This window comes from Carcharodon carcharias, unplaced genomic scaffold (genome assembly GCF_017639515.1).
Source record: "Carcharodon carcharias isolate sCarCar2 unplaced genomic scaffold, sCarCar2.pri scaffold_787_ctg1, whole genome shotgun sequence".
Taxonomy (NCBI): Eukaryota; Metazoa; Chordata; class Chondrichthyes; order Lamniformes; family Lamnidae; genus Carcharodon; species Carcharodon carcharias.
Window position 1 is genome coordinate 1 of NW_024471114.1, and position 102,500 is coordinate 102,500.

General features: G+C 50.8%; 2 protein-coding genes across 2 annotated transcripts in view; one reads left to right on the plus strand and one right to left on the minus strand.

Moving 5' to 3' along the window:
- Positions 1 to 16,392: 16,392 nt before the first annotated feature.
- Positions 16,393 to 77,500, minus strand: LOC121275196 (TBC1 domain family member 10B-like; the record flags this gene model as incomplete). Its single annotated transcript, XM_041182619.1, has 2 exons — positions 76,974 to 77,500; positions 16,393 to 16,492 (listed from the first exon to the last, which is right to left on the minus strand). Coding segments are annotated over exons 1-2 (627 nt in total), but the record flags the coding sequence as incomplete, so codon positions are not given.
- A 24,299-nt stretch (positions 77,501 to 101,799) lies between these two features.
- The window catches only part of LOC121275197 (myosin regulatory light chain 2, skeletal muscle isoform), a 13,490-nt gene continuing 12,789 nt past the window's right edge, over positions 101,800 to 102,500 (plus strand). Inside the window, exon 1 of the mRNA XM_041182620.1 lies at positions 101,800 to 101,867. Coding sequence (XP_041038554.1) covers positions 101,865 to 101,867 — 3 coding nt within the window. The 5' untranslated portion in view covers positions 101,800 to 101,864. The remainder of the gene's footprint in view (positions 101,868 to 102,500) is intronic.

Here is a 102,500-nt window from a genome sequence, read left to right on the forward strand (position 1 = left end):
GGAGAGAGAGAGACTTGGGGAGAGGGAGAGAGAGAGAGAGACTTGGGGAGAGGGAGAGAGAGAGAGAGACTTGGGGAGAGGGAGAGAGAGAGAGAGACTTGGGGAGAGGGAGAGAGAGAGAGAGACTTGGGGAGAGGGAGAGAGAGAGAGAGACTTGGGGAGAGGGAGAGAGAGAGAGAGACTTGGGGAGAGGGAGAGAGAGAGAGAGACTTGGGGAGAGGGAGAGAGAGAGAGACTTGGGGAGAGGGAGAGAGAGAGAGACTTGGGGAGAGGGAGAGAGAGAGAGACTTGGGGAGAGGGAGAGAGAGAGAGACTTGGGGAGAGGGAGAGAGAGAGAGACTGTGGGAGAGGGAGAGAGAGAGAGACTTGGGGAGAGGGAGAGAGAGAGAGACTTGGGGAGAGGGAGAGAGAGAGACTTGGGGAGAGGGAGAGAGAGAGACTTGGGGAGAGGGAGAGAGAGAGAGAGACTTGGGGAGAGGGAGAGAGAGAGAGAGACTTGGGGAGAGGGAGAGAGAGAGAGAGAGACTTGGGGAGAATGAGAGAGAGAGAGACTTGGGGAGAGGGAGAGAGAGAGAGACTTGGGGAGAGGGAGAGAGAGAGAGACTTGGGGAGAGGGAGAGAGAGAGAGACTTGGGGAGAGGGAGAGAGAGAGAGACTTGGGGAGAGGGAGAGAGAGAGAGACTTGGGGAGAGGGAGAGGGAGAGAGACTTGGGGAGAGGGAGAGGGAGAGAGAGAGACTTGGGGAGAGGGAGAGAGAGACAGACTTGGGGAGAGGGAGTGAGAGAGAGACTTGGGGAGAGGGAGAGAGAGAGAGACTTGGGCACAGGGAGAGACTTGGGGAGAGGGAGAGAGAGAGAAACTTGGGGAGAGGGAGAGAGAGAGAGACTTGGGGAGAGGGAGAGGGAGAGAGAGAGACTTGGGGAGAGGGAGAGAGAGACAGACTTGGGGAGAGGGAGTGAGAGAGAGACTTGGGGAGAGGGAGAGAGAGAGAGACTTGGGGAGAGGGAGAGAGAGAGAGACTTGGGGAGAGGGAGAGAGAGAGAGACTTGGGGAGAGGGAGAGAGAGAGAGACTTGGGGAGAGGGAGAGAGAGAGAGACTTGGGAGAGGGAGAGAGAGACAGACTTGGGGAGAGAGAGAGAGACAGACTTGGGGAGAGGGAGAGAGAGACAGACTTGGGGAGGGGGAGAGGGAGAGAGAGACAGACTTGGGGAGAGGGAGAGGGAGAGAGAGACAGACTTGGGGAGAGGGAGAGAGAGACAGACTTGGGGAGAGAGAGAGACAGACTTGGGGAGATGGAGAAAGAGACAGACTTGGGGAGATGGAGAAAGAGACAGACTTGGGGAGAGGGAGAGAGGGAGACAGACTTGGGGAGAGGGAGAGAGAGAGAGACTTGGGGAGAGAGAGAGAGAGAGAGAGAGAGACTTGGGGAGAGGGAGAGAGAGAGAGACTGGGGGAGAGGGAGAGAGAGAGAGACTTGGGGAGAGGGAGAGAGAGAGAATTGGGGAGAGGGAGAGAGAGAGACTTGGGGAGAGGGAGAGAGAGAGAGAGACTTGGGGAGAGGGAGAGAGAGACAGACTTGGGGAGAGGGAGAGAGAGACAGACTTGGGGAGAGGGAGAGAGAGACAGACTTGGGGAGAGGGAGAGAAAGACAGACTTGGGGAGAGGGAGAGAGAGAGAGAGACTTGGGGAGAGGGAGAGAGAGAGACAGACTTGGGGAGAGGGAGAGGGAGAGAGAGAGAGACTTGGGGAGAGGGAGAGAGAGAGACTTGGGGAGAGAGAGAGAGAGAGACTTAGGGAGAGGGAGAGAGAGAAAGACTTGGGGAGAGGGAGAGAGAGAGACTTGGGGAGAGGGAGAGAGAGAGAGACTTGGGGAGAGGGAGAGAGAGAGACTTGGGGAGAGAGAGAGAGAGAGAGACTTGGGCAGAGGGAGAGAGAGAGAGACTTGGGCAGAGGGAGAGACTTGGGGAGAGGGAGAGAGAGACTTGGGGAGAGGGAGCGGGAGGATTGGGGAGAGGGAGAGAGAGGATTGGGGAGAGGGAGAGAGAGGCTTGGGGAGAGGGAGAGAGAGAGAGAGAGAGACTTGGGGAGAGAGAGAGACTTGGGCACAGGGAGAGACTTGGGGAGAGGGAGAGAGAGAGACTTGGGGAGAGGGAGAGAAAGAGACTTGGGGAGAGGGAGAGAAAGAGACTTGGGGAGAGGGAGAGAGAGAGACTTGGGGAGAGGGAGAGAGAGGCTTGGGGAGAGAAAGAGAGAGAGACTTGGGGAGAGGGAGAGAGAGACAGACTTGGGGAGAGGGAGAGAGAGAGAGAGACTTGGGAGAGGGAGAGAGAGAGAGACTTGGGGAGAGGGAGAGGGAGAGAGAGAGACTTGGGGAGAGGGAGAGAGAGACAGACTTGGGGAGAGGGAGTGAGAGAGAGACTTGGGGAGAGGGAGTGAGAGAGAGACTTGGGGAGAGGGAGAGAGAGAGAGACTTGGGGAGAGGGAGAGAGAGAGAGACTTGGGGAGAGGGAGAGAGAGAGAGACTTGGGGAGAGGGAGAGAGAGAGAGACTTGGGGAGAGGGAGAGAGAGAGAGACTTGGGGAGAGGGAGAGAGAGAGAGACTTGGGGAGAGGGAGAGAGAGAGAGCCTTGGGGAGAGGGAGAGAGAGAGAGACTTGGGGAGAGGGAGAGAGAGAGAGACTTGGGGAGAGGGAGAGAGAGAGAGACTTGGGGAGAGGGAGAGAGAGAGAGACTTGGGGAGAGGGAGAGAGAGAGAGACTTGGGGAGAGGGAGAGAGAGAGAGACTTGGGGAGAGGGAGAGGGAGAGAGACTTGGGGAGAGGGAGAGGGAGAGAGACTTGGGGAGAGGGAGAGGGAGAGAGAGAGACTTGGGGAGAGGGAGAGGGAGAGAGAGAGAGACTTGGGGAGAGGGAGAGGGAGACAGACTTGTGAGAGGGAGAGAGAGAGACAGACTTGGGGAGAGGGAGAGAGAGAGAGATTTGGGGAGAGGGAGAGTGAGAGAGAATTGGGGAGAGGGAGAGAGAGAGACTGGGGAGAGGAGAGAGAGAGAGACTTGGGGAGAGGGAGAGAGAGAGAGACTTGGGGAGAGGGAGAGAGAGAGAGACTTGGGGAGAGGGAGAGAGAGAGAGACTTGGGAGAGGGGAGAGAGGGGGCTTGGGGAGAGGGAGAGAGAGACTTGGGGAGAGGGGGGAGAGAGAGACTTGGGGAGAGGGGGAGAGAGAGAGACTTGGGGAGAGGGAGAGAGAGAGAGACTTGGAGAGAGGGAGAGAGAGAGAGACTTGGGCAGAGGGAGAGAGAGAGAGACTTGGGCAGAGGGAGAGAGAGAGAGACTTGGGCAGAGGGAGAGAGAGAGAGACTTGGGGAGAGGGAGAGAGAGAGAGACTTGGGCAGAGGGAGAGAGAGAGAGACTTGGGCAGAGGGAGAGAGAGAGAGACTTGGGGAGAGGGAGAGAGAGAGAGACTTGGGGAGAGGGAGAGGGAGAGAGAGAGACTTGGGGAGAGGGAGAGGGAGAGAGAGAGACTTGGGGAGAGGGAGAGGGAGAGAGAGAGACTTGGGGAGAGGGAGAGGGAGACAGACTTGGGGAGAGGGAGAGAGAGAGACAGACTTGGGGAGAGGGAGAGAAAGACAGACTTGGGGAGCGGAGAGAGAGAGACAGACTTGGGGAGGAGGGAGAGAGAGAGACACTTGGGGAGAGGGAGAGGGAGAGAGAGAGACTTGGGGAGAGGGAGAGAGAGAGACTTGGGGAGAGGGAGAGAGAGACAGACTTGGGGAGAGGGAGTGAGAGAGAGACTTGGGGAGAGGGAGTGAGAGAGAGACTTGGGGAGAGGGAGAGAGAGAGAGACTTGGGGAGAGGGAGAGAGAGAGAGAGACTTGGGGAGAGGGAGAGAGAGAGAGACTTGGGGAGAGGGAGAGATAGAGAGACTTGGGGAGAGGGAGAGAGAGAGAGACTTGGGGAGAGGGAGAGAGAGAGAGACTTGGGAGAGGGAGAGAGAGAGACTTGGGGAGAGGGAGAGAGAGAAAGACTTGGGGAGAGGGAGAGAGAGAGACTTGGGGAGAGAGAGGGAGAGAGAGAGAGACTTGGGGAGAGGGAGAGAGAGAGAGAGAGACTTGGGGAGAGAGAGAGAGACTTGGGGAGAGAGAGAGAGACTTGGGGAGAGGGAGAGAGAGAGAGACTTGGGGAGAGGGAGAGAGAGAGAGACTTGGGGAGAGGGAGAGAGAGAGAGACTTGGGGAGAGGGAGAGAGAGAGAGACTTGGGGAGAGGGAGAGGGAAAAAGACTTGGGGAGAGGGAGAGGGAGAGAGAGAGACTTGGGGAGAGGGAGAGAGAGACAGACTTGGGGAGAGGGAGTGAGAGAGAGACTTGGGGAGAGGGAGAGAGAGAGAGACTTGGGCACAGGGAGATACTTGGGGAGAGGGAGAGAGAGAGAAACTTGGGGAGAGGGAGAGAGAGAGAGACTTGGGGAGAGGGAGAGGGAGAGAGAGAGACTTGGGGAGAGGGAGAGAGAGACAGACTTGGGGAGAGGGAGAGAGAGAGAGACTTGGGGAGAGGGAGAGAGAGAGAGACTTGGGCAGAGGGAGAGAGAGAGAGACTTGGGCAGAGGGAGAGAGAGAGAGACTTGGGAGAGGGAGAGAGAGAGAGACTTGGGGAGAGGGAGAGAGAGAGAGACTTGGGGAGAGGGAGAGAGAGACAGACTTGGGGAGGGGGAGAGGGAGAGAGAGACAGACTTGGGGAGAGGGAGAGGGAGAGAGAGACAGACTTGGGGAGAGGGAGAGAGAGACAGACTTGGGGAGAGAGAGAGACAGACTTGGGGAGATGGAGAAAGAGACAGACTTGGGGAGATGGAGAAAGAGACAGACTTGGGGAGAGGGAGAGAGGGAGACAGACTTGGGGAGAGGGAGAGAGAGAGAGACTTGGGGAGAGAGAGAGAGAGAGAGAGAGAGACTTGGGGAGAGGGAGAGAGAGAGAGACTTGGGGAGAGGGAGAGAGAGAGAGACTTGGGGAGAGGGAGAGAGAGAGAATTGGGGAGAGGGAGAGAGAGAGACTTGGGGAGAGGGAGAGAGAGAGAGAGACTTGGGGAGAGGGAGAGAGAGACAGACTTGGGGAGAGGGAGAGAGAGACAGACTTGGGGAGAGGGAGAGAGAGACAGACTTGGGGAGAGGGAGAGAAAGACAGACTTGGGGAGAGGGAGAGAGAGAGACAGACTTGGGGAGAGGGAGAGAGAGAGACAGACTTGGGGAGAGGGAGAGGGAGAGAGAGAGAGACTTGGGGAGAGGAGAGAGAGAGACTTGGGGAGAGAGAGAGAGAGAGACTTAGGGAGAGGGAGAGAGAGAAAGACTTGGGGAGAGGGAGAGAGAGAGACTTGGGGAGAGGGAGAGAGAGAGAGACTTGGGGAGAGGGAGAGAGAGAGACTTGGGGAGAGGGAGAGAGAGAGACTTGGGGAGAGGGAGAGAGAGAGAGAGAGAGACTTGGGCAGAGGGAGAGAGAGAGAGACTTGGGCAGAGGGAGAGACTTGGGGAGAGGGAGAGAGAGACTTGGGGAGAGGGAGAGAGAGGATTGGGGAGAGGGAGAGAGAGGATTGGGGAGAGGGAGAGAGAGGCTTGGGGAGAGGGAGAGAGAGAGAGAGAGACTTGGGGAGAGAGAGAGACTTGGGCACAGGGAGAGACTTGGGGAGAGGGAGAGAGAGAGACTTGGGGAGAGGGAGAGAAAGAGACTTGGGGAGAGGGAGAGAGAGAGACTTGGGGAGAGGGAGAGAGAGGCTTGGGGAGAGAAAGAGAGAGAGACTTGGGGAGAGGGAGAGAGAGAGAGAGACTTGGGGAGAGGGAGAGAGAGAGAGAGACTTGGGGAGAGGGAGAGAGAGAGAGACTTGGGGAGAGGGAGAGGGAGAGAGAGAGACTTGGGGAGAGGGAGAGAGAGACAGACTTGGGGAGAGGGAGTGAGAGAGAGACTTGGGGAGAGGGAGTGAGAGAGAGACTTGGGGAGAGGGAGAGAGAGAGAGACTTGGGGAGAGGGAGAGAGAGAGAGACGTGGGGAGAGGGAGAGAGAGAGAGACTTGGGGAGAGGGAGAGAGAGAGAGACTTGGGGAGAGGGAGAGAGAGAGAGACTTGGGGAGAGGGAGAGAGAGAGAGACTTGGGGAGAGGGAGAGAGAGAGACTTGGGGAGAGGGAGAGAGAGAGAGACTTGGGGAGAGGGAGAGAGAGAGAGACTTGGGGAGAGGGAGAGAGAGAGAGACTTGGGGAGAGGAGAGAGAGAGAGACTTGGGGAGAGGGAGAGAGAGAGAGACTTGGGCAGAGGGAGAGAGAGAGAGACTTGGGAGAGGGAGAGGGAGAGAGACTTGGGGAGAGGGAGAGGGAGAGAGACTTGGGGAGAGGGAGAGGGAGAGAGAGAGACTTGGGGAGAGGGAGAGGGAGAGAGAGAGAGACTTGGGGAGAGGGAGAGGGAGACAGACTTGTGGAGAGGGAGAGAGAGAGACAGACATGGGGAGAGGGAGAGAGAGAGAGAATTGGGGAGAGGGAGAGTGAGAGAGAATTGGGGAGAGGGAGAGAGAGAGAGACTTGGGGAGAGGGAGAGAGAGAGAGACTTGGGGAGAGGGAGAGAGAGAGAGACTTGGGGAGAGGGAGAGAGAGAGAGACTTGGGGAGAGGGAGAGAGAGAGAGACTTGGGGAGAGGGGGAGAGAGAGAGAGACTTGGGGAGAGGGGGAGAGAGAGACTTGGGGAGAGGGGGAGAGAGAGAGACTTGGGGAGAGGGAGAGAGAGAGAGACTTGGGAGAGGGAGAGAGAGAGAGACTTGGGGAGAGGGAGAGAGAGAGAGACTTGGGGAGAGGGAGAGAGAGAGAGACTTGGGGAGAGGGAGAGAGAGAGAGACTTGGGGAGAGGGAGAGAGAGAGAGACTTGGGGAGAGGGAGAGAGAGAGAGACTTGGGGAGAGGGAGAGAGAGAGAGACTTGGGGAGAGGGAGAGAGAGAGAGACTTGGGGAGAGGGAGAGAGAGAGAGACTTGGGGAGAGGGAGAGGGAGAGAGAGAGACTTGGGGAGAGGGAGAGGGAGAGAGAGAGACTTGGGGAGAGGGAGAGGGAGAGAGAGAGACTTGGGGAGAGGGAGAGGGAGACAGACTTGGGGAGAGGGAGAGAGAGAGACAGACTTGGGGAGAGGGAGAGAAAGACAGACTTGGGGAGCGGGAGAGAGAGAGACAGACTTGGGGAGAGGGAGAGAGAGAGAGACACTTGGGGAGAGGGAGAGGGAGAGAGAGAGACTTGGGGAGAGGGAGAGAGAGAGACTTGGGGGAGAGAGAGAGAGAGAGAGACTTGGGGAGAGGGAGAGAGAGAAAGACTTGGGGAGAGGGAGAGAGAGAAAGACTTGGGGAGAGGGAGAGAGAGAGACAGACTTGGGGAGAGGGAGGAGAGAGAAAGACTTGGGGAGAGGGAGAGAGAGAAAGACTTGGGAGAGGGAGAGAGAGACAGACTTGGGGAGAGGGAGAGAGAGAAAGACTTGGGGAGAGGGAGAGAGAGAAAGACTTGGGGAGAGCGAGAGAGAGAAAGACTTGGGGAGAGCGAGAGAGAGAAAGACTTGGGGAGAGGGGAGAGAGAGAAGACTTGGGGAGAGGAGGAGAGAGAGAGACTTGGGGAGAGGGGGAGAGAGAGAGATTTGGAGAGAGGGAGAGAGAGAGAGACTTGGAGAGATAGAGAGAGAGAGAGACATGGGGAGAAAGAGAGAGAGAGACAGACTTGGGGAGAGGGAGACAGAGAGAAACTTGGGGAGAGGGAGAGAGAGAGAGAGACTTGGGGAGAGGGAGAGAGAGAGAGACTTGGGGAGAGGAGAGAGAGAGAGAGACTTGGGGAGAGGGGGAGAGAGAGAGAGACTTGGGGAGAGGGGGAGAGAGAGAGAGACTTGGGGAGAGGGAGAGAGAGAGAGAGACTTGGGGAGAGGGAGAGAGAGAGAGAGACTTGGGGAGAGGGAGAGAGAGAGACTTGGGAAGAGGTAGAGAGAGAGACTTGGGGAGAGGGAGAGAGAGAGAGAGACTTGGGGAGAGGGAGAGAGAGACAGACTTGGGGAGAGGGAGAGAGAGACAGACTTGGGGAGAGGGAGAGAGAGACAGACTTGGGGAGAGGGAGAGAGAGACAGACTTGGGGAGAGGGAGAGAGAGACAGACTTGGGGAGCGGGAGAGAGAGAGAGACAGACTTGGGGAGAGGGAGAGGGAGAGAGACTTGGGGAGAGGGAGAGGGAGAGAGAGAGACTTGGGGAGAGGGAGAGAGAGACAGACTTGGGGAGAGGGAGTGAGAGAGAGACTTGGGGAGAGGGAGAGAGAGAGAGACTTGGGCACAGGGAGAGACTTGGGGAGAGGGAGAGAGAGAGAAACTTGGGGAGAGGGAGAGAGAGAGAGACTTGGGGAGAGGGAGAGGGAGAGAGAGAGACTTGGGGAGAGGGAGAGAGAGACAGACTTGGGGAGAGGGAGTGAGAGAGAGACTTGGGGAGAGGGAGAGAGAGAGAGACTTGGGGAGAGGGAGAGAGAGAGAGACTTGGGGAGAGGGAGAGAGAGAGAGACTTGGGGAGAGGGAGAGAGAGAGAGACTTGGGGAGAGGGAGAGAGAGAGAGACTTGGGGAGAGGGAGAGAGAGAGAGACTTGGGGAGAGGGAGAGAGAGAGAGACTTGGGGAGAGGGAGAGAGAGAGAGACTTGGGGAGAGGGAGAGAGAGAGAGACTTGGGGAGAGGGAGAGAGAGAGAGACTTGGGGAGAGGGAGAGAGAGAGAGACTTGGGGAGAGGGAGAGAGAGAGAGAATTGGGGAGAGGGAGAGAGAGAGAGACTTGGGGAGAGGGAGAGAGAGAGAGACTTGGGGAGAGGGAGAGAGAGACAGACTTGGGGAGAGGGAGAGAGAGACGACTTGGGGAGAGGGAGAGAGAGACAGACTTGGGGAGAGGGAGAGAGAGAAGACTTGGGGAGAGGGAGAGAGAGACAGACTTGGGGAGAGGGAGAGAGAGACAGACTTGGGGAGAGGGAGAGAGAGACAGACTTGGGGAGAGGGAGAGAGAGACAGACTTGGGGAGAGAGAGAGAGAGACAGACTTGGGGAGAGGGAGAGAGAGACAGACTTGGGGAGAGGGAGAGAGAGACAGACTTGGGGAGAGGGAGAGAGAGACAGACTTGGGGAGAGGGAGAGAGAGACAGACTTGGGGAGAGGGAGAGAGAGACAGACTTGGGGAGAGGGAGAGAGAGACAGACTTGGGGAGAGGGAGAGAGAGACAGACTTGGGAGAGGGAGAGAGAGACAGACTTGGGGAGAGGGAGAGAGAGACAGACTTGGGGAGAGAGAGAGAGAGACAGACTTGGGGAGAGGGAGAGAGAGACAGACTTGGGGAGGGGGAGAGGGAGAGAGAGACAGACTTGGGGAGAGGGAAGGGAGAGAGAGACAGACTTGGGGAGAGGGAGAGAGAGACAGACTTGGGGAGAGAGAGAGACAGACTTGGGGAGATGGAGAAAGAGACAGACTTGGGGAGATGGAGAAAGAGACAGACTTGGGGAGAGGGAGAGAGGGAGACAGACTTGGGGAGAGGGAGAGAGAGAGAGACTTGGGGAGAGAGAGAGAGAGAGAGAGAGAGACTTGGGGAGAGGGAGAGAGAGAGAGACTTGGGGAGAGGGAGAGAGAGAGAGACTTGGGGAGAGGGGAGAGAGAGAGAATTGGGGAGAGGGAGAGACAGAGACGTGGGGGAGAGGGAGAGAGAGAGAGAGACTTGGGGAGAGGGAGAGAGAGACAGACTTGGGGAGAGGGAGAGAGAGACAGACTTGGGGAGAGGGAGAGAGAGACAGACTTGGGGAGAGGGAGAGAGAGACAGACTTGGGGAGAGGGAGAGAAAGACAGACTTGGGGAGAGGGAGAGAGAGAGACAGACTTGGGGAGAGGGAGAGAGAGAGACAGACTTGGGGAGAGGGAGAGGGAGAGAGAGAGAGACTTGGGGAGAGGGAGAGAGAGAGACTTGGGGAGAGAGAGAGAGAGAGACTTAGGGAGAGGGAGAGAGAGAAAGACTTGGGGAGAGGGAGAGAGAGAGACTTGGGGAGAGGGAGAGAGAGAGACTTGGGGAGAGGGAGAGAGAGAGACTTGGGGAGAGGGAGAGAGAGAGACTTGGGGAGAGGGAGAGAGAGAGACTTGGGGAGAGGGAGAGAGAGAGACTTGGGCAGAGGGAGAGAGAGAGAGACTTGGGCAGAGGGAGAGACTTGGGGAGAGGGAGAGAGAGACTTGGGGAGAGGGAGAGAGAGGATTGGGGAGAGGGAGAGAGAGGATTGGGGAGAGGGAGAGAGAGGCTTGGGGAGAGGGAGAGAGAGAGAGAGAGAGACTTGGGGAGAGAGAGAGACTTGGGCACAGGGAGAGACTTGGGGAGAGGGAGAGAGAGAGACTTGGGGAGAGGGAGAGAAAGAGACTTGGGGAGAGGGAGAGAAAGAGACTTGGGGAGAGGGAGAGAGAGAGACTTGGGGAGAGGGAGAGAGAGGCTTGGGGAGAGAAAGAGAGAGAGACTTGGGGAGAGGGAGAGAGAGAGAGACTTGGGGAGAGGGAGAGAGAGAGAGAGACTTGGGGAGAGGGAGAGAGAGAGAGACTTGGGGAGAGGGAGAGGAGAGAGAGAGACTTGGGGAGAGGGAGAGAGAGACAGACTTGGGGAGAGGGAGTGAGAGAGAGACTTGGGGAGAGGGTGAGAGAGAGACTTGGGGAGAGGGAGAGAGAGAAAGACTTGGGGAGAGGGAGAGAGAGAGAGACTTGGGGAGAGGGAGAGAGAGAGAGACTTGGGGAGAGGGAGAGAGAGAGAGACTTGGGGAGAGGGAGAGAGAGAGAGACTTGGGGAGAGGGAGAGAGAGAGAGACTTGGGGAGAGGGAGAGAGAGAGAGACTTGGGGAGAGGGAGAGAGAGAGAGACTTGGGGAGAGGGAGAGAGAGAGAGACTTGGGGAGAGGGAGAGAGAGAGAGACTTGGGGAGAGGGAGAGAGAGAGAGACTTGGGGAGAGGGAGAGAGAGAGAGACTTGGGGAGAGGGAGAGAGAGAGAGACTTGGGGAGAGGGAGAGGGAGAGAGACTTGGGGAGAGGGAGAGGGAGAGAGACCTTGGGGAGAGGGAGAGGGAGAGAGAGAGACTTGGGGAGAGGGAGAGGGAGAGAGAGAGAGACTTGGGGAGAGGGAGAGGGAGACAGACTTGTGGAGAGGGAGAGAGAGAGACAGACTTGGGGAGAGGGAGAGAGAGAGAGATTTGGGGAGAGGGAGAGTGAGAGAGAATTGGGGAGAGGGAGAGAGAGAGAGACTTGGGGAGAGGGAGAGAGAGAGAGACTTGGGGAGAGGGAGAGAGAGAGAGACTTGGGGAGAGGGAGAGAGAGAGAGACTTGGGGAGAGGGAGAGAGAGAGAGACTTGGGGAGAGGGGGAGAGAGAGAGAGACTTGGGGAGAGGGGGGAGAGAGAGAATTGGGGAGAGGGGGAGAGAGAGAGACTTGGGGAGAGGGAGAGAGAGAGAGACTTGGGGAGAGGGAGAGAGAGAGAGACTTGGGGAGAGGGAGAGAGAGAGAGACTTGGGGAGAGGGAGAGAGAGACAGACTTGGGGAGAGGGAGAGAGAGACAGACTTGGGGAGAGGGAGAGAGAGACAGACTTGGGGAGAGGGAGAGAAAGACAGACTTGGGGAGAGGGAGAGAGAGAGACAGACTTGGGGAGAGGGAGAGAGAGAGACAGACTTGGGGAGAGGGAGAGGGAGAGAGAGAGAGACTTGGGGAGAGGGAGAGAGAGAGACTTGGGGAGAGAGAGAGAGAGAGACTTAGGGAGAGGGAGAGAGAGAAGACTTGGGGAGAGGGAGAGAGAGAGACTTGGGGAGAGGGAGAGAGAGAGAGACTTGGGGAGAGGGAGAGAGAGAGACTTGGGGAGAGGGAGAGAGAGAGACTTGGGCAGAGGGAGAGAGAGAGAGACTTGGGCAGAGGGAGAGAGAGAGAGACTTGGGCAGAGGGAGAGAGAGAGAGACTTGGGCAGAGGGAGAGACTTGGGGAGAGGGAGAGAGAGACTTGGGGAGAGGGAGAGAGAGGCTTGGGGAGAGAGAGAGAGAGAGAGACTTGGGGAGAGAGAGAGAGAGAGAGACTTGGGGAGAGAGAGAGACTTGGGCACAGGGAGAGACTTGGGGAGAGGGAGAGAGAGAGACTTGGGGAGAGGGAGAGAGAGAGACTTGGGGAGAGGGAGAGAAAGAGACTTGGGGAGAGGGAGAGAGAGAGACTTGGGGAGAGGGAGAGAGAGGCTTGGGGAGAGAAAGAGAGAGAGACTTGGGGAGAGGGAGAGAGAGACAGACTTGGGGAGAGGGAGAGAGAGAGAGAGACTTGGGGAGAGGGAGAGAGAGAGAGACTTGGGGAGAGGGAGAGGGAGAGAGAGAGACTTGGGGAGAGGGAGAGAGAGACAGACTTGGGGAGAGGGAGTGAGAGAGAGACTTGGGGAGAGGGAGTGAGAGAGAGACTTGGGGAGAGGGAGAGAGAGAGAGACTTGGGGAGAGGGAGAGAGAGAGAGACTTGGGGAGAGGGAGAGAGAGAGAGACTTGGGGAGAGGGAGAGAGAGAGAGACTTGGGGAGAGGGAGAGAGAGAGAGACTTGGGGAGAGGGAGAGAGAGAGAGACTTGGGGAGAGGGAGAGAGAGAGAGACTTGGGGAGAGGGAGAGAGAGAGAGACTTGGGGAGAGGGAGAGAGAGAGAGACTTGGGGAGAGGGAGAGAGAGAGAGACTTGGGGAGAGGGAGAGAGAGAGAGACTTGGGGAGAGGGAGAGGGAGAGAGACTTGGGGAGAGGGAGAGGGAGAGAGACTTGGGGAGAGGGAGAGGGAGAGAGAGAGACTTGGGGAGAGGGAGAGGGAGAGAGAGAGAGACTTGGGGAGAGGGAGAGGGAGACAGACTTGTGGAGAGGGAGAGAGAGAGACAGACTTGGGGAGAGGGAGAGAGAGAGAGATTTGGGGAGAGGGAGAGTGAGAGAGAATTGGGGAGAGGGAGAGAGAGAGAGACTTGGGGAGAGGGAGAGAGAGAGAGACTTGGGGAGAGGGAGAGAGAGAGAGACTTGGGGAGAGGGAGAGAGAGAGAGACTTGGGGAGAGGGAGAGAGAGAGAGACTTGGGGAGAGGGGGAGAGAGAGAGAGACTTGGGGAGACGGGGAGAGAGAGACTTGGGGAGAGGGGGAGAGAGAGAGACTTGGGGAGAGGGAGAGAGAGAGAGACTTGGGGAGAGGGAGAGAGAGAGAGACTTGGGGAGAGGGAGAGGGAGAGAGAGAGAGACTTGGGGAGAGGGAGAGAGAGAGAGACTTGGGGAGAGGGAGAGAGAGAGAGACTTGGGGAGAGGGAGAGAGAGAGAGACTTGGGGAGAGGGAGAGAGAAAGAGACTTGGGCAGAGGGAGAGAGAGAGAGACTTGGGGAGAGGGAGAGAGAGAGAGACTTGGGGAGAGGGAGAGAGAGAGAGAGAGACTTGGGGAGAGGGAGAGGGAGAGAGAGAGACTTGGGGAGAGGGAGAGGGAGAGAGAGAGACTTGGGGAGAGGGAGAGGGAGACAGACTTGGGGAGAGGGAGAGAGAGAGACAGACTTGGGGAGAGGGAGAGACAGACAGACTTGGGGAGCGGGAGAGAGAGAGACAGACTTGGGGAGAGGGAGAGAGAGAGAGACACTTGGGGAGAGGGAGAGGGAGAGAGAGAGAGACTTGGGGAGAGGGAGAGAGAGAGACTTGGGGAGAGAGAGAGAGAGAAAGACTTGGGGAGAGGGAGAGAGAGAAAGACTTGGGGAGAGGGAGAGAGAGAAAGACTTGGGGAGAGGGAGAGAGAGAAAGACTTGGGGAGAGGGAGAGAGAGAAAGACTTGGGGAGAGCGAGAGAGAGAAAGACTTGGGGAGAGCGAGAGAGAGAAAGACTTGGGGAGAGGGAGAGAGAGAAAGACTTGGGGAGAGGGGGAGAGAGAAAGACTTGGGGAGAGGAGGAGAGAGAGAGACTTGGGGAGAGGGGGAGAGAGAGAGATTTGGAGAGAGGGAGAGAGAGAGAGACTTGGAGAGATAGAGAGAGAGAGAGACTTGGGGAGAAAGAGAGAGAGAGACAGACTTGGGGAGAGGGAGAGAGAGAGAAACTTGGGGAGAGGGAGAGAGAGAGAGAGACTTGGGGAGAGGGAGAGAGAGAGAGAGACTTGGGGAGAGGGAGAGAGAGAGAGAGACTTGGGGAGAGGGGGAGAGAGAGAGAGACTTGGGGAGAGGGGGAGAGAGAGAGAGACTTGGGGAGAGGGAGAGAGAGAGAGAGACTTGGGGAGAGGGAGAGAGAGAGAGAGACTTGGGGAGAGGGAGAGAGAGAGACTTGGGAAGAGGTAGAGAGAGAGACTTGGGGAGAGGGAGAGAGAGAGAGAGACTTGGGGAGAGGGAGAGAGAGACAGACTTGGGGAGAGGGAGAGAGAGACAGACTTGGGGAGAGGGAGAGAGAGACAGACTTGGGGAGAGGGAGAGAGAGACAGACTTGGGGAGAGGGAGAGAGAGACAGACTTGGGGAGCGGGAGAGAGAGAGAGACAGACTTGGGGAGAGGGAGAGAGAGAGAGACAGACTTGGGGAGAGGGAGAGAGAGAGAGACTTGGAGAGAAGGAGAGAGAGAAAGACTTGGGGAGAGAGAGAGAGAGAGAAAGAGAGAGACTTGGGGAGAGGGAGAGAGAGAGAGACTTGGGGAGAGGGAGAGAGAGAGAGAGACACTTGGGGAGAGGGAGAGGGAGAGAGAGAGAGACTTGGGAAGAGGGAGAGAGAGAGACTTGGGGAGAGAGAGAGAGAGAGACTTGGGGAGAAAGAGAGAGAGAGACTTGGGGAGAGAGAGAGAGAGAGACTTGGGGAGAGAGAGAGAGACTTGGGGAGAGGGAGAGAGAGAAAGACCTGGGGAGAGGGAGAGAGAGAGAGACACTTGGGGAGAGGGAGAGGGAGAGGGAGAGAGAGAGAGACTTGGGGAGAGGGAGAGAGAGAGACACTTGGGGAGAGAGAGAGAGAGAGAGACTTGGGGAGAGGGAGAGAGAGAAAGACTTGGGGAGAGGGAGAGAGAGAAAGACTTGGGGAGAGGGAGAGAGAGAAAGACTTGGGGAGAGGGAGAGAGAGAAAGACTTGGGGAGAGCGAGAGAGAGAAAGACTTGGGGAGAGGGAGAGAGAGAAAGACTTGGGGAGAGGGGGAGAGAGAAAGACTTGGGGAGAGGGGGAGAGAGAGAGACTTGGAGAGAGGGAGAGAGAGAGAGACTTGGAGAGAGGGAGAGAGAGAGAGACTTGGAGAGATAGAGAGAGAGAGAGACTTGGGGAGAGAGAGAGAGAGAGAGACAGACTTGGGGAGAGGGAGAGAGAGAGAGACTTGGGGAGAGGGAGAGAGAGAGAGAGACTTGGGGAGAGGGAGAGAGAGAGAGAGACTTGGGGAGAGGGAGAGAGAGAGAGAGACTTGGGGAGAGGGGGAGAGAGAGAGAGACCTGGGGAGAGGGGGAGAGAGAGAGAGACTTGGGGAGAGGGAGAGAGAGAGAGAGACTTGGGGAGAGGGAGAGAGAGAGAGAGAGACTTGGGGAGAGGGAGAGAGAGAGACTTGGGAAGAGGTAGAGAGAGAGACTTGGGGAGAGGGAGAGAGAGAGAGAGACTTGGGGAGAGGGAGAGAGAGACAGACTTGGGGAGAGGGAGAGAGAGACAGACTTGGGGAGAGGGAGAGAGAGACAGACTTGGGGAAAGGGAGAGAGAGACAGACTTGGGGAGAGGGAGAGAGAGACAGACTTGGGGAGCGGGAGAGAGAGAGAGACAGACTTGGGGAGAGGGAGAGAGAGAGAGACAGACTTGGGGAGAGGGAGAGAGAGAGAGACTTGGAGAGAAGGAGAGAGAGAAAGACTTGGGGAGAGAGAGAGAGAGAGAAAGAGAGAGACTTGGGGAGAGAGAGAGAGACTTGGGGAGAGGGAGAGAGAGAGAGAGACACTTGGGGAGAGGGAGAGGGAGAGAGAGAGAGACTTGGGAAGAGGGAGAGAGAGAGACTTGGGGAGAGAGAGAGAGAGAGACTTGGGGAGAAAGAGAGAGAGAGACTTGGGGAGAGAGAGAGAGACTTGGGGAGAGAGAAAGAGAGACTTGGGGAGAGAGAAAGAGAGACTTGGGGAGAGAGAGAGAGAAAGACTTGGGGAGAGGGAGAGAGAGAAAGACTTGGGGAGAGGGAGAGAGAGAAAGACCTGGGGAGAGGGAGAGAGAGAGAGACTTGGGGAGAGGGAGAGAGAGAGAGAGAGAGACTTGGGGAGAGGGAGAGAGAGAAAGAGCCTTGGGAAGAAGGAGAGGGAGACTTGGGGAGAGGGAGAGGGAGAGACTTGGGGAGTGGGAGAGACTTGGGGAGAGAGAGAGAGAGAGATTTGACGAGATGGAAATTGGGGAGAGAGTGACATGAGGACAGGCAGGGGTGTCTTCTCACCTTGTCAAAGCGCCGAGCTACCCATTTGTCCCAACGGCTCAACATCTCCAACCACTTCAGTTCACGGTGCCGGGCAACATCCACTGGGATCGCACTCTCCCTGCAACATTCAAGGAGAAAGCTCAGGAGCTGTCCACAGCCTGTAACCCACAGTTCATTACAGAGGAAGCTTTACTCTGCATCTAACCCCGTGCTGTACCTGTCCTGGGAGTGTTTGATGGGGACGGTGCAGAGGGAACTTTACTCTGTTTCTAACCCCATGCTGTACCTGTCCTGGGACTGTTTGATGGGGACAGTGTAAAGGGAGCTTTACTCGGTATCTAACCCCTTGCTGTACCTGTCCTGGGAGTGTTTGATGGGGACGGTGTAGGGGGAGATTTACTCTGTATCTAACCCCGTGCTGTACCTGTCCTGGGAGTGTTTGATGGGGACGGTGTAGAGGGAGCTTTACTCTGTATCTAACCCCGTGCTGTACCTGTCCTGGGAGTGTTTGATGGGGACAGTGTAGAAGGAGCTTTACTCTGTATCTAACCCCGTGCTGTACCTGTCCTGGGAGTGTTTGATGGGGACAGTGTAGAGGGAGATTTACTCTGTGTCTAACCCCGTGCTGTACCTGTCCTGGGAGTGTTTGATGGGGACGGTGTAGAGGGAGCTTTACTCTGTATCTAACCCCGTGCTGTACTTGTTCTGGGAGTGTTTGATGGGGACAGTGTAGAGGGAGCTTTACTCTGTATCTAACCCCATGCTGTACTTGTTCTGGGAGTGTTTTTAATGGGGACAGTGTAGAGGGAGATTTACTCTGTATCTAACCCCGTGCTGTACCTGTCCTGGGAGTGTTTGATGGGGACGGTGTAGAGGGCGATTTGCTCTGATTGGCAGGAGAGGGGACAGTCAGTCAGGACCCTGCCGAGGGTCGCTATATCTCAGCTGGAGCCAGCCATTCGGCCCCTCGAGCTCATTCTGTGCCTTCGATGCCAACATGGCTGATCTGCGAGCTAACTCCGTACACCTGCCTTCGCCCCTCACCGCCAGAAAGGACTAAAACCCCCCGCACCTCCCACCAGGCTTTCGTGTTTAGACTCTCCCCACTCGTCTTGGACTCTCCAACCAGCGGGAAGAGTCTCCTGGCCTCTACGCAGGCCAACAGGAGCTGGAGCATTGCGAAAACGGCCATCCAGCCTTTCCCTGAATCATCCGAATCCTCGGGAACTGCAGCAATCTGTAATTCCGAGCACTAACAGGGAAAAGCCCATTGCCCTCCCGGGAAACCTTTTGTCATTTTGAGTCTCTGATGGGAGCGAAATGCTCTCTTGGCCCAGAGCGCCGTGGCTGGACACATCTCTCATATTGGCCTCATTGTTCGCTTGACAATGGTGCCCATTCAGGCACAGCCTCCCAGCTGTTGACAGTGCCGGGCAGGCTGGACACCAGGATCGGAGGAGAGCGCGGGAGGCAGATGCAGGTCTGACCCCACCCCCGCCACCACACACACACTCGGTGTCCAGCCCGAGGCTGCCGAGGGAGGTCTCCGTCGACAGGGCGAGCGCCCGCTGGGGAGCTCGCAGGCGAGATCCAGGAGTCCGCTGCTCACCCACCTCCCCTCCCACACCCAAACTCGCACCGAGTCCCGTTCACCCATCACCTCCTGTATCTCGCTGACCCACTCTGGCTCCCAGTCCGGCAACCCCTCCATTTTCACATTCACACCCTCATTTTCAAATCCCTCCATGGCCCTCATTTCCCCTCCCTATCTCTGTAACCTCCTCCAGCCCCTATAACCCTCCCTATCTCTGTAACCTCCTCCAGACCCTACAACCCTCTCTATCTCTGTAACCTCCTCCAGCCCCCTACACCCCTCCCTATCTCTGTAACCTCCTCCAGCCCCTACACCCCTCCCTATCTCTGTAACCTCCTCCAGCCCCTACAACCCTCCCTATCTCTGTAACCTCCTCCAGCCCCTACAACCCTCCCTATCTCTGTAACCTCCTCGAGTCCCTACAACCCTCCCTATCTCTGTAACCTCCTCCAACCCCCACACCCCTCCCTATCTCTGTAACCTCCTCCAGACCCTGCACCCCTCGCTATCTCTGTAACCTCCTCCAGCCCCTACAACCCTCCCTATCTCTGTAACCTCCTCGAGTCCCTACAACCCTCCCTATCTCTGTAACCTCCTCCAGCCCCTACAACCCTCCCTATCTCTGTAACCTCCTCCAGCACCTACAACCATCCCTATCTCTGTAACCTCCTCCAGGCCCTACAACACTCCCTATCTCTGTAACCTCCTCCAGCCCCTACAACCCTCCCTATCTCTGTAACCTCCTGCAACTCCTACAACCCTCCCTATCTATGTAACCTCCTCCAGCCCCTACAACCGTCCCTATCCCTGTAACCTCCTCCAGTCCCTACACCCCTCCCTATCTCTGTAACCTCCTCCAGCCCCTACACCCCTCCCTATGTCTGTAACACCCTCCAGCCCCCACACCCCTCCCTATCTCTGTAACCTCCTCCGACCCTCCGAGATCTCTGCACTCCTCCAATCCCAGCCTCTCGAGCATCCCCTGATCCCCATCGCTCCGCCATTGGCAGCCGTGCCTTCAGTTGCCTGTGGGGGGGGGGAGGGAAACACCCTTAGCTCTGGAATTCCCTCCCTAAACCTCTCCGTCTCTCTCTCTCCCCTCCTTTAAAACGCTCCTCAAAAGTAACCTCTTTGACATCGCTTTTGGTCGCCTGTCCTTGACATGTCATGTGGCTTGGTGGATTGTTCAATAATCCCTCCTGTTACATTAAAGGGAGCTGTATGAAGACAAGTGGGAGGGACAATTGATGGAGGGCCTCTTGTTAATCAAGAGCACTTGAAACTGGACAGTTCCTTCTCTCGCTTATGCCTCACATTGGCATGCCAACAACGATTTACTTGTCCAATTCACGCTGGTATAAGCAGGTAGGGGCACAGACATTGCCATGTCCCACCACCTGCCCCTCCACATGGCTCTGCGTGCCAAGGCTCTGCACCTCCTTTTCAGGCCTCATCGCCTGCCATCTAACTATCCCCATAGACCACCCCCCCGAACCCACTCCTCCTCCGATAGGACTGCCTGCCTGCTCACCTGTCAACACTCCCCACAGCAGGCTGCAGAACTATACATGCAGCCTACAGCGTACACACGCACACCCACACATGTCCCCAGACACATGCACACGCGCACACACACACACACACACACAAGCCTGGCACGTCAAGCTGCACATCAGGAAATAAGGGTAAGAAAAGATTCAGCCATTCGGGTCTGGTGCGCCATAGAACACAATCCTGGCTGATCAGGGGCACCAATTCCAGTTTCCTGCCCACTCCCCAGATCATTCAACCACCTGATCGAACAAATGTCAATCAGTGGTAAGGAGTGCCTTACATAGCAATAACAGATACCCGGGAGTGAGTTACAGACTGGAGTCTAATCGAGGGGTTCGGGGTGGTTTATATATAGAATAACAGATATCCGGGAGTGAGTTACAGACTGGAATCTAATCGAGGATTTCACGTGTTTATATATAGAATAACAGATACCCAGGAGTGAGTTACAGACTGGAATCTAATCGAGGGGATCAGGGAGGTTTATATATAGAATAGCAGATACCAGGGAGTGAGTTAGAGACTGGAATCTAATCAAGGGATGCACGTGTTTATATATAGAATAACAGATATCCGGGTGTGAGTTACAGACTGGAATCTAATCGAGGGGTTCGGGGTGGTTTAAATAGACAATAACAGATACCGGGTTACAGACTGGAATCTAATCGAGGGGTTCGGGTGGTTTATATTTGAATAACAGATACCCGGCAGTGAGTTACAGACTGGAATCTAATCAAGGGGTTCGAGGTGGTTTAAATAGACAATAACAGATACCGGGTTACAGACTGGAATCTAATCGAGGGGTTCGGGTGGTTTATATTTGAATAACAGATACCCGGCAGTGAGTTACAGACTGGAATCTAATCAAGGGGTTCGAGGTGTTTATATATAGAATAACAGATACCCGGGATTGAGTTACAGACAGGAATCTAATCGGGGGTTTCAGGGCGGTTTATATATAGAAAAACAGATACCCGGGAGTGAGGTACAGACTGGAATCTAGTCAAGGGGTTCGGGGAGGTTTATATATAGAATAACAAATACCGGGGTGTGAGTTACAGAGTGGAATCTAATTGAGGGGTTCAGGGTGGTGTATAAATAGAATAATAGATACCCGGAAGTGAGTTACAGACTGGAATCTAATTGAGGGGTTCGGGGTAGATTATATATAGAATAACAGATACCCGGGAAACGTTACAGACTGGAATCTAATCGAAGGGTTCGGGTGTTTATATATAGAATAACAGATACCCGGAGTGAGTTACAGACTGGAATCTAGTGGAGGATTTCGGGGTGTTTTAAATATAGAATAACAGATACCCGGGAGTGAGTTACAGACTGGAATCGAATCGAGGGGTTCAAGGTGGTTTATATATAGAATAACAGATACCTGGGAGTGAGTTACAGACTGGAATCTAATCGAGAGGCTCAGGGTGGTTTATATATAGAATAACAGATATCCGGGAGTGAGTTACAGACTGGAATCTAATCGAGGGGATCGGGGTGGTTTATATATATAGAATAACAGATATCCGGGAGTGAGTTACAGACTGGAATCTAATCGAGGGATTCGGGGTGGTTTATATAGACATTAACAGATACCGGGTTACAGACTGGAATCTAATCGAGGGGTTCGGGTGTTTTATATATAGAGTAACAGATACCCGGCATTGAGTTACAGACTGGAATCTAATCGAGTGGATCCGGGTGGTTTATATATAGAACAACAGGTATCCAAGAGTGAGTTAAGACTGGAATCTAATCGAGGGGTTCAGGTGGTTTATATATAGAATAACAGATACCCGGAAATGAGTTACACACTGGAATCTAATCGAGGGGTTCGGGGTGTTTGAAATATATGGAATAACAGATACCCAGGATTGAGTTACAGACTGGAATTTAATGGAGGGGTTCAGGTGTTTATATATAGAATAACAGATATCCGGAAGTGAGTTACAGACTGGAATCTAATTGAGACATTCGGGGGGGGTTCATATATGTAGAATAACAGATACACGGGAGTGAGTTACAGACTGGAATCTAATCGAGTGGTTCTGGGTGGTTTATATATAGAATAACAGATACCCGGGAGTGAGTTACAGACTGGAATCTAGTGGAGGGGTTCGGGGTGTTTTATATATAGAATAACAGATACCCGGAAGTGAGTTACAGACTGGAAACTAATCGACGGGTTCAGGGTGGTTTAAAAATAGAATAATAGATGGCGGAAGTGAGTTACAGACTGGAATCTAATCAAGGGGTTCAGGGTGGTTTATATACAGAATAACAGATACCTGGGAGTGAGTTACAGACTGGAATCTAATCGAGGGGATCAGGTGTTTATATATAGAATAACAGATATCCGGAAGTGAGTTACAGACTGGAATCTAATTAAGACGTTCGGTGGGGTTCATATATGTTGAATAACAGATACCCGGGAGTGAGTTACAGACTGGAATCTAATCGAGTGGTTCGGGGTGGTTTATATATAGAACAACAGATATCCGGGAGTGAGTTACAGACTGGAATCTAATCTGGGGGTTCGGGGAAGATTACATATAGAATAACAGATACCTGGGAAAGCATTACAGACTGGAATCTAATCGAAGGGTTCGGGTGTTTATATATAGAATAACAGATACCCGGGAAAGAGTTACAGACTGGAATATAGTGGAGGGGTTCGGGGTGTTTTATATGTAGAATAACAGATACGCGGGAATGACTTACAGATTGGATTCTAGTGGAGGGTTTCAGTTTTTTTTATATATAGAATAACAGATACGTGGGAGTGTGTTACAGACTGGAATTGAATCGATGGGGTTCAAGGTGGTTTATATATAGAATAACAGATACCAGGGAGGGAGTTACAGACTGGAATCTAATCAAAGGGTTCGGGTTGTTTATATACAAAATCACAGATACCCGGGAGTGAGTTACAGACTGGAATCTAATCAAGGGGATCGGGGTGGTTTATATATAGGATAACGGAAACCCGGGAGTGAGTTACAGACTGGAATCGAATCGAGGGTTTCAGGGTGGTTAAGATATAGAATAACAGATAGCCGGGAGTGAGTTACAGACTGGAATCTAATCAACGGGTTCAGGGTGGTTTATAAATAGAATAATAGATACCGGAAATGAGTTACTGACTGGAATCTAATCGAGGGGTTCAGGGTGGTTTATATGTAGAATAACAGATACCTGGGAGTGAGTTACAGACTGGAATCTAATCGACGGGTTCAGGGTGGTTTAAAAATAGAATAATAGATGACAGAAGTGAGTTACAGACTGGAATCTAATCGAGGGGTTCAGGGTGGTTTATATACAGAATAACAGATACCTGGGAGTGAGTTACAGACTGGAATCTAATCGAGGGGTTCAGGTGTTTATATATAGAATGAAAGATATCCGGAAGTGAGTTACAGACTGGAATCTAATTAAGACGTTCGGGGGGGTTCATATATGTAGAATAACAGATACCCGGGAGTGAGTTACAGACTGGAATCTAATCGAGTGGTTCGGGGTGGTTTATATATAGAACATCAGATATCCGGGAGTGAGTTACAGACTGGAATCTAATCTGGGGGTTCGGGGAAGATTACATATAGAATAACAGATACCTGGGAAAGCATTACAGACTGGAATCTAATCGAAGGGTTCGGGTGTTTATATATAGAATAACAGATACCCGGGAATGAGTTACAGACTGGAATATAGTGGAGGGGTTCGGGGTGTTTTATATATAGAATAACAGATACGCGGGAGTGAGTTACAGACTGGAAGCAAATCGAAGGGGTTCAAGGTGGTTTATATATAGAATAACAGATACCCGGGAGGGAGTTACAGACTGGAATCTAATCGAGGGGTTCAGGGTGTTTATATACAAAATAACAGATACGGGGGAGTGAGTTACAGACTGGAATCTAATCGAGGGTTTCAGGGTAGTTTATATATAGAATAACAGATACCTGGGAGTGAGTTACAGACTGGAATCTAATCAACGGGTTCAGGGTGTTTATAAATAGAATAATAGATACCGGAAATGAGTTACAGACTGGAATCTAATCGAGGGGTTCAGGGCGGTTTATATATAGAATAACAGATACCCGGGAGTAAGTTACAGACTGGAATCTAATCAAGGGGATCGGGGTGGTTTATATATAGAATAACAGATACCCGGGAGTGCGTTACACAGAGGAATCTAATCGAGGGGTTCGCGGAAGTTTATATATAGAATAACAGATACCCGGGAGTGAGTTACAGACTGGAATCTAATCGACGGGTTCAGGGTGGTTTATAAATAGAATAATAGATGCTGGAAGTGAGTTACAGACTGGAATCTAATCGAGGGGTTCAGGGTGGTTTATATATAGAATAACAGATACCTGGGAGTGAGTTACGGACTGGAATCTAATCGAGGGGTTCAGGGTGGTTTATATATAGAATAACCGATATCCGGGAGTGAGTTACAGACTGGAATCTAATCGAGGGTTTCACATGTTTATATACAGAATAACAGATACCCGGGAGTCAGTTCCAGACTGGAATCTAATCGAGGGGTTCGGGGTGGTTTATATAGACAATAACAGATACCGGGTTACAGACTAGAATCTAATCGAGGGATTCGGGTGGTTTATATTAGAATAACAGATACCCGGGAGTGAGTTACAGACTGGAATCTAATCAAGGGGTTCGAGGTGTTTATATATAGAATAACAGATACCCGGGGGTGAGTTACACACTGCAATCTAATCGAAGGGTTCGGGATGGTTTATAAAAAGAATAACAGATACCCGGGAGCGAGTTACAGACAGGAATCTAATCGAGGGGTTCGCGGAGGTTTATATATAGAATAACAGATACCCGGGATTGAGTTACAGACTGGAATTTAATCGCGCGGTTCGGGGGGGTTTATACATAGGATAACATGTACCCGGGAGTGAGTTACAGACTGGAATCTAATCGAGTGGATCCGGGTGTTTTATATATAGAACAACAAGTATCCGGGAGTGAGTTAAGACTGGAATCCAATCGAGGGGTTCAGGAGGTTTATATATAGAATAACAGATACCTGGGAGTGAGTTACAGAGTGGAATCAAATCGAGGAGTTCGGGGTGTTTTATATTTCTGGAATAACATATACCCAGGAGTGAGTTATAGACTGGAATCTAATCGAGGGGCTCGGGGTGTTTATATAGAGAATAACAGATATCCGGGAGTGAGTTACAGACTGGAATCTAATCGAGGGGTTTAGGTGTTTATATATAGAATGAAAGATATCCGGAAGTGAGTTACAGACTGGAATCTAATTAAGACGTTCGGGGGGGTTCATATATGTAGAATAACAGATACCCGGGAGTGAGTTACAGACTGGAATCTAATCGAGTGGTTCGGGGTGGTTTATATATAGAACAACAGATATCCAGGAGTGAGTTACAGACTGGAATCTAATCTGGGGGTTCGGGGAAGATTACATATAGAATAACAGATACCTGGGAAAGCATTACAGACTGGAATCTAATCGAAGGGTTCGGGTGTTTATATATAGAATAACAGATACCCGGGAATGAGTTACAGACTGGAATATAGTGGAGGGGTTCGGGGTGTTTTATATATAGAATAACAGATACGCGGGAGTGAGTTACAGACTGGAAGCGAATCGAAGGGGTTCAAGGTGGTTTATATTTCGAATAACTATACCCGGGAGGGAGTTACAGACTGGAATCTAATCGAAGGGGTTCAAGGTGGTTTATATTTCGAATAACAATACCCAGGAGTGAGTTACAGACTGGAATCTAATCGATGGGTTCAGGGTGGTTTATAAATAGAATAATAGATACCGGAAATGAGTTACAGACTGGAATCTAATCGAGGGGTTCAGGGCGGTTTATATATAGAATAACACATACCTGGGAGTGAGTTACAGACTGGAATCTAATCGAGGGGTTCAGGGTGTTTTTATACAGAATAACAGAAACCCGGGAGTAAGTTACAGACTGGAATCTAATCAAGGGGATCGGGGTGGTTTATATATAGAATAACAGATACCCGGGAGTGCGTTACACAGAGGAATCTAATCGAGGGGTTCGCGGAGGTTTATATATAGAATAACAGATACCCGGGAGTGAGTTACAGACTGGAATCTAATCGAAGGGTTCAGGGTGGTTTATATATAGAATAACAGATACCTGGGAGTGAGTTACGGACTGAAATCAAATCGAGGGGTTCAGGGTGGTTTATATATAGAATAACCGATATCTGGGAGTGAGTTACAGACTGGAATCTAATCGAGGGTTTCACATGTTTATATATAGAATAACAGATACCCGGGAGTCAGTTACAGACTGGAATCTAATCGAGGGGTTCGGGGTGGTTTATATAGACAATAACAGATACCGGGTTACAGACTGGAATCTAATCGAGGGATTCGGGTGGTTTATATTAGAATAACAGATACCCGGGAGTGAGTTACAGACTGGAATCTAATCAAGGGGTTCGAGGTGTTTATATATAGAATAACAGATACCCGGGGGTGAGTTACATACTGCAATCTAATCGAAGGGTTCGGGATGGTTTATAAAAAGAATAACAGATACCCGGGAGCGCGTTACAGACAGGAATCTAATCGAGGGGTTCGCGGAGGTTTATATATAGAATAACAGATACCCGGGATTGAGTTACAGACTGGAATCTAGTGGAGGGGTTCGGGGTGTTTTATATATAGAATAACAGATACCCGGAAGTGAGTTACAGACTGGAAACGAATCGAGGGGTTCAAGGTGGTTTATATATAGAATAACAGATACCCGGGAGAGAGTTACAGACTGGAATCTAATCGAGGGGTTCGGGGTGTTTATGTACAAAATAACAGATACCCGGGAGTGACTTACAGACTTGAATCTAATCAAGGGGATCGGGGTGGTTTTTATATAGGATAACAGAAACCCGGGAGTGAGTAACAGACTGGAATCTAATTGAGGGGTTCGGGTTGGTTTATATAGACAATAACAGATTCCGGGTTACAGACTGGAATCTAATCGCGCGGTTCGCGGGGGTTTATACATAGGATAACAGATACCCGGCAGTGAGTTACAGACTGGAATCTAATCGAGTGGATCTGGGTGTTTTATATATAGAACAACAGGTATCCGGGAGTGAGTTAAGACTGGAATCTAATCGAGGGGTTCAGGTGGTTTATATATAGAATAACAGATACCCGGAAGTGAGTTACACACTGGAATCTAATCGAGGGGTTCAGGATGTTTATATATAGAATAACAGATACCTGGGAGCGAGTTACAGACAGGAATCTAATCGAGGGGTTCGCGGAGGTTTATATATAGAATAACAGATACCCGGGATTGAGTTACAGACTGGAATCTAGTGGAGGGGTTCGGGGTGTTTTATATATAGAATAACAGATACCCGGAAGTGAGTTACAGACTGGAAACGAATCGAGGGGTTCAAGGTGGTTTATATATAGAATAACAGATACCCGGGAGAGAGTTACAGACTGGAATCTAATCGAGGGGTTCGGGGTGTTTATGTACAAAATAACAGATACCCGGGAGTGACTTACAGACTTGAATCTAATCAAGGGGATCGGGGTGGTTTTTATATAGGATAACAGAAACCCGGGAGTGAGTAACAGACTGGAATCTAATTGAGGGGTTCGGGTTGGTTTATATAGACAATAACAGATTCCGGGTTACAGACTGGAATCTAATCGCGCGGTTCGCGGGGGGTTTATACATAGGATAACAGATACCCGGCAGTGAGTTACAGACTGGAATCTAATCGAGTGGATCTGGGTGTTTTATATATAGAACAACAGGTATCCGGGAGTGAGTTAAGACTGGAATCTAATCGAGGGGTTCAGGTGGTTTATATATAGAATAACAGATACCCGGAAGTGAGTTACACACTGGAATCTAATCGAGGGGTTCAGGATGTTTATATATAGAATAACAGATACCTGGGAGCGAGTTACAGACTGGAATCAAATCGAGGGGTTCAGGGTGTTTGAAATATATGGAATAACAGATACCCAGGAGTGAGTTACAGACTGGAATCTAATCGAGGTGTTCGGGTTATTTATATAGAGAATAACAGATATCCGGGAGTGAGTTACAGACTGGAATCTAATTGAGGGGTTCAGGTGTTTATATATAGAATAACAGATATCCGGAAGTGAGTTACAGACTGGAATCTAATTGAGACGTTCGGGTGGGGGGGGGGGGTTCATATATGTAGAATAATAGATACCCGGGAGAGAGTTGCAGACTGGAATCTAATCGAGTGGTTCGGGGTGGTTTATATATAGAACAACAGTTATCCAGGAGTGAGTTACAGACTGGAATCTAATCTGGGGGTTCGGGGCAGATTACATATAGAATAACAGATACCTGGGAAAGCATTACAGACTGGAATCTAATCGAAGGGTTCGGGTGTTTATATATAGAATAACAGATACCCGGGAATGACTTACAGATTGGAATCTAGTGGAGGGTTTCGGGGTGTTTTATATATAGAATAACAGATACGCGGGAGTGAGTTACAGACTGGAATCTAATCTGGGGGTTCGGGGAAGATTACATGTAGAATAACAGATACCTGGGAAAGCATTACAGACTGGAATCTAATCGAAGGGTTCGGGTGTTTATATATAGAATAACAGATACCCGGGAATGACTTACAGATTGGATTCTAGTGGAGGGTTTCGGGGTGTTTTATATATAGAATAACAGATACGCGGGAGTGTGTTACAGATTGGAATTGAATCGAAGGGGTTCAAGGTGGTTTATATATAGAGTAACAGATACCCGGGAGGGAGTTACAGACTGGAATCTAATCGAAGGGGTTCGGGTTGTTTATATACAAAATCACAGATACCCGGGAGTGAGTTACAGACTGGAATCTAATCAAGGGGATCGGGGTGGTTTATATATAGGATAACAGAAACCCGGGAGTGAGTTACAGACTAGAATCGAATCGAGGGTTTCAGGGTGGTTTATATATAGAATAACAGATACCCGGGAGTGAGTTACAGACTGGAATCTAATCAACGGGTTCAGGGTGGTTTATAAATAGAATAATAGATACCGGAAATGAGTTACAGACTGGAATCTAATCGAGGGGTTCAGGGTGGTTTATATGTAGAATAACAGATACCTGGGAGTGAGTTACAGACTGGAATCTAATCGACGGGTTCAGGGTGGTTTAAAAATAGAATAATAGATGGCGGAAGTGAGTTACAGACTGGAATCTAATCGAGGGGTTCAGGGTGGTTTATATACAGAATAACAGATACCTGGGAGTGAGTTACAGACTGGAATCTAATCGAGGGGATCAGGTGTTTATATATAGAATAACAGATATCCGGAAGTGAGTTACAGACTGGAATCTAATTAAGACGTTCGGTGGGGTTCATATATGTTGAATAACAGATACCCGGGAGTGAGTTACAGACTGGAATCTAATCGAGTGGTTCGGGGTGGTTTATATATAGAACAACAGATATCCGGGAGTGAGTTACAGACTGGAATCTAATCTGGGGGTTCGGGGAAGATTACATATAGAATAACAGATACCTGGGAAAGCATTACAGACTGGAATCTAATCGAAGGGTTCGGGTGTTTATATATAGAATAACAGATACCCGGGAAAGAGTTACAGACTGGAATATAGTGGAGGGGTTCGGGGTGTTTTATATGTAGAATAACAGATACGCGGGAATGACTTACAGATTGGATTCTAGTGGAGGGTTTCAGTTTTTTTTATATATAGAATAACAGATACGTGGGAGTGTGTTACAGACTGGAATTGAATCGATGGGGTTCAAGGTGGTTTATATATAGAATAACAGATACCAGGGAGGGAGTTACAGACTGGAATCTAATCAAAGGGTTCGGGTTGTTTATATACAAAATCACAGATACCCGGGAGTGAGTTACAGACTGGAATCTAATCAAGGGGATCGGGGTGGTTTATATATAGGATAACGGAAACCCGGGAGTGAGTTACAGACTGGAATCGAATCGAGGGTTTCAGGGTGGTTAAGATATAGAATAACAGATAGCCGGGAGTGAGTTACAGACTGGAATCTAATCAACGGGTTCAGGGTGGTTTATAAATAGAATAATAGATACCGGAAATGAGTTACTGACTGGAATCTAATCGAGGGGTTCAGGGTGGTTTATATGTAGAATAACAGATACCTGGGAGTGAGTTACAGACTGGAATCTAATCGACGGGTTCAGGGTGGTTTAAAAATAGAATAATAGATGACAGAAGTGAGTTACAGACTGGAATCTAATCGAGGGGTTCAGGGTGGTTTATATACAGAATAACAGATACCTGGGAGTGAGTTACAGACTGGAATCTAATCGAGGGGTTCAGGTGTTTATATATAGAATGAAAGATATCCGGAAGTGAGTTACAGACTGGAATCTAATTAAGACGTTCGGGGGGGTTCATATATGTAGAATAACAGATACCCGGGAGTGAGTTACAGACTGGAATCTAATCGAGTGGTTCGGGGTGGTTTATATATAGAACATCAGATATCCGGGAGTGAGTTACAGACTGGAATCTAATCTGGGGGTTCGGGGAAGATTACATATAGAATAACAGATACCTGGGAAAGCATTACAGACTGGAATCTAATCGAAGGGTTCGGGTGTTTATATATAGAATAACAGATACCCGGGAATGAGTTACAGACTGGAATATAGTGGAGGGGTTCGGGGTGTTTTATATATAGAATAACAGATACGCGGGAGTGAGTTACAGACTGGAAGCGAATCGAAGGGGTTCAAGGTGGTTTATATATAGAATAACAGATACCCGGGAGGGAGTTACAGACTGGAATCTAATCGAGGGGTTCAGGGTGTTTATATACAAAATAACAGATACGGGGGAGTGAGTTACAGACTGGAATCTAATCGAGGGTTTCAGGGTAGTTTATATATAGAATAACAGATACCTGGGAGTGAGTTACAGACTGGAATCTAATCAACGGGTTCAGGGTGTTTATAAATAGAATAATAGATACCGGAAATGAGTTACAGACTGGAATCTAATCGAGGGGTTCAGGGCGGTTTATATATAGAATAACAGATACCCGGGAGTAAGTTACAGACTGGAATCTAATCAAGGGGATCGGGGTGGTTTATATATAGAATAACAGATACCCGGGAGTGCGTTACACAGAGGAATCTAATCGAGGGGTTCGCGGAAGTTTATATATAGAATAACAGATACCCGGGAGTGAGTTACAGACTGGAATCTAATCGACGGGTTCAGGGTGGTTTATAAATAGAATAATAGATGCTGGAAGTGAGTTACAGACTGGAATCTAATCGAGGGGTTCAGGGTGGTTTATATATAGAATAACAGATACCTGGGAGTGAGTTACGGACTGGAATCTAATCGAGGGGTTCAGGGTGGTTTATATATAGAATAACCGATATCCGGGAGTGAGTTACAGACTGGAATCTAATCGAGGGTTTCACATGTTTATATACAGAATAACAGATACCCGGGAGTCAGTTCCAGACTGGAATCTAATCGAGGGGTTCGGGGTGGTTTATATAGACAATAACAGATACCGGGTTACAGACTAGAATCTAATCGAGGGATTCGGGTGGTTTATATTAGAATAACAGATACCCGGGAGTGAGTTACAGACTGGAATCTAATCAAGGGGTTCGCGGAGGTTTATATATAGAATAACAGATACCCGGGATTGAGTTACAGACTGGAATTTAATCGCGCGGTTCGGGGGGGTTTATACATAGGATAACATGTACCCGGGAGTGAGTTACAGACTGGAATCTAATCGAGTGGATCCGGGTGTTTTATATATAGAACAACAAGTATCCGGGAGTGAGTTAAGACTGGAATCCAATCGAGGGGTTCAGGAGGTTTATATATAGAATAACAGATACCTGGGAGTGAGTTACAGAGTGGAATCAAATCGAGGAGTTCGGGGTGTTTTATATTTCTGGAATAACATATACCCAGGAGTGAGTTATAGACTGGAATCTAATCGAGGGGCTCAGGGTGTTTATATAGAGAATAACAGATATCCGGGAGTGAGTTACAGACTGGAATCTAATCGAGGGGTTTAGGTGTTTATATATAGAATGAAAGATATCCGGAAGTGAGTTACAGACTGGAATCTAATTAAGACGTTCGGGGGGGTTCATATATGTAGAATAACAGATAGCCGGGAGTGAGTTACAGACTGGAATCTAATCGAGTGGTTCGGGGTGGTTTATATATAGAACAACAGATATCCGGGAGTGAGTTACAGACTGGAATCTAATCTGGGGGTTCGGGGAAGATTACATATAGAATAACAGATACCTGGGAAAGCATTACAGACTGGAATCTAATCGAAGGGTTCGGGTGTTTATATATAGAATAACAGATACCCGGGAATGAGTTACAGACTGGAATATAGTGGAGGGGTTCGGGGTGTTTTATATATAGAATAACAGATACGCGGGAGTGAGTTACAGACTGGAAGCGAATCGAAGGGGTTCAAGGTGGTTTATATTTCGAATAACAATACCCGGGAGGGAGTTACAGACTGGAATCTAATCGAAGGGGTTCAAGGTGGTTTATATTTCGAATAACAATACCCAGGAGTGAGTTACAGACTGGAATCTAATCGATGGGTTCAGGGTGGTTTATAAATAGAATAATAGATACCGGAAATGAGTTACAGACTGGAATCTAATCGAGGGGTTCAGGGCGGTTTATATATAGAATAACACATACCTGGGAGTGAGTTACAGACTGGAATCTAATCGAGGGGTTCAGGGTGTTTTTATACAGAATAACAGAAACCCGGGAGTAAGTTACAGACTGGAATCTAATCAAGGGGATCGGGGTGGTTTATATATAGAATAACAGATACCCGGGAGTGCGTTACACAGAGGAATCTAATCGAGGGGTTCGCGGAGGTTTATATATAGAATAACAGATACCCGGGAGTGAGTTACAGACTGGAATCTAATCGAAGGGTTCAGGGTGGTTTATATATAGAATAACAGATACCTGGGAGTGAGTTACGGACTGAAATCAAATCGAGGGGTTCAGGGTGGTTTATATATAGAATAACCGATATCTGGGAGTGAGTTACAGACTGGAATCTAATCGAGGGTTTCACATGTTTATATATAGAATAACAGATACCCGGGAGTCAGTTACAGACTGGAATCTAATCGAGGGGTTCGGGGTGGTTTATATAGACAATAACAGATACCGGGTTACAGACTAGAATCTAATCGAGGGATTCGGGTGGTTTATATTAGAATAACAGATACCCGGGAGTGAGTTACAGACTGGAATCTAATCAAGGGGATCGGGGTGGTTTATATATAGGATAACGGAAACCCGGGAGTGAGTTACAGACTGGAATCGAATCGAGGGTTTCAGGGTGGTTAAGATATAGAATAACAGATAGCCGGGAGTGAGTTACAGACTGGAATCTAATCAACGGGTTCAGGGTGGTTTATAAATAGAATAATAGATACCGGAAATGAGTTACTGACTGGAATCTAATCGAGGGGTTCAGGGTGGTTTATATGTAGAATAACAGATACCTGGGAGTGAGTTACAGACTGGAATCTAATCGACGGGTTCAGGGTGGTTTAAAAATAGAATAATAGATGACAGAAGTGAGTTACAGACTGGAATCTAATCGAGGGGTTCAGGGTGGTTTATATACAGAATAACAGATACCTGGGAGTGAGTTACAGACTGGAATCTAATCGAGGGGTTCAGGTGTTTATATATAGAATGAAAGATATCCGGAAGTGAGTTACAGACTGGAATCTAATTAAGACGTTCGGGGGGGTTCATATATGTAGAATAACAGATACCCGGGAGTGAGTTACAGACTGGAATCTAATCGAGTGGTTCGGGGTGGTTTATATATAGAACATCAGATATCCAGGAGTGAGTTACAGACTGGAATCTAATCTGGGGGTTCGGGGAAGATTACATATAGAATAACAGATACCTGGGAAAGCATTACAGACTGGAATCTAATCGAAGGGTTCGGGTGTTTATATATAGAATAACAGATACCCGGGAATGAGTTACAGACTGGAATATAGTGGAGGGGTTCGGGGTGTTTTATATATAGAATAACAGATACGCGGGAGTGAGTTACAGACTGGAAGCGAATCGAAGGGGTTCAAGGTGGTTTATATATAGAATAACAGATACCCGGGAGGGAGTTACAGACTGGAATCTAATCGAGGGGTTCAGGGTGTTTATATACAAAATAACAGATACGGGGGAGTGAGTTACAGACTGGAATCTAATCGAGGGTTTCAGGGTAGTTTATATATAGAATAACAGATACCTGGGAGTGAGTTACAGACTGGAATCTAATCAACGGGTTCAGGGTGTTTATAAATAGAATAATAGATACCGGAAATGAGTTACAGACTGGAATCTAATCGAGGGGTTCAGGGCGGTTTATATATAGAATAACAGATACCCGGGAGTAAGTTACAGACTGGAATCTAATCAAGGGGATCGGGGTGGTTTATATATAGAATAACAGATACCCGGGAGTGCGTTACACAGAGGAATCTAATCGAGGGGTTCGCGGAAGTTTATATATAGAATAACAGATACCCGGGAGTGAGTTACAGACTGGAATCTAATCGACGGGTTCAGGGTGGTTTATAAATAGAATAATAGATGCTGGAAGTGAGTTACAGACTGGAATCTAATCGAGGGGTTCAGGGTGGTTTATATATAGAATAACAGATACCTGGGAGTGAGTTACGGACTGGAATCTAATCGAGGGGTTCAGGGTGGTTTATATATAGAATAACCGATATCCGGGAGTGAGTTACAGACTGGAATCTAATCGAGGGTTTCACATGTTTATATACAGAATAACAGATACCCGGGAGTCAGTTCCAGACTGGAATCTAATCGAGGGGTTCGGGGTGGTTTATATAGACAATAACAGATACCGGGTTACAGACTAGAATCTAATCGAGGGATTCGGGTGGTTTATATTAGAATAACAGATACCCGGGAGTGAGTTACAGACTGGAATCTAATCAAGGGGTTCGAGGTGTTTATATATAGAATAACAGATACCCGGGGGTGAGTTACACACTGCAATCTAATCGAAGGGTTCGGGATGGTTTATAAAAAGAATAACAGATACCCGGGAGCGAGTTACAGACAGGAATCTAATCGAGGGGTTCGCGGAGGTTTATATATAGAATAACAGATACCCGGGATTGAGTTACAGACTGGAATTTAATCGCGCGGTTCGGGGGGGTTTATACATAGGATAACATGTACCCGGGAGTGAGTTACAGACTGGAATCTAATCGAGTGGATCCGGGTGTTTTATATATAGAACAACAAGTATCCGGGAGTGAGTTAAGACTGGAATCCAATCGAGGGGTTCAGGAGGTTTATATATAGAATAACAGATACCTGGGAGTGAGTTACAGAGTGGAATCAAATCGAGGAGTTCGGGGTGTTTTATATTTCTGGAATAACATATACCCAGGAGTGAGTTATAGACTGGAATCTAATCGAGGGGCTCGGGGTGTTTATATAGAGAATAACAGATATCCGGGAGTGAGTTACAGACTGGAATCTAATCGAGGGGTTTAGGTGTTTATATATAGAATGAAAGATATCCGGAAGTGAGTTACAGACTGGAATCTAATTAAGACGTTCGGGGGGGTTCATATATGTAGAATAACAGATACCCGGGAGTGAGTTACAGACTGGAATCTAATCGAGTGGTTCGGGGTGGTTTATATATAGAACAACAGATATCCAGGAGTGAGTTACAGACTGGAATCTAATCTGGGGGTTCGGGGAAGATTACATATAGAATAACAGATACCTGGGAAAGCATTACAGACTGGAATCTAATCGAAGGGTTCGGGTGTTTATATATAGAATAACAGATACCCGGGAATGAGTTACAGACTGGAATATAGTGGAGGGGTTCAGGGTGTTTTATATATAGAATAACAGATACGCGGGAGTGAGTTACAGACTGGAAGCGAATCGAAGGGGTTCAAGGTGGTTTATATTTCGAATAACAATACCCGGGAGGGAGTTACAGACTGGAATCTAATCGAGGGGTTCAGGGTGTTTATATACAAAATAACAGATACCCAGGAGTGAGTTACAGACTGGAATCTAATCGATGGGTTCAGGGTGGTTTATAAATAGAATAATAGATACCGGAAATGAGTTACAGACTGGAATCTAATCGAGGGGTTCAGGGCGGTTTATATATAGAATAACACATACCTGGGAGTGAGTTACAGACTGGAATCTAATCGAGGGGTTCAGGGTGTTTTTATACAGAATAACAGAAACCCGGGAGTAAGTTACAGACTGGAATCTAATCAAGGGGATCGGGGTGGTTTATATATAGAATAACAGATACCCGGGAGTGCGTTACACAGAGGAATCTAATCGAGGGGTTCGCGGAGGTTTATATATAGAATAACAGATACCCGGGAGTGAGTTACAGACTGGAATCTAATCGAAGGGTTCAGGGTGGTTTATATATAGAATAACAGATACCTGGGAGTGAGTTACGGACTGAAATCAAATCGAGGGGTTCAGGGTGGTTTATATATAGAATAACCGATATCTGGGAGTGAGTTACAGACTGGAATCTAATCGAGGGTTTCACATGTTTATATATAGAATAACAGATACCCGGGAGTCAGTTACAGACTGGAATCTAATCGAGGGGTTCGGGGTGGTTTATATAGGCAATAACAGATACCGGGTTACAGACTGGAATCTAATCGAGGGATTCGGGTGGTTTATATTAGAATAACAGATACCCGGGAGTGAGTTACAGACTGGAATCTAATCAAGGGGTTCGAGGTGTTTATATATAGAATAACAGATACCCGGGGGTGAGTTACATACTGCAATCTAATCGAAGGGTTCGGGATGGTTTATAAAAAGAATAACAGATACCCGGGAGCGAGTTACAGACAGGAATCTAATCGAGGGGTTCGCGGAGGTTTATATATAGAATAACAGATACCCGGGATTGAGTTACAGACTGGAATCTAGTGGAGGGGTTCGGGGTGTTTTATATATAGAATAACAGATACCCGGAAGTGAGTTACAGACTGGAAACGAATCGAGGGGTTCAAGGTGGTTTATATATAGAATAACAGATACCCGGGAGAGAGTTACAGACTGGAATCTAATCGAGGGGTTCGGGGTGTTTATATACAAAATAACAGATACCCGGGAGTGACTTACAGACTTGAATCTAATCAAGGGGATCGGGGTGGTTTTTATATAGGATAACAGAAACCCGGGAGTGAGTAACAGACTGGAATCTAATTGAGGGGTTCGGGTTGGTTTATATAGACAATAACAGATTCCGGGTTACAGACTGGAATCTAATCGCGCGGTTCGCGGGGGTTTATACATAGGATAACAGATACCCGGCAGTGAGTTACAGACTGGAATCTAATCGAGTGGATCTGGGTGTTTTATATATAGAACAACAGGTATCCGGGAGTGAGTTAAGACTGGAATCTAATCGAGGGGTTCAGGTGGTTTATATATAGAATAACAGATACCCGGAAGTGAGTTACACACTGGAATCTAATCGAGGGGTTCAGGATGTTTATATATAGAATAACAGATACCTGGGAGCGAGTTACAGACTGGAATCAAATCGAGGGGTTCAGGGTGTTTGAAATATATGGAATAACAGATACCCAGGAGTGAGTTACAGACTGGAATCTAATCGAGGTGTTCGGGTTATTTATATAGAGAATAACAGATATCCGGGAGTGAGTTACAGACTGGAATCTAATTGAGGGGTTCAGGTGTTTATATATAGAATAACAGATATCCGGAAGTGAGTTACAGACTGGAATCTAATTGAGACGTTCGGGTGGGGGGGGGGTCATATATGTAGAATAATAGATACCCGGGAGTGAGTTGCAGACTGGAATCTAATCGAGTGGTTCGGGGTGGTTTATATATAGAACAACAGTTATCCAGGAGTGAGTTACAGACTGGAATCTAATCTGGGGGTTCGGGGCAGATTACATATAGAATAACAGATACCTGGGAAAGCATTACAGACTGGAATCTAATCGAAGGGTTCGGGTGTTTATATATAGAATAACAGATACCCGGGAATGACTTACAGATTGGAATCTAGTGGAGGGTTTCGGGGTGTTTTATATATAGAATAACAGATACGCGGGAGTGAGTTACAGACTGGAATCTAATCTGGGGGTTCGGGGAAGATTACATGTAGAATAACAGATACCTGGGAAAGCATTACAGACTGGAATCTAATCGAAGGGTTCGGGTGTTTATATATAGAATAACAGATACCCGGGAATGACTTACAGATTGGATTCTAGTGGAGGGTTTCGGGGTGTTTTATATATAGAATAACAGATACGCGGGAGTGTGTTACAGACTGGAATTGAATCGAAGGGGTTCAAGGTGGTTTATATATAGAGTAACAGATACCCGGGAGGGAGTTACAGACTGGAATCTAATCGAAGGGGTTCGGGTTGTTTATATACAAAATCACAGATACCCGGGAGTGAGTTACAGACTGGAATCTAATCAAGGGGATCGGGGTGGTTTATATATAGGATAACAGAAACCCGGGAGTGAGTTACAGACTAGAATCGAATCGAGGGTTTCAGGGTGGTTTATATATAGAATAACAGATACCCGGGAGTGAGTTACAGACTGGAATCTAATCAACGGGTTCAGGGTGGTTTATAAATAGAATAATAGATACCGGAAATGAGTTACAGACTGGAATCTAATCGAGGGGTTCAGGGTGGTTTATATGTAGAATAACAGATACCTGGGAGTGAGTTACAGACTGGAATCTAATCGACGGGTTCAGGGTGGTTTAAAAATAGAATAATAGATGGCGGAAGTGAGTTACAGACTGGAATCTAATCGAGGGGTTCAGGGTGGTTTATATACAGAATAACAGATACCTGGGAGTGAGTTACAGACTGGAATCTAATCGAGGGGATCAGGTGTTTATATATAGAATAACAGATATCCGGAAGTGAGTTACAGACTGGAATCTAATTAAGATGTTCGGTGGGGTTCATATATGTTGAATAACAGATACCCGGGAGTGAGTTACAGACTGGAATCTAATCGAGTGGTTCGGGGTGGTTTATATATAGAACAACAGATATCCGGGAGTGAGTTACAGACTGGAATCTAATCTGGGGGTTCGGGGAAGATTACATATAGAATAACAGATACCTGGGAAAGCATTACAGACTGGAATCTAATCGAAGGGTTCGGGTGTTTATATATAGAATAACAGATACCCGGGAAAGAGTTACAGACTGGAATATAGTGGAGGGGTTCGGGGTGTTTTATATGTAGAATAACAGATACGCGGGAATGACTTACAGATTGGATTCTAGTGGAGGGTTTCAGTTTTTTTTATATATAGAATAACAGATACGTGGGAGTGTGTTACAGACTGGAATTGAATCGATGGGGTTCAAGGTGGTTTATATATAGAATAACAGATACCCGGGAGTGAGTTACAGACTGGAATCTAATCAAGGGATCGGGGTGGTTTATATATAGGATAACGGAAACCCGGGAGTGAGTCACAGACTGGAATCGAATCGAGGGTTTCAGGGTGGTTAAGATATAGAATAACAGATAGCCGGGAGTGAGTTACAGACTGGAATCTAATCGACGGGTTCAGGGTGGTTTAAAAATAGAATAATAGATGACAGAAGTGAGTTACAGACTGGAATCTAATCGAGGGGTTCAGGGTGGTTTATATACAGAATAACAGATACCTGGGAGTGAGTTACAGACTGGAATCTAATCGAGGGGTTCAGGTGTTTATATATAGAATGAAAGATATCCGGAAGTGAGTTACAGACTGGAATCTAATTAAGTCGTTCGGGGGGGTTCATATATGTAGAATAACAGATACCCGGGAGTGAGTTACAGACTGGAATCTAATCGAGTGGTTCGGGGTGGTTTATATATAGAACATCAGATATCCGGGAGTGAGTTACAGACTGGAATCTAATCTGGGGGTTCGGGGAAGATTACATATAGAATAACAGATACCTGGGAAAGCATTACAGACTGGAATCTAATCGAAGGGTTCGGGTGTTTATATATAGAATAACAGATACCCGGGAATGAGTTACAGACTGGAATATAGTGGAGGGGTTCGGGGTGTTTTATATATAGAATAACAGATACGCGGGAGTGAGTTACAGACTGGAAGCGAATCGAAGGGGTTCAAGGTGGTTTATATATAGAATAACAGATACCCGGGAGGGAGTTACAGACTGGAATCTAATCGAGGGGTTCAGGGTGTTTATATACAAAATAACAGATACGGGGGAGTGAGTTACAGACTGGAATCTAATCGAGGGTTTCAGGGTAGTTTATATATAGAATAACAGATACCTGGGAGTGTGTTACAGACTGGAATCTAATCAACGGGTTCAGGGTGTTTATAAATAGAATAATAGATACCGGAAATGAGTTACAGACTGGAATCTAATCGAGGGGTTCAGGGCGGTTTATATATAGAATAACAGATACCCGGGAGTAAGTTACAGACTGGAATCTAATCAAAGGGATCGGGGTGGTTTATATATAGAATAACAGATACCCGGGAGTGCGTTACACAGAGGAATCTAATCGAGGGGTTCGCGGAAGTTTATATATAGAATAACAGATACCCGGGAGTGAGTTACAGACTGGAATCTAATCGACGGGTTCAGGGTGGTTTATAAATAGAATAATAGATGCTGGAAGTGAGTTATAGACTGGAATCTAATCGAGGGGTTCAGGGTGGTTTATATATAGAATAACAGATACCTGGGAGTGAGTTACGGACTGGAATCTAATCGAGGGGTTCAGGGTGGTTTATATATAGAATAACCGATATCCGGGAGTGAGTTACAGACTGGAATCTAATCGAGGGTTTCACATGTTTATATACAGAATAACAGATACCCGGGAGTCAGTTCCAGACTGGAATCTAATCGAGGGGTTCGGGGTGGTTTATATAGACAATAACAGATACCGGGTTACAGACTAGAATCTAATCGAGGGATTCGGGTGGTTTATATTAGAATAACAGATACCCGGGAGTGAGTTACAGACTGGAATCTAATCAAGGGGTTCGAGGTGTTTATATATAGAATAACAGATACCCGGGGGTGAGTTACACACTGCAATCTAATCGAAGGGTTCGGGATGGTTTATAAAAAGAATAACAGATACCCGGGAGCGAGTTACAGACAGGAATCTAATCGAGGGGTTCGCGCAGGTTTATATATAGAATAACAGATACCCGGGATTGAGTTACAGACTGGAATTTAATCGCGCGGTTCGGGGGGGTTTATACATAGGATAACATGTACCCGGGAGTGAGTTACAGACTGGAATCTAATCGAGTGGATCCGGGTGTTTTATATATAGAACAACAAGTATCCGGGAGTGAGTTAAGACTGGAATCCAATCGAGGGGTTCAGGAGGTTTATATATAGAATAACAGATACCTGGGAGTGAGTTACAGAGTGGAATCAAATCGAGGAGTTCGGGGTGTTTTATATTTCTGGAATAACATATACCCAGGAGTGAGTTATAGACTGGAATCTAATCGAGGGGCTCGGGGTGTTTATATAGAGAATAACAGATATCCGGGAGTGAGTTACAGACTGGAATCTAATCGAGGGGTTTAGGTGTTTATATATAGAATGAAAGATATCCGGAAGTGAGTTACAGACTGGAATCTAATTAAGACGTTCGGGGGGGTTCATATATGTAGAATAACAGATAGCCGGGAGTGAGTTACAGACTGGAATCTAATCGAGTGGTTCGGGGTGGTTTATATATAGAACAACAGATATCCGGGAGTGAGTTACAGACTGGAATCTAATCTGGGGGTTCGGGGAAGATTACATATAGAATAACAGATACCTGGGAAAGCATTACAGACTGGAATCTAATCGAAGGGTTCGGGTGTTTATATATAGAATAACAGATACCCGGGAATGAGTTACAGACTGGAATATAGTGGAGGGGTTCGGGGTGTTTTATATATAGAATAACAGATTCGCAGGAGTGAGTTACAGACTGGAAGCGAATCGAAGGGGTTCAAGGTGGTTTATATTTCGAATAACAGATACCCGGGAGGGAGTTACAGACTGGAATCTAATCGAGGGGTTCAGGGTGTTTATATACAAAATAACAGATACCCAGGAGTGAGTTACAGACTGGAATCTAATCGACGGGTTCAGGGTGGTTTATAAATAGAATAATAGATACCGGAAATGAGTTACAGACTGGAATCTAATCGAGGGGTTCAGGGCGGTTTATATATAGAATAACACATACCTGGGAGTGAGTTACAGACTGGAATCTAATCGAGGGGTTCAGGGTGTTTTTATACAGAATAACAGAAACCCGGGAGTAAGTTACAGACTGGAATCTAATCAAGGGGATCGGGGTGGTTTATATATAGAATAACAGATACCCGGGAGTGCGTTACACAGAGGAATCTAATCGAGGGGTTCGCGGAGGTTTATATATAGAATAACAGATACCCGGGAGTGAGTTACAGACTGGAATCTAATCGAAGGGTTCAGGGTGGTTTATATATAGAATAACAGATACCTGGGAGTGAGTTACGGGCTGAAATCAAATCGAGGGGTTCAGGGTGGTTTATATATAGAATAACCGATATCTGGGAGTGAGTTACAGACTGGAATCTAATCGAGGGTTTCACATGTTTATATATAGAATAACAGATACCCGGGAGTCAGTTACAGACTGGAATCTAATCGAGGGGTTCGGGGTGGTTTATATAGACAATAACAGATACCGGGTTACAGACTGGAATCTAATCGAGGGATTCGGGTGGTTTATATTAGAATAACAGATACCCGGGAGTGAGTTACAGACTGGAATCTAATCAAGGGGTTCGAGGTGTTTATATATAGAATAACAGATACCCGGGGGTGAGTTACATACTGCAATCTAATCGAAGGGTTCGGGATGGTTTATAAAAAGAATAACAGATACCCGGGAGCGAGTTACAGACTGGAATCTAATCGAGGGGTTCGCGGAGGTTTATATATAGAATAACAGATACCCGGGATTGAGTTACAGACTGGAATTTAATCGCGCGGTTTGGGGGGGTTTATACATAGGATAACATGTACCCGGGAGTGAGTTACAGACTGGAATCTAATCGAGTGGATCCGGGTGTTTTATATATAGAACAACATGTATCCGGGAGTGAGTAAAGACTGGAATCCAATCGAGGGGTTCAGGTGGTTTATATATAGAATAACAGATACCCGGAAGTGAGTTACACACTGGAATCTAATCGAGGGGTTCCACATGTTTATATATAGAATAGAAGATACCTGGGAGTGAGTTACAGACTGGAATCAAATCGAGGAGTTCGGGGTGTTTTATATATATGGAATAACAGATACCCGGGAGTGAGTTACAGACTGGAATCTAATCAAGAGGTTCGGGGTGGTTTATATACAGAACAACAGATATCCGGGAGTGAGTTACAGACTGGAATCTAATCTGGGGGTTCGGGGAAGATTACATATAGAATAACAGATACCTGGGAAAGCATTGCAGACTGGAATCTAATCGAAGGGTTCGGGTGTTTATATATAGAATAACAGATACCCGGGAATGAGTTACAGACTGGAATATAGTGGAGGGGTTCGGGGTGTTTTAAATACAAAATAACAGATACGCGGGAGTGAGTTACAGACTGGAATCTAATCGAGGGTTTCAGGGTGGTTTATATATAGAATAACAGATACCCGGGAGTGAGTTACAGACTGAAATCTAATTGAGGGGTTCGGGGTGGTTTATAAATAGAATGATAGATACCGGAAGTGAGTTACAGACTGGAATCTAATCGAGGGGCTCAGGGTGTTTTTTCTATAGAATAACAGATACCTGGGAGTGAGTTACAGACTGGAATCTAATCGAGGGGTTCAGGGTGTTTTTATACAGAATAACAGATACCCGGGAGTAAGTTACAGACTGGAATCTAATCAAGGGGATCGGGGTGGTTTATATAGAAAATAACAGATACCCGGGAGTGCGTTACACACAGGAATCTAATCGAGGGGTTCGCGGAGGTTTATATATAGAATAACAGATACCCGGGATTGAGTTACAGACTGGAATCTAATCGCGCGGTTCGGGGGGTTTATACATAGGATAACAGAAACCCAGGAGTTACAGACTGGTATCTAATTGAGGGGTTCAGGTGGTTTATATATAGAACAGCAGGTATCCAGGAGTGTGTTACGGACTGCAATCTAATCGAGTGGTTCGGGGTGGTTTATATATAGAACAACAGATATCCGGGAGTGAGTTACAGGCTGGAATCTAATCTAGGGGTTCGGGGTAGTTTACATATAGAATAACAGATACCCGGGAAAGCCTTACAGACTGGAATCTAATCGAAGGGTTCGGGTGTTTATATATAGAATCACAGATATCCGGGAGTGAGTTACAGACTGGAATCTAATTGAGGGTTCCACATGTTTATATATAGAATAGAAGATACCTGGGAGTGAGTTACAGACTGGAATGTAATCGAGGTGTTCAGGGTGGTTTATATATAGAATAGCAGATACCCGGGAGTGAGTTACAGACTGGAATCTAATCGAGGGGTTCAGGGTGGTTTATTTTTAGAATAACAGATACCCGGGAGTGAGTTACAGACTGGAATCTAATCGAGTGGTTCGGGGTGGTTTATATATAGAACAACAGATATCCGGGAGTGAGTTGCAGACTGGAATCTAATCTGGGGGTTCGGGGAAGATTACATATAGAATAACAGATACCTGGGAAAGCATTACAGACTGGAATCTAATCGAAGGGTTCGGGTGTTTATATATAGAATAACAGATACCCGGGAATGAGCTACAGACTGGAATATAGTGGAGGGGTTCGGGGTGTTTTAAACACAAAATAACAGATACGCGGGAGTGAGTTACAGTCTGGAATCTAATCGAGGGTTTCAGGGTGGTTTATATATAGAATAACAGATACCCGGGAGTGAGTTACAGACTGAAATCTAATTGAGGGGTTCGGGGTGGCTTATAAATAGAATGATAGATACCGGAAGTGAGTTACAGACTGGAATCTAATCGAGGGTCTCAGGGTGTTTTATATATAGAATAACAGATACCTGGGAGTGAGTTACAGACTGGAATCTAATCGAGGGGTTCAGGGTGTTTTAATACAGAACAACAGATACCCGGGAGTAAGTTACAGACTGGAATCTAATCAAGGGGATCGGGGTGGTTGATATAGAAAATAACAGATACCCGGGAGTGAGTTACAGACTGGAATCTAATCGAGGGGTTCGCGGAGGTTTATATATAGAATAACAGATACCCGGGATTGAGTTACAGACTGGAATCTAATCGCGCGGTTCGGGGGGTTTATACATAGGATAACAGAAACCCGGGAGTTACAGACTGGTATCTAATTGAGGGGTTCAGGTGGCTTATATATAGAACAGCAGGTATCCAGGAGTGCGTTACAGACTGCAATCTAATCGAGTGGTTCGGGGTGGTTTATATATAGAACAACAGATATCCGGGAGTGAGGTACAGACTGGAATCTAATCGAGGGTTCCACATGTTTATATATAGAATAGAAGATACCTGGGAGTGAGTTACAGACTGGAATCTAATCGAGGTGTTCAGGGTGGTTTATATATAGAATAGCAGATACCCGGGAGTGAGTTACAGACTGGAATCTAATCGAGGGGTTCAGGGTAGTTTATTTTTAGAATAACAGATACCCGGGAGTGAGTTACAGACTGGAATCTAATCGAGTGGTTCGGGGTGGTTTATATATAGAACAACAGATATCCGGGAGTGAGTTACAGACTGGAATCTAATCTGGGGGTTCGGGGAAGATTACATATAGAATAACAGATACCTGGGAAAGCATTACAGACTGGAATCTAATCGAAGGGTTCGGGTGTTTATATATAGAATAACAGATACCCGGGAATGAGTTACAGACTGGAATATAGTGGAGGGGTTCGGGGTGTTTTAAATACAAAATAACAGATACGCGGGAGTGAGTTACAGACTGGAATCTAATCGAGGGGTTCAGGGTGGTTTATATATAGAATAGCAGATACCCGGGAGTGAGTTACAGACTGGAATCTAATCGAGGGGTTCGGGGTGTTTATATAGAAAATAACAGATACCCGGGAGTGAGTTAGAGACTAGAATCTCATCGAGGGGATCGGGGTGGTTTATATATAGAATAACAGATACCCGGGAGTGAGTTACAGACTGGAATCAAATCGAGGGGTTCAGGGTAGCTTATATGTAGAATAGCAGATACCCGGGAGTGAGTTAGAGACTGGAATCTAATCAAGGGGATCGAGGTGGGTTATATATACAATAACAGATACCCGGGAGTGAGTTACAGACTGGAATCTAATCGACGGGTTCAGGGTGGTTTATAAATAGAGTAATAGATACCCGGAAGTGAGTTACAGACTGGAAGCTAATTGAGGGGTTCGAGTGGTTTATATATAGAATAACAGATACCTGGCAGAGTTACAGACATGAATCTAATCGAGGGGTTCAGGGTGGTTTATATATAGAATAACAGATATCCAGGAGTGAGCTACAGATGGGTATCTAATCGAGGGTTTCACGTGTTTTTTCTAGAATAACAGATACCCGGGAGTGAGTCACAGACTGGAATCTAATCGAGGGGTTCAGGGTAGTTTATATATAGAATAGCTGATACCCGAGAGTGAGTTGCAGACTGGAATCTAATCAAGGGGATCAGGGTGGTTTATATACATAGGATAACAGATACCCGCGAGTGAGTTAAAGACTGGAATCTAATCGAGTGGATCCGGGTGGTTTATATATAGAACAGCAGGTATCCGGGAGTGAGTTACAGAGTGGAATCTAATCGAGGGGTTCAGGTGGTGTATATATAGAATAACAGATACCCGGGGGTGAGTTACAGACTGGAATCTAATTGAGGGGTTCGGAATGGTTTATAAAAAGAATAACAGATACCTGGGAGCGAGTTACAGACTGGAATCTAATTAAGGGGTTCGGGCTGGTTCCTATGTAGAATATCAGACACCCGGGAGAGAGTTACAGACTGGAATCTAATCAAGGGGATCGGGGTGGTTTATATATAGAATAACAGATTCCCGGGATTGAGTTACAGTCTGGAATCTAATTGAGGGGTTCAGGGTGGTGTATAAATAGAATAATAAATACCCGGAAGTGAGTTACAGACTGGAATTTAATCGAGGGGTTCGGGTGGTTTATATATAGAATAACAGATAACCGGGAGTGAGTTACAGACTGGAATCTAATTGAGGGGTTCGGGGTAGATTATATATAGAATAACAGATACCCGGGAAACGTTACAGACTGGAATCTAATCGAAGGGTTCGGGTGTTTATATATAGAATAACAGATACCCGGGAGTGAGTTACAGACTGGAATCTAGTGGAGGATTTCGGGGTGTTTTATATATAGAATAACAGATACCTGGGGGTGAGTTACAGACTGCAATCTAATCGAGGTGTTCGGGATGGTTTATAAAAAGAATAACAGATACCCGGGAGCGAGTTACAGACTGGAATCTAAATCAAGGGGCTCGGGGTGGTTCGTATGAAGAATATCAGACACCCGGGAGTGAGTTACAGACAGGAATCTAATCAAGGGGTTCAGGGCGGTTTATATATAGAATAACAGATACCCGGGAGTGAGGTACAGACTGGAATCTAGTCGAGGGGTTCGGGGAGGTTTATGTATAGAATAACAGATACCCGGGAATGAGTTACAGTCTGGAATCTAATTGAGGTATTCAGGGTGGTTTATGAATAGAATAATAGATACCCGGATGTGAGTTACAGACTGGAATCTAATCGAGGGGTTCAGGGTGGTTCGTATGTAGAATATCAGACACCCGGGAGTGAGTTTCAGACTGGAATCTAATCGAGGGGTTCGGGGTAATTTATATATAGAATAACAGATATCCGGGAGTGAGTTACAGACTGGAATCTAATCAAGGGGATCGGGGTGGTTTATATACAGAATAAGATACCCGGGAGTGAGTTACAGACTGGAATCTAATCAGGGGTTTCGAGGTGTTTATATATAGAATAACAGATACCCGGGAGTGAGTCACAGACTGGAATCTAATCGAGGGGTTCGGGGTGGTTTCTATAGACAATAACAAATACCGGGTTACAGACTGGAATCTAATCGAGGGGTTCGGGGTGTTTATATTTGAATAACAGATACCCGGGAGGGAGTTACAGACTGGAATCTAATCAGGGGGTTCGAGGTGTTTATATATAGAATAACAGATACCCGGGGGTGAGTTACAGACTGCAATCTAATCGAGGGGTTCGGGATGGTTTATTAAAAGAATAACAGATACCCGGGAGCGAGTTACAGACTGGAATCTAAATCAAGGGGCTCGGGGTGGTTCGTATGAAGAATATCAGACACCCGGGAGTGAGTTACAGACAGGAATCTAATCAAGGGGTTCAGGGCGGTTTATATATAGAATAAAAGATACCCGGGAGTGAGGTACAGACTGGAATCTAGTCGAGGGGTTCGGGGAGGTTTATATATAGAATAACAGATACCCGGGATTGAGTTACAGTCTGGAATCTAATTGAGGTATTCAGGGTGGTTTATGAATAGAATAATAGATACCCGGATGTGAGTTACAGACTGGAATCTAATCGAGGGGTTCGGGTGGTTTATATATAAAATACCAGATACCTGGGAGTGAGTTACAGACTGGAATCAAATCGAAGGGTTCAGGGTGGTTCGTATGTAGAATATCAGACACCCGGGAGTGAGTTTCAGACTGGAATCTAATCGAAGGGTTCAGGGTGGTTCGTATGTAGAATATCAGACACCCGGGAGTGAGTTTCAGACTGGAATCTAATCGAAGGGTTCAGGGTGGTTCGTATGTAGAATATCAGACACCCGGGAGTGAGTTTCAGACTGGAATCTAATCGCGGGGTTTGGGTGGTTTATATATAGAATAACAGGTCCCGGAAGTGAATTACAGACTGGAATCTAATCGAGGGGTTCGGGGTAATTTATATATAGAATAACAGATATCCGGGAGTGAGTTACAGACTGGAATCTAATTGAGGGGTTCAGGGTGTTTGTATACAGATTAACAGATACCCGGGAGTAAGTTACAGACTGGAATCTAATCAAGGGGATCGGGGTGGTTTATATACAGAATAAGATACCCGGGAGTGAGTTACAGACTGGAATCTAATCAGGGGTTTCGAGGTGTTTATATATAGAATAACAGATACCCGGGGGTGAGTTACAGACTGCAATCTAATCGAGGGGTTCGGGATGGTTTATAAAAAGAATAACAGATACCCGGGAGCGAGTTACAGACTGGAATCTAATCAAGGGGTTCGGGGTGGTTCATATGTAGAATATCAGACACCCGGGAGTGAGTTACAGACAGGAATCTAATCAAGGGGTTCAGGGCGGTTTATATACAGAATAACAGATACCCGGGAGTGAGGTACAGACTGGAATCTAGTCGAGGGATTCGGGGAGGTTTATATATAGAATAACAGATACCCGGGAGTGAGTTACAGTCTGGAATCTAATTGAGGTGTTCAGGGTGGTTTATAAATAGAATAATAGATACCCGGAAGTGAGTTACAGACTGGAATCTAATCGAGGGGTTCAGGGTGGTTTATATATAGAATAACAGATACCTGGGAGTGAGTTACAGACTGGAATCTAATCGAAGGATTCAGGGTGGTTCGTATGTAGAATATCAGACACCCGGGAGTGCGTTACAGGCAGGAATCTAATCGAGGGGTTCGTGGAGGTTTATACATAGGATAACAGATACCCGCGAGTGAGTTACAGACTGGAATCTAATCGAGGGGTTCAGGTGGTGTATATATAGAATAACAGATATCCGGGGCTGAGTTACAGACTGGAATCTAATCGAGGGGTTCGGAATGGTTTATAAAAAGAATAACAGATACCCGGGAGCGAGTTACAGACTGGAATCTAATCAAGGGGTTCGTGGTGGTTCCTATGTGGAATATCAGACACCCGGGAGTGAGTTACAGACTGGAATCTAATCAAGGGGATCAGGGTGGTTTATATATAGAATAACAGATACCCGGGATTGAGTAACAGACAGGAATCTAATCGAGGGCTTCAGAGCGGTTTATATATAGAACAACAGATACCCGGGAGTGAGGCACAGACTGGAATCTAGTCGAGAGGTTCGGGGTGGTTTATATATAAAACAACAGATAACCAGGAGTGAGTTACACACAGGAATCTAATATTGGGGTTCGGGGTAGATTATATATAGAATAACAGATACCCGGGAGTGAGTTACAGACTAGAATCTAATCAAGGGGATCGGGGTGGTTTATATATAGAATAACAGATACCCGGGATTGAGTTACAGACAGGAATCTAATAGAGGGGTTCAGGGCTGATATATATATAGAATAACAGATACCCAGGAGTGAGGTACAGACTGGTATCCAGTCGAGGGGTTTGGGGAGGTTTATATATAGAATAACAGATACCGGGGAGAGAGTTACAGACTGGAATCTAATCGAGGGGTTCGGGTGGTTTTTCTATAGAAAAACAGATAACCGGGAGTGAGTTTCAGACTGGAATCTAATTGAGGGTTTCGGGGTAGATTATATATAGAATAACAGATACCCAGCAAACGTTACAGACTGGAATCTAATCGAAGGGTTCGGGTGTTTATATATAGAATAACAGATAACCGGGAGTGAGTTACAGACTGGAATCTAGTGGAGGATTTCAGGGTATTTTATATATAGAATCACAGATACCTGGGAGTGAGTTACAGACTGGAATCTAATCGAGGGGTTCAGGGTGTTTATATACAAAATAACAGATACCCGGGAGTGAGTTACGGACTGGAATCTAATCAAGGGGATCGGGGTGGTTTATATATACAATAACAGATACCAGGGAATGAGTTACAGACTGGAACCTAATCGACGGGTTCAGGGTGGTTTATAAATAGAATAATAGATACCCGGAAGTGAGTTACAGACTGGAATCTAATCGAGGGGATCGGGTGGTTTAAAAACAGAATAACAGATACCTGGCAGAGTTGCAAACTGGAATCTAATCGAGGGGTTCAGGGTGGTTTATATATAGAATTACAGATATCCGGGAGTGAGTTACAGACGGGAATCTAATCGAGCGTTTCACGTGTTTATATATAGAATAACAAATACCCAGGGGTGGGTTACAGACAGGAATCTAATCAAGGGGTTCAGGGTGGATTATATACAGAATAAAAGATACGCGGGAGTGAGGTACAGACTGGAATCGAGTCGAAGGGTTCAGAGAGGTTTATATATGGAATAACAGATACGCGGGAGTGAGTTACAGTCTGGAATCTAATTGAGGTGTTCAGGGTGGTTTATAAATAGAATAATAGAAACCCGGAAGTGAGTTACAGACTGGAATCTAATCGAGGGGTTCGGGTGGTTTATATATAGAATAACAGATACCTGGGAGTGAGTTACAGACTGGAATCTCATCGAAGGGTTCAGGGTGGTTCGTATGTAGAATATCAGACACCCGGGAGTGAGTTTCAGACTGGAATCTAATCGAGGGGTTCGGGTGGTTTATATATAGAATGACAGGTCCCGGAAGTGAATTACAGACTGGAATCTAATCGAGGGGTTCGGGGTAATTTATATATAGAATAACAGATATCCGGGAGTGAGTTACAGACTGGAATTTGATCGAGGGGTTCAGGGTGTTTTTATACAGATTAACAGATACCCGGGAGTAAGTTACAGACTGGAATCTAATCAAGGGGATTGGGGTGGTTTATATATAGAATAATATACCCGGGAGTGAGTTACAGACTGGAATCTAATCAGGGGGTTCGAGGTGTTTGTATATAGAATAACAGATACCCGGGGGTGAGTTACAGACTGCAATCTAATCGAGGGGTTCGGGATGGTTTATAAAAAGAATAACAGATACCCGGGAGCGAGTTACAGACTGGAATCTAATCAAGGGGTTCAGGGCGGTTTATATACAGAATAACAGATACCCGGGAGTGAGGTACAGACTGGAATCTAGTCGAGGGAATCGGGGAGGTTTATATATAGAATAACAGATACCCAGGAGTGAGTTACAGTCTGGAATCTAATTGAGGTGTTCAGGGTGGTTTATAAATAGAATAATAGATACCCGGAAGTGAGTTACAGACTGGAATCTAATCGAGCGGTTCGGGTGGTTTATATATAGAATAACAGATACCTGGGAGTGAGTTACAGATTGGAATCTAATCGAAGGGTTCAGGGTGGTTCGTATGTAGAATATCAGACACCCGGGAGTGCGTTACAGACAGGAATCTAATCGAGGGGTTCGCGGAGGTTTATATATAGAATAACAGACGCCAGGGATTGAGTTACAGACTGGAATCTAATCGCGCGGTTCGGGGGGTTTATACATAGCATAACAGATACCCGCGAGTGAGTTACGGACTGGAATCTCATCGAGTGGATCCGGGTGGTTTATATATAGAACAGCAGGTATCCGGGAGTGAGTTACAGACTGGAATCTAATCGAGGGGTTCAGGTGGTGTATATATAGAATATCAGATATCCGGGGCTGAGTTACAGACTGCAATCTAATCGAGGGGTTCGGAATGGTTCATAAAAAGAATAACAGATACCCGGGAGCGAGTTACAGACTGGAATCTAATCAAGGGGTTCGGGGTGGTTCCTATGTAGAATATCAGACACCCGGGAGTGAGTTTCACATAGGAATCTAATTGAGGGGTTCGGGGTAGATTATATATAGAATAACAGATACCCGGGATTGAGTTACAGACTGGAATCTAATCGAGTGGATCCAGGTGGTTTATATATAGAACAACAGGAATCCGGGAGTGAGTTACAGACTGGAATCTAATCAAGGGGATCGGGGTGGTTTATATATAGAATAACAGATACCCGGGATTGAGTTACAGACAGGAATCTAATCGAGGGGTTCAGGGCTGATATATATATAGAATAACAGATACCCGGGAGTGAGTTACAGACTGGAATCTAGTCGAGGGTTTCGGGGAGGTTTATATATAGAATAACAGATACCGGGGAGAGAGTTACAGTCTGGAAACTAATTGAGGGGTTCAGGGTGGTGTATAAATAGAATAATAGATACCCGGAAGTGAGTTACAGACTGGAATCTAATCGAGGGGTTCGGGTGGTTTATATATAGAATAACAGATGACCGGGAGTGAGTTACAGACTGGAATCTAGTCGAGGGTTTCGGGGAGGTTTATATATAGAATAACAGATACCGGGGGTGAGTTACAGACTGCAATCTAATCGAGGTGTTCGGGATGGTTTATAAAAAGAATAACAGATACCCGGGAGCGAGTTACAGACTGGAATCTAAATCAAGGGGCTCGGGGTGGTTCGTATGAAGAATATCAGACACCCGGGAGTGAGTTACAGACAGGAATCTAATCAAGGGGTTCAGGGCGGTTTATATATAGAATAACAGATACCCGGGAGTGAGGTACAGACTGGAATCTAGTCGAGGGGTTCGGGGAGGTTTATGTATAGAATAACAGATACCCGGGAATGAGTTACAGTCTGGAATCTAATTGAGGTATTCAGGGTGGTTTATGAATAGAATAATAGATACCCGGATGTGAGTTACAGACTGGAATCTAATCGAGGGGTTCAGGGTGGTTCGTATGTAGAATATCAGACACCCGGGAGTGAGTTTCAGACTGGAATCTAATCGAGGGGTTCGGGGTAATTTATATATAGAATAACAAATATCCGGGAGTGAGTTACAGACTGGAATCTAATCAAGGGGATCGGGGTGGTTTATATACAGAATAAGATACCCGGGAGTGAGTTACAGACTGGAATCTAATCAGGGGTTTCGAGGTGTTTATATATAGAATAACAGATACCCGGGAGTGAGTCACAGACTGGAATCTAATCGAGGGGTTCGGGGTGGTTTCTATAGACAATAACAAATACCGGGTTACAGACTGGAATCTAATCGAGGGGTTCGGGGTGTTTATATTTGAATAACAGATACCCGGGAGGGAGTTACAGACTGGAATCTAATCAGGGGGTTCGAGGTGTTTATATATAGAATAACAGATACCCGGGGGTGAGTTACAGACTGCAATCTAATCGAGGGGTTCGGGATGGTTTATTAAAAGAATAACAGATACCCGGGAGCGAGTTACAGACTGGAATCTAAATCAAGGGGCTCGGGGTGGTTCGTATGAAGAATATCAGACACCCGGGAGTGAGTTACAGACAGGAATCTAATCAAGGGGTTCAGGGCGGTTTATATATAGAATAAAAGATACCCGGGAGTGAGGTACAGACTGGAATCTAGTCGAGGGGTTCGGGAGGTTTATATATAGAATAACAGATACCCGGGATTGAGTTACAGTCTGGAATCTAATTGAGGTATTCAGGGTGGTTTATGAATAGAATAATAGATACCCGGATGTGAGTTACAGACTGGAATCTAATCGAGGGGTTCGGGTGGTTTATATATAAAATACCAGATACCTGGGAGTGAGTTACAGACTGGAATCAAATCGAAGGGTTCAGGGTGGTTCGTATGTAGAATATCAGACACCCGGGAGTGAGTTTCAGACTGGAATCTAATCGAAGGGTTCAGGGTGGTTCGTATGTAGAATATCAGACACCCGGGAGTGAGTTTCAGACTGGAATCTAATCGAAGGGTTCAGGGTGGTTCGTATGTAGAATATCAGACACCCGGGAGTGAGTTTCAGACTGGAATCTAATCGCGGGGTTTGGGTGGTTTATATATAGAATAACAGGTCCCGGAAGTGAATTACAGACTGGAATCTAATCGAGGGGTTCGGGGTAATTTATATATAGAATAACAGATATCCGGGAGTGAGTTACAGACTGGAATCTAATTGAGGGGTTCAGGGTGTTTGTATACAGATTAACAGATACCCGGGAGTAAGTTACAGACTGGAATCTAATCAAGGGGATCGGGGTGGTTTATATACAGAATAAGATACCCGGGAGTGAGTTACAGACTGGAATCTAATCAGGGGTTTCGAGGTGTTTATATATAGAATAACAGATACCCGGGGGTGAGTTACAGACTGCAATCTAATCGAGGGGTTCGGGATGGTTTATAAAAAGAATACAGATACCCGGGAGCGAGTTACAGACTGGAATCTAATCAAGGGGTTCGGGGTGGTTCATATGTAGAATATCAGACACCCGGGAGTGAGTTACAGACAGGAATCTAATCAAGGGGTTCAGGGCGGTTTATATACAGAATAACAGATACCCGGGAGTGAGGTACAGACTGGAATCTAGTCGAGGGATTCGGGGAGGTTTATATATAGAATAACAGATACCCGGGAGTGAGTTACAGTCTGGAATCTAATTGAGGTGTTCAGGGTGGTTTATAAATAGAATAATAGATACCCGGAAGTGAGTTACAGACTGGAATCTAATCGAGGGGTTCAGGGTGGTTTATATATAGAATAACAGATACCTGGGAGTGAGTTACAGACTGGAATCTAATCGAAGGATTCAGGGTGGTTCGTATGTAGAATATCAGACACCCGGGAGTGCGTTACAGGCAGGAATCTAATCGAGGGGTTCGTGGAGGTTTATACATAGGATAACAGATACCCGCGAGTGAGTTACAGACTGGAATCTAATCGAGGGGTTCAGGTGGTGTATATATAGAATAACAGATATCCGGGGCTGAGTTACAGACTGGAATCTAATCGAGGGGTTCGGAATGGTTTATAAAAAGAATAACAGATACCCGGGAGCGAGTTACAGACTGGAATCTAATCAAGGGGTTCGTGGTGGTTCCTATGTGGAATATCAGACACCCGGGAGTGAGTTACAGACTGGAATCTAATCAAGGGGATCAGGGTGGTTTATATATAGAATAACAGATACCCGGGATTGAGTAACAGACAGGAATCTAATCGAGGGCTTCAGAGCGGTTTATATATAGAACAACAGATACCCGGGAGTGAGGCACAGACTGGAATCTAGTCGAGAGGTTCGGGGTGGTTTATATATAAAACAACAGATAACCAGGAGTGAGTTACACACAGGAATCTAATATTGGGGTTCGGGGTAGATTATATATAGAATAACAGATACCCGGGAGTGAGTTACAGACTAGAATCTAATCAAGGGGATCGGGGTGGTTTATATATAGAATAACAGATACCCGGGATTGAGTTACAGACAGGAATCTAATAGAGGGGTTCAGGGCTGATATATATATATAGAATAACAGATACCCAGGAGTGAGGTACAGACTGGTATCCAGTCGAGGGGTTTGGGGAGGTTTATATATAGAATAACAGATACCGGGGAGAGAGTTACAGACTGGAATCTAATCGAGGGGTTCGGGTGGTTTTTCTATAGAAAAACAGATAACCGGGAGTGAGTTTCAGACTGGAATCTAATTGAGGGTTTCGGGGTAGATTATATATAGAATAACAGATACCCAGCAAACGTTACAGACTGGAATCTAATCGAAGGGTTCGGGTGTTTATATATAGAATAACAGATAACCGGGAGTGAGTTACAGACTGGAATCTAGTGGAGGATTTCAGGGTATTTTATATATAGAATCACAGATACCTGGGAGTGAGTTACAGACTGGAATCTAATCGAGGGGTTCAGGGTGTTTATATACAAAATAACAGATACCCGGGAGTGAGTTACGGACTGGAATCTAATCAAGGGGATCGGGGTGGTTTATATATACAATAACAGATACCAGGGAATGAGTTACAGACTGGAACCTAATCGACGGGTTCAGGGTGGTTTATAAATAGAATAATAGATACCCGGAAGTGAGTTACAGACTGGAATCTAATCGAGGGGATCGGGTGGTTTAAAAACAGAATAACAGATACCTGGCAGAGTTGCAAACTGGAATCTAATCGAGGGGTTCAGGGTGGTTTATATATAGAATTACAGATATCCGGGAGTGAGTTACAGACGGGAATCTAATCGAGCGTTTCACGTGTTTATATATAGAATAACAAATACCCAGGGGTGGGTTACAGACAGAATCTAATCAAGGGGTTCAGGGTGGATTATATACAGAATAAAAGATACGCGGGAGTGAGGTACAGACTGGAATCGAGTCGAAGGGTTCAGAGAGGTTTATATATGGAATAACAGATACGCGGGAGTGAGTTACAGTCTGGAATCTAATTGAGGTGTTCAGGGTGGTTTATAAATAGAATAATAGAAACCCGGAAGTGAGTTACAGACTGGAATCTAATCGAGGGGTTCGGGTGGTTTATATATAGAATAACAGATACCTGGGAGTGAGTTACAGACTGGAATCTCATCGAAGGGTTCAGGGTGGTTCGTATGTAGAATATCAGACACCCGGGAGTGAGTTTCAGACTGGAATCTAATCGAGGGGTTCGGGTGGTTTATATATAGAATGACAGGTCCCGGAAGTGAATTACAGACTGGAATCTAATCGAGGGGTTCGGGGTAATTTATATATAGAATATAAGATATCCGGGAGTGAGTTACAGACTGGAATTTGATCGAGGGGTTCAGGGTGTTTTTATACAGATTAACAGATACCCGGGAGTAAGTTACAGACTGGAATCTAATCAAGGGGATTGGGGTGGTTTATATATAGAATAATATACCCGGGAGTGAGTTACAGACTGGAATCTAATCAGGGGGTTCGAGGTGTTTGTATATAGAATAACAGATACCCGGGGTGAGTTACAGACTGCAATCTAATCGAGGGGTTCGGGATGGTTTATAAAAAGAATAACAGATACCCGGAGCGAGTTACAGACTGGAATCTAATCAAGGGGTTCAGGGCGGTTTATATACAGAATAACAGATACCCGGGAGTGAGGTACAGACTGGAATCTAGTCGAGGGAATCGGGGAGGTTTATATATAGAATAACAGATACCCAGGAGTGAGTTACAGTCTGGAATCTAATTGAGGTGTTCAGGGTGGTTTATAAATAGAATAATAGATACCCGGAAGTGAGTTACAGACTGGAATCTAATCGAGCGGTTCGGGTGGTTTATATATAGAATAACAGATACCTGGGAGTGAGTTACAGATTGGAATCTAATCGAAGGGTTCAGGGTGGTTCGTATGTAGAATATCAGACACCCGGGAGTGCGTTACAGACAGGAATCTAATCGAGGGGTTCGCGGAGGTTTATATATAGAATAACAGACGCCAGGGATTGAGTTACAGACTGGAATCTAATCGCGCGGTTCGGGGGGTTTATACATAGCATAACAGATACCCGCGAGTGAGTTACGGACTGGAATCTCATCGAGTGGATCCGGGTGGTTTATATATAGAACAGCAGGTATCCGGGAGTGAGTTACAGACTGGAATCTAATCGAGGGGTTCAGGTGGTGTATATATAGAATATCAGATATCCGGGGCTGAGTTACAGACTGCAATCTAATCGAGGGGTTCGGAATGGTTCATAAAAAGAATAACAGATACCCGGGAGCGAGTTACAGACTGGAATCTAATCAAGGGGTTCGGGGTGGTTCCTATGTAGAATATCAGACACCCGGGAGTGAGTTTCACATAGGAATCTAATTGAGGGGTTCGGGGTAGATTATATATAGAATAACAGATACCCGGGATTGAGTTACAGACTGGAATCTAATCGAGTGGATCCAGGTGGTTTATATATAGAACAACAGGAATCCGGGAGTGAGTTACAGACTGGAATCTAATCAAGGGGATCGGGGTGGTTTATATATAGAATAACAGATACCCGGGATTGAGTTACAGACAGGAATCTAATCGAGGGGTTCAGGGCTGATATATATATAGAATAACAGATACCCGGGAGTGAGTTACAGACTGGAATCTAGTCGAGGGTTTCGGGGAGGTTTATATATAGAATAACAGATACCGGGGAGAGAGTTACAGTCTGGAAACTAATTGAGGGGTTCAGGGTGGTGTATAAATAGAATAATAGATACCCGGAAGTGAGTTACAGACTGGAATCTAATCGAGGGGTTCGGGTGGTTTATATATAGAATAACAGATGACCGGGAGTGAGTTACAGACTGGAATCTAATTGAGGGGTTCGGGGTAGATTATATATAGAATAACAGATACCCGGGAAACGTTACAGACTGGAATCTAATCGAAGGGTTCGGGTGTTTATATATGGAATAACAGATACCCGGGAGTGAGTTACAGACTGGAATCCAGTGGAGGATTTCAGGGTGTTTTATATATAGAATCACAGATACCCGGGAGTGAGTTACAGACTGGAATCTAGTCGAGGGATTCGGGGAGGTTTATATATCGAATAACAGATACCCGGGAGTGAGTTACAGTCTGGAATCTAATTGAGGTGTTCAGGGTGGTTTATAAATAGAATAATAGATACCCGGAAGTGAGTTACAGACTGGAATCTAATCGAGGGGTTCAGAGTGGTTTATATATAGAATAACAGATACCTGGGAGTGAGTTACAGACTGGAATCTAATCGAAGGATTCAGGGTGGTTCGTATGTAGAATATCAGACACCCGGGAGTGCGTTACAGGCAGGAATCTAATCGAGGGGTTCGCGGAGGTTTATACATAGGATAACAGATACCCGCGAGTGAGTTACAGACTGGAATCTAATCGAGGGGTTCAGGTGGTGTATATATAGAATAACAGATATCCGGGGCTGAGTTACAGACTGGAATCTAATCGAGGGGTTCGGAATGGTTTATACAAAGAATAACAGATACCCGGGAGCGAGTTACAGACTGGAATCTAATCAAGGGGTTCGTGGTGGTTCCTATGTGGAATATCAGACACCGGGGAGTGAGTTACAGACTGGAATCTAATCAAGGGGATCAGGGTGGTTTATATATAGAATAACAGATACCCGGGATTGAGTAACAGACAGGAATCTAATCGAGGGCTTCAGAGCGGTTTATATATAGAACAACAGATACCCGGGAGTGAGGCACAGACTGGAATCTAGTCGAGAGGTTCGGGGTGGTTTATATATAAAACAACAGATAACCAGGAGTGAGTTACACACAGGAATCTAATTGAGGGGTTCGGGGTAGATTATATATAGAATAACAGATACCCGGGAGTGAGTTCCAGACTAGAATCTAATCAAGGGGATCGGGGCGGTTTATATATAGAATAACAGATACCCGGGATTGAGTTACAGACAGGAATCTAATCGAGGGGTTCAGGGCTGATATATATATAGAATAACAGATACCCGGGAGTGAGGTACAGACTTGTATCCAGTCGAGGGGTTTGGGGAGGTTTATATATAGAATAACAGATACCGGGGAGAGAGTTACAGTCTGGAATCTAATTAAGGGGTTCAGGGTGGTGTATAAATAGAATAATAGAATACCCGGAAGTGAGTTACAGACTGGAATCTAATCGAGGGGTTCGGGTGGTTTTTCTATAGAAAAACAGATAACCGGGAGTGAGTTTCAGACTGGAATCTAATTGAGGGTTTCGAGGTAGATTATATATAGAATAACAGATACCCGGGAAACGTTACAGACTGGAATCTAATCGAAGGGTTCGGGTGTTTATATATAGAATAACAGATACCCGGGAGTGAGTTACAGACTGGAATCTAGTGGAGGATTTCAGGGTATTTTATATATAGAATCACAGATACCCGGGAGTGAGTTACAGACTGGAATCTAATCGAGGGGTTCAGGGTGTTTATATACAAAATAACAGATACCCGGGAGTGAGTTACGGACTGGAATCTAATCAAGGGGATCGGGGTGGTTTATATATACAATAACAGATACCCGGGAGTGAGTTACAGACTGGAACCTAATCGACGGGTTCAGGGTGGTTTACAAATAGAATAATAGATACCCGGTAGTGAGTTACAGACTGGAATCTAATCGAGGGGATCGGGTGGTTTAAAAACAGAATAACAGATACCTGGCAGAGTTACAGACTGGAATCTAATCGAGGGGTTCAGGGTGGTTTATATATAGAATTACAGATATCCGGGAGTGAGTTACAGACGGGAATCTAATCGAGCGTTTCACGTGTTTATATATAGAATAACAAATACCCGGGAGTGAGTTACAGACAGGAATCTAATCAAGGGGTTCAGGGCGGATTATATACAGAATAAAAGATACGCGGGAGTGAGGTACAGACTGGAATCGAGTCGAAGGGTTCGGAGAGGTTTATATATGGAATAACAGATACCCGGGAGTGAGTTACAGTCTGGAATCTAATTGAGGTGTTCAGGGTGGTTTATAAATAGAATATTAGAAACCCGGAAGTGAGTTACAGTCTGGAATCTAATCGAGGGGTTCGGGTGGTTTATATATAGAATAACAGATACCTGGGAGTGAGTTACAGACTGGAATCTAATCGAAGGGTTCAGGGTGGTTCGTATGTAGAATATCAGACACCCGGGAGTGAGTTTCAGACTGGAATCTAATCGAAGGGTTCAGGATGGTTCGTATGTAGAATATCAGACACCCGGGAGTGAGTTTCAGACTGGAATCTAATCGAGGGGTTCGGGTGGTTTATATATAGAATAACAGGTCCCGGAAGTGAATTACAGACTGGAATCTAATCGAGGGGTTCGGGGTAATTTATATATAGAATAACAGATATCCGGGAGTGAGTTACAGACTGGAATCTAATCGAGGGGTTCAGGGTGTTTGTATACAGATTAACAGATACCCGGGAGTAAGTTACAGACTGGAATCTAATCAAGGGGATCGGGGTGGTTTATATATAGAATAAGATACCCGGGAGTGAGTTACAGACTGGAATCTAATCAGGGGGTTCGAGGTGTTTGTATATAGAATAACAGATACCCGGGGGTGAGTTACAGACTGCAATCTAATCGAGGGGATCGGGATGGTTTATAAAAAGAATAACAGATACCCGGGAGCGAGTTACAGACTGGAATCTAATCAAGGGGTTCGGGGTGGTTCGTATGTAGAATATCAGACACCCAGGAGTGAGTTACAGACAGGAATCTAATCAAGGGGTTCAGGGCGGTTTATATATAGAATAACAGATACCCGGGAGTGAGGTACAGACTGGAATCTAGTCGAGGGATTCGGGGAGGTTTATATATAGAATAACAGATACCCAGGAGTGAGTTACAGTCTGGAATCTAATTGAGGTGTTCAGGGTGGTTTATATACAGAATAATAGATACCCGGAAGGGAGTTACAGACTGGAATCTAATCGAGCGGTTCGGGTGGTTTATATATAGAATAACAGATACCTGGGAGTGAGTTACAGACTGGAATCTAATCGAAGGGTTCAGGGTGGTTCGTATGTAGAATATCAGACACCCGGGAGTGCGTTACAGACAGGAATCTAATCGAGGGGTTCGCGGAGGTTTATATATAGAATAACAGATGCCAGGGATTGAGTTACAGACTGGAATCAAATCGCGCGGTTCGGGGGGTTTATACATAGGATAACAGATACCCGCGAGTGAGTTACGGACTGGAATCTAATCGAGTGGATCCGGGTGGTTTATATATAGAACAGCAGGTATCCGGGAGTGAGTTACAGACTGGAATCTAATCGAGGGGTTCAGGTGGTGTATATATAGAATATCAGATATCCAGGGCTGAGTTACAGACTGCAATCTAATCGAGCAGTTCGGAATGGTTTATAAAAAGAATAACAGATACCCGGGAGCGAGTTACAGACTGGAATCTAATCAAGGGGTTCGGGGTGGTTCCTATGTAGAATATCTGACACCCGGGAGTGAGTTTCACACAGGAATCTAATTGAGGGGTTCGGGGTAGATTATATATAGAATAACAGATACCCGGGATTGAGTTACAGACTGGAATCTAATCGAGTGGATCCAGGTGGTTTATATATAGAACAACAGGAATCCGGGAGTGAGTTACAGACTGGAATCTAATCAAGGGGATTGGGGTGGTTTATATATAGAATAACAGATACCCGGGATTGAGTTACAGACAGGAATCTAATCGAGGGGTTCAGGGCTGATATATATATATAGAATAACAGATACCCGGGAGTGAGTTACAGACTGGAATCTAGTCGAGGGTTTCGGGGAGGTTTATATATAGAATAACAGATACCGGGGAGAGAGTTACAGTCTGGAATCTAATTGAGGGGTTCAGGGTGGTGTATAAATAGAATAATAGATACCCGGAAGTGAGTTACAGACTGGAATCTAATCGAGGGGTTCGGGTGGTTTATATATAGAATAACAGATGACCGGGAGTGAGTTACAGACTGGAATCTAATTGAGGGGTTCGGGGTAGATTATATATAGAATAACAGATACCCGGGAAACGTTACAGACTGGAATCTAATCGAAGGGTTCGGGTGTTTATATATAGAATAACAGATACCCGGGAGTGAGTTACAGACTGGAATCCAGTGGAGGATTTCGGGGTGTTTTATATATAGAATCACAGATACCCGGGAGTGAGTTACAGACTGGAATCGAATCGAGGGGTTCAAGGTGGCTTATATATAGAATAACAGATACCCGGGAGTGAGTTACAGACTGGAATCTAATCGAGGGGTTCGGGGTGTTTATATACAAAATAACAGATAGCCGGGAGAGAGTTACAGATTGGAATCTAATCAAAGGGATCGGGGTGGTTTATATATAGAATAACAGATACCCGGGAGTGAGTTACAGACTGGAATCAAATCGAGGGATTCAGAGTAGTTTATATATAGAATAGCAGATATCCGGGAGTGAGTTACAGACGGGAATCTAATTGAGCGTTTCACGTGTTTATATATAGAATAACAGATACCCGGGAGTGAGTCACAGACTGGAATCTAATCGAGGGGTTCGGGGTGGTTTCTATAGACAATAACAGATACCGGGTTACAGACTGGAATCTAATCGAGGGGTTCGGGGTGGTTTATATTTGATTAACAGATACCCGGGAGTGAGTTACAGACTGGAATCTAATCAGGGGGTTCGAGGTGTTTATATATAGAATAACAGATACCCGGGGGTGAGTTACAGACTGGAATCTAATCGAGGTGTTCGGGATGGTTTATAAAAAGAATAACAGATACCCGGGAGCGAGTTACAGACTGGAATCTAATCAAGGGGTTCGCGGTGGTTCGTATGAAGAATATCAGACACCCGGGAGTGAGTTACAGACAGGAATCTAATCAAGAGGTTCAGGGCGGATTCTATATAGAATAACAGATACGCGGGAGTGAGTTACAGACTGGAATCTAATCGAGTGGATCCGGGTGGTTTATATATAGAATAATAGAAACCAGGAAGTGAGTTACAGACTGGAATCTAATCGAGGGGTTCGGGTGGTTTATATATAGAATAACAGATACCTGGGAGTGAGTTACAGACTGGAATCTAATCGAAGGGTTCAGGGTGGTTCGTATGTAGAATATCAGACACCCGGGAGTGAGTTTCAGACTGGAATCTAATCGAGGGGATCGGGGTGGTTCATATATAGAGTAACAAATACCCGGGATTGAGTTACAGACAGGAATCTAATCCAGGGGTTCGGGGTGTTTTTATACAGAATAACAGATACCCGGGAGTGCTTTACACACAGGAATCTAATCGAGGGGTTCGCGGAGGTTTATATATAGAATAACAGATACCCGGGAAACGTTACAGACTGGAATCTAATCGAAGGGTTCGGGTGTTTATATATAGAATAACAGATACCCGGGAGTGAGTTACAGACTGGAATCTAGTGGAGGATTTCGGGGTGTTTTATATATAGAATCACAGATACCCGGGAGTGAGTTACAGACTGGAATCTAATCGAGGGGTTCGGGGTGTTTATATACAAAATAACAGATACCCGGGAGTGAGTTACAGACTGGAATCTAATCAAGGGGATCGGGGTGGTTTATATATAGAATAACAGATACCCGGGAGTGAGTTACAGACTGGAATCAAATCGATGGGGTTCAGAGTACTTTATATATAGAATAGCAGATACCCGGGAGTGAGTTACAGACTGGAATCTAATCAAGGGGATCGGGGTGGTTTATATATAGAATAACAGATACCCGGGAGTGAGTTACAGACTGGAATCAAATCGATGTGGTTCAGAGTAGTTTATATATAGAATAGCAGATACCCAGGAGTGAGTTACAGACTGGAATCTAATCAAGGGGATCGGGGTGGTTTATATATTGAATAACACATACCCGGGAGTGAGTTACAGACTGGAATCTAATCGAGGGTTTTGGGGTGGTTTATATAGACAATAACAGATACCGGGTTACAGACTGGAATCTAATCGAGGGGTTCGGGGTGGTTTATATTTGAATAACAGATATCCGGGAGTGAGTTACAGACTGGAATCTAATCGAGGGTTTCATGTGTTTATATATAGAATAACAGCCACCCGGGAGTGAGTTACAGACTGGAATCTAATCGAGGGGTGCGGGGTGGTTTATATTTGAATAACAGATACCCGGGGGTGAGTTACAGACTGCAATCTAATCGAGGGGTTCAGGATGGTTTATAAAAAGAATAACAGATACCCGGGAGCGAGTTACAGACTGGAATCTAATCAAGGGGTTCGGGGTGGTTCGTATGTAGAATATCAGACACCCGGGAGTGACTTACAGACAGGAATCTAATCAAGGGGTTCAGGGCGGTTTATATATAGAATAACAGATACCCGGGAGTTAGGTACAGACTGGAATCTAGTCGAGGGGTTTGGGGAGGTTTATATGTAGAATAACAGATACCTGGGAGTGCGTTACAGTCTGGAATCTAATTGAGGTGTTCACGGTGATTTATAAATAGAATAATAGATACCCGGAAATGAGTTACAGACTGGAATCTAATCGAGGGGTTCGGGTGGTTTATATACAGAATAACAGATACCTGGGAGTGAGTTACAGACTTGGATCTAATCGAAGGGTTCAGGGTGGTTCGTATGTAGAATATCAGACACCCGGGAGTGAGTTTCAGACTGGAATCTAATCGAGGCGTTCGGGTGGTTTATATATAGAATAACAGATCCCGGAAGTGAGTTACAGACTGGAATCTAATCGAGGGTTTCGGGGTAGTTTATACATAGAATAACAGATACCCGGGAGTGAGTTACAGACTGGAATCTAATCGAGGGTTTCAGGGCGTTTTTAAACAGAATAACAGATACTCAGGAGTAAGTTACAGACTGGAATCTAATCAAGGGGATCGGGGTGGTTTATATATAGAATAACAGATACCCGGGAGTGCGTTACACACAGGAATCTAATCGAGGGGTTCACGGAGGTTTATATATAGAATAACAGATACCCGGGATTGAGTTACAGACAGGAATCTAATCGAGGCGTTCAGGGCGGATATATATATAGAATAAGAGATACCCGGGAGTGAGGTACAGACTGGAATCTAGTCGAGGGGTTCGGGGAGGTTTATATATAGAATAACAGATACCGGGGAGTGAGTTACAGTCTGGAATCTAATTGAGGGGTTCAGGGTGGTCTATAAATAGAATAATAGATACCCAGAAGTGCGTTACAGACTGGAATCTAATCGAGGGGTTCGGGTGGTTTATATATAGAATAACAGATCCCGGAAGTGAGTTACAGACTGGAATCTAATTGAGGGGTTTGGGGTAGATTATATATAGAATGACGGATACCCGGGAAACGTTACAGACTGGAATCTAATCGAAGGGTTCGGGTGTTTTTATATAGAATAACAGATACACAACAGTGAGTTACAGACTGGAATCTAGTGGAGGATTTCGGGGTGTTTTATATATAGAATAACAGATACCCGGGAGTGAGTTACAGACTTGAATCTAATCGAGGTGTTCAAGGTGGTTTATATATTGAATAACAGATACCCGGGAGTGAGTTACAGACTGGAATCTAATCGAGGGGTTCGGGGTGTTTATGTAGAGAATAACAGATATCCGGGAGTGAGTTACAGACTGGAATCTAATCGAGGGGTTCAGGTGTTTATATATAGAATAACAGATATCCGGAAGTGAGTTACAGACTGGAATCTAATTGAGACGTTTGGGGTGGTTTATATATAGAACAACAGATATCCGGGAGTGAGTTACAGACTGGAATCTAATCTAGGGGTTCAGGGTAGATTACATATAGAATAACAGATACCCGGGAAAGCGTTACAGACTGGAATCTAATCGAAGGGTTCGGGTGTTTTCTGTATAGAATAACAGATACCCGGGAGTGAGTTACAGACTGGAATCTAATCGACGGGTTCAGGGTGGTTTATATATAGAATAACAGATACCCAGGAGTGAGTTACAGACTGGAATCTAATCGACGGGTTCAGGGTGGTTTATAAATAGAATAATAGATACCGGAAGTGAGTTACAGCCTGGAATCTAATCGAGGCCTTCGGGTGGTTTATATATAGAATAACAGATATCCGGGAATGAGTTACAGACTGGAATCTAATCGAGGGTTTCACGTGTTTATATGTAGAATAACAGATACCCGGGAGTGAGTTACGGACTGGAATCTAATCGAGGCGTTCGGGGTGGTTTATATATAGAATAATAGATACCCGGGAGTGAGTTACAGACTGGAATCTAATCGAGGTGGTTTGCATATAGAATTACTATACCCGGCAAGTAACACTCACGCAACAGAAGAGTGAGGTAACAAACATCTCCAACAAGAGAGAATCCAGCCATCATCCCTTGACATTCAGCGGCATTACCATCACTGAATCCCCCCACTATCAACATCCTGGGGGTTACCATTGACCAGAAACTGAACTGCACCTGCCTTATAAATACTGCAGCTATGAAAGCAGGTCAGAGACTGGGAATCCTGCAGCAAGTAACTCATCTCCTGATTCCCCCAAAGCCTGTCCACCATCTACAAGGCACAAGACAGGAGTCTGATGGAATACTCTCCACTTGCCTGGATGAGTGCGGCTCCCACAATCAAGAAGCTCGACAGCGTCCTGGACAAAACAGCCCCACTTGATAGGCACCCCATCCACAAACATTCACTCCCTCCACCACCGACGCACAGTAGCTGCAGTGTGTGTACCATCTACAAGATGCACTGCAGCAACTCACCAAGGCTCCTTCGACAGAGCCGCCCAAACCCACGACCTCTACCATCTAGAAGGAGGGCAGCAGACACATGGGGAACACCACCACCTGGAAGTTCCCCTCCGAGCCCCTCACCATCCCAACTTGGAAATATATCAGCCATTCCTTCACTGTCGTTGGGTCCGAATCCTGAAACTCCCTCCCTAACAGCGCTGTGGGTGTACCTACACCACACGGGACCGCAGCAGCTAAAGAAGGCAGCTCACCCACCACCTTCTCAAGGGGGGAATTAGGGACGGGCAACAAATTATGGGCCCAGCCAACTGAGTTAAATAAAAGTTATGCATCCCTTTCCAGCACAAAAACACAACAGGAAAAGTGGCCCAACCATGGCTAACTAAAGAAATTAAGGCCAGCATTAGATCCAAAGAGGAGTCACATAAGGTTGCTAGAAAGAGTAGCAAGGCTGAGGATTGGGAGCAGTTTACAATCCAGCAAAGCCGGAGCGAGAGGTTGATGAAGAGGCGGGAAAATAGAGTATGAGAGTAAACTTGCAAGGAACATAAAAGAGGAATGCAAAAGCTTCTATAAGTGTATAAGATAAAGGTTAGTGAAGACAAATGTGGGTCCGGTACAGTCCAAAAAAGGAGATTTTATAATTGAGACTTAAGAGTATTTAAGAAGAAAAAGGTTAGTGAAGACAAATGTGGGTCCCGTACAGTCCAAAAAAGGAGATTTTATAATTGAGACTTAAGAGTATTTAAGAAGAAAAAGGTTAGTGAAGACAAATGTGGGTCCCATACAGTCCGCAAAGGGAGATTTTATAATTGAGACTTAAGAGTATTTAAGAAGAAAAAGGTTAGTGAAGACAAATGTGGGTCCCATACAGTCCGAAAAGGGAAATTTTATAATAGAGAATAAAGAAGTGGCAGAGCAGTTGAACTACTACTTTCGTTCTGTCTTCATGGAGGAAGAAACAAATAACTTCCCCGAAAAGCGAGTGAGAAGGAGGAATTGAAGGAAACTCGTCTTACTAAAACCACAGTGCTGGAGAAATTGAGTCGGACTGGGAGATGATTAATCGCCAGGGCCCTGGTAATCTACTTCCCAGGGTACTGAAGGAGGTGGCCATGGAAATAGTGGAAACGTTGGTTGTCATCTTCCAAAACTCTGCAGATTCTGGAACAGTCCCAGCCAGATCAGAGGGTGCCAAATATAACCCCACTGTTCATAAAAGGAGGGAGGGAGAAAACAGTGAATTACAGACCGGTTAACCTAACATCAGCGGAAGGGAAAATGCTTGAGTCGATTATAAAGGACGTGATAGCAGGACACTTAGAAAATATCAATGGAATTAGACAAAGTCAAGATGGATATACGAAAAGGAAATCAAACCTGGAGTTTTTTTTGTATGGATTTAACTAGCAGGAGAGATAAGGGAGGACCAGTGGATGTGGTGTATTTGGATTTGCAGAAAGCTTTTAATAAAGTCCCACAAAAGAGGTTCGTGTGTAAAATGAAAGCCCGTGCAATTGGGGGTAATATTTTGATGTGGATTGAGAATCGGTTAGCAGACAGGAAACAGAGTAGGGATAAATGGTTCTTTATTTCCCCCCCCCCCCCCCCCAACAGAGTGGCAGGTGGTGACTAGTGCGGTACCACAGGGATCAATGCTTAAGCCCAGCAATTCGCAATACAGATCAACGATTTGGATGAGGGAACCAAATGTAACATTTGGTGACGATACGAAACTTGGTGAAAATGTGAGCGAGAAGGACAGTGTGAAGAGGCTTCAAGGCGATTTAGACAAGCTGAGTGAGTGGTCGATTAAATGGCAGATGCACTATTACTTGGACAAATGTGAAGTGATTCATTTTGGAGGGCAAAACAGAATGGCGGAATACTATTTAAATGGTGATTGACTGGGAAGTGTGGATGTACAAAGGGACCTGGGTGTCCTTGTACACCAGCCACAGGAAGTGAGCATACAGCTGCAGCCAGCAGTTAAGGTGGCAAATGGTATGTTGGCCCTCATTGCGAGAGGACTGGAGTACAGGAGCAAGGATGGCTTACTGCAGCTGGACAGGGCCTTGGTGAGACCACACCTGGAGCAGTGTGCGCAGTTTTGGTCTCCTTACCTAAGAAAGGATATATTTGCAGCAGAGAGAATGCAACAAATGTTCACCAGGCTGATTCCTGGGCGGCAGGATTGTCGTATGAGGAGAAATTGGACCTGTATTCACCGGAGTTGACAAGGATGAGAGGGGATCTCGTTGAATCGTATAATATTCTGACAGGGCTGGACAGACTGGATGCAGTAATGATGCTTCCTTTGGCTGGGGGGTCTAGCACAAGGGGTCACAGTCTCAGGATACAGGACAGGCCATTTAGGACCGAGATGAGGAGAAACTTCTTCACTCAGAGGGTGGTGAACCTATGGAATTCTTGACCACAGGAGGCTGTGGAGGGCCAGTCATTGAATAGATTTAAGGAGGAAATAGGTAGATTTCTACACACCAAAGGCATCCAGGGGCATGGGGGAGAGCGGGAGTGAAGTGTTGAGATAGAGGATTAGCCAAATACATATTGATTGACAGACCAGGCTTGAAGGGGTGACTGACCTACCCTTGCTCCCATTTTCTATGTTTAACAGAAACCCGGGAGTGAAAAACTGGAAGCTAATCGAGGGGTTCAGGGTGGTTTATATATAGAATAACAGATACACAGCAGTGAGTTACAGACTGGAATCTAATCGATGGGTTCAGGTGTTTATATATAGAATAACAGATACCCGGGAGTGAGTTACAGACTGGAATCTAATCGAGGGATTCGGGGTGGTTTATATATAGAATAACAGATACACGGGAATGAGTTACAGGCTGGAATCTAATCGAGGGGTTCAGGGTGGTTTATATATAGAATAACAGATACCTGGGAGTGAGTTACAGACTGGAATCTAATCGAGGGGTTCGGGTGGTTTATATATAGAATAACAGATACCCGAGAGTGAGTTACAGACTGGAATCTAATCGAGGGGTTCAGGTGTTTATATATAGAATAACAGATACCTGGGAGTGAGTTACAGACTGGAATCTAATCGAGGGGTTCGGGGTGGTTTATATATAGAATAACAGATACACAGGAGTGAGTTACAGACTGGAATCTAATCGAGGGGTTCAGGTGGGTTTATATATAGAATAACAGATACCCAGGAATGAGTTACAGACTGAAATCTAATCGAGGGGTTCGGAAGGTGGTTTATATGTAGAATAACAGATACCCGGGAGTGAATTATACACTGGAATCTAATCGAGGGAACCGGGGTGGTTTATATATAGAATAACAGATACCCGGGAGTGAGTTACAGATTGGAATCTAATCGAGGGGTTCAGGGGGGGTTTATGTATAGAATAGCAGATAGCCGAGAGTGAGTTACAGACTGGAATCTAATCGAGGGGCTCGGGGTGGTTTATAGATAGAATAACAGATACACAGGAGTGAGTTACAGACTGGAATCTAATTGAGGGGTTCAGGTGTTTATATACAGAATAACAGATACCCGGGAGTGAGTTACAGACTGGAATCTAATCGAGGGGTTCAGGTGGGTTTATATATAGAATAACAGATACCTGAGTGTGAGTTACAGACTGGATTCTAATTGAAGGGTTCAGGTGTTTATATACAGAATAACAGATACCCGGGAGTGAGTTAGAGACTGGAATCTAATCGAGGGGTTCGGGTGGGTTTATATATAGAATAACAGATACCCGGGAATGAGTTACAGACTGAAATCTAATCGAGGGGTTCGGAAGGTGGCTTCTATATAGAATAACAGATACCCGGGAGTGAATTATACACTGGAATCTAATCGAGGGGATCGGGGTGGTTTATATATAGAATAACAGATACCCGGGAGTGAGTTATAGACTGGAATATAATAGAGGGGCTCGGGGTGGTTTATATATAGAATAACACATACCCGGGAGTGAGTTACAGACTGGAATCTATTGGAGGGATTCGGGGTGGAATATATAGAATAACAGATACCCGGGAGTGAGTTACAGTTTGGAATCTAATCGAGGGGTTCGGGGGGGTTTATGTATAGAATAGCAGATAGCCGAGAGTGAGTTACAGACTGGAATCTAATCCAGGGTTTCGGATGGTTTATATATAGAAGAACAGATAACCGGATATGAGTTATAGACAGGTGTCAATTGGAGTGGTTCGGGGTTTTTTATATATAGAATAACAGATACCCAGGAATGAGTTACAGACTGGAATCTAATCGAGGTGGGGGGGGGTTTATATATAGAACAACAGATATCCGGGAGTGAGTTACAGACTGGAATCTAATCAAGGGGTTCGGGGGGTTTATATGTAGAATAATAGATACCCAGGAGTGAGTTACAGACTGGAATCTATTGAAGGGGTTCGGGGTGGTATATATAGAATAACAGATACCCGGGAGTGAGTTACAGACTGGAATCTAATTGAGGGGATTGGGGGGTTTATATGTAGAATAATAGATACCCGGGAGTGAGTTACAGACTGGTATCTAATCGAGGAGTTCGGGGCGGGGGGGGTGGTGGTTTATATATAGAACAACAGATACCCGGGAATGTGTTACAGACTGGAATGTAATCGAGGGGTTCGGGGGTGGTTTATAAATAGAATAACAGATACCCGAGAGTGAGTTACAGACTGGAAGCTAATCGAGGGGTTCGGGGTAGTTTATATATAGAATAACAGATACCCGGGAGTGAGATACAGACTGGAATCTAATCAAGGGGTTTGGGGTGGTTTATATATAGAACAACAGAATCCAGGGAGTGAGTTACAGACTGGAATCTAATCGAGGGGTTCGGAGGAGTTTATATATAGAATAACAGATACGCGGGAGTGAGTTACAGACTGGAATCTAATCGTGGGGTTCGGAGGGGGGTTTATATATAGAATAACAGGTACCCGGGAGTGAGTTACAGACTGGAATCTAATCGAGGGGCTCGGGGTGGTTTATATATAGAAAATCAGATACCCGGTTTGAGTTACAGACTGGAATCTCATCGAGGAGATCGGGGTAGTTTATATATAGAATAACAGATACCCGGGAGTGAGTTATACCCTGGAATCTAATCAAGGGGTTCAGGTGGTTTATAGAAAGAATAACAGATACCCGGGAGTGAGTTATAGACTGGAATCTAATCGAGGGGATCGGGGTGGCTTATATATAGAATAACAGATACCTGGGAGTGAGTTACAGACTGCAATCTGACCGAGGGGTTCCCTGTGGATTATATACAGAATAACAGATACTCGGCGGTGAGTTACAGGCTGGAATCTGATCTATCTCGCCCTGCCACTTTACCTCAGTCAATAGCTTTTGTAATTAACGCTGAGTTGCACAGCAGATTGCACAACTGGGCTGAGATGAGCCAGCCTCAATCTGCACCGCTGCCTGGCACCCTCAGGCCAGCATGGGGTCCCTACACGATGCTGTAAGTACTGATTCCCACCCCAGCCTGAATAATACTACAGAGGAGCAGAGATGCACTGGAGGAGAGTGCTTCAGTGCCTGAGTGTGATGCTACACACACAAACACACACACACACACACACACACACACACACACACACACACACAAACACACACACACAAACACACACACACAAACACACACACACAAACACACACACACAAACACACACACACAACCTCAGTTCGACCTCATATCCAGCCCTGCGCACCCTCCCTCTGTTGCAAGCAAGACTCAGCTAGACCACACTTGGGAGGATGCGGCAATCGTCCTCTCTGCCTCCCCTGTTTCAACCACACTGCTCACAGTTCTGCTGCCTGGTTCAGAAGCAGAGACCGCTGCAAAACACAAATAGAAGAACACACGAGCACAGGCCAAAAGAGGAGCAGGACGAGGCCGCTCAGCCCCTCCAGCCTGCTCCCCCCCATTTCGATAAGATCGCGGCCGATCTGACTGTGGCCTGGACTCCGCTTTCCTGACTCTCCCCCTCCCACCATAACCCTCGTCGATCAGAAACCCGCCTCGTCGGCCTTGAGTATGTCCAACAGCCCCGGCCTCCGCTGCTCTCTGGGTGTGGGTGGGGGTGGGGGGTGGGGGAGGGGTGGAATCCCACAGACTGACCACCCTCTGGGAGAAGAAATCCATCCTCCTCTCCGACCCCCTCGTTCTGAAACTGTGCCGCCCCTCCCCCCTCGTTCTAAATTCCACCCCCCACCCCCCCACACGACGGGGGGGAAACATCCTCCCAGCATCCACCCCTGTCGAGCCCCCTACCACCACCAACACCGCCCCCCCCCACCACCCCCATCCCTCTCAGAATCTTATCTGTCTCGATAAGATCGCCTCTCATTCGTCTAAACTCCAACAGGGGACAGGGCCCAACCTGCTCAACCTCTCTCGTCACGAGACAAACCCCCCACCCCCCACCCCACCCCCACCCCCCCAGGAATCATTCCGAAGGTGTCGGTGGCCAGAACGGACAATTTGTAACCATAAGGACAGAGGGAGCAGTCTGTGTTTAGGGTGTTGGTGTGGGGTGGGGGGGGGGGTCTTTTTTTGGAGAAAGGTGACCTGAGTTTCACACGATGAAGGTGCTGCGACAGGGGTCGAAGTAGAAAAGGTGTTGCCGATGGGTTGAGGGGGGGGTGGGGGTGACCAGAATCCGGGGACTGTGAAATTGAGAGAGTCACGAACAGAAGCCTTGAGTGTGCTCCCACGGGGACAGAAAGTCAGGTGCAGCAGGTAGCTCGATCACTCTGGCTGGCAGGACAGAAAAGCGGACCATTGTTCAAACGGAGGGAGGCTGCGGGATTCTGAGGGTGCGGAGGGATCCGGGCGTCCTGGTGCACAAATCACAAAAAAAAAAGTTGGTGTGCAGATGCAGCGAGTGGGGGGGGGGGGGGGTGGTGCGCGCGAGAGGAACGTTGTCCTTCGTTGCGAGGGGGACGGAGTCAGGAAAAGTGGGGGGGAGTCTCGCTCCGACTGTCCGGGGCGTTGGGTGAGGCCGCTCCTGGGGCGCTGCGGACAGTCTCGGTCTCCTTACTTAAGGAGGGGACAGGCTCGCGCCGGAGGTCGTTCAGAGAAGCTGCTTCACTCGGCCGATTCCTGGGACGAAGAGGGGGCGTTTGTCTCGTGAGGAGGGAGGTTGAGCAGGTTGGGCTCTGTTACCCGTTGGAGTTTGGACAAATGAGAGGCGATCTTATCGAGACAGATTAGATTCTGAGGTTGGGGGGGGGGGGGGGGTTAGGGGGCTCGACAGGGTGGATGCTGGGAGGACGTTTCCCCCACGTGGGGTGGGGGGGGATATCTAGAACGAGGACGGAGGGGGCGAGGGGGGCACAGTTTCAGAATGAGGGGGTCTCCTGTTGAAGACGGAGAGGAGGAGGAATTTCTTCTCTCAGAGGGTGGTCAGTCTGTGGGATTCTCTCCATCCCCCCCCCCACTCAGAGAGCAGTGGAGGCCGGGGCTGTTGGATATACTCAAGGCCGAGCGAGGCGGGTTTCTGATCGATGAAGCAGTCGAGGGTTATGGGGGGAGTGGGGGGAAGGACAGGAGAGCAGAGTCGAGGCCACTTATCGGATGGGGGGGGTGGGGAAGCAGGCCCGAGGGGCTGTCTCCATTGCCTGCTCAATGTCAGGACAGTCCCTCTCCCACCCCCCACACACACACAACCCCGAACTCCGCGCTCTCTCTCTCGCAAACCCCACCTCCCCTCCCGTCTACCGCCCCCCTCACCTCACCCCCACACAACCCCGAACTCCGCGCTCTCTCTCTCTCGCAAACCCCACCTCCCCTCCCGTCTACCGCCCCCCTCACCTCACCCCCACACAACCCCGAACTCCGCGCTCTCTCTCTCTCGCAAACCCCACCTCCCCTCCCGTCTACCGCCCTCCTCACCTCACCCCCACACAACCCCGAACTCCACGCTCTCTCTCGCAAACCCCACCTCCCCCTCCCCACCCCACCACCCCTCCCATCCCCTCCCCTCACCTCACCCCCACACAACCCCGAACTCCACGCTCTCTCACTCGCAAACCCCACCTCCCCTCCTGTCCACACCCCCCTCCCCTCACCTCACCCCCACACAACCCCGAACTCCGCTCTCACTCTCTCTCTCGCAAACCCCACCTCCCCTCCCGTCTACCGCCCCCCTCACCTCACCCCCACACAACCCCGAACTCCGCGCTCTCTCTCTCTCGCAAACCCCACCTCCCCTCCCGTCTACCGCCCCCCTCACCTCACCCCCACACAACCCCAAACTCCGCGCTCTCTCTCTCTCGCAAACCCCACCTCCCCTCCCGTCTACCGCCCTCCTCACCTCACCCCCACACAACCCCGAACTCCACGCTCTCTCTCGCAAACCCCACCTCCCCCTCCCCACCCCACCACCCCTCCCATCCCCTCCCCTCACCTCACCCCCACACAACCCCGAACTCCACGCTCTCTCACTCGCAAACCCCACCTCCCCTCCTGTCCACACCCCCTCCCCTCACCTCACCCCCACACAACCCCGAACTCCGCTCTCACTCTCTCTCTCGCAAACCTCACCTCCCCCTCCCGTCTACCCCCCCCCACTCATCTCACCCCCACACAACCCCGAACTCCGCGCTCTCTCTCTCTCTCGCAAACCCCCCTCCCCTCCCGTCTCCCCCCCCCACCTCACCCACACACAACCACGAACTCTGCTCTCTCTCTCGCAAACCCCACCTCCCCTCTCCCCTCACCCTCCCCCTCACCTCACCACCACACAACCCCAAACTCCGCGCTCTCTCTCTCTCTCTCGCAAACCCCACCTCCCTTCCCGTCCACTCCGCCCTCCCCTCACCTCACCCCCACACAACCCCGAACTCCGCGCGCTCTCTCTCTCGCAAACCCCCCCTCCCCTCCTGTCTACCCCCCTCCCCTCCCGTCTACCCCCCCTCCCCTCACCTCACCCACACACAACCCTGAACTCTGCTCTCTCTCTCTCGCAGACCCCACCTCCCCTCTCCCCTCACCCTCCCGTCCACCCCCCTCCCCTCACCTCACCACACAACCCCGAACTCTGCTCTCTCTCTCTCTCGCAAACCCCACCTCCCTTCCCGTCCAACCCCCTCCCCTCACCCCCACACAACCCCGAACTCCACGCTCTCTCTCCCGCAAACTCCACCTCCCCGCCCCCTCCCCCCCCCCCCCCCCCCCAACCCCCGTGGTCATACTCACTGCCCGCCGCAGAACTGCGTCCCTCCCAGGAAGCCGTACTTGTCGGTGCGCCGCGAGGAGGCGGTGCTGCCGTTGAGCTCTGAGTCCGATCCCAGCGAGCTGCCGTCCTCCTGCAGCAGGGACTCGGCCGTGCCGTACATGGAGACCGAGTCCACCTGGCCATAGAGGGAGGCCGTGTCGGCCAGCGAGACTACGTCGTGGGCCGGCTCGCCGCCGGGGCCGCGGGGCGAGCCCGGCAGCCGTGCCTGCTCGGCCGACGGGCTCCGAGGCTGGCCGGCGCCGGCGGGGGGCCGGTCGGCCGGCCCGACGGCCGGAGGCTCGCCGCCGGGGTCCGGTCCGGGCCGGTCGGCCGGCGCGACGGCCGGAGGCTCGCCGGCGGGGGCCGGTGCGGGCCGGTCAGCCGGCGCGACGGCCGGAGGGCCCTCAGCGGGCGTGGCCGGCACCCCCGGGCACTGGTCAGCGGGCGCCCCGGGGCACGGGTCTGCTGGTGTCCAGTCTCCCAGGGCAGCTGGTTGCCTCTGGGCCATGGCGGCCGGGGTGGGGGGAGGGTGGGAGGGGGGAGAGAGGGCGTCACGCTGACCAGAGAGGGTCACTCTCTCTCTCTCTCTCTCCCTCTGGCAGCGCAAAGGGTCACTCTGGCTGGAGAGATTCACTCGCCCTCCCTCCCTGGCCAGGGAGCTGGTCACTCTCTGTCTCCTTTCTTCTGGCCGGACATAGGGTCCCTCTGGCTGGAGATGGACCCTCACTCTCTCGCTCTCTCACCCAACCCTGGCCGGGACAGACGGTCACTCTTCCCCGACACAGAGTCACCCCCGGCCAGACGGAGTCACTCTCCCTTCTCTCTCTGGCGGGACGCAGGGTCAGTCTGGCCGGAGAGGATGGTCACAGTCGCTCCCTCTGAGCCAAGAGATGCCCGCTCTCCCGCCCTCTGGCCAGAGAGATGGTCACTCTCCCTTCCCTCTGGCCAGAGAGATGGTCACCCTGGCTCCCGGTGGCTGGGCACAGGGCCACTCTGGCTAGGGAGATGGTCGCCCTCCTTCCAGCTGGGCGGACGCAGGGTCGCTCGGGCCAGGGGAGGGACGGTCACTCCCCCCTCCCTCTGGCTGGACGCAGGGTCACCCTGGCTCCCTCAGGCCGGTGTGGGATGGTCACTCTCCTGTCACTCTGGCCGGGGAGGGATGGTCGCTCTGGCTCCCTCAGGCCAGGGAGGGATGGTCACTCTCCTGTCACTCTGGCCGGGGAGGGATGGTCACTCTCCTGGCACTCTGGCCGGGGAGGGATGGTCACTGATCGGTCACTCTGGCCGGGGAGGGATGGTCACTCTCCTGTCACTCTGGCCGGGGAGGGATGGTCACTCTCCTGGCACTCTGGCCGGGGAGGGATGGTCACTGATCGGTCACTCTGGCCGGGGAGGGATGGTCACTCTCCCGGTCTCTGGCCGGGGAGGGATGGTCACTCTCCTGTCACTCTGGCTGGACACAGGGTCACTCTGGCCGGGGAAGGGATGGTCACTCTGGCTGGACACAGGGTCACTCTGGCTGGGCAGGGATGCTCACTCCCCCTTCCCTCTGGCTGGACACAGGGTCACTCTGGCCAGGGGAGGGATGGTCACTCTGGCCGGGGAGGGATGGTCACTCTGGCCGGGGAGGGATGGTCACTCCCCCTTCTCGTCCTCCTCCCTCTCCCTGTGGTAGGACTTGGCCTCTCAGCCCCTCCCCCACGGTCTCCAGTGGCCGGACTGGGCCTCTCCGTCCCTCTCACGCCGGCCGGACAGCGGCCCGACACTGACCGCTCCCTCTCTCCCTCCTTCTAACGGCCGCTCCCGTCTCGCGGCGCAGGCCCGGCTCACCCGCCCTGCGCGCTCGCGCCCGCGCAACGCACGTCCGGCGGCGTCCGCGAGCCCGCCGACCGGGTTGGAGGGGGCTGACGTCAGGGCGCCGACGATCGGTCCCTCTCCCTCATTGGCTGGGGAGAGGAAAGAGATGCGGGGGGGGGTGGCGGGGGGGGGAGAGGTTGGGAACGACGTGACGTCACCGCGCCTCTCACCGCTTCCATGAAGAAAAGGGAGAGGAGGGGGCGGGGCCTACCCGCGCGCACATCCTGACAACGCGCGCGCCAGCCCCGGCTGGGCCACGCCCATCGGCGATTCCAAACCCCACCCCCCAAAAAACCACCATCCTGTCGCTGCCAAGTGCGCAGCGCCGACGTAACATCGCCACGCCTTAGCCCGCAGACAGACCACGCCCACCCTCCCGTCCGTGGGCGGAGGGGCGGCGACGATGACATCGGCAGCCCAGCCCGGCCCTGCCGGACCACGCCCACCGCCGTCAGACAAAAGAGGAGCGCCGCCCGGACGTCATGACATCACGGCGCGGGGACCCAGCCGGGACCACGCCCACCGCCGTTCACGGTTGGGAGGGGGCGAGAACGCGCGGGAGCGCCGACGGCATGACCTCACCGCGCTTGACCCCGCCCGAAAACCCGGCCTCGCCCAAGCGACCATGCGGAGGCGTGACGTGAGGTGACGTAAACGTGTTTCCCCGCCCCCAGCGGGACCACGCCCACCGCCACCCAACAAACTGGGGAGAGGGGCTGCCGGGCATGCGCAGTGCGTGCCCTCTACCCAGAAGGCGCTGGGGTGGGGGGTGGGGGAGGGGAGGAGGCCATTTAAAGGCACACCCACCACAACAAGACCCTGACTTTCTTCCACCCCCATACCCAATGATATTGGGGGTGGGGAAGCACAATGTCTAGCTCGGTGCCCAATATTCATAGCGCATTGGTGGCGGGGGGGGGGCAAAGGAAGCTGCCAAAACCTTCCACTAAACTGTGGGATCTTGCCATGCGGTGGTGGAACGCCAATTTGGCCCATGACTGCCCTCCCCCACCCCCCTCCTCAAGCGGGGACAGGGGGGGGGGGTTGGGGGGGGTGGGAAAGATACGGTTGGGAAGGGCGGGCAGGACTAGGCAGGAGTCGGTGGCCACGCCCCCACTCCCACCCCCCCCAACTCAGCCCCGCGGCGAAGAGCCAGCATGGAAACGAGGGGCCGAAGGGCCTCATCCCACCTTGTGACCGCCCCCCCCCCCCCCACCACACCTCCCCTCCCCCCTCCCCCGGGATCCCCTCCCCTCTCTCCGATTCCTGCCCGGCGTCCGAACTCGCCTTTCGGGAAGGCAGCAGGGAGGGTTGCGGGGAAGGAGCCGGGAGAATGGTTCCGGAGATGAGGGACCTCAGCCCCCGCCCTGCCCCCCCCCCCCCCCACCCCGGATGCATCGGAGGAGACGTTGGGACCACCTCCCCCGGGCAAGGGAAGGGAGGAGGGTTCACAGTCGCGCCGGTCGTGCATAAAGGGAGACGTCCTCCCCCACTAATCCCGGCCTCCCCCGTCTCTGCACGTGAACTGATGTCCCTGGACACGGGACTATTCTGCTGCATCTCCTCCGCCCCCTCTCCAAGGCCCTTGACGTCTTTTCGAAAGGACGAGGCCCAGGATTAGACAGAATATGGCAGCTGGGAACACACGCACTGCTTTACTCTATATCTAACCCCCGTGCTGTACCTGTCCTGGGAGTGTTTGATGGGGACAGTGTAGAGGGAGATTTACTCTGTATCTAACCCCGTGCTGTACCTGTCCTGGGAGTGTTTGATGGGGACGGTGCAGAGGGAGCTTTACTCTGTATCTAACCCCGTGCTGTACCTGTCCTGGGAGTGTTTGATGGGGATGGTGTAGGGGGAGATTTACTCTGTATCTAACCCCGTGCTGTACCTGTCCTGGGAGTGTTTGATGGTGACAGTGTAGAGGGAGCTTTACTCTGTATCTAACCCTGTGCTGTATCTGTCTTGGGAGTGTTTGATGGGGACAGTGTAGAGGGATCTTTACTCTGTATCTAACCCCGTGCTGTACCTGTCCTGGGAGTGTTTGATGGGGACAGTGTAGAGGGAGATTTACTCTGTATCTAACCCTGTGCTGTACCTGTCCTGGGAGTGTTTGATGGGGACAGTGTAGAGGGATCTTTACTCTGTATCTAACCCCGTGCTGTACCTGTCCTGGGAGTGTTTGATGGGGACAGTGTAGAGGGAGATTTACTCTGTATCTAACCCCGTGCTGTACCTGTCCTGGGAGTGTTTGATGGGGACAGTGTAGAGGGAGATTTACTCTGTATCTAACCCTGTGCTGTACCTGTCCTGGGAGTGTTCGATGTGCTTGCATCTTGTTGAATGATCAGAGTTGAATAATTCACAGAGCTCCCGCTGTCGGGCAGAAATATATTTAATTCTGTCAGCCCGTTGCCCTCTTGAGTTCCCACCGGGCCTTTCCACCCCTCGGTCCTTCTGCTGAGAGTTGCCTCCAGGGAGATGATTGATCTGGGGCCACGTGTTTGCAAAGTGGGCCCCATTCCCAGATCCGGGTGCCAGCAACTGGCAGGGAGCGGAATCGTTTGGGGGAATTTTCCGTTCTGGTTTTATTTCGGACCTGAGGAGTGGGGGTCGGGGGTCGGGGGTCGGCGCTGGACACGGGCATTCCCCTGAAGGCTCTCTCTGTGTCCAGCTCCCCATCCTGCCCCTGCCTCTCCCCTTCATCTCAGACTCCCTTCACCGCCTCGCCATTCCTCCTCCTCCCCCTCCCCTCCGCTTGCACTCGCCTCACCCACCGACCTCTCCCCTCCTACCTCCCTCTTTGCGTTCCCTCTGCCTCGAGGCTCTCTGCTGTCCAACCCACCCCACCCCCCCCCATGATGTCCCTTTGTCTTTTGCCCCGGTCTGTCCCCCCCAACTACACCCTTTCCCCCGCAATTCACCTCTTGCTCCTCAATCTACCTCTCTCCCTCCTAGTCCCCTCTCCACCTCTACCCCTGTCGTCCTTGTCCTCCTCCCTCCCTCTCCGTCCCTCTCTCTCTCTCTCTCCCTCCCTCCTCGCCCCCTCTTCCCCCCTCTCCCACTCCACCTCCACCTCTCTCTCACTCCCCCTCTCCGTCTCCCTTCTCGTCAACTCCCCCTTTTCCTCTCTCCCGCTCCCCTTCTACCCCTCCCTCTTCCTCTTCTCCCTCTATCTCTATCTCCCCTACTCTCACACCCTCTTTCTATCCCTCCCTCTCCCTCTCTCCACCAATCATTTTCTCCCTCCCCCCTTCTTGTTCTCTCTCACACTCCTCTCCCTCCTTCCTCTACTCCCAAATCCCTCGCTCCCTTTCTCGCCCCGCCTTCCTCTGCCCCCTCTGCCCCTCTCGCTTCCCAATTCCCCCTCTCCCGCTCCATCTCCCTCTTTCTCCCTCCTTCTCTCTCTCTCTCTCCCCCAGTCCATCTCCCTCCCTCCCTCAATCTCCGGCAGTTTATCTCCCTCCCTCCCTCTCCCCCAGTCCATCTCCCTCCATTTCCCCGAGTACATCTCCCTCCCTCCCCCACTCAATCTCCCTCCCTCCCCCAGTCCATGTCACTCCCTCTCCACCAGACCGTCTCTCTCCCTCCCTCACTCTCCCCCAGTCCATCTCTCTCCCTCCCTCTGCACCAGTCCATCTCCCTCCCTCCTCCAGTCCATCTCCCTCCCTCTCCACCAGACCGTCTCTCTCCCTCCCTCACTCTCCCCCAGTCCATCTCTCTCCCTCCCTCTGCACCAGTCCATCTCCCTCCCTCCTCCAGTCCATCTCCCTCCCTCTCCACCAGACCGTCTCTCTCCCTCCCTCACTCTCCCCCAGTCCATCTCTCTCCCTCCCTCCGTCTCCCCAAGTCCATCTCCCGCCCTCCCTCTGCACCAGTCCATCTCCCTCCCTCCTCCAGTCCATCTCCGTCCCTCCCCCAGAAAATCTCCCTCCCTCTCACCCAATCCATCTCCCTCCCTCAACCAGTCCATCTCCCCTCTTCCATTCCAGCTCCCTCGGTCCCCCAGTCCATCTCCCTCCCTCCTCCACTCCATCTGCCTCCCTCCCCCAGTCCATATCCCTCCCTCCTCCAGCGCATCTCCCTCCCTCCTCCAGTCCATCTCCGTCCCTCCTCCAGCGCATCTCCCTCCCTCCTCCAGTCCATATCCCTCCCTCCTCCAGCGCATCTCCCTCCCTCCTCCAGTCCATCTCCGTCCCTCCTCCAGTCCAGCTCCCCCAGTCCCTACCTCCCTCCCCCCCAGTCCATCTCCCTCCCTCCCCGAGTCCATCTCCCCCAGTCCATCTCCCTCCCTCCCCGAGTCCATCTCCCCGAGTCCATCTCCCTCCCTCCCCCAGTCCATCTCCCTCTCTCTCTCCCCAAGTCCAACTCCCTCCCTCCCCCAGTCCATTTCCCTCCCTCCCCCAGTCCATCTCCCTCTCTCTCTCCCCCAGTCCATCTCCCTCCCTCCCCCTCTCCCCCAGTCCATCTCCCTCCCTCCCCCAGTCCATCTCCCTCCCTCCTCCAGTCCATCTCCCTCCCTCCCCAGTCCATCTCCCTCCCTCCCCAGTCCATCTCCCTCCCTCCCCCAGTCCATCTCCCTCCGTCCCCCAGTCCATCTCCCTCCCTCCTCCAGTCCATCTCCCTCCCACCCCCAGTCCATCTCCCTCCCTCCCCCAGTCCATCTTCCTCCCTCCCTCCCTCTCCCCAGTCCATCTCCCTCCCTCCCCCAGTCCATCTCCCTCCCTCCCCCTGTCCATCTCGCACCCTCTCCCACAGTCCCTCCCTCCCTCCCCCCCAGGCCATCTCCCTCCCTCCCTCTCCTCCAGTCCATCTCCCTCCCTCTCCCCCAGTCCATCTTCCTTCCTCCCTCCCTCTCCACCAGTCCATCTCTCTCCCTCGCTCACTCTCCCCCAGAACATCTCTCTCCATCCCTCCATCTCCCCCAGTCCATCTCCCTCCCTCCCTCTCCCCGAGTCCATCTCCCTCCGTCCCCCAGTCCATCTTCCTCCCTCCCTCCTCTCCACCAGTCCATCTGTCTCACTCCCTCCCTTTCCCCCAGTCCATCTTCCTCTCTCTCCTCCAGTCCATCTCCCTCCCTCCCCCAGTCAATCTGCCTCCCTCCCCCAGTCAATCTCCCTCCCTCCTCCAGTCCATCTCCCTCCCTCCCCCAGTCAATCTGCCTCCCTCCCCAAGTCCATCTCCCTCTCCCCCAGTACATCTCCCTCCCTTCCCCAGTCAATCTCCCTCCCTCCCTAAAATCCATCTTCCTCCCTCCCTCCCTCTCCACCAGTCCATCTCTCTCCATCCCTCCCTCTCCCCTAGTCCATCTCCCTCCCTCCCTCTCCTCCAGCCCATCTCCCTCCCTCCTCCTGTCCATCTCCCTCCCTCCCCCAGTCCATCTCCCTCCCTCCTCCAGTCCATCTCCCTCCCTCCCACAGTCCATCTCCCTCCTTCCTCCAGTCCATCTCCCTCCCTCATCCGGTCCATCACCCTCCCTCCTCCAGTCCATCTCCCTCCCTCCTCCAGTCCATCTCACTCCCTCCTCCAGCGCATCTCTCTCCCTCCCCCAGTCCATCTCCCTCCCTCCTCCAGTCCATCTCTCTCCCTCCCCCAGTCCATCTTCCTCCCTCCCTCCCTCTCCCCCAGTCCATCTCCCTCCCTCCCTCACTCTGCCCCAGTCCATCTCCCTCCTTCCCCCAGTCCATCTTCCTCCCTCCCTCCCTCTCCACCAGTCCATCTCTCTCCCTCCCTCACTCTAGCCCAGTCCATCTCCCTCCCTCCCCCAGTCCATCTCCCTCCCTCTCCCCAGTCCATCTCCCTCCCTCCCCCAGTCCATCTCCCTCCCTCCCCCTGTCCATCTCGCACCCTCTCCCACAGTCCCTCCCTCCCTCCCCCCCAGGCCATCTTCTTCCCTCCCTCCCTCCTCCTGTCCATCTACCTCCCTCCCTCTCCCCAAGTCCATCTCCCTCCCTCCCCCAGTCCATCTCCCTCCCTCCTCCAGTCCATCTCCCTCCCTCCTCCAGTCCATCTCCCTCCCTCGTGCAGTCCATCTCCCTCCCTCCTCCAGTCCATCTCCCTCCCTCCTCCAGTCCATCTCTCTCCCTCCCCCAGTCAATCTCCCTCCCTCCCCCAGTACATCTCCCTCCCTCCTCCAGTCCAACTCCCTCCCTCCTCCAGTCCATCTCCCTCCCTCCTCCAGTCCATCTCCCTCCCTCCACCAGTCCATCTTCCTCCCTCCCTCCCTCTCCCCAGTCCATCTCCCTCCTTCCCCCAGTCCATCTTCCTCCCTCACTCCCTCTCCACCAGTCCATCTCTCTCCCTCCCTCACTCTGCCCCAGTCCATCTCCCTCCCTCCCCCAGTCCATCTCCCTCCCTCCTCCAGTCCATCTCCCTCCCTCCTCCAGTCCATCTCCCTCCCTCCTCCAGTCCATCTCCCTCCCTCCCCCAGTCCATCTCCCTCCCTCCCCCTGTCCATCTCGCACCCTCTCCCACAGTCCCTCCCTCCCTCCCCCCCAGGCCATCTTCTTCCCTCCCTCCCTCCTCCTGTCCATCTACCTCCCTCCCTCTCCCCAAGTCCATCTCCCTCCCTCCCCCAGTCCATCTCCCTCCCTCCTCCAGTCCATCTCCCTCCCTCCTCCAGTCCATCTCCCTCCCTCTCCACCAGTCCATCTCCCTCCCTCCTCCAGTCCATCTCCCTCCCTCCTCCAGTCCATCTCCCTCCCTCCTCCAGTCAATCTCCCTCCCTCCTCCAGTCCATCTCCCTCCCTCGTCCAGTCCATCTCCCTCCCTCCTCCAGTCCATCTCTCTCCCTCCCCCAGTCAATCTCCCTCCCTCCCCCAGTCAATCTCCCTCCCTCCCCCAGTCCATCTCCCTCCCTCCTCCAGCGCATCTCCCTCCCTCCCCCAGTCCATCTCCCTCCCTCCTCCAGTCCATCTCCCTCCCTCCTCCAGTCCATCTCCCTCCCTCCTCCAGTCCATCTCCCTCCCTCCCCCAGTCCATCTCCCTCCCTCCCCCAGTCCATCTCCCTCCCTCCCCCAGTCCATCTCCCTCCCTCCCCCAGTCCATCTCCCTCCCTCCCCCAGTCCATCTCCCTCCCTCCTCCAGTCCATCTCCCTCCCTCTCCCCGAGTCCATCTCCCTCCCTCCTCCAGTCCATCTCCCTCCCTCCCCCAGTCCATCTCCCTCCCTCCCCCAGTCCATCTCCCTCCCTCCCCCAGTCCATCTCCCTCCCTCCCCCAGTCCATCTCCCTCCCTCCCCCAGTCCATCTCCCTCCCTCCACCAGTCCATCTCCCTCCCTCTCTCTCTGTCCATCTCCCTCCCTCTCCCCCGTCCATCTCCCTCCCTCCCTCTCCTCCAGTCCATCTCCCTCCCTCTCCCCCAGTCCATCTTCCTTCCTCCCTCCCTCTCCACCAGTCCATCTCTCTCCCTCGCTCACTCTCCCCCAGAACATCTCTCTCCATCCCTCCATCTCCCCCAGTCCATCTCCCTCCCTCCCTCTCCCCGAGTCCATCTCCCTCCGTCCCCCAGTCCATCTTCCTCCCTCCCTCCCTCTCCACCAGTCCATCTGTCTCACTCCCTCCCTTTCCCCCAGTCCATCTTCCTCTCTCTCCTCCAGTCCATCTCCCTCCCTCCCCCAGTCAATCTGCCTCCCTCCCCCAGTCAATCTGCCTCCCTCCTCCAGTCCATCTCCCTCCCTCCCCCAGTCAATCTGCCTCCCTCCCCAAGTCCATCTCCCTCTCCCCCAGTACATCTCCCTCCCTTCCCCAGTCAATCTCCCTCCCTCCCTAAAATCCATCTTCCTCCCTCCCTCCCTCTCCACCAGTCCATCTCTCTCCATCCCTCCCTCTCCCCTAGTCCATCTCCCTCCCTCCCTCTCCTCCAGCCCATCTCCCTCCCTCCTCCTGTCCATCTCCCTCCCTCCCCCAGTCCATCTCCCTCCCTCCTCCAGTCCATCTCCCTCCCTCCCACAGTCCATCTCCCTCCTTCCTCCAGTCCATCTCCCTCCCTCATCCGGTCCATCACCCTCCCTCCTCCAGTCCATCTCCCTCCCTCCTCCAGTCCATCTCACTCCCTCCTCCAGCGCATCTCTCTCCCTCCCCCAGTCCATCTCCCTCCCTCCTCCAGTCCATCTCTCTCCCTCCCCCAGTCCATCTTCCTCCCTCCCTCCCTCTCCCCCAGTCCATCTCCCTCCCTCCCTCACTCTGCCCCAGTCCATCTCCCTCCTTCCCCCAGTCCATCTTCCTCCCTCCCTCCCTCTCCACCAGTCCATCTCTCTCCCTCCCTCACTCTGCCCCAGTCCATCTCCCTCCCTCCCCCTGTCCATCTCGCACCCTCTCCCACAGTCCCTCCTTCCCTCCCCCCCAGGCCATCTTCTTCCCTCCCTCCCTCCTCCTGTCCATCTACCTCCCTCCCTCTCCCCAAGTCCATCTCCCTCCCTCCTCCAGTCCATCTCCCTCCCTCCTCCAGTCCATCTCCCTCCCTCTCCCCCAGTCCATCTCCCTCCCTCCCCCAGTCCATCTTCCTCCCTCCCACAGTCCATCTCCCTCCCTTCCCCAGTCCATCTCCCTCCCACCCACATTCCATCTCCCTCCCTCCCCCAGTCCATCTCCCTCCCTTCCCCAGTCCATCTCCCTCCCTCCTCCAGTCCATCTCCCTCCCTTCCCCAGTCCATCTCCCTCCCTTCCCCAGTCCATCTCCCTCCCTCCTCCAGTCCATCTCCCTCCCTCCTCCAGTCCATCTCCCTCCCTTCCCCAGTCCATCTCCCTCCCTTCCCCAGTCCATCTCCCTCCCTCCTCCAGTCCATCTCCCTCCCTCCTCCAGTCCATCTCCCTCCCTCCTCCAGTCCATCTCCCTCCCACCCACAGTCCATCTCCCTCCCTCATCCAGTCCATCTCCCTCCTTCCCCCAGTCCATCTCCCTCCCTTCCCCAGTCCATCTCCCTCCCACCCACAGTCCATCTCCCTCCCTCATCCAGTCCATCTCCCTCCCTTCCCCAGTCCATCTCCCTCCCTTCCCCAGTCCATCTCCCTCCCACCCACAGTCCATCTCCCTCCCTTCCCCAGTCCATCTCCCTCCCTTCCCCAGTCCATCTTCCTCCCTCCCACAGTCCATCTCTCTCCCTCTCCCCGAGTCCATCTCCCTCCCTCCCCCAGTAAATCTCCCTCCCCCAGTCCATCTTCCTCCCTCCCTCCCTCTCCTCCAGTCCATCTCCCTCCCTCCCTCCCTCTCCTCCAGTCCATCTCCCTCCCTCCCTCCCTCTCCTCCAGTCCATCTCTCTCCCTCCCTCCCTCTGCCCCAGTCCATCTCCCTCCCTCCCCCAGTACATCTGCCTCCGTCTCCCCCAGTCCCTCCCTCCCTCCCCCCGAGTCCATCTTCCTCCCTCCCTCCCTCTCCACCAGTCCATCTCCCTCCGTCTCCCAGTCCATCTTCCTCCCTCCTCCAGTCCATCTCCCTCCCTCCTCCAGTCCATCTCCCTCCCTCCTCCAGTCCATCTCCCTCCCTCCCCCAGTCCATCTCCCTCCCTCCCCAGTCTATCTCTCTCCCTCCCCCAGTCCATCTCCCTCCCTCCACCAGTCCATCTCTCTCCCTCCCCCAGTCCATCTCCCTCCCTCATCCAGTCTATCTCCCTCCCTCCTCCAGTCCATCTCCCTCCCACCCCCAGTCCATCTCCCTCCCTCCCACAGTCCATCTCCCTCCCTCATCCGGTCCATCTCCCTCCCTCCCCCAGTCCATCTCCCTCTGTCCCCCAGTCCATCTTCCTCCCTCCCTCCCTCTCCCCAGTCCATCTCCCTCTGTCCCCCAGTCCATCTTCCTCCCTCCCTCCCTCTCCCCAGACCATCTCCCTCCTTCCCCCAGTCCATCTTCCTCCCTCCCTCCCTCTCCCCAGACCATCTCCCTCCTTCCCCCAGTCCATCTTCCTCCCTCCCTCCCTCTCCCCAGTCCATCTCCCTCCTTCCCCCAGTCCATCTTCCTCCCTCCCTCACTCTGCCCCAGTCCATCTCCCTCCCTCTCCACCAGTCCATCTCTCTCCCTCCCTCACTCTGCCCCAGTCCATCTCCCTCCCTCCCCCTGTCCATCTCGCACCCTCTCCCACAGTCCCTCCCTCCCTCCCCCCCAGGCCATTTTCTTCCCTCCCTCCCTCCTCCTGTCCATCTACCTCCCTCCCTCTCCCCAAGTCCATCTCCCTCCCTCCCCCAGTCCATCTCCCTCCCTCCTCCAGTCCATCTCCCTCCCTCCTCCAGTCCATCTCCCTCCCTCGTGCAGTCCATCTCCCTCCCTCCTCCAGTCCATCTCTCTCCCTCCCCCAGTCAATCTCCCTCCCTCCCCCAGTCCATCTCCCTCCCACCCACAGTCCATCTCCCTCCCTCCCCCAGTCCATCTCCCTCCTTCCCCCAGTCCATCTCCCTCCCTCCTCCAGTCCATCTCTCTCCCTCCCACAGTCCATCTCTCTCCCTCTCCCCGAGTCCATCTCCCTCCCTCCCCCAGTAAATCTCCCTCCCCCAGTCCATCTTCCTCCCTCCCTCCCTCTCCTCCAGTCCATCTCCCTCCCTCCCTCCCTCTCCTCCAGTCCATCTCTCTCCCTCCCTCCCTCTGCCCCAGTCCATCTCCCTCCCTCCCCCAGTACATCTGCCTCCGTCTCCCCCAGTCCCTCCCTCCCTCCCCCCGAGTCCATCTTCCTCCCTCCCTCCCTCTCCACCAGTCCATCTCCCTCCCTCTCCCCCAGTCCATCTCCCTCCCTCCCTCCCCCAGTCCATCTCCCTCCGTCCCCCAGTCCATCTCCCTCCCTCTCTCCCAGTCCATCTCCCTCCCTCTCCCCCAGTCCATCTCCCTCCCTCCCCAGTCCATCTCCCTCCCTCCCCCAGTCCATCTGCCTCCCTCCTCCAGTCCATCTCCCTCCCTCATCCAGTCTATCTCCCTCCCTCCTCCAGTCCATCTCTCTCCCTCCCCCAGTCCATCTCCCTCCCTCATCCAGTCTATCTCCCTCCCTCCTCCAGTCCATCTCCCTCCCACCCCCAGTCCATCTCCCTCCCTCCCACAGTCCATCTCCCTCCCTCTCACAGTCCATCTCCATCCCTCCTCCAGTCCATCTCCCTCCCTCATCCGGTCCATCACCCTCCCTCTTCCAGTCCATCTCCCTCCCTCCTCCAGTCCATCTCCCTCCCTCCCACAGTCCATTTCCCTCCCTCCCCCAGTCCATCTCCCTCTGTCCCCCAGTCCATCTTCCTCCCTCCCTCCCTCCCCCAGTCCATCTTCCTCCCTCCCTCCCTCTCCCCAGTCCATCTCCCTCCTTCCCCCAGTCCATCTTCCTCCCTCCCTCCCTCTCCACCAGTCCATCTCCCTCCCTCTCCACCAGTCCATCTCTCTCCCTCCCTCACTCTGCCCCAGTCCATCTCCCTCCCTCCCCCAGTCCATCTCGCACCCTCTCCCACAGTCCCTCCCTCCCTACCCCCCAGGCCATCTTCTTCCCTCCCTCCCTCCTCCTGTCCATCTACCTCCCTCCCTCTCCCCAAGTCCATCTCCCTCCCTCCCCCAGTCCATCTCCCTCCCTCCTCCAGTCCATCTCCCTCCCTCCTCCAGTCCATCTCCCTCCCTCGTGCAGTCCATCTCCCTCCCTCCTCCAGTCCATCTCTCTCCCTCCCCCAGTCAATCTCCCTCCCTCCCCCAGTCCATCTCCCTCCCACCCCCAGTCCATCTCCCTCCCTCCCCCAGTCCATCTCCCTCCCTCCCCCTGTCCATCTCGCACCCTCTCCCACAGTCCCTCCCTCCCTCCCCCCCAGGCCATCTTCTTCCCTCCCTCCCTCCTCTTGTCCATCTACCTCCCTCCCTCTCCCCAAGTCCATCTCCCTCCCTCCCCCAGTCCATCTCCCTCCCTCCTCCAGTCCATCTCCCTCCCTCCTCCAGTCAATCTCCCTCCCTCCTCCAGTCCATCTCCCTCCCTCCTCCAGTCCATCTCCCTCCCTCCCCCAGTCCATCTCCCTCCCTCGTCCAGTCCATCTCCCTCCCTCCTCCAGTCCATCTCCCTCCCTCCTCCAGTCCATCTCTCTCCCTCCCCCAGTCAATCTCCCTCCCTCCCCCAGTCCATCTCCCTCCCTCCTCCAGTCCATCTCCCTCCCTCCTCCAGCGCATCTCCCTCCCTCCTCCAGTCCCTCTCCCTCCCTCCTCCAGCGCATCTCCCTCCCTCCTCCAGTCCATCTCCCTCCCTCCCACAGTCCATCTCCCTCCCTCCCCCAGTCCATCTCCCTCCCTCCCCCCCAGTCCATCTTCCTCCCTCTCCCCGAGTCCATCTCCCTCCCTTCCCCAGTCCATCTTCCTCCCTCCCTCCCTGTCCCCCACTCCATGACCCTCCCTCCTTCTCCCCCAGTCCATCTCCATCCCTCTCCCTGAGTCCATCTCTCTCCCTCCTCCAGTCCATCTCCCTCCCTCCTCCAGTCCATCTCCCTCCCTCCTCCAGTCCATCTCCCTCCCACCCCCAGTCCATCTCCCTCCCTCCCCCAGTCCATCTCCCTCCCTCCCCCAGTCCATCTCCCTCCCTCCCACAGTCCATCTCCCTCCCTCCTCCAGTCCATCTTCCCTCCCTCATCCGGTCCATCACCCTCCCTCCTCCAGTCCATCTCCCTCCCTCCTCCAGTCCATCTCCCTCCCTCATCCGGTCCATCACCCTCCCTCCTCCAGTCCATCTCCCTCCCTCCTCCAGTCCATCTCCCTCCCACCCACAGTCCATCTCCCTCCCTTCGCCAGTCCATCTCCCTCCCTTCCCCAGTCCATCTCCCTCCCTCCTCCAGTCCATCTCTCTCCCTCCCACAGTCCATCTCTCTCCCTCTCCCCGAGTCCATCTCCCTCCCTCCCCCAGTAAATCTCCCTCCCCCAGTCCATCTTCCTCCCTCCCTCCCTCTCCTCCAGTCCATCTCCCTCCCTCCCTCCCTCTCCTCCAGTCCATCTCTCTCCCTCCCTCCCTCTGCCCCAGTCCATCTCCCTCCCTCCCCCAGTACATCTGCCTCCGTCTCCCCCAGTCCCTCCCTCCCTCCCCCCGAGTCCATCTTCCTCCCTCCCTCCCTCTCCACCAGTCCATCTCCCTCCCTCTCCCCCAGTCCATCTCCCTCCCTCCCTCCCCCAGTCCATCTCCCTCCGTCCCCCAGTCCATCTCCCTCCCTCTCTCCCAGTCCATCTCCCTCCCTCTCCCCCAGTCCATCTCCCTCCCTCCCCAGTCCATCTCCCTCCCTCCCCCAGTCCATCTGCCTCCCTCCTCCAGTCCATCTCCCTCCCTCATCCAGTCTATCTCCCTCCCTCCTCCAGTCCATCTCTCTCCCTCCCCCAGTCCATCTCCCTCCCTCATCCAGTCCATCTCCCTCCCTCCTCCAGTCCATCTCCCTCCCACCCCCAGTCCATCTCCCTCCCTCCCACAGTCCATCTCCCTCCCTCTCACAGTCCATCTCCATCCCTCCTCCAGTCCATCTCCCTCCCTCATCCGGTCCATCACCCTCCCTCCTCCAGTCCATCTCCCTCCCTCCTCCAGTCCATCTCCCTCCCTCCCACAGTCCATTTCCCTCCCTCCCCCAGTCCATCTCCCTCTGTCCCCCAGTCCATCTTCCTCCCTCCCTCCCTCCCCCAGTCCATCTTCCTCCCTCCCTCCCTCTCCCCAGTCCATCTCCCTCCTTCCCCCAGTCCATCTTCCTCCCTCCCTCCCTCTCCACCAGTCCATCTCCCTCCCTCTCCACCAGTCCATCTCTCTCCCTCCCTCACTCTGCCCCAGTCCATCTCCCTCCCTCCCCCAGTCCATCTCGCACCCTCTCCCACAGTCCCTCCCTCCCTACCCCCCAGGCCATCTTCTTCCCTCCCTCCCTCCTCCTGTCCATCTACCTCCCTCCCTCTCCCCAAGTCCATCTCCCTCCCTCCCCCAGTCCATCTCCCTCCCTCCTCCAGTCCATCTCCCTCCCTCCTCCAGTCCATCTCCCTCCCTCGTGCAGTCCATCTCCCTCCCTCCTCCAGTCCATCTCCCTCCCTCCTCCAGTCCATCTCTCTCCCTCCCCCAGTCAATCTCCCTCCCTCCCCCAGTCCATCTCCCTCCCTCCTCCAGTCCATCTCCCTCCCTCCTCCAGTCCATCTCCCTCCCTCCTCCAGTCCATCTCTCTCCCTCCCCCAGTCAATCTCCCTCCCTCCCCCAGTCCATCTCCCTCCCTCCTCCAGCGCATCTCCCTCCCTCCTCCAGTCCATCTCCCTCCCTCCTCCAGCGCATCTCCCTCCCTCCTCCAGTCCATCTCCCTCCCTCCCACAGTCCATCTCCCTCCCTCCCCCAGTCAATCTCCCTCCCTCCCCCAGTCCATCTCCCTCCCTCCTCCAGTCCATCTCCCTCCCTCCTCCAGCGCATCTCCCTCCCTCCTCCAGTCCATCTCCCTCCCTCCTCCAGCGCATCTCCCTCCCTCCTCCAGTCCATCTTCCTCCCTCTCCCCGAGTCCATCTCCCTCCCTTCCCCAGTCCATCTTCCTCCCTCCCTCCCTGTCCCCCACTCCATGACCCTCCCTCCTTCTCCCCAGTCCATCTCCCTCCCTCTCCCCGAGTCCATCTCTCTCCCTCCCCAGTCCATCTCCCTCCCTCCCCAGTCCATCTCCCTCCCTCCCCAGTCCATCTCCCTCCTTCTCCCCAGTCCATCTCCCTCCCTCTCCCCGAGTCCATCTCCCTCCCTCCCCAGTCCATCTCCCTCCATCCCCCAGTCCATCTCCCTCCCTCTCCCCGAGTCCATCTCCCTCCCTCCCCAGTCCATCTCCCTCCATCCCCCAGTCCATCTTCCTCCCTCTCCCCGAGTCCATCTCACTCCCTTCCCCAGTCCATCTTCCTCCCTCCCTCCCTGTCCCCCACTCCATGACCCTCCCTCCTTCTCCCCAGTCCACCTCCCTCCCTCTCCCCGAGTCCATGTCTCTCCCTCCCCAGTCCATCTCCCTCCCTCCCCAGTCCATCTCCCTCCATCCCCCAGTCCATCTCCCTCCATCCCCCAGTCCATCTACCTCCCTCCTCCAGTCCATCTCCCTCCATCCCCCAGTCCATCTCCCTCCCTCTCCCCCAGTCCATCTTCCTCCCTCCCTCCCTCTCCACTAGTCCATCTCTCTCCCTCCCTCCCTCTCCCCCAGTCCATCTCCCTCCCTCCCCCAGTCCATCTCCCTCCCTCCTCCAGTCCATCTCCCTCCCTCCTCCAGTCCATCTCCCTCCCTCCCCCAGTCCATCTCCCTCCCTCCTCCAGTCCATCTCCCTCCCTCTCCCCGAGTCCATCTCCCTCCCTCCCCCAGTCCATCTCCCTCCCTCTCACCCAGTTCATCTCCCTCCCTCTCCCCCAGTCCATCTTCCTCCCTCCATCCCTCTCCCCAGTCCATCTCCCTCTCTCCTCCAGTCCATCTCCCTCCCTCGCCCCCAGTCCATCTCCCTCCCTCCCCCCCAGTCCATCTCCCTCCCTCCCCCCCAGTCCATCTCTCTCCCTCCGTCACTCTGCCCCAGTCGATCTTCCTCCCTCCCCCGGTCCATCTTCCTCCCTCCGTCCCTCACCTCCAGTCCATCTCCCTTTCTCCTCCAGTCTATTTACCTCCCTCCTCCAGTCCATCTCCCTCCCTCCCCCAGTCCATCTCCCTCCCTCTCCCCCAGTCCATCTCGCTCCCTCCCCCAGTCCATCTCCCTCCCTCTCACAGTCCATCTCCCTCCCTCCCACAGTCCATCTCCCTCCCTCCTCCAGTCCATCTCCCTCCCTCATCCGGTCCATCACCCTCCCTCCTCCAGTCCATCTCCCTCCCTCCTCCAGCGCATCTCTCTCCCTCCCCCAGTCCATCTCCCTCCATCCCCCAGTCCATCTCCCTCCCTCTCTCCCAGTCCATCTCCCTCCCTCTCCCCCAGTCCATCTCCCTCCCTCCTCCAGTCCATCTCCCTCCCTCCCCCAGTCCATCTGCCTCCCTCCTCCAGTCCATCTCCCTCCCTCATCCAGTCTATCTCCCTCCCTCCTCCAGTCCATCTCTCTCCCTCCCCCAGTCCATCTCCCTCCCTCATCCAGTCTATCTCCCTCCCTCCTCCAGTCCATCTCCCTCCCACCCCCAGTCCATCTCCCTCCCTCCCCCAGTCCATCTCCCTCCCTCTCACAGTCCATCTCCATCCCTCCTCCAGTCCATCTCCCTCCCTCATCCGGTCCATCACCCTCCCTCCTCCAGCGCATCTCTCTCCCTCCCCCAGTCCATCTCCCTCCCTCCCACAGTCCATCTCCCTCCTTCCCCCAGTCCATCTTCCTCCCTCCCTCCCTCTCCCCAGTCCATCTCCCTCCTTCCCCCAGTCCATCTTCCTCCCTCCCTCCCTCTCCCCAGTCCATCTCCCTCCTTCCCCCAGTCCATCTTCCTCCCTCCCTCCCTCTCCACCAGTCCATCTCTCTCCCTCCCTCACTCTGCCCCAGTCCATCTCCCTCCTTCCCCCAGTCCATCTCTCACCCTCTCCCACAGTCCCTCCCTCCCTCCCCCCCAGGCCATCTTCTTCCCTCCCTCCCTCCTCCTGTCCATCTACCTCCCTCCCTCTCCCCAAGTCCATCTCCCTCCCTCCCCCAGTCCATCTCCCTCCCTCCTCCAGTCCATCTCCCTCCCTCCTCCAGTCCATCTCCCTCCCTCCTCCAGTCCATCTCCCTCCCTCCTCCAGTCCATCTCCCTCCCTCCTCCAGTCCATCTCCCTCCCTCCTCCAGTCAATCTCCCTCCCTCCTCCAGTCCATCTCCCTCCCTCGTCCAGTCCATCTCCCTCCCTCCTCCAGTCCATCTCCCTCCCTCCTCCAGTCCATCTCCCTCCCTCCTCCAGTCCATCTCTCTCCCTCCCCCAGTCAATCTCCCTCCCTCCCCCAGTCCATCTCCCTCCCTCCTCCAGCGCATCTCCCTCCCTCCCCCAGTCCATCTCCCTCCCTCCCCCCCAGTCCATCTCCCTCCCTCCCCAGTCCATCTCCCTCCCTCCCTCTCCCCCAGTCCATCTCCCTCCCTCTCTCTCTGTCCTTCTCTCTCACCATCTTCCTCTCTGTCTCCCTCTCCCTCTCCCTCTCTCTCTCTCTCTCTCTCTCTCTCTCTCTTTGTCTCCCCGTCTGCTCAGTCCCTTCCCCCACCTCCTTCGGCCCCTTGCGATTCAGTCCCCGGCCACACTCTTGCTTTCTTCCTATTTTGGTCATGGAACTCCAGATCTGGGGGGGTTGGGGGGGGGGAGGTCGGGGGACATGTCCGAGGCTCCTTCAGGATTCAGCTGTCTCAGCTGGCCTTCGCTGCTCAGGTTACACAGACGCAGGGACACTTGGCACTTACTTAGAGGAAGGAGGGCGCTAAATTTAGGCCTAGGCCTGGTTATTGACAGGCGGAAAGAGTCACTTACACTGCGACAGGTGACGAACAGGCCCATGTCTGGAGGCTGCTCCCCAGGCCTGCTGTTGCTGACTCTAAAAGACATGACGTCCAGATAGGCCGGGTCCCCCAGCAAGCGGGAACCCCCAAATCACTGACGATGCTGCTTTAGAGGGGAGAGTATTGCAGGCCACAACCTAAATCAGAGGGGTCTCATGTGTAGAATCAACAGATATCCGGGAGTGAGTTTACCTGTTTATTCCTTCGTGGGGACGTGGGGGGGCTGTCACTTGGCCGGGCCCAGCGTCTCTTGCCCGTCCCTAATTGCCCCCTCGAGAAGGTGGTGGGTGAGCCGCTGCAGTCCCCGTGTGGTGTAGGTACACCCACGGCGCTGTTAGGGAGGGAGCTCCAGGATTTTGTCCCCCGCGTGGTGTAGGTACACCCACGGCGCTGTTAGGGAGGGAGTTCCAGGATATTGTCCCCGTGTGGTGTAGGTACACCCACGGCGCTGTTAGGGAGGGAGTTCCAGGATTTTGACCCAGCGACAGTGAAGGAACGGCCGATATATTTCCAAGTCGGGATGGGTGAGGGGCTCGGAGGGGAACTTCCAGGTGGTGGTGTTCCCCATGTGTCTGCTGCCCTCGTCCTTCTAGATGGCAGAGGAGGTGGGTTTGGGCGGCGCTGTCGAAGGAGCCTTGCTGCACCTTGCAAAGATCGAAGATGGTTGTGGTTGTTGGAGGTCAATGATCTCAGCTCCAGGACATCACTGCAGGAGTTCCTCAGGGTTAGTGTCCTCGGCCCAACCATCTTCAGCTGCTTCAATGACCTTCCTTCCAACATAAGAACAGAAGTGGGGATGTTCGCTGATGGTTGCACAATGTTCAGCACCATTCGCCACTCCTCAGATACTGAAGCAGTCCGTGTCCAAATGCAGCAAGACCTGGACAATATCCAGACTTGGGCTGACAAGTGGCAAATAACATTCACACCACACAAGTACCAGGCAATGACCATCCCCAACAAGAGAGAATCCAACCATCTCCCCTTGACGTTCAATGCCATTACCATCACTGAATCTCCCACTAACTTCATCCTGGGGGTTACCATTGACCAGAAACTGAACTGGACCAGCCATATAAATACTGTGGCTACAAGAGCAGGTCAGAGGCTGGGAATCCTGCGGAGAGTAACTCACCTGCTGACTCCCCAAAGCCTGTCCACCATCTACAAGGCACAAGTCAGGAGTGTGATGGGACACTCCCCACTTGCCTGGATGAGTGCGGCTCCCACAACACTCAAGAAGCTCGACACCATCCAGGACAAAGCAGCCCCCACTTGATCGGCACCACATCCACAAACGTTCACTCCCTCCACCACCGACGCACAGTAGCAGCAGTGTGTGTACCATCTACAAGATGCACTGCAGCAACTCGACAAGACTCCCTCGACAGCGCCGCCCAAACCCACGACCTCTACCGTCTAGAAGGATGAGGGCAGCAGACACAGGGGGAAAAAATGCTGGGCCTGGCCAGCGACACCCACATCCCATGAATGAATAAAAAATTGCTCTGTCTCTACCACTTTCACCTCTCTGTCTCTCTGCCACTGTATATCTCTCTCTCTCTCTGTCTCTCACCTTCTCTCTCTCCCTGTCTCTCTCTCTCTGTCCCTGTCTTTCTCTCTCTGTCTCTCTCTCTGTCTCGCTCTCTCTCTCTCTCTCTGTCTCGCTCTCTCTATAGGTGCTATATAAATGAACGTTGTTGTATCGCCCCCACCGTGGGTCTGGTGATCACCAGTCCAGGGGCAATCCTTCTGTCGACAGCCGATTCCTCGCGGGATTATTGCCACTCGTTTTCCACCTCTCGTTCTCGAGTGTTCAATTCCTGTGTACGTCTCCACTCTCTTGTTCTTCCTCTCTCTCTCTCTCTCTCATTCTCTCTCTCTCTCTCTCTCTCTCGGTAACGTTCTGCTCTCTCCTTCACCTGATCCCTGTGACTGGCACCTTTCCCTCAATCCCCTTTTCACCCATCTCACCTGCACTCCTCTCTCTCTCTCTCTCTCTCTCTCAGGAAATTACATCTCTCACTCCATCGCAGGTTTCCTCCTTCTGCCCCTCTCTTTCTTTGCAGCTCTTATCCCTCACTCTCTCTTTGTCTCTCTCTCTCTCCCTCTGTCTCTCCCTCTCTCTCTGTCTCTCTCTCTCTCTCTCTCTCTCTCTGTCTTTTTCATTCTTTCTTTCCCCCCTCTCTCTCTCTCCCTCTGTCTCTGCCTCTCTCTCTCTCTCCCTCTTTCCCTTTCTCTCTCTCTCTCTCCGTCTCTTTCCCTTTCTCTCTCTCTGTCTCTCTCTCTCAGGCTCTCTTTCTGTCTCTGTCTTTCTCCCTCTCCCTGTCTCTCTTCCTCTCTCTCTTTCTCTCTCTGTCTCTCTCTTTCTGTCTCTGTCTCTCTCTCTTTCTCTGCCTCTCTCTCTCTGTCTCTCTCACTCTGTTTCTTGCTGTCTCTGTCTCCCTCTCTATTTCTCTTTCTGTCTCTGTCTCTCTCTCTCTCTCTCTCTCTCTCTGTCCCTGTCTCTGTCTCTGTCTTTCTCTCCCACTGTCTCTCTCCCACCTATCTCTGTCTCTCTTCCTCTCTTTCTTCCTCTCTCTGTCTCTCTCTCCCTCTGTCTCTCTGCCCCTCTGTCTCTCTGTCTTTCTCTCTCTTTGTCTGTCTCTCTCTGTTTCTGTTTCTCTCTCTGTCCCTCCCTATCTTGCTCTATCGCTCTGTCTTTTTCTCTGTACCCTTTCTCTATATTTCTATAAGTGCTCTCATACTGTCCCTCTGTACTTTCCCTCACCCTCTCTCTTTGCTTTTTTCCCTTCTTCTGCCTGCGAGTATCCCCTATCACCAACCCCCCTCTCCCTCTCTCTCTCTTTCCCTCTAATCTCTATCCCCCTGTCTCTGTATAGGCCCCCAGCTTCTCTTGGCCCTGTCCATTTCTCTCTCTCTGTTCCCTCTCTATATCTGTACATTCCCTCCATTTTTGTGTTTACTCTCTCTCGTTAGGCCTCTCTCTCTCTCAATCCCTCTCTCCATGTCTCTCTCTCGCTTTAGCTCCCTCCACCCTCTCTCTGGATCCCTCTTTCCATCTCTCTATTGATCCCTCTCTCCATCTATCTCTCTTTTTAGGCCTCCCTCTGCTTCCCTCTTGACCCTGCTCTCCATCTATCTATTGATCCCTTTCTCATCCTCTCTCTCTCTCTCTTTAGGCTGCCCCTTTCCTCTCTAGATCCCTCTCTCCATCTCTCTCTGTAGATTGCACTCTCCTCTCTCTCTCTGTCAGTCTCTCTTTCTCTAGTTCCTGCTCTTTGTCAGTGCTTCTCCCTTTCCTCTCTTTTTTGTTGCTTTCCTTTTTATCTGTCAGTTTTTTCTCTCTAACTTTCCCTCTATAGATTTTCCCCCCTGTTGATTCTCTCTCTCTCTCCATTTCCCTCGAGGGCCTCTGTGTCTCTCCCCCTTTTCTCTCTCCATCAGTGCTGCTTCACTCTCTCTTTCTCTCTCTCTAATTCCATTCTCCGCTTCTCCCCATCTCTCTCTCTGTCAGTGCTCTTTCACTCCCTCTCTCTCTCTCTAATCCCACTCTGTCTCTCCCCATCTCTCTCTCTGTCAGTGCTCCTTCACTCGCTCTCTCTAATTCCCCCTCTGTCTCTCCCCCATCTCTCTCTCTGTCAATGCTCCTTCACTCCCTCTCTCTCTAATTCCCCCTCTGTCTATTGCCCATCTCTCTCTCCATCAGTGCCCCTTCACTCCCTCCCTCTCTTTCTAATTCCACTCTCTGTCTCTCCCTCATCTCTCTCTCTCTGTCAGTGCCCCTTCACTCCCTCTCTCTCTGTTAATGCTCCTTCACTTCCTCTCTCTAATTCCCCCTGTGTCTATTACCCATCTCTCTCTCCAGCAGTGCTCCTTCACTCCCTCTCTCTCTCTCTCTCTAATTCCACTCTCTGTCTCTCCCCATCTCTCTCTCAGTCCTCTCTTATTCTCTCTCTCTCTAATTCCACGATTTATCTCTCGCCCATCTCTCTCTCTCACTGCTCCTTCACTTCCTCCCTCTCTCTGATCCCACTCTCTGCCTCTTCCCCATCTCTCTCTCTCTCTGTCAATGCTCCTCACACCCTCTCCCTCTCTCTCGAATTCTACTCTCTGGCTCTCCCCATCTGTCTCTCTGTCAGTGCTCCTTCACTCCCTCCCTCTCTCTCTAATTCCACTCTCTATCTCTCCCCAATCTTTCTCTCTCTGTTAGTGCTCATTCACTCCCTCTCTCTCCCTCTAATTCCACTCTCTATCTCTCCCCCATCTCTCTCTCTCTGTCAGTGCTTTTTCACACTCTCTGACTCTCTCTAATTTCATTCTGTCTCTCCCCACCTCTCTATCAGTGCTCCTTCACTCCCTCACTCCCTCTCTCTCTAATTCCACTTTGTCTCTCTCCCATCTTTCTCTCCATGCTCCTTCGCTTCCTCTCTCTCTCTAATTCCACTCTCTGTCTCTCCTCCATCTCTGTCTCTCCGTCAGTGCTCCTTCGCTCTCTCTCTCTAATTTCACTCTCTGTCTCTCTCCCATCTTTCTCTCTGTGCTCCTTCACTCCCTCTCTCTCTCTGTTAATGCTCCTTCACTCCGTCTCTCTAATTCCACTCTCTGTCTCTCCCCCATCTCTCTCTGTCATTGTTCCTTCTCTCCCTCTCCCTCTAATTCCACTTTCTGTCTCTCTCCCATCTTTCTCACCATGCTCCTTCACTTCCTCTCTCTCTCTAATTCCACTCTCTGTCTCTCCTCCATCTCTGTCTCTCCGTCAGTGCTCCTTCGCTCTCTCTCTCTAATTCCACTCTCTGTCTCTCTCCCATCTTTCTCTCAGTGCCCCTTCACTCCCTCTCTCTCTCTCTAATTCCACTCTCTGTCTCTCCTGCATCGCTGTCTCTGTCAGAGCCCCTTCACTCCCTCTCTCTCTCTCTCTGCCCGTGTTACTCCATCCCTTGCTCTCTCTCTCTCTCTCTCATTCTCCTTTCCGTCACGCCCTTTATTTCTCTCCCTCTATCTGTGTTACTCCATCCCTCCCTCCCTCTCTCTCTTTAATTCTCCTCTCTACAACACCCTCATTTCTCTCTCTCTCTCTGTCTGTCTTTCTCTCCACCTGTGTTACTCCGTCACTCCCCCTCTCTCTTTAATTCTCCTCTCCGCCGATCTATCCAGTTCTCTTTCTCTCTCTCTCTCTCTCTCTCCCTCCACACCCGCCCTCCTTTCCCCACAATCTTGATTCCACCACCCACCCCCCCCACCACAACCCACAGCCACCACCCCTTGTCTGGGTCGGCAAACTGTGAAGGTTATCTGGGGAGGTGGGTGGTGGTGGTGGATTTTTGGGACTCATTGTACTCCCTGGCCTGCCTCCCCCCCCCCAACCCCCCTCACCCCCGGCTCCCCTCCCTGCGAGTTTTGCCCTTGTATGGGGTGCTTTTTTTGTTCTGGGTGAGGCACACTGAGACGTAACTGGATCCTCTTCCCCCTGTCCTTAGATTCTCCTCCAGCCACTTCAGGCCAAAGAGGAAGGTGTGTTTCTAAACTTAGTTTCTGTATGCAGATGAAGGTCTCACATAAATAGGCAGCGGTCAGTCTCAGGAGATCTGGAGTGACTGTCAGGATCCTTAGGGAAAGCAGCAAGAGACCAGGGATTAGACATGGTAGGTACCACACGGAGTGGGCTCTGTTGCCCGTGGTGCCGGGGGGGGGCGGTGGGGAGGGATTGAGGGCAGGTCCGGTGGGGGAGAGGGGGCTCCAATGCCAGGGGACGAGGGCACAGGGTGGGATGGGGTGGGGTGGAGTGGGAGGGAGGGAGGGGGTGGGAGGGCAGAGGTTGTGCCCTGCCATAGTCTGCGGTTGGACTGAGGGAGAGGGAGAGAGAGAGAGGGAGAGAGAGAGGGGTGTCGAGGAGAGAGGGAGCGTGAGGCATGAGGTGGAGAGAGAGAGGAGTGTCGAGGAGAGAGGGAGGGAGAGGCATGAGGTGGAGAGAGAGTGGGGTGTCGAGGAGAGAGGGAGGGAGAGGCATGAGGTGGAGAGAGAGAGGGGTGTCGAGGAGAGAGGGAGGGAGAGTCATGAGGTAGAGAGAGAGAGGGGTGTCGAGGAGAGAGGGATTGTGAAGCATGAGGTGGAGAGAGAGAGGAGTGTCGAGGAGAGAGGGAGGGAGAGGCATGAGGTGGAGAGAGAGTGGGGTGTCGAGGAGAGAGGGAGGGAGAGGCATGAGGTGGAGAGAGAGAGGGGTGTCGAGGAGAGAGGGAGGGAGAGTCATGAGGTAGAGAGAGAGAGGGGTGTCGAGG